The following is a 144179-nucleotide window of genomic DNA, read 5'->3' as shown; positions in this document are numbered from 1 at the left end:
TTCCCCGCTTACAACCTTTCTGTGACTCAATGCAACCAGCCACCGAGGGTCAAAAGCTTCGGCATGGTGTTCACGTGCTTTGAGCTTCAGAACCTCAGGACTACACTCCTTTTCTGTACTTTGAACTCCAACCATACAGAACTTCGAGCAGTCCCCAAAACCCGCCAGGCCGTCCCACACCTGTGTACCCTCCCTCCACGTGGATGTCACCTTCCCAACCTGGCTCCCAAGTAGGGACTCGCAAACGTTTACTTATCCTCTGCACTGAGCACGCCCTCCCCATCTCATGTCTGGCGACCCCCTGCTCACCTTTCCAGACTCAGAGGAAACTCATCTTCCTTTAAGAGACTTCTCATGTGCCTCCTGTCCCCGAGAAGAACCCACACCCCTGCTATTTCCTGGGCAGGAGTCTGGGGTGGCCCCAGTATTATCTGACATGGCGGTAAACATAGCATTCCACCCCAAAAATCATTCCAATCAGTCCTGCAAGCCCATCCCTCTTGATACTGACTGGTCAGAAGTGGCCAAGGGATTATTAAATCCCATTTCTGATGTATTAATGCTCTTTTCTCTGCACCTGAACAGCCTCAGGAACTGGGCCATTGTTCTCACACAAAACCAGCTCTGTGCAAGCCTCGGGACTGACGCTAGATCTCCCCGAACAACTTACCCGTTGGATTGAGGAACTGACGGAGCCTCGTGAGAGTCCAGCCTGAGACCCGCAGAAGTTGACTCTTGCTCTAGAGTGCCTGAATGAGAAGGGCCGGGGCGGGGGTGGGGGGGAGGGGAGCGGGTGGGTGTCCTTTAGGCGCCCCTGTATAGATACACCTTCATTCTGCTCCCGTCTGGACCTCACCACTGCCACTTCCACCCTCAGAATATCTCCGACCAACGGCCCTTTATGCCACAGGCAGTATAACTTGCTCACTGATTAGCACTGAGCAATTATCAAGCCACAGCTGAGCATTATTAGTTCACAGGCTTATGCTGCTATCCCACCCTCTTAAGGCTATTTGCACATCCACAGGAGATTCCTGGAGGCATCAGCCTTTCTCAAGTTTTAGTAATTTGCCAGGCACTGCACTGGATGATTTTACGTATTTTATCTCATTTAAATCTCACAGCAATTCTGTAATAATGATTAATTCCCATTTTGTAGATGGGGCTGCCGAAGCTCCGAGAGCTTAAGAAACTTGCCGAAGGTCACACAGGTAATAATGGGAGCTGGATTCAAGGCCATTCTGACTGAGTCCCAGGACTCCACTGGGGGTAGGGAAAGAGTACTGTCTGTGGCCTGCTTCAATAACGGCAGAGATGTCTACCTGTCTTCTCCACTTTCTGATAAGCAAGTTCTGTTTGTTTAGCTTCTACAAAAGGGCAGCACCAACAACTCCCATTTACAAACATGTCTTTCTTAATATTCTAGCATTTTCTGTCGAGGTGTGGTAAGAGAGCAAGAGCTCACAGTCTTGTGGGGCACTGAAAAAGGTTCTAATCCCCAAGAAGGAAAAGTGAACAGGACTCTGGTTCCTGAGCACTGTGAATGAGAGGGTTTTGAAAAGATCAGAGTCCCAGCCGCTTCATCTCGGGGCCTGCGGTGCAAGGGGACCAAGGCCCACCAGGTGGCAGCAGAGAACAAGTCAGTGACCGGCCAGGTGCTAAACTCTAATCCCCTGTCTGGGGCACAGGAAGTGCAGTGTCACGCCCACACTCAAGGCAGGTCTGAACTGGGCCAAAGGGGTACTGGGTACGGCAACCTTGTAGTAACAGCTCACACTATCGTTAAACTCATTCTGTGCCAAGCAGGTGGTAAGCCTTATCTCCTTTAACTTTTTCAACCAATCTAGGGAGTAGATACTATTAATAACTCTCTTTTTTTAGACGCATGCAATGACGTTCTAAGAGATTTATGATTTATCCAAGGTCACACAGACGGAAGAGAGGAAGTGCAAGCAGTTTGGACTTTAGAGCCCCAACTGTGAGCCTGTTGGTGGTGGTGGGTAGATGTTGCACCAGGGAAGAATGTTATGCCAGGGAAGAAGAGAAATCACTAGGGGGGATGGGGGTAGGGTGAGGGCAAGTGGAGCCTGGGCTGGGATGGACTGGCTCTGGGGCAGAACCTGGGGCCTAGGCCGGTCCCAGGACAGTGACTAGGAGCCTGAGGCAAAGGGAACTGCTGGGGGCACTTTCAGGAAACGGGATGTGTAGGATTTGAGGCTGAGGGTCCCTGGTGACTTATTTAAAGAAGCCACCCCAGCTCTTCCTGGGTGCTTCACCCTAACAGGACTGGGTACCCCAGAGGCTGCAAAACCACTCAAAGACCTAAAGAGATGCCCCTGTAAGATCTGATCAGGGCTCCCTTGCTGAGCTCCAAAAAGCAGAGTAGCTGGAGGCGAAGTGCCAAGACAGGTCACAGTATCCCCAGTGAGCTGGGCCTGGTCCCAGAGCCTCTTCTGGGGGAGCGGACAATGCCAGCTGCCTTGCAGTTTCCACCCTGGAACGGTGCCCGGGCACACTCAGGGCCCCCGGATTAGCTCACATCACTGAGGGACTTGAGCGAGACCCAGGAGCTTCCCTTTGCCCGGAGATCCAGGTTAGTACCTTCTTCCTTTCTGGCCTGGGTGCTCATCATCCAGGGGGCCATGTTAGTTGAGTCCAGCTTAGCATGTATCAATCTCTAGGCTCAGAACTGCACCCTTTAGTTAACATGTCCTGTAGGATTCTAGAACAGAAAAATGGCGCAGGTGAAAAACTAAGGGTATCTCAGTAAGATATGGCTGTAGTTACTGGTTCATTATTGTAACTAATTTAAGATGTTAATAACAGGGGAACTGGGTGTGGGATGTCTATGTATTATCTTCATATTTTTCTATAAATCTAAAGCTGTTCTAAAAAATAAAGTATACATTAAAATTTAAAAAAAAAAGTTAAGTAAATAAAAGAACTGCATTTTTCTTTCTAGACTAGCACACACCACTAGGCCTTCCTGGGAGTTATTGGGCATAAAGATGAGTCTCAGGTTAAAGCTGCTCTCCTCAAATCCCTTGACACCAAAGGCTTGTATCCTTCCTGATTTTCTTATGAAATCTCCTAAATCAGCCTCAGTTCTGGGAGTCCAGACCAAGTCTGATTCTTTCTCTGCTGTGGGGCCTTTGCACTGGTTCTTCTCTATGAAACACTGTCCATCTGTGAATGGCTGACTCCTTCTTGTCGCACAGATCTGTTTGCATTTTTTCTCCTTTTCAGAAAGGAGAGAACACGGATCTCACCTAATAAAGATCAACCTCACTCATGCTGTTTCATTCCTCCCACGTCATTTCCACTGATGATTATCCAGTGCTGATAATGCCCTCACACGAGACAGTCCAATGGGAACTGGAAAGAACCATAAGATCTGCAAGGTGGGGAAGGGAACCTCTTGTTGTAGTCGCGTTAGTCAATCAGTCATGTCCAACTCTTTGCGACCCCATGGACTGCAGCCCACCAGGCTCTTCTGTCCATGGAAATTCTCTAGGCAAGAGTACTGGAGTGGGTTGCCATTCCATTCTCCAGGGGATCTTCCCAACCCAGGGATCGAACCCAGGTCCCCTGCATTGCAGGCAAATTCTTTACCGTCTGAACTACCAAGGAAGCCATAAAGGGGAACCTTAGTGGTCATTTAATCTAAGTGCTTGGCTGATGAGAACTCTCACATTCCTTAATTCTGGTGGGTGTTTTGTTTAGTTTTTGCTTGTTTACAATGGTTACAGAGAGCTGGTGCTACTGCTGCTGCTGCTAAGTCGCTTCAGTTGTTTCCAATTCTGTGTGACCCCATAGATGGCAGCCCACCAGGCTCCCCCGTCCCTGGGATTCTCCAGGCAAGAACACTGGAGTAGCTTGCCATTTCCTTCTCCAATGCATCAAAGTGAAAAGTGAAAGTGAAGAGTGAAAGTGAAGTTGCTCAGTCATGTCCGACTCTGTGTGACCCCATAGATGGCAGCCCACCAGGCTTCTCCATCCATGGGATTTTCCAGGCAAGAGTACTGCAGTGGAGTGCCATTGCCTTCTCTGACAGAGAGCTGGTGAGCAATAATTCTGTCCCACTGAAATGCTTCTGGGCTGTACACATTTGACTCTCAGAGCAGGCTATGTAGGTTGAATTAGCCCTGGTTTCAATTAAATTCTAGGTAGGTTATATCCACCTTCAAACAGGAAATTTTCTCTGCTCTTTGCCAATGCAAGAAACCCATTCTTCCCAAGGGACAGTCGTCTCTGAGGGTGTCACAAAAGACCTGGGAGCTTAGCTCAGGAAGTTTCAGGGATCCTCTAATTCCTCTTCTTGATCAGGAAGTCGTGCTCCTAGATGACCTTCAGGCCTGAGGCCAAAGGCTCACCCACACTTTGAGGTGAAGATGAGGGTGGGTAGAGGGTACCCCATTACAACTGAATTTCAAGTAAACAGCAAATAATTTTTTGCACTAAAGATATTTCATGGGACACCGTTATACTAAAATCTATTCATTGCTTATCTGAAATTCAAATGTAACTGGAAAGCCTATATTTTAACTGGCAATCCTACAGATGAGGGATCAGCATTAAAACTAATGACTCCCCTAAGATGAAACATGGGATTAAGGAAAAAAGAGGCCACAGTGAGCCGTGACTTTTTGAGGAGAGGAATGAAGTTGGTTTCTTTCACGCTAATTAAGCAATCACAAACGACCCCATCAGAAATCTAAACTCGTGATTAACATGGGACTCAAGACCAGGGGGAAAAAAAATGAAAAAGGTTAAGAGCCGGAGAAGCAATCTTCACAGAAACGGCAGCCAGCAGACGGAGTTGGTCCCAGGAAGGCAGGTAAGAGCAATACCTTTTCACCCACTCTTTCAGAACAGAACAGGGTTTGGCAGATTCCAGTGGACTCCTCCAGCCTCCCTGATACCTGGATGTCAGCAGAATTCTCCTCAATATTCACAATTCTCCGACTTTTAAGGGTTCACAAAGTCTCCTCCTAGGTCCTACCTCTAGACTGCCCAGAAGCAAAGCAGAGAACCAGGAAAAGCAGTTATTCAGGCTGTAACTGGCTCATGAACAGCTGTGTCTAGTCCCTTAAGAACCACTTTTCTTGGCTCAGGTAGGATGAAGTACATTTGCTGTCCCGCCACTGTTTGCCAAGGCTCGAAACTGGAGGTATAGATTTACAGAAACCAACTTAATGCAGAATTCGTTTTGTGTCTGTCCTTTTGAACAGAGTTCATCCCCACATTATTCACCTGAGATGATCAGTAAGGTCAAGTGTGAATTCTTTACAACGGGGAAGCGCAAATGACACATGAAATGCCCCAAGGAAAGGGTTCATGGGGTGAACTCTCCACTCCCCTTTTCCACTTCTATTCAGCTGTTTTAAACGGGCTCATTAATATAACTCTATGGGGATCAGACCTATGCAATTCACAAGAACAATAAAAGGAATGAAAAACACACAATAGCAAGGAGAGACGAGAAATCATTGTTGGTTTTTAATAAGCACACTCTAATAATGACCACTAAAGTTCATGAGCTTTTTACTTGTTTGTATCATAGTTTAAAATTTCATATTTTGGGGACAGTTTCCTTTGTTGGAAAATGGGCTTGAAGGATGCTGTGCTGAGGCACATGCCCATTATATCATCATAGCCTTTTATTTGTCCAAGGATTGATATAAAATAATACCTCTGGAGAGAAATAACTCCTCTTATTAATCTGTCTTGAGCCAGAGAAAGTAAGCAATGAATTAAAATACTTTTTGTTTATTTCTCTACAAGTTTGTGGTATAGAGTCAAATTAATTCCCAAATCACAACTCAGTTTGAAAGTTTTTTCCTTTTGTTTGTGGTTTCTTCTTTGAACTTAAATTTCAGTTGGTAGAAAGGGGTTAAAAACCTGAGCAATTCCCACTTGACATCTGTGAAAGAAACAAGTACGAGTCCTTGCAGAGAGAGAAAACAGAGGGTTTGGATGTCATTTTTGGTCACCTAGCGAGAATATCTTTGTGGGTGTTTTTGAGATGGTAAGAACACTCTGGATGCATGAAATGACACCTGTGTGTCCCTGCTGCTAGGTGTCCCGTGGCCTGACCCTACAAGATGCCAAGAGAAGAGGTTCACTTCTTCTATGGTTCCCCCAGGAAAGGGCACAGCCACTCTTATGTCACGGCTGAAGAGTAAGTTCAAAATCAGACCCAGCGGGGTTACAGTTTGCCGTTTGCTGACACAGCCTTTGGCTTCCACCAGCACATGTCGGTCCGTAAATCTCTCCAGTGTTTATTTCTCCAGAAATAAACCTGGCAATGAGGTAAGGAGACCCTGAGGTCCTACAAAAGGTCTCAGGTTTCTCTGAGGCCAAAGAGGCAAAGAGGGAGGGAAGGCAAAAACCTGGATCTTGCCATTTTTGTTGCATTCTTGGCTATGAGGCCTTTACTGTGGGTTCCCAGGCTGAAAATCTTCTGTCTGAGAGCATGATGCCTCTGTCCTCAAGCCTTGCCTTACTACTCCACTTGGGCTCCCAGAGGTGGTTTGCAGATAGAACAGAGGCAAGTTGCCAAAGGACAGTGAGGTTGAAGGGCAGGTGCGTCCCTCCACCTGCTGACTGAGTCCAAGGTGAAGAGGGTGGTCATAACCTTTGCATCAATGCTTTACCCTAAAGAAAGGTGTTTTGTATTATGAATTATTTAAAAATAAGTATTTGCATGATTAAACATTTCTAAGTGCTAAGCAATCTACACCAGCTCAAGATGCTATTCTCTCCTTTGAAAAAAATCTTACAACCTACTGGGAGAGTTAGGCATGGGAGTAATTTCATCAGGTATAAGTGCTGTGATGGGGACATAAGCCACAGGACATACTCTGCAAGGTGAGAGTGGGCAAGGGGTGGTGGCGGTAGGAGGGGCCCCTCTCTGAGTGGAGACTCCATCAGGACAAATGAGGAATCTGGGTTTTATTTGGACCATCTCTTAAGTGATCTGCTCAGAACTTCCTGCAAACCTGCTGTCTTGGGAGAAAACTGTTGAATTGCTTTACTGGAGTGAACTAGCAGGGGCAAGAGAGATGGAGAACCTGTCAAAGGCACCGAAGAGGAATTCAGGCTGGAGTATTTCTTCGGAAGACCCTAGTATGGTCAAATGGGATGTGGTGGTGAGATCTTCTGAAAAAAATGTCCCAACAGCAAAAATATACTCTTGAGGGGTGCAACTGCACATGGTATTAGGTAGTATATTTTTCAGGATTTGCATGATGACTCAACAGACTCTATCTCTGTGAAACCACAGTTGAGAAGTTCTCAGTTGAGGCGGCACAAGCCACCTATGGAGCTCGTGAAAATGCAGCTTCCTAGGCACTGCTGCCCAAGAGGCTGACTCAGTAGGTCTTGGGGTCAGGGGCCCAGGATCTGTACTTTAACATGCATCTCAGGCAACTCCCTTGCAGGAGGTATTTGGGTGACATCTGAGGAGCCCTGCCCTGCTGGGCAATGGGTTCTTATGGTGTGTCTGGCACATCCCAGCATTTTGGGCTCTCACTTCCTGTGTGTGAGCGCAATGTGACTGTGGTGTGAGGAGTTCAAACAGAGCTCTGTGTGTGTCAAGATGCCCAAGGGGGTGACCACAGACCTAGGAGGGAGAATGAGAGCACAGGCATGCTGGGAATGGAATCATCTGCCTTTAGTCATGAGAACCTGCTGAATGCCCTTATAATAGCTCCATTCCAGGAAGGGGTGATGTGGTCAAAGAGGCACTGGCTGGGTACCTCAGGCCAGTCGCTGTGAATGCTGGTTCTGCCACTCTCTGGTTGTGCAACCTTGGGCATTTTACCAGCCCAAAGTCTTGGGGATGTCAGATGTGAAATGAATGTCATACCTACCCCTGAGGATTGTTGTGACAGGGCCAATAGCAGGGTGCTCACCATAGTGCTTGGCAGGGTTGTTGTGAGAATTAAATAATCTAATGAATACAGAATGGTTATCATGGTACCCAGCTTACAGCAGACATTAAGTCAAAGTTAATTTCCGTTTCGTTTTTGTGGACTGACAGTTGGGGAAAATGTTTTAAACTAGCCCTGATGGAAAGATAACTCAGTCCACAGAAGGGTCAGCTGCCACTGCACCTGTCGCACTTGGAGCCTGGGTGCTGGGGCCCATGACAGTCAGCACTGCTGCTCTGGACACACACCTGAGAGGCTCCTAGAGATGGTTCTGTCTCCGTATATGCATGCTGGAGGCCCACGGGTGCCTGGTGTAGGGTGGGGTGGAATAATACTCCTTGGGAACTGGGAGATGCTGCTCTGATCGTGAAGCCCCTGTGAAGAGAGAAGATTGACACATGTTTCATCATAATCTGGAGCAAGGTTTCCATACCAAGGTGGACTTGTCTGTCTCTCGGGCCAGGGCTGCAGGGATTGGCATCCTGACAGTGATTCTGGGAATTCTACTACTTCTCAGTTGCTGGTACTGCAGAAGACGAAGTGGATACCGAAGCTTAAAGGTCAGTGAAGTTATCACTGCTGAGTCTCTCCAGTTCCAGGACTTCCCTTCTCCTTCTTTCCCTGAAGTTCTGGGGAGTGGAATGACAGTCTCATGATCACCTCCAGCACTGATTCATGGTTCTGATGCATCTCTCTCTACGCTGTACATCTTATAACTCTTCCTTTGCCTCTGCCCAGGAATAAATCCCAACCAGGAACTTGGCCCATCTTTCTGATTCCACTCACAGCAAACTCGAGGGCCTGCCTATGTAGCTGATGGTTTTGGGGGCAAGGGGGAAGGCTTCGTGGTCCTCTTGTACAGTTGAACAGAAGCACATGAGACACTCCAGGTCTTACCAATCCTTCTGGGGATTCCCACTGGCTCTGTTACTCCACTTAGTGGCCCATTCTTCTTACCTTACCTCTTTACCCCTTTCTTTCCAGGGTTCCTGGGAATTCTAAGTTCTTCTAACTCTTAGCAAGCAGTCCAGCATAGCCAGGACCCATGTAGCCATCAGTGCAGGAAACTGTCCACCCCTCAGCAGCACAAAGCACTGCCAGGTTTTTAACAGGCTCCTCCCTCCTTTGATGCTTGATGTGGTTTTATTAGGATTTTTGCTCCTTTACCCATACGAGCAGGAAGTTAACAAATGACAATGTCCAGTCTTGGGGTACCAGGATCCTTCACAAACAAGCAACATCAACAGAGTCACTAACCTGTAAAGACCACAGGTTTCAGAAACCTTGCTTCAAAGACAGGTATCAGTTTGGAACTTAAGCATCCAAAGGCATTCTCCACAGTGAGCAACAGGATAGAAGGAGAGTTGCAATTTTTCTTTCTCCTCTCTATTACAGATCTGAAAGCTTCTGAGGTTGATATATAACGGGGAAAAAATTTTATCTTTACAAAAGATGTTGGAAAGTCCCCTTCCTCATTTAGCAACACTTCATTCAGAGAAAGTGGCTTTGTGGTGGAGAGGAGGGCTGGTCTGGGTGGAGGGCTAGAGCCTGACAGTCTGAGAAGGAGAAGTTCAGTTCAGTTCAGTTCAGTCGCTCAGTCATGTCTGACTCTTTGCAACCCCATGAATCGCAGCACGCCAGGCCTCCCTGTCCATCACCAACTCCCGGAGTTCACTCAGACTCACGTCCATCGAGTCAGTGATGCCATCCTGCCATCTCATCCTGGGTCGTCCCCTTCTCCTCCTGCCCCCAATCCCTCCCAGCATCAGAGTCTTTTCCAATGAGTCAACTCTTTGCATGAGGTGGCCAAAGTACTGGAGCTTCAGCTTTAGCATCATTCCCAGGGCTGATCTCCTTCAGAATGGACTGGTTGGATCTCCCTGAAGTCCAAGGGACTGTCAAGAGTTTTCTCCAACACCACAGTTCAAAAGCATCAATTCTTCAGCGCTCAGCCTTCTTCACAGTCCAACTCTCACATCCATACATGACCACAGGAAAAACCATAGCCTTGACTAGATGGACCTTAGTCGGCAAATGTCTCTGCTTTTGAATATGCTGTCTAGGTTGGTCATAACTTTTCTTCCAAGGAGTAAGCGTCTTTTAATTTCATGGCTGCAATCACCATCTGCAGTGATTTTGGAGCCCCCAAAAATAAAGTCTGACTGTTTCCACTGTTTCCCCATCTATTTCCCATGAAGTGATGGGACCGGATGCCATGATTTTAGTTTTCTGAATGTTGAGCTTTAAGCCAACTTTTTCACTCTCCACTTTCACTTTCATCAAGAGGCTTTTTAGTTCCTCTTCACTTTCTGCCATAAGGGTGGTGTCATCTGCATATCTGAGGTTATTGATATTTCTCCCAGCAATCTTGATTCCAGCTTGTGTTTCTTCCAGTCCAGCATTTCTCATGATGTACCCTGCATAGAAGTTAAATAAGCAGAGTGAAGGGGAAGGTGAAAATGGTAGCTTCAAATTCTTCTCCTTGCTGGAAAGCTTGGGAAGTCCCATGTGACCCTTTTCCTAATGCCCATCTTGCCATGGTGTCCCAGATATAAATCATGAAAGGGTGAACGTGGGGAGACACAATCACCAAGCAGCAGCCCTCCAGTGTGGTGGCATTTATGGGAAGGAGAAGTTCTTGAGTCTGAATAAGACTCCAACCATAGCAAAGCCTTGTGTTGAGAGGTTAGGGAATAAGACTCTTTGCTCTCTACTATACACTTCATGTGTACCTCTAGAACAGGGTTATGACATTGCCTTATAATTTGTTACTTTTTGCTTCTTCCACCCCTTCTCTTTATCCCATTTGGAGCTGATGCGGAGAGTATTTTTTATTCCCCTTTTACTTCCAGAGCCTAGCATGATGCCTGGCACACAGCAGTCACCCAATTGTATGGCATAAGGATTTGGTCTCACTCTGCTGTTGACTTACTGGTGGCCTTAGATTTTCATTTCTCTGAGTCTCATTTGCTCTATTATACACCTAGACACAGATGACATAACATGATGCATGTCACTTTTTATGTAATATATGCTTTCTTCTATAATTAAAAAAATTAATTTTATGTTTACATATTAAAAAAAAACTATGATTAGTTGTTCAAGGAATAAAAGCTCTACAAACTCAATATGTTGGTATCCATTCCTTCAGTTCAGTTCAGTTGCTTAGTCATGTCCGACTCTTTGCAACCCCATGAATCTCAGCACGCCAGGCCTCCCTGTCCATCACCAATTCCTGGAGTTCACTCAAACTCCTGTCCATCCAGTCGATGATGCCATCCAGCCATCTCATCCTGGGTCGTCCTCTTCTCCTCCTGCCCCCAATCCCTCCCAGCATCAGGTCTTTTCCAGTGAGTCAACTCTTTGCATGAGGTGGCCAAAGTATTGGAGTTTCAGCCTCAGCCTCAGCCTCAGTCCTTCCAATGAACACCTAGGACTGATGTCCTTTAGGATGGACTGCAGAGTGAAAAAGTTGGCTTAAAGCTCAACATTCAGAAAACTAAGATCATGGCATCTGGTCCCATCACTTCATGGGAAACAGATGGGGAAACCGTGGCTTACTTTATTTTGGGGGGTTCCAAAATCACTGCAGACGGTGATTGCAGCCATGAAATTAAAAGACACTCACTCCTTGGAAGGAAAGTTATGACCAACCTAGATAGCATATTGAAAAGCAGAGACATTACTTTGCCAACAAAGGTCTGTCTAGTCAAGGCTATGGTTTTTCCAGTAGTCATGTATGGATGTGAGAGTTGGACTGTGAAGTAAGCTGAGTGCCGAAGAATTGATGGTTTGAACTGTGGTATTGGAGAAGACTCTTGAGAGTCCCTTGGACTGCAAGGAAGACTATCCATAATTGCTAGCTTGATGCTACCCAGACAAAAAAGCAACCTTTCTCCCCCCATTCTGGTTCAACACTCTTATCTTAAATGTGTTCAATGCAAGAATGACAGTCTGAGCCATGGCCTCCAACACTGAACATTTGCCTGGCTGTTCAACCTGCCATCCTCCACTCCTCCAGCTCTCGACCAGTGACTTGCAGAGTTTCTGGAATTTTTATGAGATTTAAAAACTGTGTTTAAATTCCCTGGTTCCATCTAATGTTTAAAACTGGAGTCATTTATTTTTAAAATTAATATTAAAATCTTGTTTTGAGACTTTCATATCTACTGAAAAGCCAGGTTGGGGACCAGCAGTCTAAGAAATGTAGGTAAAATTATGTAAAGTAGTGCATTAAGTACTGTATTTAATTACATAATTACCTCCCTGTCTCTCTTTGGTGATTCTGTTTTCATTATAAAACAGAAAAACATAAATGACGATTAATGCAAGCTTCAGGTACCACTTTTAACCAACTTTTACTAAGCTTTGAAATATGTTTATTTTTCCACTTTCATTGACCACAGAATGGTAGAAAGGCTGGTTGGAAGTAAGGTCTCCTAAAATTTCTTCCTTGCCCAACAATTCCTCTTAGACCTGAAAAACATCTTTTGAAAGGAAAGACTGCTTTTTGCAGAAATGCGTTTCTGCAGAAAAATGATTTATAAGGCATTGGAAGCTGGCTTTCATATTTATGAATTTTATTCTTTCACTTCTAAGTTGAGGACATAACACTTCTGATTCTTGGGGAAAAATTCAAAAGTTCTCCTGACAGCTCAGTTTACACTCACATATTTCAGTGTCATGTTTCTCAATGTAAGTCAGGGGCCCCTGCACTCAAATAACCTAGGGTTCTTGCTAAAATGTAGAGTCTGGGACCATCTCTGGTGGTGGGGCCTAGGACCCTGTTTGAACACACACACTGAAGTTTGATGCAAATACACAGAATTGGCAATGAACTGGGGAAGTGAATCAAGCTCTTAACCTATGGTAGGTGAGGATTAAAAAAATAAGGAATAAAACCAATAATCAAGGTAAAGGGAGAGAATGCATTAGCACACCTTGTGCTGTGCTATGCTGTGCTTAGCTGCTCAATCGTGTCTGAGTCTTTGCAACCTCAAAGACTATAGCCCGCCAGGCTCCTCTGTCCATGGGGATTCTCCAGATAAGAATACTGGAGTGGGTTGCCATGCCCTCCTCCAGGGGATCTTCCCAACCCAGGAATGGAACCCAGGTGTCCTGCATTGCAGGCAGATTCTTTACTCTGAGCCACCAGGGAAGCCCAAGAATACTGGAGTGGTTAGCCTATCCCTTTCCCATGGGAACTTTTCGACCCAGGGATTGATCCAGGATCTCCTGCCTAGCAGGCAGATTCTTTACCAGCTGAGCTACGCAGGCAGCCCACTAAGCACCTTACTGGAGGTATATCACTGGGAGCTGTGGAGGGGAGCAGAACCTCCTTGGATCCTCTCGTCAAGATTGGGATCCTTGTGCTTATATACTTCCAAAAGGTAGTGTCAATAATGATTTCAGAGGAGAGTTTAGGAAAACTTCTTTACAGCCGGCAGACTCTATGGGTACCAGCCCCAACCATGTCTGGTCTCATCCAGTTGATGATCCAAACATTTCTCCTCCCTGGGAGACCCGTCCGGATGCCATTCTCTTTCAACCCAGTAACGCCAATAATCAACTGCAGTCTACAGGCCAACCTGCGGAGGAGGCACTGAAACCTGGCCCAGCCTCGCTGTTCCAGTTCCAGCCAGAACCCCAGACAGCTGCTCATGCCCTACTGGTGGATTTGGTTCACAGATAATGTTTGGGTCTGTAACTTAAAAAAAAAACGGAATTAGGTGCAAACATTTAAAAGTAACATTTTATGTAAAAATCTTAATTTCTAGTTTTTTTTTTTGAAAAAAAAAATCGAAAGATCTGGCAAAACTTGGCAGCTATGCAGTGGTTTGTCCCTTTAGAAGGGACACATACTCCCTCCTTTTCTATGGCTCCCACCTGACCTCCTCCTTCCTCTAAGGGTCAGATCGTAGCGGGGTCATGCCAGGCACAGGCAATAAGAAGTGCGTTGCCTGGAGAGCCCTGGACCAGCAGTATCAGTATCACTTGGGAACTTGCCAGAAATGCAAATTTATAGGGCTTCACCCTATACCTACTATGTCAGAAATTCTGGGTGTGAGCCCAGCAATCTGTGTTTAACAAGACCCCCAGGAGACACTGCTGCATTCTAAAGTTTGAGAACGACTATTGTGGAGAATTTAATGGTAAGAACAACTAAAAGTCTGCTTTTTATGATCACATTGTGCCAGCAATTTAAAACAACACCAGTAATGAAATACTCCACTTCATTTGGGCAGAGTGCCTCTGCAGTCCCTGTTTTGGTATGTGTCTCTGTCTTGCACAAACTGTTGTCATTCTATTCTAGGGATGGAGAGCATCACCCCCTCAACCTATGCAAATAACCAAACTATAAGCTTTTACCCACCCCTTCCCCCAATAATTCAAAGTGCACAACAGCCTTAGGCTGACTTGTCATTGTTGTGATGCGACTTGGAAGCTCAGCATTACAACCACAGTATTTCTATCACAACACAAGCATTCAGTGTTTCAGATATATTGCTGTCATTATGCTGCTGCTGCTGCTAAGTCGCTTCAGTCGTGTCCGAATCTGTGCGACTCCATGGACGGCAGCCCACCAGGCTCCGCCGTCCCTGGGATTCTCTAGGCAAGAGTACTGGAGTGGGTTGCCATTGCCTTCTCCAATGCATGAAAGTAAAATGTGAAAGTGAAGTCACTCTGTTGTGTCTGACTCCCTGCGCCCCCATGGACTGCAACCTACCAGGCTCCTCCATCCATGGGATTCTCCAGGCAAGAGTACTGGAGTGGGGTGGCATTGCCTTCTCTGTGTCATTATGGGGAAGGCAGAAATAGACAGTGTCCCTGCTATCAAGCTGTTCCTATGTTTCTCCTCACTGTGAAACCACCTGCTGCCTCTCTAGCTCTGATCTACTCCTCTTGTAAACATTCTCTGAGATCCAGTTTTATATTTCACTCTTTTTCTTCCTTTCAAAAATATTCATTGACCAACTAATAGATGTCAGGCACAGTATTAGGTGTTTTCTTGTGCTCAGTCATGTCTAACTCTTTGTGATCCCATAGACTGTAGCCTGCCAGGCTCCTCTGTCCATTGGAGTTTTCCAGGGAAGGATACTGGAGTGGGTTGTCATTTCCTCCTCCAAGGGATCTTCCCGACTCCCCATCTCCTGCACTGGCAGGTGGGGTTCTTTACCACTGAGCCACGGGGGAAGCCTAGTTCTGAGAGGTAGGTAACATTATTTTAATATTACTGATGAAAACACTGGAATTCAGAGAGATTAAGTGACTACCTGAGGATACACTGAGGATAAGTGGCAGGGCCAAGATTAAAACTCATTCTTAAAATGTCAGCTTCCTTCTCCTTTTCTTTAATGCACTCAATTATTTTTTCTCATCCATTGACCTTCATGAATTCACATTTCAGGACAAAAACATTCATGCTGGTACTCCAAGTACCCTAACAGGAGGATGTTCACATGAGTGGCTTGGTCAACAGGACAGCAAATTGCCTTTTCAAGAGAACAATTGTGAACCTGTGGTAGGTTGAGATCCTGCATCCTGGTGTTTCTGTATATGCCTACTTTTAACTCTAATGAATAAAATATTGCCATTTAAAAAGCAAGGGCAATGTGAATATATTTAATGCTACTGACTGAAAAATGGTTTAAATGTTAAATTTTATACGGTATATTTTACCATAATAAAAAGTAAATAGTAAGATTAAAAACAAGGGAATTCATAGAGGTTTTCTTAAATTGTGTCCTCTCATATCCAGAATTTCCTGGGTCAATAAAGAAACATCTACGTGTAAGGCCCAAAGGAAGAACTTGGTTCTGGATACAGTGTCCTCTTGTCTCATGTTGTTTAGTATAATTGCTTTTGTCCTGAACATAGACATAACTAACATAGGAAAAAAGTGCCTATTATTAATTGTATAGAGTTGCACTGTCCAATAGTTGCACTGTAGCTACTAGTCACATGCGGTTATTGAAACCTGAGATGCAGTACTTTGAATTAAGACATCCTGGAATACATACTAGATTTCAACAACTCAGTATGAGGAAAATAACATAAAAATCCACTAATGAGTTTTATACTGACTATAGGTTGAAGTGATAATATCTCACTTCAACATGAAAGTGGGGTTAAATAAAATATATTAGTGAAATTAATTTTGTTTCTCTTAATTTTTAAAAATGCAGCTACTAGGAATTTTAAAACCACTATGTGGTACTCTATTTCTACTGGACAGTCCCGGTATAGATGCAGTAATTATAGCTTTTGAGAGCACTGGCTCCAGAGCCAAATTACTATATTTGACTCTTAGCTCTATGACTGGCCAGTTGTAAGACATTCATCAAGTGATTTAACCTCCTTGTGCCCCAGTTTCCTGACCTGCAACATAAAAACAACAGAAATATTCCTGAGGTTGTTGTGAGCATTAAATGAGGGCCTGATAGAATTGTGCTCTGTTGATAGAAGCAACTGCCTTTAGACACAGCTATCGGGATTTACGCTTGTGGTAAAGATGCTGTGTGATCAGTGTCTGTAACAGGTCTGAAAAATTTGTAAATTAGGACTTGGGGCTTCTACTGATAAAGATAATCCAAGGAAATTTTGGGGAAGCCACTTGGCCTTTTTTCTCTGCTGTTATCCCCCCACCACCGCCCAAATGCTTCAACATACACACTTGTGTAATTTAACATTAATTACCTCACTGGGTGGAAATTAGATATGGGCAGTCAAACGAACAAGTTTCAACCCAGAGCAAAAGTATAAGCATGCTGCTAACTATTTTGACTTAATCCCTCTTCCAGAACCATGTGTGCTGTTGTCAAGCCCATGCTCTCCTTTCTCATCCCCACAGATTCCCAATGCTCCACCTGCTTATGAGAAACTGTCCGCAGAACAGTCACCACCACCTTATTCTCCATGAGAGCCAGCGAGGCCTTGAGAGGTGCTGAAATGATTTCCCGCATGCTTTTGCTTGAATTTGATGTGGACATGCAATGCTCTGCTTCAGAATCCTGTAGAAACAGTGTATATGATCATCTCTACTAATAAGCTGAGTGTCAAATTCTTTGTAGGGCAACTGATTGAGGAAATGATGAGAAATATTAAAATGGGAAAAGCTTTGTCAATAAACATTGTAATGGATTGATACTATCTGTGCCAGTAATAATAAATCTACAATGTTATTTTCTGAGGGAGAGCATTCAAGTGTGTGTTCTGGGACCACTGGATTTAAGTTAAAAATGTGGCTAAAAACTACTATTCTGATTTTTGAAGAAGCAGCCTCTTGACCAACATGAACTCTAACAGAACAGTTGCAGGTTAGTCTGTGTTATGGAGTACTCAAAATGATACCTTTACAGGTTTAAGATCAAGAGCTGAATGACCTAACAAATTACAGTCAGATTCATCTGATCAGGAATCAGTCATGTCTCTTTGTGTTCTACAATTCCATGGTGCAATAATAACACACTGCAGAGATCCTGTAATTTTAGTAATACAGTTCATGCAGTTCTAATTACATTTCACTTCAATGCTTAATGCTATCATAATTAATGACAAGGATTTCCTGTTAAATCAAAAGGTGGTGTAAGGACTTAAGTAAAAGCTACGCTAGTTTGGCTGATACCTTGCCTTCAATGTCCCAAAGGCAATTTAGATTGTTTGGGTTCTCAAATTCCTCTCAAAAGAACATACAGAAGAAATCATAAAGGATCAGAAATTCTGGAATGGTGTCTTTATTTGTATAGCAACATTGCAATTTATGTGACATCTACATATTATCTGTCTAGTGTTTTTCTTCTGATCAAGCTCATTTAAAGTTTTTTGGCTTAACTTATACCACCACTCTAAATGGAAAATCAGTATCACTTTTTGTAAGTAGGGAATAAAGATAAAAAAGAAGATAATGAAAGCAAATTACTTTCATTGGAACCTAGAAAGATACTGATGATCACAGCAGGTCGTCAACTTGAGACCTGCCCTCATTATTAAAGACGAAGATTGGCAAGAATTGACATAATTAGAAGGCTTGTAAGAGAAAGAGACGACTTTCTCACTCTGTGACTATGTGTCTAATGCTGAGTCAGTAAACCACCTACCATCATCTTGTGTCTGTGGAAATGCCAGGGTGGCAAAATTGCATCATTTTCACTGAAGACAAGCTTGCATGGGGCGGGGGGGACACTGAGTCAAGATATTTAGTACACACACTGAAAAAAAAACATCATTCCACAAAGTACTAAAAGACATCCCATCTTTCCTGATTCTGTGCAGTTTTACCACTTAAAATAAACCCTCTCTCCCCTTTTCAAACAAATATATTCTGAGAAGGAAAACTTAATTAGGATTTGGCTAGCTCCTAATCCTCATCTGTCTGAGCATCAGTCCTCCACTTCTACAGAAGAACCTGTATCCCTGTGCCTAACCACAACTGCTTATTTATCATTGTGTGTCACTGATGGTAGGGGTAGTAAACAATCTTCCTGCTATTAATAAAGTCCCAGTTCCACCCCTGCTGTAAACAATCTTCCTGCTATTAATAAAGTCCCAGTAGGAATGTAAAAAAATTGTTTTGACAAAAGAATAACGTTGGAGCCCTATCTCACATCATTATAAAAATTAGCTAAAAAAAAATTCATAGAGCTAAGTATAAGAGTTAAGACTACTTTTTAGTTAAGACTTCTTATTTTTCTTAGGAGAAAAAGAATAAATTTTTTCAAAGTTAGATTTGGTAATGGTCTCTTAGATATGACAGAAAACCACAAGTGATGTTGGTAAATGGAATTCATCAAAATGAAAAGCATCATGCTTCAAATGATGGAAACAATAAAAAAAGAGAAGACACAGCACTGGGAGAAAATATCTGCAAATGACATAACTGATAAGGGATTTGTATGTGGTTTATATAAAGAACTCATAACAACAAAAAAATCAATTAAAAAGGTGAGCACATTTACACTACATATATTATATATATATATATATATATATAAAATCATGGGTTCACACTGATAACTCCAATTCTAAATCAACTACGAAGTTTTAGTTGTAACCTTTTTCATTCTAAACTCTTTTCATATTTTCAAAGCCATTTTCCCCGCTAGTTGGATAATGACTTCTGTTAATCTCAAATTACCAACTTATTGCATTAATCACCTTAGTATGTAAGCATTTTACCATCAATGTGCCATGCCATTCCATGCCCCCTCAAGAGATGCCGTCCAGTCTGCTCAGATCCTGACATCTTGCTGTGGACTACCACCAGCTAGCTCCCTAACTGGAACCCTCCTTATCCTGCTCAGGTGTCCAAACCCTGTGCCCAAGCTTCTAACTGTCTGCCTCCCCCTGACATAGAACTCCTATGGAACCTACTGTTCAAATGTCCTCTTTATCACAGATGGGCTCTGACAACCTTAGTTCAGTGATCACCAACCCCATCCCCCTACCCACTGTGCACATGACCTCCTCAAACTTCTTTGGCTGCTCACTCCCTACTCTGGGCCAAAGTCACCCCTGCCCTCACCTTCCCACAAATGTTCTATCTTCTGCAGAGACTTCATCGCCACTCACTGGCCACTACTATTACCTACACCCTGCACCACAACTTGGCAAAGAATAATAATAATAAAAAAGAACCTATGGCTTGAGCCCTGGACTCCTTCAAGATCCCCAGACCATCATTCATTGAGTTCTCTCTTTTCCTCATGGACAAAGGCTCTGTTCACAGCATTCTTCAAGGTAGTGTTCCAGGCGATGGACAAGCTTCACTGAGTTTGCCAGAGAGAGGCTAGAAGAGTGAGATTCCACTTAAAGGAATAGAAAGTGCCAGTCAAAAGAAGAAACTGCTTCCTTCACAGAGGCAGCTACACTTTTGAAAATGAATCTCTGGACTGGAGATCAGCTGACAACTCTGGGAGCCATGAGTTGAAGATAGCGGAGTCACATGGGAGGAGCCTGGGTCACTGAGTCACTACTGGAGGAAAGCTTCCCCCATCTAGGAATGCTTTGATTAAATGGGGGTAAATTGGCCCCAAAGAAAATCCATGAACTGTTAACACATTGCCAAATTTGATACTGAAACCCAAGGCTGTTACTTAATACCTTTTTGAGGACCTTCAGGGCTCTGCCCCTGCCCACATGAACGGACCAAACACAAACCAGAAGCCTCCAGGGGAGAGAGGTCTCTGTGATCTTTGCAACCAGGATTAGGCTTCCACCCTGTTGAACACAATTATAATTCAAGAGAATGAGCCTCACCCTGGGCTGTGGGCATGATCCTCTACTGCAGTGTGCCCTACCATTATGCCTGTCCAGCTCATGGGCAGAGAATACATAATGGCATGGAGCTGCTTTGATCTCAGAGGCTTCCTGCAGAACTGGGTTAAGATTAGAGTAGTCAGAGCTCATGGGTGATCTCCTCTGGCTGCAATCAGTGTTTTCCACTTATCCAAATGCACTGGACAGATAGTATCACTATTTGTGCAGTGAGCAGAGCAAAGTTAGACAGTTCTGCTCTTCCCTCATCCACTCACCCTGCACCAGCCCTCAGAAGCTGTTTTCTCATTTTTGAGACAAGGTGCAAGTCTCCATGAGTTTCCTGAGGAGATTATGATACTATAAAGATGAAAAAAAAAAAGCTAGCCAAAAGACTTTTAGCTCAAGTTAGTCAGTGAGAAGACCAGACTGATTACATAAACCAATGAAGTTCTCAAGTCACCTCCAGTAGAGACCAGTTCTCTGAAATTACACACACTGAGTTTGGTAGTACTTATAAATATCTGGACAGGTCCCCTCGTCATTTGAGAACATTGTAGATCTTCTCCCGAAAGAACAAAAGTGAGCCCCCTAAACTCTCATTCCATGGCTTGATTTTAAGGACAGTCACTTAAGGGCTTCCCTGGTAGCTCAGACGGTAAAGAATCTGCCTGCAATGCAGGAGACCCAGGTCACTTAAAAGTTGCTTCAAAATCCCTTAATCTCAAGTGACTCCCAGAGCATATTAAAAGCATTTCAGGACACAGAACAACTTCAAAGGGAAATCATGGATGGTTTGAAAATACATATTTTAAAGAAAGCCTAAAACTGCTATCCCAAGAAGCTATGGGTGAGATGGAGGAAGAGTGGAAAATAAAAGAACAGGAAAAAATGCTTGGCAACTTGAAAACACAAAGGAAAGAGGCTTTCCACGGTAAAGAGGGCCCATTAAAATCTCTGAAACTGCACTAAAGACAGTAAGTTTGCCTGATTTCTCTAGAGATTACATCGTTGATGGCAACTTGAAATTAGATAAAGAGAAAGGCAGACACTTGAGAACTCTCTGGACTGTCAATCAGAAGTCAGTTTGAAGGAATCCACTGACTCTGACAAATGTTTCCTTAAAAAGGTTTGAAGGAGAAAAACCGATGACTATTTTAAAAGTGAAGAAAATTAAGTAAACAAATCACTTACAGTTCAAATGAATGCTTTCCAAAGTAGACAAAGTCTTTGCAGTCTGAAAACAGTTTGAAAGTGAGGTCCAAAAACTTCAGCTAAAACTTCAAATAGTGTCTGAACTATGTTAAGAATTAAGAATGTGTGACACAAATTTGCAGAAAATAATCAAGGAGAGAATTTACTGCATATAAATTGAGAAATGTCCCAAAGTCCACAAAAATATTAGTCATATACATCAGAAGGATAATCCCCAGAAAGTATGGCCTTGAGAAAGAGCTGGAAAGAAGCACTTCCTTTTATCAAAGCTGGATTATCTCCCATGAGAAAAAAAGCTCAAAAACTTGTTTAGCAGCTGAAGGTACAAGTCCATCCCAAACTCCTTAACTCTCCTTCCCTCTCCAACCCTCCCACCAGCAACCATAAGTTCGTTCTCTAAATCTGTGAGTCTCTTCCTATTTTGTAAGTTCATTTGTATCATTTTAGATTCCACATATAATGGAACTCTGTTCAATGTTATGTGGGACCTGGATGGGAGCGGGGTCTTGGGGGAGAATGGATACATATGACTTTGTATGGCTTTGCTGTTCACCTGAAACTATTACCACATTGTTAATCGGTTATAACTCAATACAAAATAAAAAGTTAAAAAAAAAAAGTTGTCTAGCAGTTACTGAGCTAAGAAGATAAAATAATCAAAACAGACAAAACTGGCTGGAGCAGTTTAAATCCAGCTTTTCCTAAGTTGCCCACATTGTTCCACATGTATCCCTGGACAGAGATAGAAGAGTATCAGGAGATTCTGAATCATCAGACCCCCAAGGAAGACGGAAGGTTAAGCTCTCACCCTGAACAGGTTAAAGCGTCCGCCCACAATGCGGGAGACCTGGGTTCGATCCCTGGGTCAGGAAGATTCCCGAGAGAAGGAAATGGCAACCCACTCCAGTATTCTTGCCTGGAGAATCCCATGGACGGAGGAGCCTGGTGGGCTACAGTCCACGGGGTCGCAAAGAGTCAGACACGACTGAGCGACTTCACGTTCACATTCACTCTTTTGCTACCATTACTGGGAGGTATCAAGTCCTCACATCACCTGCTCAACTCACCTAGTAGTCAATCGGTCTTTCTCTCTCTCAGCTGTTGCTCAGCCGTGTCTGACTCTTTGCAACCCCATGGACTGCAGCATGCCAGGCTTCCCTGTCCATCACCAACTCCTTGAGCTTGCTCAAACTTATGTCCGTAGAGTCCATGATACCACCCAACCATCTCCTCCTCTGCCATCCCCTTCTCCTCCTGCCTTCAATCTTTCCAAGCAGCAGGGTCTTTTCCAATGAGTCAGTTCTTCGCATCAGGTGGCCAAAGTTTGGAGTTTCAGCTTCAGCATCAGTCCTTTCAATGAATATTTAGGACTCATTTCCTTTAGGACTGACTGGTTTGATCTTCTTGCAGTCCAAAGGACTCTCAAGTCTTCTCCAACACCACACTTCAAAAGCATGAATTCTTCAGCACTCAGCTTTCTAACTCTCACATCCACACATGACTACTAGAAAAACCATAGCTTTGACCATATGGATCTTTGTCGGCAAAGTAACATCTCTGCCTTTTAATATGCTGACTAGGTTGGTCATAGCTTTTCTTCCAAGGAGCAACTGTCTTTTAATTTCATGGCTGCAGTTACCATCTGCAGTGATTTTGGAGCCCAAGAAAATAAAGCCTGTCATTGTTTCCCTATCTATTTGCCATGAAGTGATGGGACCAGATGCCATGATCTTAGTTTTTTTGAATGTTGAGTTTAAAGCCAAGTTTTTCATTCTCCTCTTTCACTTTCAAGAGGCTCTTTAGTTCTTTGCTTTCTGCCAAAAGGGTGGTGTTATCTGTGTATCTGAGGTTATTGATATTTCTCCCTGCAATCTTGATTCCAGCTTGTGCTTCATCCAGTCCAACATTTCACAGTGATGTACTCTGCCTGTAAGTTAAATAAGCAGGGTGACAATATACAGCCTTGACGTACTCCTTTCCCAATTTGGAACCAGTCTGTTGTTCCATGTCTAATTCTAACTTGCTTCTTGACCCACATAGATTTCTCAGGAGGCAGGTAAGGTAGTCTGGTATTCCCCTGGGAATACCTGGTAATTCCAGGTAAGGTAGTCTGGAATTCCCAATTTCCATCTTGAATTCCCCAATTCTCTTTAAGAATTTTCCACAGTTTGTTTTTGATCCACAAAGTCTTTGGCATAGTCAATAAAGCGGAAGTACATGTTTTTCTGGAACTCTTGCTTTTTTGATGATCCAATGATGTTGGCAATTTAATATCTGGTTCCTCTGCCTTTTCTCAAACAGCTTGAACATCTGGAAGTTCATGTTCACGTACTATTGGAACGTGGCTTGGAGAATTTTTAGCATTAACTTGCTGGCATGTGAAGATGAGTGCAATTGTGTGGTAGTTTGAACATTCTTTGACATTGCTTTTCTTGGGGATTGGAATGAAAACTGAACTTTTCCAGTCCTGTGACCACTGCTGGGTTTTCCAAATTTATTAACATTTACTATGTGGCAGGCATTATCTCACCTAAATCTCACAGGAATCATGAATGGTAATTTAATTATCTTCACTCACATTACTTTTGCTTTCAAAGCTTCCTTAGCTTCCTAATTACTTTCAGCATATTTTTCAGCCCTCTTTCACCCAACACGTTGATTTTTAATCCTTCTTCATTAATCCTCTTAACCCGTATTATTCTATTCAAACCCAAAGGTTCTGTTCCATGTTCCTTGCACTTTTCCTTTTTAAAAATTGAAGTACAATTGACATATAACCACATCAAGTTAACATTCAGTACACAGTTATGATTTTTTCTTCTTGTGGTGAGAACTTTTCAGATCTACTCTCTTAGGCACTTTCAAATATACAGTAGTGTTGTTAACTTCCTTGTGATTTTCTGTGTCTTGAATTCTAAACATACTCTTTTATCTCAATACAACCACCTTGTGTATAAAACCTCCGGCAGCTCCCTACTAAACTCTTAGCTCTTTATTATTCTGACATTTACTTTTGTTATCTTCTTTTGCTTTTTGTAGGACAGGGATGGAAACTTATCTATGTTGTTACTACAGCCTCTTTCCTATTATATGGTTCTCAATAAATGTGTAAATGAGTTTATACAACTCTCCAGATTTGATTTTACATTGAAAATTATGCCTTCAATTTATGTTGATAACTATATATATTAAGATTGATATTAAAAGGACTTCCCTAATGGTCCAGTAGTTAAGACTCCATGTCCCAATGCAGGGGGCCTGGTTCAATCCCTGGTCAGGGAACGAGATCCTGCATGCTGCCACTAAGAGCCTGCATGCCTCAATGAAGACTTAACACCGCCCCTGTCAAAACAATATTATACATAAGAACACATATAGTTTCGGCTCTCTAGCACTTCATATATTATTTTTAAGTATAGATTTAATTATAGATTTTCAGAGTCTGTCTCCAAGTTAAATTATAAGAACTTGAACCATACCATCCTCTTCAGCTTTCTTGTTAGTAAACAACCAAGCATCAAGCACCATGATATATATAAATGCTTTTTGACAAAATGAGGAAAAATACCTGGGGCAGATGACAGCCTAATAGCAACAATGAGGCTTCAGGTTCAAGTGATGGCAAAACAACTTCTGGAAAAAAGGTAAGTTGTACATCATTTCTGTATTACAGAACAGTGTAATTTTTAATAACTAAACTCCCCATCATATTTTTTAGATCACTTTCAGATCCTGCCACCTTCTCAAGCTTTTAATATTAACTATATCTTAATTCACTCTATGTCAATGACAAACTAGATCGTAAACATTTTCATTTATCTTAGTGTATGTTATAGCCATCACTGCTTTGATCATAAAACTATTGATGTCAATTATGTATTAAACACACCTATAAAATTAGAGCCCTGGAATGAAAACAGAGATCTAAACAGCCACTTAGTATTTTATATATATACTAAATCACAAAGGAAAATTTTTTGGTAGGAAAAGTCATAAGGAATGAGAGAAAAGAGCTAATACATGAGAAAGAGGAATGTTATTTCTTCATGTTTTAACTTAGCATTTAAAATGATACTGAACACTGACATCCAAATGGCTTAATTCTATACTAAATGTGGAAACATACTCTTTTAGGATCATGAAGTCCTGCAGGTAGCATTGTGGCGATTTTTCTTCCTTTACATGGACACTTTAATGGATGACCTTTAAAGAATACTAAATGATAACACTGAACACAAAGAACTGGGGAATTTGACTTTGTACTCTTTGGCCAAGATTCCAGAAATCCACAACTTACCAAACTGGAGGCAGAGGAAAAAGAATTGGACTTTTTGATTATATAAATCCATTAATTTCACCACATTTTTAGTAAAAATGGGGTATTACTTTTTAAAAAGTAAACTAGACCTTAAATAACATAAGCTAACTAGATTCCTCATTTGTTCAACAAATGCATATTGAATACCTACCGTGTGACAACTGCTGGGGTGACAATGATGAAGACGACTAACAAGGTCTCTCTCTTTTTAAGGAAGACAGGCCTTAAATAATTGCATACAAATAATCTTATTACAGCTTTGAAGGAGTTCCAAGTACTTCTCACTCTATAACCTCATTCTGAGTGACTGCAATAACATGATGCTGGCTGGCATAAGGAGATAAATGAGAGCATATATAATGAAACATTAAGTCAAAGAGAACATCTGGGAAGACCGTGAAGTCTTGAACTTTCTAGGAACTAAAAGAAAACTACACTACAGAAAGCAAGGAGGAGGGTCAATTAAAATGAAGCTGGAGAGTGAAGCAGGCACAGACTGAAGATCCCTAAGTAGGGAGGAGGGACTTTAAGGTTCACCATACCACACAGAGCTTTGATAGTCATATTAAGATTTTGATTTAGGAGTCAGAAAAGTATTAGTGGTTAATAAGTGAGAGCCTTCACTGGGAATAAAGTGAGTCACAAGTAATTTAAGTAGCTTCTGGAAGTGATCTACAGAATTCTTCTCAGACAAAAGATGAACTGTTTTAGATTTAAAAAGTTGAGTAGGTAAATCAATGCAATGTATTCAAGTATCACCCACTTCTCCCTGAAATCCAACCAGTTTCTAAACTGACAAGGAAATGGGGAAGGTGACTAGAGTACAACATAGACATGATTAGCAAAGTTACTGCCTTTAAGTATGAATACAGGCTTTTGAGAGACTTTAACAACTTTCCAGGAATATTCTCACTGCCCTCTTCATTTTGGTAACTAATAAATTTCAATGTAGTTTCAAAAGAAGTCTTCAGGCCTACTCTTCTGTACTATTTTCAACCTTGGACTATCAACTCCAGGTGATGAGGTTTAATAATATCACCACAAATGGAATGTGGACGAGTATACAATCATTATCCCAAATAAGATAATGGATACAAACATTGAGTAAGTATAAAATCTACCTTTTATTTAAGATGAGGCAAATCTGAAATACCATAACGTTAAACCCCAAGAGTAAGCTGACCCATAAACACTGCTTTACCATTAAATTTAAGTAACTGCTCTGTACTGAAAAATATGCAAAAAAGGAGAGTATTCATAAATAATTTAAAAAGGTGCTCACATTCGTCATTTTAAACTAAATAAAATTAATGCTTTTAAATATCATTTTGGAAAATCACTATGAACCAACCCCTCAATAAATGTATTGGGGGAAATTAGATGAAGGGTACCTGAAACTTCTCATATTATCATTGCAACTTCTTCTGAATCTAAAATTATTTAAAAAGTTGAAAAAACATATTTGGCTTAAGATTACTTACTTTGATCAATGTAGAATTTGGTGATGGATTAAGAAAAAAAAAAGTTAAAACAATGAAATCCAGAGTGAAATTTTAAAGCGGAAGTCATGTAAAGTTATACAAAAAGGATTTAAAGCATTAGGTTCAAATACTGAATATACCATCCACTTGAAGAAGGAAATGGCAACCCACTCAGTGTTTTTGCCTGGAGAATTCCATGGACAGAGGAGCCTGGAGGTCTTAAGTCCATGGGGTCGCAAAGAGTCAGACATGACTGAAGCAACTTAGCACAGCACATACCATCCACTAGCTGAGTGACCTAGGACACACCATTTAAACTTTCAAGATTACTGTGGAAGTCAAATGAGATATGTGGAAACAAAGTTTGTAAATTGTAAAGCCTTGTAAAAATGCTGTTAGTGATTCGAATTTCCTAGCTTAAAATTCCTTTTCGTAAAGATCTGTCCTCATTTTATATCACGTTATCTTTCAACAGAACAAGAACGCACTTCAAAAATGGTATTCAAACAAGGAAATACAGCAACTCAGTTTATTACATGCAGATTCTTCTGCATTGATGCTAACAGTTCACTGGTCCAAAATTACTAAAATACTTAAAAAACTATACATTATGTAAACAAAACATAAATAAGACAGCATAGTTCTTTGTACATATAGTTTAGTACAGGTTGTTAAGGATTTAGGGATATGTACAATTTTACACAATGGACTGCATTTTCACAATGCATATATATATATATCTATTTTTTTACAAAAACAAAAATATTATTCCACTAAAGACACAGAATATTGTATCAGAGATACACGCTGCAACAGTCCAAATTCAAGAAGAAACATGTCGATGCAAGTGTGCAAAACCCTAGCTTATTCCAAACTAGTCAAACTTGACTGTTCAATGTCATACAGACAGGTAAATCCTGTCTATTTTAAACAAATAACCTTTGAAAACATACTCATACCAACGAGCGAAATGGAACAGATTTTTTCCTCCCCAAGAAAATCAAAGCCTTGTTGCAAGCTAATGAAAAGATACATTAACACACACACAAACTATGTATAGTATGTTTTCAACAGTATAATAAACAGTTAAAATTTTTATGGGAGTCAAAACAATGCCCCATTATTTAAAAACTGGCTCGTTTAGTCTAAATTCAAGATGCAGCTGTGTCAGGCTTCTCTAAGCCAGATGACTGAAAAGCAGGGAAGACAGAGGCAGGATTTCGACTGGCAGATACAATCTGAGAGAGTGATGGAGAGACTGAAGGAACCTTAGATGCTGGAGTACTTATGGTATTCAAAATGGCTCCTTCTGGGCTGACCAATAGTTTTTTGACTGATGTGTCCAAATGAAATACTGAAGTGTTACTTGGCAGTGGAGGATTACTAGAACAAATGGCAGAAACCAAAGATGTCTTAGCCAGAAGAGTTGCTGGAGAAGACTTAATTACTGAAGTCAGTGACACTGTTGGTACAGGAGGTGGAACAGAAACTTTAGCAGTTGGGTTTATGATTTGTGGTGCTGCAGGTACTGTGGATAGAGAACTTGCATTCCCAAGAGAGTTTACAATTTTTGTAGAGCTTTTTAGACAATGTTTTACAGGTTGCCCACTTAAAGAATTATTTGATGCTAGTGTGATCTTCTGGGCCAGGTTATCTACTGGTGTAGGCTGAGCGCCTTGGCCACTATTAAGAACTAAGGGAGGTCCATATTTTGGATTAGTAGATATAAGAAGAACATGGCTGCCAGCTGCAAGACCTTGTGGTGGAACAATAAACCGGGCTCCATTAATCATGATCTGAGTACCAGGTGCCAAAGGTGTACTGGTATTGATGACTATTTTTTGCTGGATACAAGGTTCACTGAGCTGACTCCCTATTACACTAGTTACATTTGATGGTGCTGTAGCAGTGTGAATGGCAGTGACACCTGGAGTAGGACTGTAACTAGGGGTTGGTTTTAAGAAAGCAGGGGACATTTGCTGGTTTGGGAGAGAAGCAAGATTGGAAATGTTAATTATTTTACCTGGATTTGGTGAAAGGGATGGCAATTCAGTTTGAGGTTTATTTGTGTTTATATTTGTTGGCACTGTAGTTGAAACCCCTGGTGACTGAATCTGGACCGAAGTCCGAGATTGTCTTTTAGAAAGAGATACAGAACGTGTGGCTCCTGGTACTGTTGCTGCTTGTGCAACTGTGTTGATTATTTTAGGGGACACAGTCACAGGTGTAGGCAAGGCAACAGTAACAGGGATTTGCAAAGCTGATGTTAGACATTTCGGAGACACTGTTGGTTGTGTAGTTGAAATCAGAACAGATGATGCAAGATGTCCTGTTTTCACAGTTGATATAGCCACAGTGTTTCCGAGATTTGACGTGCAAAGTCTGTTTGACAAACTAGGCATAATTCTTGAAGAGGTATCATTTCCACTGACTAAAACAGGAGGTCGTGTCCCAACTGAGGCAGAGGTTGAGGTCACTGAAACAGAACCCAAAGATACATTTGCTCCTGTTCCTGAAAACATGTTTACTGTTCTTGAAGCAGAAACCACTGATTCATTAACAGGAGTAATATTTTGACTCATAAAATTTGAGCTTACTGGAATTGAACTGCCACTTGTTGACAATGGTAAAACATAGCCCTTGCTACTTTTTTCTTCTCCTTTTGAGGTTACATTTTGCAGTATGTTAATTGACGGTAGAGCTGGCACACTGCCTGAAGTATTAACAATTGCTTGGCCTATGTTTAGCCCAATTTTCACATCTTTTATCTGAGACACAGTTGGCGATGAATTTATTTTTATTGGTGTTCCCACTGTAGATGGAATTAGTACTATGTGGGGCTGTTCTGGAGACTTAACATATGTTTTACTCAATGGAGAAGGAAGAGCTTGTTTTAATGGTTCTGCTACAATAGCTGGGGTTGAAGTGCCACTGGGAATTGCAGCATTTATAAAAACTAATTTCTGGGCAGAAACACCTGGAGATGTTGGTGCTGGTGCCACATTAATCGCAGTTCCACTGCCAGAAGAAAGAACAGATGGAGCTGACACCAGCATAAGTTTCTGCACTGGAGTCCCACTGATAGTATCTCCATTTGCTGCTGCTGTTGCTTCTGATCTTGTAACAGGGTAACTTTTTGTGACATAATCTACTTGTTGATGTTTAGCTGGTGTACGAACAACATTTGAACTGGTTTGTCCAAAATTTCCTGTTGATACGTTAATTACACTTACCGAACTATTTGCTGTTGATGATAATAGAGGGCTAGAAGAAACAGAGGACTTTAAGGGAGAGGAGGGCATGGGTGAAGTTTTATCTATCATATGGCCCAAATTACCACTGCAGGAAGGTTGGCTTAATGTAAATTTAAGATTTTTCCCTGTGGATGGATTAAAGCCAGCTGGAATGGAAACAGAAGTAGGTGCTTGGCCAAAAGATGGGAGACTAGATGTAGCAGTTGTTCCAGCTACCGACGAAAAAGCAGATGATGATGAAGCTGTTGATTTTGGTACCAGAAATGCCTGAAGCTGAGGAGCAATAGTAAAAACTGAACTTGAAGATAAACTGTTGGGTGAATTCTGATCTGGATTGGTCTGTACTTTTACAACTCCAGTGTTTCCACCTCGTGTCCTAACAAGAATTGACTGTGAATCTCTTATACACACAGTTTTCAGTTCTTGCTTTGCTTCAGAAGAATCAGCAGTTTGTTGTGCAAAAGAGTTGAGGGAACTACCGGAATTTGTAGATCCATTTAGTGTTGTTGCTGATAACTGAGGCTGAACTGTTGAGGAAATGGTGGGTGAAGCAATCGGCTGCGGGAATGCGGCAGCTGAAACTGTGTTCTTGACTTTTCCTGCCTCACTCTGGCTAGTCTTAACTGGTGGTGCTAACAAATTACTTATGGAGGTTACAGGTGTCAAAGACTGTGGTCTAGCACTACTCACATTTGACGAAGGGGTAACTGTCTTGTTGAAAGTTGTATTAGGTAGTTGTGTAGAAACAGTTCCTGTTGGGTTGACAAGAACTGACGGTAAAGAAGAGTTTACATTTGCTGTCTGTGGGAAAGGTGAACCATGTTGTTCTGTACCTTTTTGTTGAAGTGGTGGTATTTCTTTTGCAACTGCTTTCCCTTCCTTGTGCTGAATCACAAAATTCTTAGGCAGAATGAGAACCTGTTGCATAATTTTTTCTCCTGATTTAGGATCTAGCATAGGTTGCATCTGAATCTTTACAGAGCTGTTATGAAGATCTATGGGCAACCACTGACCACAGGGCATTTTGTATACCATCTGTAAAGGACCTTTTGTACTGGTGTGGCAGGTCAATGCTGGCTTTATGGGGCTTGCTTCTGGAGGAGATATCACTGGCTTTTCCACAGCAGGGGCACTTCTACCTGTGGAAGGGGGCAGTTGATTTGTTAAGGTCACTTTGTTTCCAATATTCTTTGCAAGCAAGGCCTGAATAGGTTTGGTCCCTTTCTGGAGAGTAGACACTGGTGTTGAATCCAATGAGGCAAACGACTCTGGACACAGTGGCTCTGTATGCTTTGATTCATTCAAACAGTCCATCTGCACATCACCTTCTGCATTCTCAACCACTGTCTCATTTGTGCTTAACTTTGCTTTCTTCCTTGGGGAAAGCTCTTTTGTGCTATCATCCAGGTAACTAATTTGCTTGGACTGTCGTTTAAGTGTTTTAGGCAGTGTCTTCAGTACATCTTTAGAAGGCAATTCCTTTTTCAACAACTTACTTCTGGCCATAGGAAAATCTATTTCTGACAATTTCATATCATCTGAAAATGATAAAAACAAGCATTTTGTTTATAGAAAACAACAACTGAATAGCAATGATAAGATCAGTTATAAAAACAGAAAGTCAATCTTTGATCCAGCAATTTATTAGAAAAACTGTAGTGTGATTCAAAAGTCTCAGTACCACTGATGGAAATTAAGGTAAGGAGACCACTGACATGGTTATCCTGATATTGTAACCATTCCCAAGAACAACATATTATTACTGAGAAAATTATTTTTGGTCAGATTCTGCTGCCAATACAAGTGTAAAAGGAAACTTTACAACTTGAGATACTCAAGCCAGCAATTAGGGCTCAGAATTTAGAGTAGACTAGTACTCTACTAGACTACTTTTCTTCTTCTAGACAGAGAAATCTTCATATCAAAGAGAGATGTTTCTCCCTATTTTTTTTTCTTTTTAGAGAGAGACTGTAAAGAATAAAAAATATTCAGTTTTTTTCTGCTGTTCAATTATTCCTACAGTAAAAAATTTATGTTCATATCTGGTTAAACTGGGCTGATGAGAAGTTACACCTTTTCAATTCACCAAAGACATGAAATGTAATAGGTTAATACATTTCTAAGCACAAATTTTCATACCTATCAGATAACTAAGGAAAGTTATTTAACTGGATTTATAGAATAATATAATCTGACAAACTGAAAGGAATTAAAGATAATCTTATCCAGCCTCCTTATAAGAATGAGGTGTCCATTCTAGTCACATTAGGTCATCAACATAAAAAACAAAAACAAAAAACTCTTCACAATTATTAGGGACTTGCCAAGTTCCATTTAAGCAAACATCAGATATATTGTTTCAAAAATAATAACAATAAAAGGAAGAGGATACACCTATTTCGAAGGGATTGTATATTAACGATGTGTGGTCTGTACTGAGCAATGACATGCCTAGTTTGGAGTCAGGTACTGGTTCCAGAAACTCCCAGAACAGTAATAATGACTCCAAAGAACCTTTAATAAGACATTAACACACCTTCAAACATAATAGATTTCCCCAATCAATAAACCTCATTAACCAGACTATTTTCTATCTCCACAAAAGATACTAAAATTTCTCTTTGTGCTTGTAGTGTTGATTTAAAGAAAGTTTGAATGCCCACCTGAATCAAAATGATCCTTCTCCAGGATGTCCAGAGGTTCTGTGGTGTCTATAGACTTGCTACTGATTTCTACTTTAGAGGTTTCTCTTCCAGGATCTCCTTCACCTTCTTCACTAGTCCACAGTTCTCTAGCAAATTTATCATGATCAGGCTGTCTTCTAAAATCATCATAGTCTTTCTTTAGGCGACTCCTGAAATAAAATATTCAGCATAAAAATACATATGTGTTAATCTCTTGGAAGCTAAAGTAACTCAACATTTCAAACTATTTATTTCAGTATTTTCAATTAAGTCACTAAACCTATATTTTAATCAAGTGTGTGTAAGATGCCAATGATGATTGTTCAAGAAGACACAACACAGGGTGTAGGCATAGGAAGCTTAAAGATTGCATCTGTAAAGTATTTGCACATACCACCCACTATCATTTTAAAGGCTACTGGGAGACCTATTAAGTGTGAAAATGTGAAAAAGATTTAACTTTTTTTTTTCTAGCTGCACTGACAGAAATAAACTTGAGATAGTCTTAAAATTGATTATAATACTATTTAAAAGGTCACTTAAAAGCATTAATCAAAAAATTCTAAGAAACAAAATTTATTATTTTTGACTCCTACAAAGAGTAATAAACAAAAATAATCCTTCATTTAATACTGAAAGCAATCCTATCTAAACCTTGGGTCTCACTAGAATTTTATAGGGAAACAAAGCTGGAAAGTGATTTTTCACAAAGCTGGAAAGTGATCCTTTTCACATAAAAACATAGTACTTATGTTTCTATGAGACTGCAAGAGATAGAAACATTTCCAAGTGATTGCATGGTATTTTAGAAATCCTTTATTATTCATTTGCTTTCAATTGAGTTTTTCTGTTCTACTTTAATCTTTATTTTGTTTGTTTAAAAAAATCTGAACATACATTCTCTAATTTACTTTTGCTACAAATCCCTATCTGTGCATACCGGAGTTTAAATCTCACCTCTGTCACTTAACAGCTGTAAGACTTCAGACAAGTTCCTTAAACTTTCTAAGCATCAGTTTACTTATGTGTACAAAGATACAAAGATACTTAACTCATAGTTATGTGTGGCATATAAATACTTAACAAATGCTAGTTAATAATTACTTTCAATTTATTTACGTTTCAATGATTGCTTAAGGGTTTTACAGAGCAGATGAGAGCTATAAGATAACTGACTGGATTATCAAAGGATAACTAAATTTATTTTCCTTTTAGAACTATCTAAAGTGGGGTAGTATAAAGTTTCTCTCTTTTCAGTCGTCTTTTCACCTTGGCTAAAAACTTTGCTCTTTATTTCACAGAAAATGGAAGAAGCAATCAGACAAGAACTTTCATATGCTCACACCTTGTCTGCAACTTAAGACTTTCATCTGTACTCATATTCTCCATCTAACCTCCTCATATTCTCTAAGCTAACCCCTCCAACTTATGCATCCTCCCTCAACTAGTCAAGAATCTCCAAAGTACCTTCCATTGTCTGATCCATTTCTGCCTCTCTATTTGATCATTTCCACCAGTATACAAACATGTTATTTCTCCCAGGAAGAAAAACAAACAAGGACAAAAACAAAATTTAAGCACTCTCTTGACTCCAACTTGTCCTTCCAGGTACTGCCCTATTTCTCTGCTCTACTTTTATAGAAAAACTCCAATTCCTCACCCCTCATTCTCTTCAAAAGACTTAAGACTTTTACCCTCATTTTCCTCAGTTCATCATGAGCAGTTTCCTTTTTGAAACCTCTTTTTTTTTTTAACCTGTTTCTAAGACATCACTATTTCTCTTGGTTATGCTCCTATCTTGCTGAATCCTCCTCCTCAGTCTCTTCTGCTGAGTCCTACCATCTCCACCACATCTAAATGCTGGAATGTCCCAGGGTTCAGTCTCTCTTAACTGTGCTCATACACTAGGTGATTTATATTATCTCATAGCATAAGTATAATCTATATCCTGACAACCCCCGAATTTATACCTTTAGTCCGGTTTACTCCCTTGAATTGCAACTCATATACTAAACTGCTTATTCAGTATCTCCAATTAGATGGCTGAAAGGGATATCAAACATAACATGTTGAAATCCTAACTCCTCAATCCATCCCCTCCCCAAAATTCTGTTTCCTCCATCTCAACTAATGGCAATTTCATTATTTTAGCTGTTTAGATAGAAATATTGGCACAACCTTTTTCTCCTCATTTTTTTCTGACACTCCATATGCAAGTCTTAAGGAAATTCTACCAATCCTACTTTCAAGATATATCCAGAATTCAACCACTCTTTGCTGTCTGCATTGCTACTATTGTCGTCCAAGCCACTATCATTTTTCACCTAGAGTATTGCTAAGTGTAACTGATTTCCTGCCTGTATCTTTGTCCCACTCTAATCTCAACCAAGCAGGCAGAAGGGAGTACTTTAAAAAGAGTCAGGCCATGTAATTCCTCTGTTTAAAACCCTTCAAAGGCTTCTTGTCTCAGAGTAAAAGCCAAACTCCTTAAATTCCTATATGGTCTGGCTGTGTTGTTGTTCAGTCATTTAGTTATTTCCAACTCTTTGCTACTTATGGACTGTAGCATGCCAGGCTCCTCTGTCCTCCTCTATCTCCCAGAGTTTGCTCAAATTCATGTTCACGAGTTGGTGATGCTATTTAACCATCTCATCCTCTGAGGCCCTGCTTCTGCTAAAAAGACATTATTTTCTGTTTTTTTTAATAGCCATCCTAATGAGTATAATGTGGTATATCACTATAGTTTGGATTTCCACTTCCCTAATAATGAATGAAATTGAGTACATTTTTTAAGTGCTTATTGGCAATTTATGTATCTTTGGAGAAACATCTAGAGATTTTGTTGTTGTCGTTGATTGAATCTCCTTACTAGTTACGTCTATTCAGAAGCAGACATGATCTGGCTACCTTTCTCTGTATTTCTCTGGAAAAGACATGATCTGGCTACCTTTCTATTTCTCTGACTCTCAACTCTTACCACTTTCCTCTTCATTCACTCAGCTCTCCTTATTCTCACCCCTTTGCATTTCCTATAAACGTCAAACATGCTTTCAACCTTAGAGCTTCTGCATCTTAGATATCCACATGGTTCTCTTCCCTATATCCTTCAGGTCTCTTTTCAAACACCAACTCATCAAGGAAACTTTATCCAACATCCTGTAAAAAAGCAATCATTATCCCATCTAAGCCAAGCATTTCTTTCTTTTTTAAAAAAGTATTTATTTATTTTTGGCTGTGTTGGGACTTTGTTGGCACGCTTGGGCTTTCTCTAGTTGTGAGTGGGGGCTTCTCATTGCAGTGGCTTCTCTTGTTGAGAAGCATGGGCTCTAGGGTGTGCAGGCTTCAGTACTCGCAACACATGGGGCCTAGAGCATGGTGGCTTCAATAGTTGTGGCCCACGGGCTTCACTGTTCCAAAGCAAGTGAAATCTTCCTGGACCAGGGGTCAAACCTGTGTCCCCCGCAGTGGCAGATGGATTTTTGACCACTGGACCACCAGGGAAGTCCAAAACAAGTATTTCCTTTTTGTTTTTCTGTATAGCACAGTGAACTATATTCAATATCCTGTGATAAACCATGATGAAAAAGAATACAGTATATAGATGAGTCACTTTGCTGTATAGCAGAAATCAACACAACATTGTAAATCAACTATACTTGAATAAAATACATGTAAAACATTTTAAGTATAGGATAATTGCTTTACAATATTGTGTTGGCTTCTGCCTTACATTAACATGAATCAGCCATAGGTATATGTAAGTTCCTTCCCTTGTGAACCTCCCTCCCACCTCATCCCACCCCTCTAGTTGTCACAGAGCACCTGACTTGAGTTCCCCGCATCACGCAGCAACTTTCCACTGCCTATCTATTTTACATATTGTAATTTATATGCAAAATAAATATATCTTATTCCCTTTAACCAGCTTCATTTTTCTTCACAGCACTTATCATATCTGACATTTGAGTTTGTCTGAATAGACGTAACTAGTAAGGAGATTCAATCAACAACAACAAAATCTCTAGACGTTTCTCCAAAGATACATAAATTGCCAATAAGCACTTTAAAAAATGTACTCAATTTCATTCATTATTAGGGAAGTGGAAATCCAAACTACAGTGATATATCACATTATACTCATTAGGATGGCTATTAAAAAAACAAAATAACAAATGCTGGTGAGGATGTGGAGAAACTGGAGCTCTTGTACACTTATGATGGGAATGTAGACTTGTACAGACACTATAGAAAACAATATGATAGTTCCTTAAAAAATCAGGTTTATGATGTCTACCTTCTTTGTGAAATGTACCTTCTATCATTAAAAACATTCATCTTTGTTTCATTTAGAAAAAAATTAGAAGTAGAATTACCATAGTCCACTTCTAGGTATACATCCCCAACATTTGAAACCATGGTCTTAGATATTTGTACACCTATGTTCACAGCAGCATTATTCATAATAACTAAAACATGAAAAGCCTCCCAAATGCCCATTACAGATGAATGAATAAATAAAAGGTGGTATATGCATAAAATGCAATATACAGTTCAGTTGTTCACTTGTGTCTTACTCTTTGCTAGCCCATGGACTGCAGATTGCCAGGCATCCCTGTCCATTACCAACTCCTGGACTTTACTAAAACTCATGTCCATTGAGTTGGTGATGCCATCCAACAATCTCATCCTCTTTTGTCCCCTTCTCCTCCCACCTTTAATCTTTCCCAGCATCAAGGTGTTTTCAAATGAGTTTTTTTTCTTTACATTCAGTCTTTAAAAGGAAGCAAACTCTACAAAATAGATGAACTTTGAAAATATTATGCTAATTGAAATAAAGACAGTCACGAAAAGACAAATATTTTATATTATATGATGTACTTAGAGTGATGCTTTCAAAGGCCCACTTGACTTCACATTCCAGGATGTCTGGCTCTAGATGAGTGATCACACCACCGTGATTATCTTGGTCATGAAGATCTTTTTTATACAGTTCTTCTGTGTATTCTTGCCACCTCTTCTTAATATCTTCTGCTTCTGTTAGGTCCATGCCATTTCCGTCCTTTATCGAGCCCATCTTTGCATGAAACAGTCCCTTCGTATCTCTAATTTTCTTGCAGAGTCTTTCTCATTCTGTTGTTTTCCTCTATTTCTTAGCATTAATCGCTGAGGAAGGCTTTCTTATCTCTTCTTGCTATTCTTTGGAACTCTGCATTCAGATGCTTTTATCTTTCCTTTTCTCCTTTGCTTTTCACTTCTCTTCTTTTCACAGCTATTTGTAAGGCCTCCCCAGACAGCCATTTTGCTTTTTTGTATTTCTTTTCCATGGGGATGGATCCCTGTCTTGATCCCTGTCTCCTGTACAATGTCACAAACCTCCGTCCATAGTTCATCAGGCACTCTGTCTATCAGATCTAGTCCCTTAAATCTATTTCTCACTTCCACTGTATAATCATAAGGGATTTGATTTAGGTCATACCTGCAGGTGACACCACCCTTACGGCAGAAAGTGAAGAGGAGCTAAAAAGACTCTTGATGAAAGTGAAAGAGGAGAGTGAAAAAGTTGGCTTAAAGCTCAACATTCAGAAAACGAAGATCATGGCGTCTGGTCCCATCACTTTATGGCAAATAGATGGGGAAACAGTAGAAACAGTGGATGACTTTACTTTTTGGGGGCTCCAAAATCACTGCAGATGGTGGCTGCAGCCATGAAATTAAAAGACGCTTACTCCTTGGAAGGAAAGTTATGACCAACCTGGATAGCATATTCAAAAGCAGAGACATTACTTTGCCAACAAAGGCCCATCAAGTCAAGGCCATGGTTTTTCCAGTAGTCATGTATGGATGCGAGAGTTGGACTGTGAAGAAAGCTGAGCGCCGAAGAATTGATGCTTTTGATCTGTGGTGTTGGAGAAGACTCTTGAGAGTCCCTTGGACTGCAAAGAGATCCAATCAGTCTATTCTAAAGGAGATCAGTCCTGGGTGTTCTTTGGAAGGACTGATGCTAAAGCTGAAACTCCAGTACTCTGGCCACCTCTTGCGAATAGCTGACTCATTGGAAAAGACTCTGATGCTGGGAGGGGTTGGGGGCAGGAGGAGAAAGGGATGACAGAGGATGAGATGGCTGGATGGCATCGCTGACTTGATGGACGTGAGTTTGAGTGTGCTCTTGGAGTGGGTGATGGACAGGAAGGCCTGGCATGCTGCAATTCATGGGGTCGCAAAGAGTGGGACACGACTGAATGACTGAACTGAACTGAACAGAGTAGTCAAAATCATAGACACAGAAAGTACAATGGTGGTTGCTAGGGGGTGGGGGAAGGAAGGTACAGAGCTTCAGTTTCACAAGATGAAGAGTTCTGTAGATGAATGATGGGCTGAGAGAAACACATTATGAATGTTAAAAAAAAAGTGGTATTAAATATATCACTGAACCATACACTTAAAACTAGTTAAGATGGTGAATTTTATTTGTGCATTTTACCACAAATGAATAAACTAGGGGAAAAAAAATATAAACCACACAGTAGGGATTTTGTTTAATTAACATTATCTTGTCAGGACTTAGGAAGTGCCTTGCACACAGGATCAAAAATATCTGAACTACAAATCAATGGGACACTAGTAATTCCAGGACATCTTCCATAATCATAAAGTAAGAGTGTTAAACTAAGTGAAACAGATAATAAAGCTTGATTTACCTGTTTCTTTGAAAAGCTTTCATTAACTTTGGTTCCCATGGCAGCAATTCGTTTAAAAGACGTATCAATGTACTATGCAATTCTTTTACAGCTTGCCTCCGATGATACCATTTGCCCTAAAAACACAATTTGAAAAGTAAATCCTTTAGATTTAATCTAAAAGTCAACACCAAGACTTATTTTCTGAGTAAAAAAAAACAAAAACAAAATGCTGATACCCATTAAATAAGTACATATCTCTTCTTCAGAAGGTTGCAGAAAGGAGAAAAATATCCTATAACAAATCTTCGATATACTTTAAAGATTTTCAACTATACAGGAGAAATCTAAAACGCATTGAATCAAACTAGGACATAAAAAGTTTTTTAAAGCTTTTAATTGAGTCAATTATAAATATTCAATAAATCACAAAAATGTATGTAAAGATACAAACATTCATATAATTATGTAAATTATATGGCTCATTTCTGTAATGCTTTTGTGATTTTTTCAAAAGGCTGGGGAAAAAAAAGAAAGAGAAAAACCCAAATTGTTATCATGTCCAAAAGCAGTCCTCTTAACAAACTTCCTTAGGAAATTTTACAATTATTTTATTTAAAAATATTTTCAGCACAGAAAAGCAAACAAGTGGTCACCATTTCCATTATTTTTATGCTATATTAAGGGATAATAATTTGACACCCCCCTCCCCATTTGCTAAGTATTATCCTAAGTATTTCATTCATACATGGAGAGAAAGAGACAGGGAGAGAGAGATTGAGTGAGCATGAGTGTATACATGAAACAGCAGTTTCAAAAACCTTCTAAGGTGTGTGCATTTTTACCCTTACTTAACAAACGATGAAACTAAGGGTCAGGGAGATTAAATGACTTGTTTAAAGGTTCTCTGACTTAAACCCAGATCTGCCTGTTGGTGTAGTCCAAGTTCTAAAACTAACTGTATCACTACCTCTTAAAAACTGTATCACATAAATTCAGTCTGACACAGGTTATAAAAACCTCTAGTAAAGATATATTTCACTGTACCCATAAAATCATTTGCATACCATAGAAACAATAAGATTAGAGAAGTTATATCTTTAGGTAAGCAACTTCTCCACATCTATCAACATCACCACCACTATCACTATTATCATTTACTGTTATATAACCATGTTGTAATTTTTATTTGGTAAACAGCTTTGAGATATAATTTACATACCACACAGTCCACTCATTTTACTTCTTTTATAACAAAAACATACAAGTAAATGTTACAGATCGCATTTAATCTGCATAAAACTAGATTTCATCCCACAGGAACTCTGAGTTACATTTGCATACAGGCAGAATATTAAGGCAGAAAAATAACCACTCCCTATAGTAAAGCATAGGAGAAGGCAATAGCATCCCACTCCAGTACTCCTGCCTGCAGGACAGAGGAGCCTGGTAGGTTGCAGTCCATGGGGTCACTAAGATTTGGACACGACAGGGCGACTTCACTTTCACTTTTTACTTTCATGCATTGGAGAAGGAAATGGCAACCCACTCCAGGGTTCTTGCTTGGAGAATCCCAGGTTCGGGGGAGCCTGGTGGGTTGCCGTCTATGGGGTCACACAGAGTCGGACACGACTGAAGTGACTTAGCAGCAGCAGCAGAGTAAAGCATCTACTAATCTGTGCATAAAATTCCCAACTTTATTTGTGTCTTCTTAGCAGCACAGCAAATTATAATAAGTGAAAAATTTCAAGAAAAGTTAATTTTTATTTCATATAATATACTAACCTGAACAGACATCTTGTCAAAAAGCTTTCTAAAAGGACCCAACTAACAACAAGTTATACCTCAAGTTATTTTTCTCAAAGGAATGTTATGAGGTAGTATAAAGCACTTATTCTAACCCATGAAAGTAAAACTACTAGACTATGAACAAGAAAACTTAGCAAAAAAAAACTTTTAACCTATGGAAAGCTATCTGAGGAAGATGAAAAGGCAGATGATAGTCACCCTAAATTCTTTTTGGAATGAGGTTAAGATTTTGTTTCAATAAAAAATAGAAACTAGGTAGATGGAGACTATTCCCTTTAAGGCGTATTAACAACATTCCTTTTTCTACATCTCAACTTCTATTTGGTTCAAAAGTGAAATGGTGACTGTGGAAATATACTTTTCCTAAGCTAAAGAGGGAAAGTCGCTTAGTCATGTTCAACTCTTTGTGACCCTATGGATTATACAGTCCATGGAATTATACAGGCCAGGATACTGCAGAGGGTAGCTGTTCCCTTCTCCAGGGGATCTTCCCAACCCAGGGATTGAACCCAGGTCTTCTGCATTGCAGGCAGATTCTTAACCAGCTGAGCCACCAGGAAGATGATGCTGTTAAAGCGCTGCACTCAATATGCCAACACATTTGGAAAACTCAGCAGTGGCAACAGGACTGGAAAAGGTCCGTTTTCATTCCAATCCCAAAGAAAGGCAATGCCAAAGAATGCTCAAACTACTGCACAATTGCACTCATCTCACACGCTAGCAAAGTAATGCTCAAAATTCTCCAAGCCAGGCTTCAACACTACATGAACTGTGAACTTCCAGATGTTCAAGAGAGATTTTGAAAAGGCAGAGGAACCAGAGATCAAATTGCCAACAACCGTTGAATCATTGATAAAGCAAGAGAGCTCCAGAAAAACATCTACTTCTGCTTTATTAACTACGCCAAAGCCTTTGACTGTGTAGATCACAACAAACGGTGGAAAATTCTTCAAGAGATGGGAATACCAGACAACCTAACCTGACTCCTGAGAAATCTGTATACAGGTCAAGAAGCAACAGTTAGAATCGGACATGGAACAACAGACTGGTTCCAAATTGGGAAAGGAGTACCTCAAAGCTATGTATTTCACCCTGCTTATTTAACTTACATGCAGAGTACATCATACAAAATGCCAGGCTGGATGAAGCACAAGCTGGAATCATGATTGCCGGGATAAATATAAATTAACCTCAGATACACAGAAAACACTCACCCTTATGGCAGAAAGCAAAGAGGAACTAAAGAGCCTCTTGATGAAAATCAAAGAGGAGAATGAAAAAGTTGGCTTAAAACTCAACATTCAGAAAACTAAGATCATGGCATTTGGTCCCATCACTTCATGGCAAATAGATGGGGAAACAGTGAGAGACTATTTTTTGGGGCTCCAAAATCACTGCAGACGGTGACTGCAGCTGTGAAATTAAAAGATGCTTGCTCCTTGGAAGAAAAGCTACGACCAACCTAGACAGCATATTAAAAAGCAGAGACATTCCTTTGCCAACAAAGGTCTGTCTAGTCAAAGCTGTGGTTTTTCCAGTAGTCATGTATGGATGTGAGAGTTGGTGTAAGAGTTGGACCATAAAGAAAGCTAAAAAGTGCTGAAGAATTTATGCTTTTGAACTGTGGTGTTGGAGAGGACTCTTGAGAGTCCCTTGGACTGCAAGGAGAGCAAATCAGTCAGTTCTAAAGGAAATCAGTCCTGAATATTCATTGGAAGGACTGATGCTGAAGCTGAAACTCCAATACTTTGGCCACCTGATTCGAAGAACTGACTAATTAGAAAAGACCCTGATGCTGGGAAAGATTGAAGGCAGGAGGAGAAGGGGATGGCAGAGAAGGAGATGGTTGGATGGCATCACCAACTTGATGGAAATGAGTTTGAGAAAGCTCTCCGAGTTGGTGATGGACATGGAGGCCTGTTGTCCTTAAGTCCATGGGGTCACAAAGAGTCGGACATGACTGAGCAACTGAACTAAACTGAACTGAAGTTAAGGAAAGCAGAAAGAGGAAAGATATAAGGAATGAAGCGGGGGAGAATATGCTCTTCCTGGTATAATTAAATGGAAAAGTGTTAAAAGACTACGGGGTGCCAGTGTGCTGAATTCCTTATCGTGTGTGCAAGCTAAGTCACATCAGTTGTGTCAGATTCTTTGCGACCCTATGAACTGTATAGCCCACCAGGCTCCTCTTGTCCATGAGATTCTCTAGGCAAGAATACTGGAGTGGACAGCCATGCCTTCCCCCAGTTATTAACTGGAAGTTAATACGAAGAAGAATGACAGATTTGAGTCAACCTAGGCAGTATGGCTGCTGTATAAGTTAGCATAGTGGTGGTAGAGTAGGGAATACAGAATTAACAGAACTGCAGGATGTTTAGGACTAGGTAGTTGAGGCACATGAAGTGGAGACTGTGTAACTGGATACTATTTCAAAACATTTATTAGCTCTGTCTGTGTCTTGACTAAATTACAATATTAATTTTTACAGGAAAGAATTTGAAACATATTAGGAAGACTTTACCTTTTTATTTTATTTTGGTTACTAAATTTTAATTAATCTAATGCCCAGAAAATATATGACTGAACTAACAGCATACAGGGACGGGGTCATATATATTCATCAGAGAATAGAGATCTAACTTTTGTATAACTCTGTTTCACCTACTGACCTGCTTGTAAATGTCTAAGGCCTTTTAACTTTATATATATGTTTTTTTGGCCTTCTCCCCTTTCTTCAGTCTACATATTTGCAACTTGGGGTAGTGATGGTATGGCTCCTAATTTATATTTGAAAATGCCTATTTAATCACTGTATTTCAAAAAAAGTTTATTATTTTCATAACACAAATTACAGAAAGTAAAGGCTGATAAAATGTTTGACTAGAAGAAGATACACATAAAGGCTATAATGACCTCAACAAAAGGGCATCCCTATATCTGCCAGGGGGTATGTGTGTTATCGATCAAGAGGTGGGACATGTTTAAAAAAAAATTCAGACTCACTGCTCTGGGACTGGTGTTTGATGCAGCTGTATACTTTAATCACTTGACAGTAAAAGAGAAACTCACACTGCTTGTTTCATTTATTATCTTCTTTGGTCAATATAACCTAAATGGATTTAAAACAGTATGTTCTTTTCTACCCAGTGCTGATCTCAAGAGTATCACAGTATACAATGAAACTAATGTAGAGAACTTATGAATTTTTAAATAAAGTTAGCCAAATGGTAATAATCTGACTTAACTTAGATCTAATATAAAATAAAAATCCATTTAAAATTAAATAAGTATTTCCTGAACTTCTGACTGACCAACTTCATATACACAGAGAAAGGAAAAACTATCATGCTTCTAGGATGAAATTTTTAAAGCTAAAGGGAATTTAGCAGACATAATTTTACAGATGGAAAATGTCTAAGGTAAACAGAGAAGTACATGTAGGTGGGAGAAGACTTTAGAACTTTAGATCTCCTGAATGCTAAAATCCACTTTCCTTCCACTGCACAAAGCCACTTCTCCTGGCTTACATATAGACAGTCCCTAAAGAACAGACTGTATTGTGTAATTCCTATATTTACATATCTCTGTGATGCAAATATTAAAATCTCTAAAATTTACTTTAATTAAAATAGTACTTAAAACTATGGTGATCTAAAGTTTAAAAGTGAATTAAAAAACAAGGAAAACAGCAATCTCCCCATCTCCAGATACATGAGAGGATATGGCTACAATGAAAATCAGAAAGGCTCTTACAATCTTCATCTGCACTGATCAATGCAGAATAAAAGATAAAGATGGTAGGTAGACAAAAATTTAGAGATGAGCTAACACCTATCCTACTCAAACTCTTTCAGAAAATTGCAGAGGAAGGTAAACTTCCAAACTCATTCTATGAGGCCACCATCACCCTAATACCAAAATCAGACAAAGATGCCACGAAAAAAGAAAACTACAGGTCAGTATCACTGATGAACATGGATGCAAACATCCTTAACAAAATTCTAGCAAACAGAATCCAACAACACATTAAAAAGATCAACATCATGACCAAGTGGGCTTTATCCCAGGGATGCAGGTTTCGTCAATATTCACAAATCAATCAATGTGACACATCACATTAACAAATTGAAAGATAAAAACCTATGATTATCTCAGAGAAAAAGCCTCTGACAAAATTCAACATCCATTTACGATAAAAACTCTCCAGAAAGCAGGCATAGAAGGAACATACCTCAACATAATAAAAGCCATATATGATAAACCCACCACAAACATTATACTCAATGGTGAAAAACTGAAAGCATTTCCCCTAAAGTCAGGAACAAGATAAGGATGCCCAGTCTCACCGCTACTATTCATCATAGTTTTGGAAGTTTTAGCCACAGCAATCAGAGAAAAAAAAGAAATGAATCCAAATTGGAAAAGAAGAAGTAAAACTCTCACTGTTTGCAGATGACATGATCCTCTACATAGAAAATCCTAAAGATGCCACCAGAAAATTACTAGAGCTAATCAATGAATATAGTAAAGTTGCAGGATATAAAATTAACACACAGAAATCTCTTGCATTCCTATACACTAACAATGAGAAAACAGAAACAGAAATTAAAGAAACAATTCCATTCACCATTGCAACGAAAAGAATAAAATACTTAGGAATAAATCTACTACCTAAAGAAACAAAAGACTTATATATAGAAAACTATAAAACACTGATGAAAGAAATCAAAGATGACACAAATAGATGGAGAAATAAACCATGTTCACGGATCAGAAGAATCAACATAGTGAAAATGAGTATACTACCCAAAGAAATCTACAGATTCAATGCAATACCTATCAAGCTACCAAGAGTATTTTTCAGAGAACTAGAACAAATAATTTCACAATTGGCATGGAAATACAAAAAACCTCGAATAGCCAAAGCAATCTTGAGAAAGAAGAATGGAACTGGAGGAATCAACCTGCCTGACTTCAGGCCATAGTACAAAGGTACAGTCATCAAGACAGTATGGTACTGGCACAAAAACAGAAACATAGATCAATGGAACAAAATAGAAAGCCCAGATATAAATCCACACACCTGTGGACACTTTATCTTTGACAAATGAAGCAAGAATATACAATGGAGAAAAGATACTCTCTTTAACAAGTGGTGATGGGAAAACTAGTCAACCACATGTAAAAGAATGAAACTAGAACACTTTTTAGAACTAACACCCAAAAAAGATGTCCTTTTCATTATAGGGGATTGGAATGCAAAACCAGGGAGTCAAGAAATACCTGGAGTAAGGCAAATTTGGCCTTGGAGTACAGAATAAAGCAGGCAAAGGCTAATAAGAGTTCTGCCAAGAGAATGCACTGGTCATAGCAAACACCCTCTTCCAACAACACAAGAGAAGACTCTACACATGGACATCACCAGATGGTCAGTACTGAAATCAGACTGATTATATTCTTTGCAGCCATAGATGGAAAAGCTCTATGCAGTCAGCAAAAACAAGACCGGGAGCTGACTGTGGCTCAGATCATTAACTCCTTATTGCCAAACTCAGACTTAAATTGAAGGAAGTGGAGAAAACCACTAGATCACTTGGTTATGACCTAAATCAAATCCCTTATGACTATACGGTGGAAGTGAGAAATAGACTTAAGGGACTAGATCTGATAGACAGAGTGCCTGATGAACTATGGACAGAGGTTCGTGACATTGTACAGGAGACAGGAATCAAGACCATCCCCAAGAAAAAGAAATGCAAAAAAGCAAAATGGCTGTCTGGGGAGGCCTTACAAATAGCTGTGAAAAGAAGAGAAACAAAAAGCAAAGGAGACAAGGAAAGATATAAGCATCTGAATGCAGAGTTCCAAAGAATAGCAAGGAGAGATAAGAAAGCCTTCCTCAGTGACCAATGCAAAGAAATAGAGGAAAACAATAGAAAGGGAAAGACTAGAGATCTCTTCAAGAAAATTAGAGATACCAAGGGAACATTTCATGCAAAGATGGGCTCGATAAAGGACAGAAATGGTATGGACCTAACAGAAGCCGAAGATATTAAGAAGAGGTGGCAAGAACTGTACAAAAAAGATCTTCATGACCCAGATAACCACGATGGTGTGATCACTCACCTAGAGCCACATATTCTGGAATGTGAAGTCAAGTGGGCCTTAGAAAGCATCACTACGAACAAAGCTAGTGGAGGTGATGGAATTCCAGTTGAGCTACTTCAAATCCTGAAAGATGATGCTGTGAAAGTTCTGCACCAAATATGACAGCAAATTTGGAAAAGTCAGCAGTGGCCACAGGACTGGAAAATGTCAGTTTTCAATCCAATCCCAAAGAAAGGCAATGCCAAAGAATGCTCAAACTACTACACAACTGCACTCATCTCACACGCTAGTAAAGTAATGCTTAAAATTCTCCAAGCCAGGCTTCAGCAATACATGAACTGTGAACTTCCAGATATTCAAGCTGGTTTTAGAAAAGGCAGAGGAACTAGAGATCAAATTGCCAACATCTGCTGGATCATCAAAAAAGCAAGAGAGTTCCAGAAAAATATCTATTTCTGCTTTATTGACTATGCCAAAGCCTTTGACTGTGTGGATCACAATAAACTGTGGAAAATTCTGAAAGAGATGGGAATACCAGACCACCTGACCTGCCTCTTGAGAAACCTTTATGCAGGTCAAGAAGCAATAGTTAGAACTGGACATGGAACAACAGACTGGTTCCAAATAGGAAAAGGAACATGTCAAGGCTATATATTGTCACCCTGCTTATTTAACTTATATGCAGAGTACATCATGAGAAACACTGGGCTGGATGAAGCACAAGCGGGAATCAAGATTGCTAGGAGAAATATCAATAACCTCAGATATGCAGATGACACCACCCTTATGGCAGAAAGTGAAGAAGAACTAAAGCGCCTCTTGATGAAAGTGAAAGAGGAGTGAAAAAGTTGGCTTAAAGCTCAACATTCAGAAAATGAAGATCATGGCATCCGGTTCCATCACTTCATGGGAAATAGATGGGGAAAGAGTGGAAACAGTGGCTGACTTTATTTTTGGAGGCTCCAAAATCACTGCAGATGGTGATTGCAGCCATGAAATTAAAAGACACTTACTCCTTGGAAGGAAAGTTATGACCAACCTGCTAAGTCACTTTGGTCGTGTCCGACTGTGCGACCCCATATACAGCCGCCCACCAGCCTCCCCCGTCCCTGGGATTCTCCAGGCAAGAACACTGGAGTGGGTTGCCATTTCCTTCTCCAATGCATGAAAGTGAAAAGTGAAAGTGAAGTTGCTCAGTCGTGTCCAACTCCTAGCGACCCCATGGACTGCAGCCTACCAGGCTCCTCCATCCATGGGATTCTCCAGGCAAGAGTACTGGAGTGGGGTGCCATCGCCTTCTCCGTATGACCAACCTAGACAGCACAGTAAAAAGCAGAGACATTACTTTGTCACAAAGGTCAGTCTAGTCAAGGCTATGGTTTTTCAGCGGTCGTGTATGGATGTGAGAGTTGGACTATAAAGAAAGCTGAGTGCCAAAGATTTGATACTTTTGAACTGTGGTGTTGGAGAAGACTCTTGAGAGTCCCTTGGACTGCAAAGAGATCCAACCAGTCCATCCTGAGGGAAATCAGTCCTGGGTGTTCACTGGTAGGACTGATGTTGAAGCTGAACCTCCAGTACTTCTGAGCATTTGACCTGAACTGAACTGAGAACACTTTCTAACAGCATACAGAAAAATAAACTCAAAATGGATTAAAGATCTAAATGTAAGACCAGAAACTATAAAACTCCTAGAGAAAAACAGGCAAAACACTTTCTGACGTAAATCATAGCAGGATCCTCTATGACCCACCTCTCAGAGTAATGGAAATAAAAGCAAAAATAAACAAATGGGTTCTAATTAAACTTAAAAGCTTTTGCACAACGAAGGAAACTATAAGCAAAGTGTAAAGACAGCCTCAGAATGGGAAAAAATAATAGCACATGAAGTACTGACAAAGAGTTAATCTCAAAAATATAGAAGCAACTCTTGCAGCTCAATTCCAGAAAATTAAGCAACCCAATCAAAAAATGAGCCAAAGAACTAAACAGACATTTCTCCAAAGAAGACATATAGATGTCTAACAAACACATGAAAAGATGCTCAACATCACTCATTATCAGAGAAATGCAAATCAAAACCACAATGAGATACTATCTCACGCAGGTCAGAATGGCTGCTATCAAAAAGTCTACAAACAATAAATGCTGGAGAGGGTACAGAGAAAAAGGAACCCTCTTACACCACTGGTGGGAATGCAAATTAGTACAGCCACTATGGAGAACAGTGTGGAGATTCCTTAAAAAAACTGGAAACAGAACTGCCATACGACCCAGCAATCCCACTGCTGGGCATACACGCTGAGGAAACCAGAACTGAAAGAGACACAGGTACCCCAATGTTCATCATAACACTGTTTACAATAGCCAGGACACGAAGCAGCCTAGATGTCCATCAGCAGACGAATGGATAAGAAAGCTGTGGTACATATACACAATGGAATATTACTCAGCCATTAGAAAGAATGCATTTGAATCAGTTCTAATGAGGTGGATGAAACTGGAGCCTATTATACAGAGCAAATTAAGTCAGAAAGAAAAACACCAATATGGTATATTAATGCATATATATGGAATTTAGAAAGATGGTAACAGTGACCCTATATGCGAGACAGCGAAAGAGACACAGATGTAAAGAACAGATTTTTGGATTCTGTGGGAGAAGGCGAGGGTGGGATGATTTGAGAGAATAGCATTGAAACATGTATATTATCATATGTGAAACAGACTGCCAGTCCAGGTTCGATACATGAGACAGGGTGCTCAGGTCTGGTGCACTGGGATGACCCAGAGGGATGGGATGGGGAGGGAGGTGGGATGGAGGTTCAGGATGGGGAACACATGTACACCCATGGCTGATTCATGTGAATGTATGGCAAAAACCACCACAATATTGTAAAGTAATTAGCCTCCAACTTAAAAAAAAAAAAGAACAGAAAAAAAAAGATGGTAGGTAGGAAGATTAAGGAGTAAATGGTTATTTGTGGAACAGTGTTATAACTGTTTCTATAATAAAAAATACATTTTATAAGCTTTACGTATATAAGTTTAGTCCTGACTTTTCTTTATAAACAGGTATGTCAATATGGGGATAAATGAACTATTTTTAATAATTAGAATTCTATTTTCAGGAATAAAAAATGTTTCCAAAATAATCCCAATATGTTACATGAACTTAATAATCCAAATATTTACTGATGGTCTCTTTAAAAAGAAGAGAGTGATATATCTTTCTTTATAAATTTACTATAAAGTTTAACATGAAGCATGAATTCAAGCACACACCATGGAACCAAAAGTATACAGTATGATCTAAATTTGAGGCTTACCTTTCAATATTTTCTCATCCAATGTCCACAGCAGCTGTAGATTGCCAGCTCCCTTTCCATGAGATGGCTCAACTGTCAAATACTAAAGCTTTTATAACCTGATAGGGATTACTACAACAAGGAGTTCGTCTATGGTCACAAGATAAGTGCTTTATTATATTATGCAGTTTTATAAGCTTTATAATGTGATATGTTAATAACCTAAGGAACCACAAGAGAAAAGATACTCTGAAAAAACTTACAAAACTACACAATATTGTAAAATGGAAAGCTAAGTCTGTTTGTGTGAAATGAGTGGGGAGGGAAACTTACCTTACAACTAAAGAAAAACTCCATTCTGCTGCAGTAATCTGGGATGGGTATGACAGACCAGCATTAATACTGGCTGGGGTGTTGCGAGGAGAGGGAATTGGCAATCTACTGATGCTGGGGACACTGAACATCTAGAAGGAAGAAAAGAGGAAAACAAATAAATTCTAGATTTATTAAATGTCTTATCACTATGGATCTTTTGCACATTTAATAAGTTTAGATACTCTGAATATTAGGTGAAAGTAATTGATTTATACAATTCATTCTGTTACTTTTAGATTTTCTTACACCGATTTCTAAACAAAATCGATATCAACTGTTGTATGCAGAAAAAGATTATCATATATAAATACGTAAAGAATATTTTTAAAATTGAAATGGTATTATTGTGATGATAAAAATATAATTTTTATTAAAAAGAAGAGTACAAAAACTTAATGTATATGAAAAAGGCAAAAATGCTCTCTTTCTACATGCTTCTACTTACACGTGTTGCTGGAGCACAGAAACAGGGATCATAAAACAGAGCATTTTTTGTTATAGGCTTGGTTCTTGTCACCAACATAAATCATATGGTGGAAAGGGATTATATAATAATACATCATGCTTTTCTAATAAAATTCAAATAGCTTTTAGAAAAGTCAAATGGATTTATATATAAAGATGCCTTATTTAAAAACATTAGGAATATCCAAAGTTAGGTTGCAAATAATTTAATGGAAATGGATAAAAACATAGCATAAATTAACTGGAATTAAGCATTTTAATAATTTAATTATTTCACATTCTCCTTAATCTAAGTAATAGTAAATGAAAAGGTAACAAGTATCTACTTTTTTTGCTTATTGCTCACCTAAAGTAACTACCACTGTATTAATATATTTTTGCATATTCACAGTTTTGGGGGTAAAATACCACATTCATCATGGTGGTATACAGTCTCTTGAAAAAGTACTACTTAGACAATATAGTGAAGTGTTTGAATATTAGTATGGAAGAAGTTTAAAAAAAAAGTATTTTAACACTACCAGAGGTCTTAATATGAACTATTCTATCATATACTAGTATTTTCTCTTTAGGTACTCTAACCTATTTTCTCTTAATACTAATTCAATAGGAAACAAAAGCATTTAAAGATACCAACACTGCACAGCACATACCATGTTTCCATTGTATTTCTAAATGAGCATTTAACTAGAAAGCATGATGATAAACAACAGTGATACATCAGTGATAATACTGGAAATTTCAGTGTCATTTGACTTTGTAGAGACAGTGGACAGATCACATTCCCAGTGAAATAGTCATTATTACTGGGGAAGAAAATCTAACAATATGGATATAACTGATGGTATGTAACCACTTCCATTCATAAAGAAGAAAAAATCCTGGACTAGAAATTAACTACTGAGTAGTATCTGAATCTGACCTTTTTTAGTAAACTGGTGGTAGCAAAGAGGTTAATAACATTTAATCAAATCTACACCTGTTATCAGAAAGGTGGATTCTCATGCAATTCACAGCACAATCTGAATCACTAAGTAATGCTACACTGTAACATCAGAGCATAAAAAGTTCCATGTAAATGAAATTATGACTGGGGATAAGACTAAAAGTAGGGTCAGTATTCTACTTATTTTCACTTTCTCAGGCTCCATTACAATACTCAGTACACAGTAGGTCCACAATAAGTATTCGAACCACAGAAGTAAATTTCTTAGCTGAGATTTTCTACTTAGCTGAAAAGATTTCTAAAAATTGATAATCATTCCTAAAATACATGTCTTCCAGATTTTCTGAGCACACAATGAATATAATTTAACTCTTACTGACTTGTTCATTATGAACAAGCCATTGTTTCATATTTTAAAGCAGTGATGCTAGGGTTTACAGGGCTATAACCTATATTCCTATATTAAATGGTTATTGATTACTGTTAGTTTTGGACCCTAAAATCTTGTTTTTTAAATTGTCTATCAGTATTTCATGCAACTAAATCTGCCTTAAAATACTTTTGTCCTAATTAAAAGCACTTGCTACAACTAGTTAGCATCATGTCTTCATTAAAAGAAACTGGTTCCATACAAGGATATATATATATTTGTTTGTTTGTTTTCTATTTTAAAGTGCTAGAGATCCATATGTGGACTCTGTCTTCTATTTAGACTCTTTTTTATTCTTTGGTAGATCTGGATTAATTTTCCTTTAATATATAATGTATCACTTTTTACCTTCGTATCTACAGAGTATAAGATAGCAGGGAAGTTTTATTAGTGTTTAATCTTCTCTATTGTTTGGATGATATTCTTCCCTAATTCACAAAAGATATTAAACTATTCTACCTTTAAATTTTGGGGGCTTTCCAAAGATTTTGATTTCTTCTGTAATATAAATAAATAGAATGATGCAAAGTTTATTTTTGGTCTCAAGCACCTCATGGATTTAAATTCAATTTGTCAGAACTCTTGTCAGTGAAAGGCAGTAGAGTTAAATAGAACTAATAGATAAATTAAATAGAAAATAATACAAATTTACTTGCAGCTTTGAAAAATATTTGGCATTTAAACTTACTTATATTTGAGTAAGTGTGTATGATTTGTAATTCAAAAGAGTTTAAGGCAAATTATAAAAGCTGCACCATGAATCTCTAACTATAGAAGGATCTGTCACCTAGTTCAATTCTTCCTTGAAGTTCACTCCTTGCTGAGAAGACACAGTATTAATATTCTGGCTGATGTAAAAAATATAAAAAATTTTCCCTTTTTAATTGGAACTTTCATTGGGAGAAAATAGGTTCAAATATTACTTTTAAGAAAGTTTCCCTGATGGGATACAGACTACGCCAAATTCCAGTAATGGAAAAGGTGAGCACTATTAATAGGAGTTAATATCCCGTTCTCAGTTGAACAGAGTAGTTATTAAATGTCAAAAAAAAAAAAAAAAAAAAAGGCCCAAAGTGAGACCTACCATGGACAAATGAAGATAATGCATTCTCAGATAATTTGGTGACTACAGTCAATTGAAGCTTTGTCTTACTAGCCAGCTACTGTTCTGGTTCATGTTTCCAGTCATCTAGTTCTCTTTCCTTACTATTATTTTGAGTATGTCAGTTAATATTTGATTCTTCAGAAAGTCCATATGTTATCTACCCTTCCACCCTTACTCCCAAATAATACATAAACATGTCTTTAAGTGAGTGAAGCAAGCGTCTAGAAGTAGTGGCTCCTGAATTTAAATGGCTTGAAAAATCAAAGATCAAGTCTTTTATAAAAGGATAGGAATCAGCCCAACCAATACCGATTAAAGATTTATCCTCAGGACTGGGGAGAAAAAGCTTAAGCTCTAAAGTGAATTCCTTGAGGATAAAGACTTTCAGTCTCTGAATATCTACCAAGTTCCTTGGTGTTATGTACAGTACACAGACCACAATGAGGAAGTATGCGCCTATTGAATAAGACTAGAATATGACAGGTAAAGGAACTTATTTATTATACAGGGTTTCCAAAAGGATATTTTAACTTTTTGAAAGCTTTAAATATGACTATTTAACGGCAAAGCATCTTTTTCCCCACAGCTGAGAGTTTTTTCAGTTTTGTTAACCTTTATCAAAAGATCTAGAATAAGAAAATAAGATATACAATGATGTAATAGTCAAAAACTTATTTAAGGATAATTTAGTTATTACAGCAATCTCTGCATGACTGGTAATTGAGGCCAGATAATTCCTTGTTGTGGGGGGCTATCATCTGCATTATAAGATTATACAATGTAGAATATTTTTAGTAGCACTACTGGCCTCTATCCATTAAGTGCCAGTACCACCTCTTCAACTATGTCAATCAAATATATCTTCAGACATTGCCAAAGTCTCATAGTGGGGGTGCAAAGTCATTCCTCATTGATAACCATTGGCTTTTACAAAACTCTGACAAAAACTAGGGTGTAATCATCTTTGATCTAAGCTTCTGATTTCTCTAATGTTTGATCTAGTTAATGCACAGCCTTCGGTTAAGCAAGAGAAGTCTTATTATTATGAATTTAAATTATTTCAAGAACATAGTAAAGATTAATTTTGTTCATGACTTGTAATTTCTAATTCTCTTAAAACATGTCTTACAAAAAAACTATGCCTTTTGACATACTGTAATTATTGTGTATATATTTTTGAATGTTTTTAAAAGTTAACAATTTTACAAATACTTCCATATAGTAACAATGATCTACAAATATTTTATTTTACCAGCCTTATGACATACCACTGTTAATATTATTGCTCTCTCTACTATGAGAGAGATATTGAACATAATATTGTGTAAATTACTTTTGGGGGGATAGGGGAATAGTGTGCAAAATGGGGAGGATAAAAGTTAAATACTAACTACGACTACAGGACCAAAGAGTACAGACAGTTTTATAGCTTTTATTACATACTGAATATGACATCCGGAAATATCTGAAGTCTTAAAACCTGCTCAGTGCTGAAGTGCTTAACTCCTAAAAGGTATATTAGAAAGATATGGTATTATATTTTAAAGTTTAGTTTGTTTATATTGATGACTATTATTTATCATGTCGTAGTCCAGACAAGGTTTATCTTTTTGTTTTCTGCCAAATGTTCACTTTTCCATACACCCCATCTCTACACTGACTTTTCATTATCAAAAAGACTGAAAACTCTTTAAGATCTAAACAATAATATAAAACATAAGGAAATTATGCAAATATGAGAGATTAGGGTCACATGAAAAATTAAGAAACATAATAACCATTTCTGTATTAGTCTTACAAAAATCTATCGTTTGATTATTTATATAGCAAAAATGTTTAACAAATTTCAAATATAGGATCAGGAAAATTTATCAATATCTTAGGTGTAAAGCTGTCTTTCTGGAAAACTAATAAATTTCCAAAGTACAACTTTTATCTCTTGATTAAACCCACAAAGATAAAAACAATAAAATATCACGATGTCTTCTTTAGAGCACTAAAAAAAAAAAAAAAAACCCCTATCATCTAAATAATAATGAGACAGACAAAAATTAAAGGATTTTGTCAAATTATATAATTCTATTTAGCTCTGTCAGATGTCTCACTTTAAACAAAACTCAGGTAGGTAATTTGTATGGCACTGGAAGATGTAAAGGACATTGATTCCTCTTTGAATAAACCTTTAAATGAAGTAACGGGATAAAGTGAACTAAAGTAAACTCAAGAAAATTAAATCACTTATTTCTCTCTTCACACTATAAATCGTAAGTAGAACTAATTGTCCTGCAATAATGAGTAAACAATCCAGATTTTAGAAGACTAACTCTTCCAGTACAATGAGCAGTTCAATGGCAAAACCTCCAAGAGATTAAGAAAGCTTTTTTAATGGAACGTTGACCTGGATGAGGAAATGGGGTAATTCTTCCTTGTTGCTTTGGTAAGAAAAACATCTTGAAATGCCCTGTAGAGAAGCTTCCCAAAACAACCAGGTGTTTAAATGAATCCGTGTTAAAACCCTCTATCACATATATAATTTCTATCTTTAGTAATGACATGCTAATATGCTAATCCCTTTATGACAACCAAAAGTTTATATGGAATATATATCTTCTTTGTTATTGAAGTCATTATTATGGATATGAAAGTTGATGATGAACAACAGAGTTGTTTTGACATTATTTTTCAGTGATATCCTCTTACGAAGAACGATATTAATAACTTCATTTGTCTGGCAATGGTGAAGGAAGCTCACTATGCAAGGAATAAACAAAATGGTTATCACTACCACCAAGTTCATACATTTCATTATTAATAAAATCTCTCAGTTCCTTACCATGAGCCCAATTTTGACAACATGGCTACTTGCTCTGCAACCATCAGTTAGGGCAAGTAAATGGACACACACAAGAAATGACAGACTGACAATGAAGAGACAGAACAAAAGCAAGCAAACAAACAAAAACCTTCAAAACATATAACCTAAAGGCCTATCTGTGAATGTTTAATAGAGTTACTGACATCAATAGATTTTTAGGGTATCAGTACAATTATGGATAATCATAATGATCCCTGAGTTTTCAAGAAAAGGGTTCAATTATGTTCAGTATAGTACCGGGAGGCAGGGAAATCTTTTTCATTAAATGATTCAAGTAAGGATTTTAGTACTGAATGTTTAGGTTTTCTAGAAAATTCAGTTAAGTGGAACCCCTACTCCCAAATGATGACAAACTAGTATTCAATACCAACATAAAAGTTCAATAAAATTTATCATACTCAGTATCAGCTTTTGTAAAAAATAAGGAATGACACTGAGATGCAAACTTTTACTATTCCTTTATTCCTGGACATTTTATTAAGATAAGTTATTCATGAAAACTTATTTCATGAATTTATTTTAGTCAGTTTATTTTAGGGCAAGTAGCCTGTATACTGGTAATCTCAATTATTCCCAATAAATAAAGTTCAAAGAATTTCTATTTCTTGAAGAGCAGAAAACATATTTTAAAACTAATATGCAAATACCAAGGGTTATGGACAAGTCAAAAATTTAGAGACACAAAATCTAAACAATTAAAACCTATACATAACCTAAAATTTTCTGATAAACATACCCCCAAGTACTATAGAGTCAAATATTTGTAATTTATATTTTCTTTTACTCTTATAATTACTTTCATGAAGGAAGGCAATATGCTAATCCCTTATACTACCAATGGAAATGAGGTGGATGGCTTATAGAAAAACTCTAGGATGCTTGCAAAAGTCTTTTTGTCTTATACTACATACCGTAAGTAACCACATAAGCCTATCATGCTTTGAACTATCCATTAAAAACAAAATCCTAATTTATAATATGAGAACAAATTAAGATGAATGCTATTGTTTAACTGTAGCTAATAAAAAACAAATAACAAATTTACTTAACAGAATTCTGTTTAGAGTCATGAATTATGGACAAGTCACTAAAAATAAATGGCTTCTGCAGAAAAAAAAAAAAACTTTAAATATCCTGATCAAAATATTTTTCCTATTAAATAATAGAATCAATCCTTTAAAAACATACACATAAAATACATTTAAAAAAACACTGGTTGGGGAAAAAATATTTTAATATAGTTTGAGAAATATATCACAGAGGTTGTTTTAAAACAACATGTAGGGTTCATTCCACACCAAGAGATTGCTGACATATTCAAAACAAAACAAAGCAAAACAAAACAGATAACCTCTCATAGTCTTATAATGATCTAAACCATTTTTAATGGAAAAATCCTAAAATAAAGTTTTGTGCATTCTCAGATTATATATTGTACACAAAAGTGTACTGAACATGATGCTTTCTTAATGCTTTTGATAGCTGTCCTCATATTATCTCATCTCTTAGATTATAGCCAATAGTCTCAGGGGTATCATGTGAGATACTTCTGAAATACTTAAGGCTGTTTTACCTCTGTATTAAATGATCTCCCAGTACTTTAATTTCCTTCCTTCAGAGTGCTACCAATACGTCCTTTCTGAACAACATATAAAATGAGTATTACAAATCTGCTGATATGAATGAAGCTTGCTATACCTCTAACCTTATTATCATACACAATTCTAGATTAACAGGTTCTGAACAAGTTCCTAAATGTGGTTTCATGACATTCCTGAGGCATAAAATAAAGAGATTTTTTAAAATAGTGACTGATTTTTTTTTTCAATGCTTAAAGCCTTCTCCATTTATTTATTGGTGTTTGTGTTTCAAATCTATGATATAATAGAACTATAAGTGTCAGTTAAATGGGTATTACTAATTTAATAAATAACATAATTGAGTGTTTTACCAAGTGCTGGGTGAATAAAAATAAAGCCCTTTATACTCTATTCTCTCAAGAACAGTTAAAAGCGAAGGTAAAGATTAATTGTGAATTTAGTATAGTGAAAGTTAAAAGAAGACCTTTAGATGCTAAAGGTTCTTAAGATTTACTGTTAAGCATGTATCAAAAACATCTGGGGCAAGATTAAATAATTTACATGTTATTTATGTCAGAGCTAATCCATTAAAAGCATATATTATTAATTAAGAATATCTGTAAGGTAAGTACTACCCCAAAACTACCAGTCAGAAAACAACTAACCAGTATATTGGGAAATACATAAAACTAAACCTGATAGAAACCAGGCAAACAAAATTAATGTACTTGCCCCAGCACCATGTTTGTCTATTAAAAGTGAAAACTAGACCACATAGGAAAAATAAAAGAAACATCTTTCTATTTTTCAAGCAAATTTATATGTAATTCAGGACAACAAGATTTAAAAAGGCTTTAGAAAAAGCAGGAATAAATTTTAATGCTGACAATAATAGATAGAACTTTTGGATCAACACCTACCGATTTTTTTCTATTGTTTTCCAGATCTTTGAGTTCATTCTCGATTTTTGTGATTAATTCCCTGAGTTCATCAAGATTAGTGCAAATAAGCTAAAATAAAACACAAAAACACAGCTTGATAACACATAATATAAAACACCCAAAATGTGGTAACAGAAGTTGTTTTAACACACATTGAATTCACAATTATTTGTCTTTGTAACAGTAAAATGCAAAGAAAGCTCCACAGTTGATATTTTAAAAGATATTTACTTGTTATGATGTATGAACTTCAGGCTTAGTATAAAATTAGCTGAAATTTCAACATTGGTGGTTTCATCCCACGTCCCCATCTTTCAGTTTGTTTTATAATCCAGGTTGTTTTTTATTTTTTTATTTTTTTTAAAAACATTCTTAACTTTCAGCCCAGAATGACAAAGATCTGGAAACTCACCCTAGATTTCACAGTTACTGGATCACCTTTATGAAGTGTTTCATCAAGCAGTCTCCGAGCAGGTGAGTAAGTGCACCCCTGGAGAACAATTGCTTTACTTTTGCTTTGGTTGCTAACTATATAACTTAACAAATTGTATCACTGCTGCTGGGACTGCTAATAAAGAGGGACTCCAACTATATGAATATACTGAAAGAAGTTAATGAAATTAAGTATACATTCTTTATATGATCTTAGTAGTCTTTAATAAAACCAGATCCAAAGATAGCATCTATTGCCTTTCATAACTGTGTGGTTTACCTTATTTCACTTTGGTAATATTGGCAAATGGTCAAAACAATTGGTCTTTAGTTACTAATTGATAATCAAACAAGTCTGGCTTAACTGCTAAATATTTATAAACAGTGAAGCATCAGCAACATAACAAAAATATTAGTAACTACATATTAGATCTTGTAAAATTATACTGAATGTTTCAATCAGTTTGATAATATTCAACTTTTTTTCTAAAATAATTTAAACTTACATTTTTAAAAATCTGTTGTGTAAAAGAAATAGAAGATTTCTAAAACAGAACTGCAACACATACAGGGGAAAAGTTTTAGATTTATAAATGAAAAAATACTATACTTATAAAGCTATTAATTCATTATTAATTTTTTATTAGTTTCATATTTTTTACATTCATTAATTTTTGGTAAGGGCACTGTTTTCCTAAAAGGCATATTTTCTTTTAAAAGAAAATGGACAAAAACACAAAGCAAAAGAGAATTACAACAAGATCATTCCTAGTGACTACTATGTGACAAAAATGGGAGACTAGGAGCCTCCACACTTTAAGTTGAACCATATGAAACGTTGATATGTCTTTGGTTACAAAAAAGACAATATGGTTCAACCGAATAGACTAAGAAAGAATTATCACAGATAATATAAATTATACTCAGTATTAACAATGATTAGAAACATCTACATAATTTCAAACTCACAGAACTGACAAAGCAGGGGAAACATGTATTTAGGTAACCCAAATTAACAATTTCAGAGTACAAAACACCAGTATAACAACTAAATAGTAGGATATTGCTGCTGACACATTATACACATTTCCATTTGCCAAATCTAGAATTATGGAAGAAATGCTGATGGTTAAGTAGTAAAGTGGCTAATTACGTAAGTGCCTTTAGAACTAGATAATGTCTTCAACTTCCATCATATAAATAAAGCCTCAGAACCGTGTTGGCCCTACACCAGGTTTCTAGTAAGTACTCAATGGGAACTAAACTTGTATAAAATGCTATTATGACTACCATGTCAAATTTGCCATGGAACTTGCAAATGGTTACACCCCATTCATTCAACTTGGTGTACTAGTTAATGACATAGCATGGATTTCTCATTTGTACATAAGGCAAAGCTCAGAGCAATTTTCACTTTCATTTTCACTTAGCTGTCTCATTATACATGGAGTAAAGGTACATTTTCTTTGTACTTTGTAGAAACTCACAGTAACAATGAAAATATATACCCCTATACCTGAACACATCCTAAAATATTTAAGATCTTTTAATTAGCAATTAGTCATGAGATCAGAAAATATTTCTATTTCATTTAAGGAAACAGATAACGTAGTTTTGAAGTCAAACTAGGAATTATTTCTATACTGTAAGAGCTATATATTAAAAAAATACTTTACTAGTTATCAAGCTGTATTAAATCAGTGCTTTTCAAACTTCAATGTGTGTAGGAGTCACTTGGGAATCTTGTTAAAATGAGGTCTTTGATTTAGTAGGTCTGAGGCGGGACCTAGGATTCTATATTTGTAACAAGTTCCCAGGTATGGGCTGCAAATCTCACATTTTTGGGCAATTATGTACTAAATGATTATGAATTACAAATCTGCATGGTCACAGAAACATTTGGTAGTATGGAGCTAAATGAGTACAAAATTTAAAAAGATTATCTTCAAATAGGGGATGGAATACTGAATTAAAAGCACAAATGTTCAATGTTAATGCACAAATGTTCCTTAAATGCCATGATTCAAACATAAATTTTATTGAATTTGAGAGTTAAAATATTATTAGCAATATTTACTTTGAACCTATCTTAAAGCAACTTAATACCTACCTAACAATTTATACTCTTTAAGTACTAATATATACCTCCCTCTACATATGTATGCAATATGTAATACATATACTCCAAATATAGAGTCAAGTTATTAGAAAATTCTTATATGAGAACATATTCTAAATTTGTTACTTATCATTTTGAGGTTATATTTTGAGGGAAAAGTAATTATTTTTGTCATAATTATCATTTTGAGGTTATATTTTAAGGGAAAATATTTATGTCAATTCTGTCATTTACACACTCTTCTCTTTACAAAGTAAGGTGTGTTTGTGTGGCCTTTTTGTGTGTGTGTGGGCTTTACACTCAGCTTAATTTCAAACGATGCTTTTAAAAATAGAATCAATCCAATAAGAAAAGTTGACTTTAATAAGAACATGAATTTTTTTGAACAAAGCAAAAAACCTTATTAAGACCTCCTTCTCATTACCTTAAATTTGGGGAAAAAAAAATCTAGGGCTTAGTGCCTCCAAGGGTGAAAGAAAGCTCCACAGCAGCTTGGATTACAGTCAGGACACACTGCCAACACTCAAAGAGAAGGTTTTCAGTCATACTGCAGAGGTTAACAAGAAGAGTTTTATCTCCCAGGAAGAACCTCTTCAAGGCTGTTAAACTCTCCCTCAAATCAATCTTTCACTTGGTGCAACTCGTGACAGTCACAAAATCATAAATTTTAGAGCTGAAAGGGACCAAAAGAAAAAAAAAGTAATTTGGTCCAAACCTTGGCCAAGGCTAAAGAGGGGTATCTCCAATTCACACACAAGCTAGTTTAACAGAGATTAAGTGACCAAAGATGACACACTCATAGAGGAATACCATGGAACCTAGGACTCCTCTTCCTCTTACATCATATTCTTTAAGGGTTCTCTCTAAGCAAAATAAAACAAATTAAAAAAAAAACTAACAATAATTTGAACTTCGTGTAGTTTTGCGCTTTACAGGTGGCGCCAGTGGTAAAGAATTCGCCTGCCAGTGCAGGAGCCATAAGAGATGCAGGTACTATTCCTCAGTGGGGAAGATGCCCTGGAGAAGGGAATGGCAACCCACTTCAGCACTGTCTGTAAAATCCCATGGACAGAGGAGCCTGGTGGGCTACAGTCTCGCAAAGAGTCAGACAGAACTGAACGACTGAGCACCCCATTATAGTTTAAGGAATTAATTTATATCTAAGCTTTCATATCTATTAAATTTAAGTATTAAAAGGCCCTCTCTCCAACTCAAGAAGCAAAAATGTGTGTATACAGTCTATAGAAATAAGTATATATGGGGGAGAAGGGGAGGTCCTGTAGAGATCAAAAGAACTCCATAATCACATCTCAGAAAAATTACAAAGTAAATCACTATTTTAAGCTACATACTATGTCCTTCAGGTATAAATTCCATAAGTTTGAGAGATATTTATTTGCTCCAAAAAGACTGTAAGTAAGATAGCATACAAAAGTAAAACAATATGGTAAATTACATTAAAAAGCAAAGGGAAATGCAGAGAAGTCAAAATGAATAGGTCCAAATAAAATGGACCATGCTCACTACCATTCTAATAAAACATTCCAATAATTTATTACATTATAAAGTTATAAGCAAAAAACTAAATGCATGGTATAAATTTAAAACCTATATTATACTTAAACTAAAATTATATTGACATCTGTTAAAATTATTAGGACAGAACACTCCTTCTCACTTCTTAGGATCATCATATCAGCAATAATGATTACTTCAAAACCTGTAAATAAAGATATCATGAGCAACATGACAAGTCTGATTAATAAATCAAAACATTTTTATACCACTATATGAAGAAAAACCTTTCTCTCAAGGCACAATATATAAAAACAGAAAAAAATTTCAGCGGGAAGTAAAATTCCATGATGTTAAAAGTGAAATAAAAAGCTGAAGCTGAAAATACTCATTTTAAGAGGCAGCAATTCAAAACAACAATACAATCAAAAGGTCCTTAACTCTGTGAGGCAGTTAAATTCTAATTTTAATCCCAAATTGTCACATTGAGGATAGTACTTTATTTCATATCCCTTAGTTTCTCCATTGGTTAAATGGAGCAACAGTGTGTTTTTCAGAGGTATGTTAAAGATCACTGAGTTTATGCTTATGCTAAAAAACAATACTTCTATATAAATCTTAGTCAACACCTGGGTTCTGGATTTTCTCTGCAAAGAAGCCTTTAGAATAAATCACACACATGGAATAGGAGCAAGCACACATGACATAAGGTTCTTAAATTATTTTAAAACTGTATCTTGAGACTTGACAAACCACGTTTTAGGAATACTTTCTATGACTGTTATAACTGTGCACAAAAAGAAAATTCACATAATATTAGGCTTCTCTTTCAAATATTAAACATTAATATTCTTGGTAAAAGTTAACTTTATTAAGAAAATCAATATTCACTTTTCAATCTAACAGTCTTCCTTGTACTACAAAACTGGATATAGAAAAACAAAAAAATAGTCTAGTCAATTTAACAAAGTAATCAGTAAAATTGTTAAATCTGACACAAAAGCTTAAATCACCCACATGCTGAAGACTAAAAATATTTCCTGACTTTTTGAAACTATTGCTAAGTAAAAACATGGCAACTTCCCCTATATGCCAAATGTATAACTCCCAACAGCACTACAGTAAGAAGGGCTAAACACAGGTTTTCCCTCTAATATAATGATGCAAATACTACCACTTGGTTTTCCACTTTTCAAATACTTGTAGGCTTAATGATGAAATCTGACCAAATCTGAGACTTATTCCAAGCTCTTAAGGTGCTGGGGAAAGTGGTAAAGGTCAGTAATAGATGCTCTTTAACCAATAATTAATTATTTTCCTACTCACAAGTACAATACTGTCTGAAGCATCTGACATGCTTATTTAAAATATAAGATAATAAAACATTAAGTTCTATCACTTAATCCTGATAACAACCTTGTGAGGTGGGAACTATTATTATTACCCCATTGTACATATGAGAAATTAGAAGCTTTGAGCAGTTAAATAAGTTACAGAGTTAGTGCTAAAATGGCATTCTAACCCAAGTAGCCTGGTTCCAGAATCTACATGCTTAAGCACTGTCCAGATTATTAGTATCTATCTAGACTCTCTGAATCAAGGATGGACCATTAGAGGATGAAACCCAGAATTTTTCATTTTTAATAAAAGTATAAGTTTCTTTTTATGCCATTGAACATTTGAGAACCACTGATATAACTCCTAGGAAAAACTGGTACAGATATGGTCAATCTCATTATAATATACACACAAATATAAATACAACAGGCCTTTGACTGTTTACAGTGTATACTTTAAACAGGAGTGGGAGATTACTGTCTTGTCCTGAAGTATAGGTATCACTTGTTTATATGAATAAATATGGATTCTTCCTGAAACAAACAGGCTTACCCATTTCAACTAGCTAAAAAAAAATCAACAACTATCAAATTAAAAACTAGTTGAAGTCAAAGACAGGATTTACTTTTTCAATTCACCAGAACCTTAAAAAAAAAAAAGAAAAAAACTTCATGCAATTTAATCCCTGGACATGTTTCTGAAGTACTAAATGTCATATTGTTAGAGCTTTTTGAGAAGGAAATAAATTCACTTCTTTGTTTTATAATAACCAGTCTTCTTACATGTGGAAGACTTTCAAATACTTAAAGAAACTATCACAGAATTATTCTGAAAGGCAAAACTGTAAGTTCTGCATGTAACAACAAAGTTTACTAGTGACCAATATTATCTCCTATTCTTTGCTTATTTGAAGCAAATGACCTATTTCTTGGGAGATGGCTGTCAATTTTCTTTCTCAATACTATCATGGTATTTAAATTATAAATCAGGAATAAGAACACCTGTTCTCATAAGTCTATTCCCCATACCTAGCCCCACCCACCCCCAACACACAGCCCTGCCCTCTTTCCAGAAAACCTTAAGAACCAGGAAGAGGACGTTGTTTATTTTAAACAGTTCAATTCAGCAAAACATGTACTTTTGACCTTCAGTTTCTGAGTGGTAAGCAACTGGTCGGTAACTAACTAAAAGCATCACTTAAGACAGTATTTTTCATACTTTTTTTGCCCAGAACTCATGGTCAAAAATACATTTTACACTGCATGTCAGTAAACACACACAATGGAAACCAAGGTTTTATGAAATAACATTACCTTTACTATATTTGACACACTCTTAAAATTTCTATTTTAACTGTGTTAGCTTAAAAAGAAATGCTGGCCATGTAATATACTAAATTAATTTTCATGCCTCACTAATGAGTATCACCTTCAATTAAAAAAAACAATTACTTTAGGCAGTGTTACTTACTACATATAAAAATCATCCATTTAATATAGGGATGAAGGCAAATATCAACAATGGACCAGATTTGTCTTGAGATTCATATTCCCAGGATGAATACTTTGAGGTATTAAGGAAAAAAAATAAGTGGGAGAAGCACGAAATCAGTGGAAGAATGAATAACCATATACTCTTGTAGCATTAAATAAGGAGCACAAGCAACGGTAGAAAGGTCTCTAAATAAACAGTAAATATTTTTTTTCCTTTTTACAGAATATGCTGAAACCAGGGTTACTTTATATAAAAGGATTCTGTAGAAATTATTCATCCTAAGGATGTCATTAAAAATATTCTAAAATACTAAGAGAAAAACATATCTTTTCTTTATTGTTCATTTAAAAGTATTAAATTTGACCAGTTATTAACTTCCATTTAAAATAAACACTTCTAAAACAGAAATTTTACTTACAAAAAAAGGATGTGTCTACATTTTTGGATATATGTAATTGTTAAACTCATATTACATATTATCAATATTTTCGTAGTTATTACTCCTTTATTTTCTTTTTTGTTACATTTTAACATCACTTATATTTTTTGGAATTGTTAGTTTTATAACCTAAACCAGAAATAGATAGGACACACTACTACAAGAAAATTTTTAGAAAGTCATTTGTTGTAGAAAACTCATCTTTTATAAAGTAGAAAATAAAAATATTATTTAAGGTAAACTTCTTTGCTTATTCCAGTATCAGCTTCAAACAGAAAACTCTTCACATAATCACACAGCAGAACATAAAAGTACTTTTTTTCTTTTTGCAGAAATGTTTAAAAACCATTCAGTTAATAGTCTCTCTGAAGTTCATATATAGCTGTGTTAAAAAAAAAACTGTTAAGTTAATAAATCTATCATTTCTACAGTGCCCAAATAAATTAAAATAGATTACCTAGGCAATATTAGCATGTACAAACTAGAGTTTGTTCTTGGAAGACTTTCATTTAACACATTTACATATATGTGTGTATGTGTATATATGTATATACACACACATACACTATATGCTACACTGTAGTTAACAGTTTAACGTATTTCTATTAAACCACTTCTATAAGATAGCATAGCATAAACAAACCACAGATTTTTTTAATATCAAGACAAAAAGAGAGGTAAAAATTTCTGAAATACTAGCAGATTAAATCATTGCTATGTCTGCACTTGCAGGGAAAAAGTCATAGTTGGAAATATTTCATTGAAGTATTGTGTGTTATGGTGGAACTTGGCCTGTCTCTTGAGGAACAATGTAAACACAGATATAAAAAATTAAACTGAAAAACTTTGAGACAAAATTGAAACATTTACCTGAAATTCTGGTACAGCAGGTGACTTTGTGACAGTTTTCCTCTTCTTTGTGATTGCTTTTTTAGATATGGATTTTTTTCCTTTCAAGATTAAAAGAGAAAAGCTTCATAATGCTGTTTATAGCATTTCATTAACAAAAAGCAAATTACATAGAACCTTGAAAGTTAAATTATAACTAACAGATGGCTTCTAGTGAGTCAAATAAAAATGATGAATCAAAACAAGCCCCAGCAAAAGCAAACATCAAACTGTAACTACCCATAACAGACATATTAACAAATGGTGTTTTCTTAACAGCCAAACTATTATAATCTCTAATGTGTTGCACGGTACCAGAATTAATTACAATAAGATTTGGAAAATAAAAAGTCATATTACTACTGCTTAGTTAAAATGTAACTCACAACTTAAAATGAGGTTACATAAGGGAAAAAAAACCTTACCTTTAACAACGACTTCTGTAGTCAGGAACCCGTACAGAACTATATTCTGAAGACTATGGTCTTTATTCAACCTAACGTGAAAATCCTCTCAGTAGCTTAGGAAACAAGATTTTCCTTCTATCTCTTTAGCTCTGCACTCCCCTAATGGGCTGCTGTTGGCAGTATTCAATAACCAGTTTTAAAACAAGGTAAACATTTCCCTTTAAAGTGCACCTCATCATTTGTGCAATCAGAAACCACAGGGAAGAATAAATCCATATTCTTAAAGAATTTCAGTTTATAGCATAAAGTATATATAATCTACAATATGTATTTAAGCAGACTAAAGAAATACTTGCATACATACAGCCTCTATCTTATTTTAAGGAACATATTAAAGTAAATGTTTTTTCCCATTTATAATTGGCAAAATCAATTAATAAATTATTTAAACAGGAGATACAGTACAATTTATGGGGACAACAAAGAATTATAAAATGGAAACCCTGCCCTCCAAAAGTTTACAATGTAAGGGAATAAAAAATTAATTTTAGCTCACAATCATTTGTATGCTAAAATCAGTTTAAAAACTATTTTTTCAAAAGAGAAAATTGCTATACTAAATAATTCCTACTGTTCTTTTCTAAATATTTTAATAGATATGATGATTTTGCATGAAAACAATCAATCTGATAGCACATTTTATTCAAGTCATAAGCATATTCTAGTTTACAATATAGTTCTATTTTCTTTTGTATTTGTAAAATCAGATCACAGAACTGTAATTTGAATCATTTCTAACTTTGACTCAATAGAATCCAAGTATACCACACTTGAACTACTGCAAATTTTCAACTGCTGAGATTCACAAGGGTTTTAGTGTTTTGTTTTAATAGGTTAACAACCTGCTACTGACTTTTGCTTTTAATTAAATTTAAGAACCTAACATATATTTTCTTTTCTCATTACTCTTATTTGCTTATGTGCTCACACAGTACAAATATTAGAACTAAATTTATACAAAAATAGGTGGGTGAGCTGCTTTAGCAATATCCGAGAAGTGATTCCCAGGTGGTGCTACTGCTAAAGAATCCACCTGTCAATGCAGGAGATGCAAGGGATGTGGGCTCAATCCCTGGGTCCAGAAGATCCCCTGGAGTAGGAAGTGGTAATCCACTCCAGTATTCTTGCCTTGAAAATCCCATGGACAGAGGAGCCTGGCAGGCTACAGTCCATGGGGACCACAAAGAGCTGGACATGACTGAGCACTATCTTACTATATAATACAGCTAATAACTGATTTCTAAACTGGGTGCAATAGGAAACTCTCAAGTGGACTGATGGATCTGAACACCAAAATGTCTCTCCTCTGAGACATGCTATCTTTACTATTATCGAAAGTTTACAGGAAAAGATTTAATTGCTTGCTGACTTAAGACAGTTTGAAGGAAATGAAATCCTTCCTCATTCCTATTCCCCACCCCTCAGAACGCCTCTAACTAGCTTTTTAAAAGTAATTTGATTTTGTATTTACTTATTTACAAGCACAACAGAGGACATTTTTTATATTTCTAATCAATTTGATATTATTGCCACAGAAACACCAAACTTACATAATAAATTCTCAATTAACTCTAACAACCACTCTATTTGAATAAATTAAGCAGCTGAGGTGATTACTGGGAACCTCCTTTCATCATGTCATTTAGATAACTTAAATGTTATTAAGAAACTGGAATTAGTATTGGGAGTTTTGGAACTAAACTACCTAGATTGGAATTTCAGCTCTAACCACTTACAAGCTGCAAGACCTTGAGCGAATTATTTTATTCCCTTGTGCAGCTTCACTAAAACAGGAATAATATTTCCAACTTTGTGAGAATTATACAAATTAAAGCATGCTAAGAGCTTAGACTACTATTAGGCACAGGGTAAATCATCAACACATGTTAGTGGTTCTCATCTGCCTTAGATACGTTGTGATAAGAGTTTAAACAAAATGTTAATTATTTTTCAACCTTCTTCAATTTATTAACTTACTCCTTCATTTTAATTATTCTTGTTCTGATGTTCTCTATGTTACCACTCAACTTTGTACATATATCAATTAATGTAACACTTACCATACAGTGTTACAATTATCTTTACATGTTTCTCTTCCTTACTAGATTGGGAATTACTGACAACAAAAATCCCATTATTCATTCTGTATACAAGTTAAGAAGCTTAAATGTAAGAATCCTACTCTTCATCAGAAATGTTCAGTCTGGGGATAGGGAAAGGGAGGCAGGTAACTGTTTACAATTCTGAGTCTACTTTATAATCGAATGTAAATAATTTACACAATTTGCCAAAGTGTTTCACAACATGACCTAGGAAGGAAACTAACATTTATTGAGCACTTACTATGTGTCAGACACTTAGTAAGGTGATATATAAGTTATCTCAGTTAATTCTCAAAGAAACCTTCCAAGGTAGGCAAAACCTCCATTTTAATGTGGGATAAATGAAGATCAAAAGGTTTTTAACTTACTTAAGTGTTACACTATAATAAGTAATCCCCACAGCCAGGGCCTCTTAACTCCAAAGTTCATGCTTTTTCCATTACGTAATTCTAACCTCTTAAAAATCATAGTTAACATTTACTGATTCCTACCATGTGCCAGATACCATGCTAGGTACCATGCATTCAGTATTCCATTAATTTTTGTGAAATTACAGCAAGATAAGTATTAGCTCATTTTTCACAGAGAAATAAACAGGCTATAATCAGGTAAATGAATTAACAGAGAACTTATAACTAACATGCACTGAAGCACATATTTGTACTAGATATGTCTCACTTCAAAGCTGTGCTCTTTTTATGGTAAAACACTGCATTTTTTCAGGCTTTCTGCAGGAATGTAATTTGTATTTGTATTTGACTGGTTATTTAGGGTTATAAGATTTGCATATTCACTATTACTTAATATCTTTGTCCTCAACAGAACAATATGAATACAAAGTTTTCTATATTCATCAATAAAAATTAACTGTTACTGTTCATTAATTATTGCTTTTAAAATGGAGAATGGAATACTATAAAACCACACAGTCTTTATTTGGTAATCTGTTTTTGCTCCAGGGCAACCCACTCCAGTATTCTCGCCTGGGAAACCAATGGACAGAGAAGCCTGGCAGGCTACACAGTCCATAGGGTCACAGAGCTGGAAACGACTAAAAAACAACAAGTTATATAGAGGGCAAGTTACATATTCCTATTAACTTCAACAGTTAATAGTTGAAAAACTATTCAACACACATACTTCTATCTCAGTACTTTCATTTTAGGGATTCTGATGTGAATGAATACTAAGACACTGATCACTGTTAAAATTAGAAACCCAAGGGCATTTGTATTATCAGCAATTCTGGCAAGTGCCTGTTAGACTGTAAAGTCACAGAAAGTCTAAATATGATTTTTATTTACTAAATGTCCATATCTTGGCTAATATATATATATTTTTTTAAGTTGGCATTTTACTTTTATTTATTTATTCTAAGATTTAGATGAGACTTAAAAGGCTTAGAATAGCGCCTGGTACACAGTAGGCATTATAAGAGTACTGGGTTTTGGGGGGTGGGGTAAGTAGAAGGCATTAAAATAAAAGGCCATGGAATATAATCAATTCTTTCACTCTAGTATCTTGGCATTTTGAATTGGTTCTCTAAGAATTTTCTCCATAAAGACACATATCTATAGTAATATTAACACAGAATTATACAACTGTTTCACAAATACAGGCCTGGGTTTATCTGATTATTCAATATAATCAAATATTGTAGATTACATTACTTTCTCAGTCATTCCCTATAAGCAGCTCATTACTTTTTTATACATTTGATATATTTTATTTCAACCTCATTTCCCAGACTGTATTCCTGATTCAATTATCTAAAACAGCACCACAAACCCAGAAAGAGATCATCCCCAAATGGCATATTTCCATCATTCAAATGCCTTCTAAACCTCCAACTTTTCAACTTTTTCCTTAAGTTCTTCTCTAATTACTCTACTTTTTCTCAGTGAAACTTTGCTTATTTATACCTCCGTGGTTTTGCTCACTTATTAACCACTTTCATCTACCCAACCCCCTTATTCTTCAAAGTCCTTCATCCTCTATAAAATCATACTATAGAATACATTGATTTATCCTCTCTGACCTTTGATTGTATGGTCTTTACTGTATACTTAACAATTATTAAATGAGGCTATTTACTAATTTTGAATCTTAATTTCTTCAATAATAAGAAAATAACAATACTTGTCCTGTTTATCTTAGTTGGTTTAGATGAACTACACAAAATGATTTGATTGAAAATAATGACCATGTAAATAGGGAAAAAACCTTCCAAACCAAACTAGTTGAAATAAATAACTTAAAAATACCACAAGCTTTTTCATAACAGTCAGTGTATTGTGAATCATTTCTGTTCATTTTTTCAGGTTTTATAAAAAAATCTTCTCATTTTTAAAATTTATAACTCATTTCAGTCAACTCTATTTGCTCTATACAATCTACAGTAGTATGTTACTGAAATCAACTGAAATGTCCATTAAGGAAGCTAGTTAAATGAACTACACAATACATATAACAGAATCCTAGGCACTCATTTAAAATGATGGTACAGAGATCTACTTATTGCACAAAGATGTTCATGGTAAACTGCCATGTAGGGAGAAAAGCAGACTGCAAAATAGTATGTATAGTATAATCCTACTCAAAAATAAAAATGCTTTGAAAGAATATGAAAATACATGTTAAATGGTAAATCTTAGTTATTAATATATCTTGGAGAATCATACTATGTGTGTTCATTTATTCATTCAATAGATTCTTATGCAATGTGTCAGTTATTATGCTAAGTATTAGGGAGCAAAACATAAAATAATCCTTCTATTCTCAAGGATGTTATAGAAATGAGGGGAGACAAGCATCAAAATAACCTAGAAATAAATGCAACTATTAAGAATAAATTTAATAAATAAGTATTATGAAGGAGAAGTATCTGGTGCTCTAAGTATGCACAATTGGGAAAATGACAATGTTTTTATATTCTGTAATGTTTCTAAGAATAAGGAACAGGTTTAAATAACTGAAAATAAATTCAAAATTTACAAGGCAGAAAGAGGGCTCCCCTGATGGCTCAGTGGTAAACAATCCACCTGTCAGTGGAGGAGACACAGGTTCAATCCCTGGTCTGGGAAGATTCCACATATTGCGGAGCAACTAAGCCTGTGCACCACAACTATTGAGCCCATGTGCCCTAAAGCCTGTACTCTGTAACTAGAGAAGCCAGTGCAATGAGAAGTCAGTGCACTGCCACTAGAGAGTAGCCTCCGCTTGCTGCAACTAGAGGAAAGCCTGCACAACAATCAAGACCCAGCACAGCCACACATAAACAAATTAAAAACAAAATTATATTTTAAAAAAGCAGAAAGAAAAGTCTAACTCTGAAAATAGACTAAAATGTTTATGGGTCACAAAACTGCCTCAGTGCACTTAAATTAGCAAATCATTTTCACCCAATTTGTCTTTGTGCCTTCTACTAAAAATCATCTGCCATTACAATAAGAAGGTTTTACTGACCTGAGGAGTCCACCAAAATTTCAGGTACGTGTAATCAACAGAAAATGGACCAGGATGACTACATAAATCCAGACCAACCACATTTAGTCCACCCTAAGTAGAGGTTCATAAATCAGCCATGGATGACACAGCTTATCCCAAAGCATATTCTACAGCAAGGGTCCCCAACCCCCGGGCCTTAGATTGGAACTGATGCAGGGAATGGTACTGGGTCTTGGCTTGGTAGGAACTGGGCTGTACAGCGAGTGGCAAGTGAGCAATGTTTCCTCTGCCACTGCCCCGCCCCCATTACCACGTGACCCATCACCCTCCCCAGCTACTCCCACCCCCGTCCATGGAAAAAGTGTCTTCCCTGGTGCCAAAAAAAGCTTGGGGACTGCTGTTCTACAGATTATTATTACTTGAAAAAAAAGTTCTGTGCCGGTAGCCAGCACGGGAGATTCCACCCATGACAAGGTCATGCGGAGAGACCTGACGGGGCAAGGTGAGTCAGGTCTCAAGGGGTCCTCTGCTTGAGCATCTACCCTGAAACCAAAATCTGTCTGTTTATTGTCTGCTATACTATACTCTTCTGACATTACAGGGGGCTATCCTCGACCACCTTTCTCTGGAAAAAGTTAACTTAGAGCTCCAACTGGTCTCCTGCATATGAAAGGAATGTCTCAGCTCAAATCCCTCTGATGGTTCTCTAACTTGCCTGACAGTTAGAGACTTTTACAACTTGTGATTGTTTACAGCCCCCCAACCGTGAGAGGCATGAAGCGTAAAACATCTTAAAGATATAGAGCCTTTTCTGAAGAGCTAAAAATTATATTGGAGATGGGTTTCACTGTTGAGTCAATGACTGCTGCCAGGCCTCCATATTCTTTATCTTTTAGGCACCTGGAGGATATTAATCAATGTAATTGGGATATAGAAAAAGGAATATAGTAGTTTTGATGTTAGCAACACTAGACTTTTGAGTTAGTGAACTTTCTCTTTGTTATAAATCACTGTACTCCTCTTTCCTTGTTATAAATTGTTGTGTCCTTGATATATAAGAATGTAACTTTATTTACTGCTTTCTGAGAGTGGCACCAGACTTTGGAAAGAACAACACTTTTAAGGCAAATAAGTTTTCTGGTTGACAGACCCTTATCAGAAAAGGGCAATAAAATGGTAATAGGCTTCCTGGCCAGATGATGATGCAAATCACCTAAGACTTGTGTATACAGCTAGGTATGCAGAGAGAAAGCCTGGTCTCGGTAAGAGTCAGGGCTGCTGACACTACATAATTTTGTATTATCCATTGATCTCTATGTACAACCAAAAGTATAAAAAGCTTTTCTGGACAATAAAGGATGGACCAGTCACTGGAAAGACTGGTTCCCCCGTATCTTCTTTTCTTTCTTACTCTATTTTCTGGCTGATTCCCATCTGGGGCTTAGAGGCTAGCCGTGTCTACTTATTTGCCCGGGCTTCTAAGACCCACGTGAGAGAGCGCCCGAGGCGGGGCACCCTCTGCTATTCAAGCGGGCGCCTGTGGCCCTACGTAGATGGTTCAAGTCCCTTGTCTCAGGGCTTTACTGGCTTTCTATGTAAACAAAGGAATACAGCCTCTTTCCTCCTCTAAATTTTCTACTACACTATTCTTTCCTAATCTCTCTTTATATTTCTAAACAAATAAGTTTTTCCTCACCAACTCCGTCCCCGCTTTGAATTCCCTGGATCCAATGGGGCTGGATCCCAGCAGTTCTGTATTCAAGTAAACTTGAAAAGTACTAGGTTAAACAAAACTAAAGTTTTCTTGAAGATTTTCTGGAGTCCTTAATACACCAGCTTAGAATCATATATGTGTAATTCTGAAGTCCAAAAGTTTCTGAAAACTAAAATTTTAAAAACAACTTCTATCAAAACATGATTTAGTGTTATGAGGTTCTTTATCGTCTTCATCTCATTTAGACTATCCATACATTTTCCTTTTGAAATTATACATTTGATTACAGGGTTGCCCTAAGGTCCACTGGGGATGTTATTTAATAAACATTACATGCATACCCTTCTAAAATCTGAAAATTTCTGAAATATCTGGTACAAAGTTTTGTAAGCTGCATTGTGGACCTGTATTAATGCAAAATGTGACTCTATAAGAGGAATAGTTCCCAAACATATGACCATGAGGCTCACTTTTAAAGAGTAAGAAAGAAAACACTGGATTAGGATATGCCCAAAACCAACTATAAAAGGCTCTGAAGTTGAATATCTAATTAAAAAAAAAAAGCTCAGGGCAAAGTATCAGAAAGACAAGTATACAGAACGATGTAAAACAAATGTTTTGTTGTTATATCATTTTATATAATACTGTTATGATAGTAAGAAGTTTAGTGTCCAATGAAGCAAAATAATTGGTCTATGCTTACTCAGTACTAACAAGGGAGAGCAAAAGTGTATTAGCCAGATCCTAGTATTTTTGTCATGGAAAACTGACTTTCTAAAATTTGCTCTGAAGGAAAAAAGAAAAAGTATATAGGCAAGTGCATTATTTTCTTCTACTTCATGCTGAAAGCCTTTTCTTCCCAACAACAGGCTCTGAGAGCATGCACAAGTACTCACTGAATTTGCTTTCGAGTTTTTTTCATATACATGCCTAGAACTGGACATGCAACTCCCACAAATTTTATATCTGACCTACACACACTCCGAACTTTCATTTAAAAACTGTAGCAACGCTTTGTGTGTTTACAATATAAACTTCTTTTAATTCAGTCCTCAGGAGCTAATGTTTTTCTTCTGCAACCGGTAGTCTGTATAGGAGCTACCATCAATATGTATTCTATAAACCATCATAAATAAGTCATAATTACATTTGAACACATGAATAGTAGGTCATAAATGAACACTTAAAAGGTTTTAGGTGACAATGGTATTAATAAAACTACATACTTTAGAATTGAAAAAAGTTTTTAAATTTAAAAATATTACTTACTATTTTAGAGGCTAACATTTCAAAGAGAACTTGGCAAATCAGTCAAAATAAATTTATATAGCCTAATGGATTGCTTGTAAAATTTAATGGATTTATTGCTGAGAGTTACCTTAAAAAAAAAACTGCACCTTTTTATCATATAGATCATTGTGGATCACTCTGCAATTTTTAGTTCAACAAATTAAGCCTGTTCTTGATGGTAAATTTTATACTATTTCTTTATCAATTATATATTACATACACATTTTAATATATTTAATTGTATTTAGTGATTTAAACAACTAAGGTATAACAGCAACTATATCAACTAAACAAAGTTCACTTCCCTCATTTGCCAACTCATTAAGTTATTGTCAAATCTTAATTATCTTTGTTACTGAGGGAAAGAGTAAAAACTGAAACCCACAAATGATGATAAACCACAACTTGTTTCAGTAAAACATTCAAGCTTTTCCCAATCAGGCAACATTTTCTTAGGGTTAATTAAAAGCTTTTATCTCATTCATCCTATTGGTAACTGAGACAGAAATTGATTAAATGGCAAACAACAGGAAAAGCAAAGGCACCTGACTAACTTAAAATGCAGCGCAATCACTCACGGAAAACTTTATTCGTAAGATTTTCTTGTTGTTAACGTTCAAACAGGCTTGTGACAAATACAGTGAGTACTTAAATTTGGTGTAAGACAAACTTACAAGTCCTTAAAACAAATAAGCTTCATAAGTCATTAAAGTAAAGTAGTCGCTCAGTCGTGTCCGACTCTTTGTAACCCAATGGACTATAGCCTACCAGGCTCCTCTGTCCATGGAATTTCCCAGGCAAGAGTACTGGAGTCGGTTGTCATTTCCTTCTCCAGGGGCTCTTCTTGACCCAGAGATTGAACCTGGGTCTCCAGCATTGAAGGCAGATGCTTTACTATCTGAGCCACCAGGGAAGCCCATAAGTTATTAAGTTGATGTAATTTTTTCCTTATAGACAACATTTTTTTCTGGATATGAAAATATATACTAAGAGAACTTTCCAGAGTGCTAAAAATATATAATGTGGGAAAAAACTAGGACCCAGAAAGATAATCTAACTTGCCTTGGTTTAAGAAGCTAGTTGCTATGAACTTTAGTCTTAGGAATGCTAGCTCCTGACATCAGTGCTTTGTCCACTGCATGGAACTGCCCTTAAGCTGGGGGAAAAAACACTTCTTAAAAAGGATGGCAAGGATCACTTATGGAAAAACTGGTCCAGAGAATGTTCAAAGATTTTAAAACTGAGAATTAAATTCAAATGTATTACATTGGTATTTTGTTGTTGCTAGTATGTAAAACCTCTTCTGCTCTGGGTTTTAATTATGGGGACTAATATAAAACTTGACATTCACACACACACACACAAAATATATTTCATTTTGTCAATCAGAGCCTTCTATGATGCCTAATTGAAAGAACTACTTGAAGTATGCTAAAATGTAATCATTGCCCATTTGTGTCAGCTTACCAGATTTGTGCTTCTTGTGTTTTGCTTTCTTTTTGATGATCAGTAACTTATTTTGGATCTCAGGTTTGTAAGACTTGAACGCAAGGGAATGAAGACTTTCGCGCTTTCTCTGTAAGTTTTCATTCAAAATATCTTTCAATTTCTTTTTTTTCTTTTTCTTCTTTTTTGCCCTCATTTTAGTTAGTTTAAGTTTCTTGTGGCTCTGCAGTGACTGTTCTAATAGAATATCCCTTACAACTTTGTGGCAGTTAATGTCTGGATGATCACTGTGGCTTCCATTTACATGTATCTGGCAAGATTTCAGAGCATTTTCTTTTAACGGACTGGGTTCAAGCTTTACTCTGGAAGCTTCACCATATTTTTCCTGATTTTCTATAAATCTTATTTCACCTGGACTGAGAGGCTCTCCAAAGCTAGTAACCTCCCCTGGACTTCCTGGTTTCTCTAAATTTTCTTTACAACAATCAGTTATATTCATTTCACAGGGCCTGCGAATTCTAATTTCACAGTTAGACTTCACTTCCGTTTCAACAGAGATATCATGATTATCTAAGTTCGTTTTAGCAGGGCAGCAGGTTGGATCAAAATTAATTTCCTGCTCTTTTCTGAAGGCAGAGGGCAGGCCTTCTCTGCTACACCTATGCTCTCCATTACTTGCACTCACATAGTCACACTTCAATTTCTCCAGTTTAATCCGAGGTACTCTTTGTATTTTAATGGGTGGAATTGGAAATTCTGGGGCCTGAAAAGGTCTTTGTTTGTAAATCCGTACATCCGCACCACAGAACTGTGGAAAATGTACATAAGCATTCTCCAAATAATCATAACCAAGAATGACTTCCCTGCATTCATGAATAGGTTGCCCAAGTACAGCATCTTGAACTTCCTTTTGTGTTTCATACACAAAGTCACAAAGACCCTTAAGTATCCACACTTTTTGGTAGAAAGGTAGCTCATGAAAAGGTTTTTCTTCCAATGGATTAACTTCTCCAAGAACTTTAAAAAACTGAGGACACAACCCAAGTTTTTCAGCACAGTTGTCAGGATTTTCTGTCTGCCCTACAGCTGTGTACCACTGCTGCACTTTCTGTCTCAGTGCTGCTTCCCAGGTCCTATAAGGCAAAGTAGGTCTTCGATGTAAGGTAGGTCTGCGATGGGGAGGACTTAATAGAGAAGTCATTATTTTAGATAGAAAAGCATTACATTGAGGCATCAGAAGACAACGTTCCAATTCGTAAAAGACTATTTCTGGCAAATTTAAAATTTGCTGGGCTAAACAAAGGAAATGCCCAATAGCTGGAATTTCCCACATGGTCTCCATACAAGTTGGAGCTGCTTGAGCTAGAAGTTTTCTTTCCCATTCTTCTATTTCCTTTTGACTAGCTTCTTCTGCTTCTTTTCTTTCCTGCTCCCGAAGCCTAAAAAAATTTAACAAATTATATTATTACTATTTAAAATAGAAGATACCATGAAATACTCAATTTTAAGTATGTCATATTTATCTTCAGACAACAAGGCTTTCCAGTTTAGATGTACTTTTTTTTTCTTTTTTTTTTTCTGATGAAGAAATACACATACAACTTGATACTGAGTTTTACGGATGGAGGATTATCACTGACATTGCCACTCAAAAGTAAAATTCAAATCACAAGTCCATCAACTTCAAAATAAACGGACAAAATTTTAACTGTTTACTAAACAAAAGCACAATGGCACCCCACTCCAGTACTCTTGCCTGGAAAATCCATGGATGGAGGAGCATGGTAGGCTGTAGTCCATGGGGTCGCTAAGAGTCAGACATGACTGAGGGACTTCACTTTCACTTTTCACTTTCATGCACTGAAGAAGGAAATGGCAACCCACTCCAGTGTTCTTGCCTGGAGAATCCCAGGGGTGGCAGAGCCTGGTGGGCTGCCGTCTATGGGGTCACACAGAGTCGGACACGACTGAAGTGACTTAGCAGCAGACAAAAGCACAGTTTAATGTTTTCTAGAAGCAATATGATGTCATATAAGAACTATAAAGATGTTTACATCCTTTAATCCCATAATTCCATGCCTAAAGAGTTATACGAGGAAGATAATTCAATAGAAGCAAAAGTTACATGTCTGTCAGTGTTAACTGGAGTTCTATATAAAAAAAAAGAACTATAAAGAAGTTGTATTACACAGCTGGAAAATAAGCTGGCTATATTATATAGCCTTTAAATTAAAATTATGAATATCATCTATAAACATCATCAGAACACAGCACTTAACAAACAGTATCAATAATAAGTATATGCACATACTAAATAAGGAAATGACAATATTCCAAACATAAATGGCTCCTAGGTCAGTGAGATTATGAGTGTTTTTTTCCCCTTAAAAATTTCCTCATGTTGAAACTGTAAAAACAAACAAAAATTTTTCTTTATGGGCACTGCTTTAAATTTTCTTAAATAAAAAATTAAATTAGATAAAAAGAAGTCTTGTGATTTTGCATTAGGCAATGTGTTTTTAGATATGGCACCAAAAGCACAGTGACAAAAGGAAAAATGATGAAGTGGACATCATCAAAACTAAAGCTTTTTGTGCTTTTAAAGGACATCATCAAGTGAAAAGACAGCGACAGAATGGGAGAAAATTTTTTCAAAATCATGTATCTAGTTGAGAGATCTGTAATTAGAAAATGAAAGAACACATAGAATAATAAAAAAGGATAAAACAGCCCAACTAAAAATGGACAAAGAATAATTTCTCCAACGAAGACATACAAATGAATAATAAGCGAATATAAAGCTCAACATCATTATGCATTCAAGAAATGTAAATCAAAAACCAAAATAGGATACCAATTCATGCCTACTAAGATGATTATTGTAAGAGAGATAATAACAATTATTGGTGAGAAATGTGGAGAAACTGGAAACCTCACACACTGTAAAAGGTACAGATGCTTTGGAAGGCAGTCTAACAGTTCCTCAAAAAGTTAAACATGTGACCCAGGAATCCTACTTCTTGGTACATGTCCAAGAGAAATGAAAATATCAAAAACCTGTACATGAATGATCATAGTAGAATTACTCAAAATGGCCAAAGAGTAGAAACATGAAATGTCTATCAACTGTCCAATGGATTAATAAGAAGTGGCATATCCATACAATGCAATATTATTTGGCAATAAAAAATATACAGTGCTGATACATGTTACAATATGGATGAACTCTGAAACATAATACTACATGAAAGAAGTCACCCACAAAATATCACATATTGTATAATTCTACTTATATGAAATGTCCAGAAATGTACAGACAGAAAGTAGATCAGAGGTTTTCTAGGATTGAAAAGGTGTGGAAAATGGGAAGTATCTTAATAGTCTTTCTGTCTTAGATGATGAAATGTTCTAAAATTGACTGTAGTATGTGTGTACAACTCTGTGAATATACAAAAAACAAAAGAATTTTATATTTAAATATGTAAATTCTATGGTGTGTGATACAATAAATCTGTATTTAAAAAAACTGGAGCATATAAGGTTTTAGGAGAGACATTACAATATGACAACAAAGAGGGGAAAATATAATAACTTCTCTTATTTCTGAATTTTCAAGAGTGAACTCTTCCTCTAGAATAGATATATAAAGATGTGACTAATTCATGAACTCTAAATGAACACTGAGGTATAATGTCTGACATTGGCTATTTTTCTGTTAAAAAATAGCCTAAAATCATATTATAATCTGTTAAAACACAGTAAGAACACTATTTTAGCAGTATTGGGACTTCTCATTTTATCAAAAAATTCTACTTTTACATTTCTGGCTGAGAGGTCACACTATAACTACCTTGCTATTACTGATAAAACAAATTATCTGATCAAGTAGCCTGGTTCATTAAAGAAGTTAATAGAGAAACATATAAAATGTGTGATTTGGCATTTAAGTATATTAATTACATCTAAATATCCAAACAATGTTAGACATTTTAGCAAAAAAAATTTTTTTTTTCAAAAGTGCTTATGGTTTTGAGGAGTTTCAGTTTTTCATTGAATGGGGGTGGTGGTGGGATGGTAGAATTTGGCTTCCCTAGTACAAAGCTGAGATTCCAAAAGCCCACAGAATTAGCAGAAAGGTGTACTAGCAATAGTAGTCCCTTCTTCTGGCCCCAACTAAAGGCCTGAAAGGAAAACTGTCTTCACAACAGGAGTGGCGGATGGAAAAAAATAAAATCTCTTCTAAGAATTTATAACTGTAAGCTGACTAATGTGGATTTATTGCCCACATTCACATTTCCTGGGTGCTCAGAAAAGTTTAACGTAGTTTCATGTCAAAATGTAGTTTCATGATTTGAACAGAAAAAAATTAAATCTCTAAGGCAATGCACTTTGTAACTGGATCTTAAGGAACTCCCACACAGATACAATGACAAGGAACGAGTTAAAAAAAAAACAAACTCAAAATATAAAAGGAAAGAAGTTATTGCAAGGCTCAGGAAAAAAAAGTATGACTTCTAAAAAACTACAGATATGGAAAATTTAGGAGGTGGAAAATAGGTCTGCTGAAAAGAAACTGAAAACATCGGTAAAGAGGAGATTATTTTAAAATGGCAAGGTAGTATGAAAAAGAACTGAAGAAAATGAGTAAATATGGAAACTAAGAACTTAAAAGATTTACACTTAACTCAACAGAAATCATGGAAGCCAGAAGACAATGGAATATCTTTAATGTACTTAAAAAATAACTATCAATGTAAATTTCCATTCAGAGCAAAAGTATCTTTCAAAAATGACAAAAATAAAGATATTTTCAAACAAAAATGTCATATTTGTGATGAACAGAACCTCAGCCAAAGGAAATGCTAAAAGATTTACCTCAAGTGGAAGAAAGGTCATTGATACTGGACTGATTATTAGAGATGGGAAAAGAGTGAGAAATTGGAAATATATAGGTTAATCTATACAGATAGGGCATAAAATAATGATAAAAGTGCTTTGTGGAGTTTAAAAAGAAGACAAGATAAAATTAAAATATATTATAACAATAGCAAATAAGCTGTGTGAGAGATGATTAAATTTAATAGTGTTTCAAGGTCCTTGTATTAATCAGGAAGATGGTAAAAATACTGATTAGGCTTTAATAAGTTAATGATGCATGTGAAAGTTCAAGGTAGGGACTAAAGTAACAGACTTGAAACATACAAATTAGTAGAACCAGAAATATGGAAGGAAAAACATATAGCAATGAAAACTGGTGGGATACACGTTAACTAAAGCAGTACTTGGAGGGGCATTTAAAAGAATGTATATTTAGAAAAGAAGGAAAGTTGAAAATAAAATATTCATATTCATTAAAAGAAAAGAAAAAACTAGAAAAAAACAGCAAATCAAAAGTCCCAAAGTTGAAAGGAAATAGCAAAAATTAATGATATAAAACAAACAGAAAAATAATTAAATTCAAATGTTTGTTCTTCAAAAATGTTATTCAAATTAACAAACGCCTGACAAGACTGATGAGGAAAACAAAACATCCACACAAAAAACCAATACCAGAAATGAAAATGAATTTATAGATTCTATAATTTAATCCTATAGATTCTACAGATACAGCTACTACAATGTTTACTGTAAGAAATTTTATGCCAAGAGACAATTTTAATGAATAAGCAAGTTTTTTGAAGAACACAAATCAACAAAACTGACACAAGAACGAAAATCTGAATAAACCTGTATTTACTGAAGAAACGACACACTTCAAAATCTTCTCTACATAGAAAAACTGGGGTCCTAAAGCCTTCACAAGAATTCATCTCAAAAATTTCAGTTAATGAAACAAAATATAAAACGGGCATGTTAAAGAAGTAAAAGAGGGAATTTAAAATAATGAGTAATAAGAATTTATCAGAATGATTCAGAAAGATTTGTTTTAAAAAGGAACTTCTAAAAATAAGAAAATACAAACCAAAAATAAAACACAAAAAATAAAAGTCTAACAATCAACTGGAGTGCTAGAAAATAAGAATACAGAAGTGGGGTAGGAGTGTGGTAATGAGAGCAAAATTTGAAGAGATAATGGCTAAGAACTTCCTAGAAATAATGAAGGACACAAATCCCCAATTCAAAAGGCCCTAGAAAATAAATTAAGAGAACCACCTTTGGGCATATCATAATAAAACATCAAAGGAAAAAAAAATCTTGCAAGCAGTCAGAAGAGAAGAAAAAACAGATTCCATATACAAAAATGACAAAAAGATTGAGAGATTTCTCAATAGCAACAAAATAAATGCAAAACAATAACTATCATTCATGGATAAGGATAAATTAAAGTTATTTTCATTTAGATAAAAATCACAACTCATTCTAAAGTAAAAACTTCTAAAACATCTGTTTCCACCTGACAAGTAACAAGGAGTCAAATTTACTTTCCTACCTGAACCAATCATAAAAATCCTGACAAAATACATAAAACAATGGTTTGTAAGAATTTAAGTATCAAGCAAAGGACAGTGATCTCAGAGAGATGGGAAACAGAAGATGAGACCAAAAACTACCGCAATTTGTCGCTTTCAAAGAATTTTCAGGCCATGATGCAGGAAGGGAAACCCAGATAAGAGTCTAGCAGACTCCACGAGATGAGAAGCCAAGAGTCCAGAGATACCAAGGCAGCAGAGTCTACAAGAGATAAAACTCAAGAAGAAAAAGCTGCACATAAAATGAGAACAGCAAATTTTTACAGAGTCCTCCTCAACTTCAGAGCAATGACTAGTGTATGCATGCAAGGTAATAACCCAAAACTAGGTGAGGGAAAAATACCCCAAAGATTAGAAAATAAAGTGTTTATTCCCACAAGCCACGCTGGAAAAATTCAAAGGATGTTAGACAGCACCCTTTGCACAGTCTTGCACAGGCAGTAGAAAACAATTAGCCCTAGATGGAGTATTGCTCTGAACTCAACTAACAAATCATAAAAGATCCAAAATGACCAAACTGTTTCAAAATAATTACTGGCGTTTCAGAAAAAAAGCTCTAGAAGACCTATAGAAATATAAACATATCTGGCACCCTCCAAGATAAAACTCACAATGTTTGGCATCCGAACCAAAAGTACTAGGCATACAACAAAGTACAAACACATGATCCATAATGAGATAAATAATCAATCAAAATAGACCCATAAATGAAACAAATGGTAGGATTAGCAAATAAGGTCATTAAAGTAGTAACTGAAACTGTAATCCATATAGTCAAAAAGTTAAGTAGAGACATGAAAAATTAAGTAGTGACATGGAAGATATAAAACAGATTCAAGTCAAACTTTTAGAGATGAAAACTACAATGTCTGAGATGAAAATATACTGAATGGGACTAATGGCAAATTAGACAGAGCAGAAGAAAAGATTAGTGAACTTGAGGACAGTAACAGAAACTATCTAAATTTAAAGATACAGAGAAAATACTTCTATAGTATATACTTCAGGAAAAAGATGATCATAGAAGTTCTAAGATGAAAGAAGGATTGAAGAACAAATCAACTGTGAACCACGTAGGTAAATAAACATTATTACAAAAAACAGTAACAATAATGTCTAGTTTGGGGTAAAAAATGAGATAGAGCTGAATTATTAGTCAATAATACATAAAAAAGATGAGGCAGAAAATACCCATATTAACAGAAAAAGAGCATGTAACTTGCAAATAAGCAGAAATACTTATAAGTGAAATAAATCTTCACTTCCACAGATGGATGTCAACAGATAATGCCAAGCTAAAAAATCAAGAACTCTTAATAGCAACATAGGCATATATTAAGAAATATGGAAATAATTACTAGAAAAATTACCTAAAAAGTTAAAGGTAGATGTCTCTGAGTCATGAATTTGAAGATGAGCTGAAGTAAGGGTTGCTGTCTTTCATTAAAAGCCTCAGTAGTACTATGTGACTTTTAAACTATACAGCCAATGAAATTTAAAAAAATTTCATCAATCAACTTTTTAAAAGCTAAAGAATATTAGCCAGGAGCTATAATAGAGCCAAAATGAAAAAGACTTATACTGTATATCTTACCATGTTAGATTTATGTATATTTTGTGTCTTAACATGAAACTGAGTTTCTCTACAGTTAATATATACTGAGAAGAGTAATCATTTATTCAATGTTCTGTTAACTAAAGAAAAGGTTTTCAATTTATTTCTCATGAAATGTAATTCAAGAATTTAAAGGTTTGGTATAGGAAATTGTATCTGTTCGAATATCAACCATCAAAAAGTGCATTTAGTATACTTGGCACTGAAACTGATTTTGGTCAACCATGTCACAATCAATTATGCTCTGTTTTTGTATAGGTGAAAGAGTAATAACTAGTACTCAGGGAAGAAAATGAAACGAGGAGTTGGAGCAGACAAAACACTTTTATGGACTTGTTTTTGCCTAAAACAGTGTTAGCAACATTTGGCCAATAAAGGCTAGAGATATGGCAATTTCAGATACTATTCAACTTACAGATGGGGACATTAAGGACATAGAAGGACAATGAGATAATTTCTTTAGGCTTACATAGTGTATTAGTGTAAGATCAGCAATATAAATAGTCTGCCATTGGTAGGTTAAAGTTAGCACCAACTGGCTTACTCTGGGAAGAAGAAAATTTAGGCAATAATTCATGCATTCTGCAGGATCAGGTACCTGGACAGGCCGTGACATAGTAGTGTTATGATACAGCCAAATATGGACATTGCCTGAAGTTATTCAAGGGCCGCTACTCATGCTTATGTTTCCTACGAACTAAACCTTTTAGGAGACAACGATGGATTCTAAATTCAAACCATGAGTACTGAAGAGGTAGGAGGAAGAGAAAGTCTGGTCTGGTACAGGCCAGCATAATGTGGAATAATCCTTTAGAATTGGAACTGTGAGTCTCCATCCTGTCCTCAGCAGTGTGGTACATATGGAATGGGAGCTTGCCAAAGACCTCTAGAGTCAATATCTATAATATGCCAATAAAAAAACAAACACTTAAAATAAAAGCAAAACATTTAAAAAACACTATATTAAAAAATGCTGAAGCAAACCAATGTGCTCACAAGGACAGATTTTAAAAAAACAGCTTTCAAAGTTATTCTCAATTTAAAAAATTGTTCTGAGGTGTTATACTAAAATCAGATACAGTGCTACATGTTTCTAAAATGTTAGCTCAAAAAGTAAGCCTTTAGGATTTGGGGGATGCTATACGACTGCCTGAGGATACTTACAAAAACCACATTCACTAATGGAAAAAGGAAAGTTAAACAGAGTAGATCCTAATAGTTCTCATCACAAGGAGAATTTCATCTTTTCATTACATCCATATGAGATGATCGATATAATTAAACCTACTTTAGTAATCATTTATGTAAATCAAACCATCATGCTGTATATCTTAAACTTACACAGTGATATATATCAATCATTTCTCAATAAAACTGTAAATAAAGGTTAACACTACAAAATGAACAAATTTTTTTTTTCCTGGACAAGTTCTTGATTGTTCCTTACTGGCTTAGAGAACATTAATCTGTTACTATGTAAAATACTAACAGAAGCTGTGCCTAAGGTTATTTTGATCATATATAACTTGGCAGGAACATCACTCATGAGGAAATAGCTTTACAAAAAAGTTATTATATGTTTTAAAGTATCCTAACTTTAGTAGTTTTATAAATTTTATCTAATGCCTATCATGTATAAGAATACAAAGAGGTGAAAGTATGGGCCACACACTTTACAATCTAGTAAGAAACATATACAGGAGCTGTAATGCCAAATAATCCATTAACTGAAAAACCATTATAACATAATGTTTAAGCTGGTTGAATGAAAAAGGAAAGCAAGACATTCATTTACATTTTCAATATAAAATATTATATTTTAGGAAAAGCAATTATTGATATTGTTTAGTCAAGCTTTTTACTTAGCTACAAACAAAAGAATCTCTTCCAGCTAAGTAGAAAAGGAATTAAGCTCTGTTAAGGGTTTGTTGTTACAAACCAAACTTAACGGATATGAACTGCAACTACACTTTGACAACTTCTCCGGGAAAAATTAGACTGCCACTATTATTTGGTACTTCTGATACTAGCAACCTAGAACAACTAGAAGCTCTCACCACCACCTCTATCAAAAGATAAACTTCCTTACCTAAGACTGCCACCTCATGTTGGTCCCAAGCAATTTCAAGTGAGAAGAGTATGACTGGTCATGGACCTTCTTACCTTAGTTGTGAGTGGGTATGAGAATACAGATTTCCTGGCAACTGCTTTGTGAAGTCAGGAAGGAAGGAGGAGAAGGGGATGACAGAGGATGAGATGGCTGCATGACATCACCAACTCGATGGACATGAGTTTGAGCAAGCTCTGGGAGTTGGTGATGGACAGGGAAGCCTGGTGTGCTACAGTCCATAGGGTCGCAGAGTTGGACACAACCAAGCGACTGAACTGTGCTGAACTGCTTTGTTAAGTTAGGGCTTATAACATGGGAAATTGCCAAAATGTAGGGCAACTGTTCAAAACTGTGGGGCTGTCACAAATGACAAATGTCTACTTCATTAAGTCATTGTTACTTTAGGTTATTAAGAATTTGAAAATAAATCAAATGTAAGTCATAATTTCTAAATCACAAAATGCAGAAAACATTTTTACTTTTAACTTCAGCAATTTCCAGATCAATAAAATACCAATAAGTTTATACAACTTACATGCACACTACTTCTGGTAATCCAAATCATTTTGCAAAGAAAAGAATGGTGCAGTGGTACAATACTTTTAACACGGCTATTTGATTAAAACTGCTACCTAATACTATCATATTTCGGATTAACTGAAATTTGCTTGAGGAAAGCTAGCTTTCAATTTTAACGATTTTTTAAAAAAGTTATCTAAAATGTATTACATACATTCTGGCTTAATAAACAAGGAACACAAAATACAGTTTAATCTTTCCTTAATGATTCAACGTCATCATTATTAACAAAATGCAGTGGTCACGAGTAGCTTAAAGACTATTCCAGCAACTACACATTAACCAGCCCTTTCGTTCCTCCTTGACTTATAGTGCTCCTGTCTTCTAAATCAATAGTGCCTCTCTACACTAATCAGCTCCAAGACTGGCTGCTACCCTATTAGCATTTACCTGGAGAAGGCCAGACTACCAACCCCTCAGTTCAGTTCAGTTGCTCAGTCATGTCCGACTTTGCGACCCCATGGACTGCAGCACGCCAGCCCTTCCTGTCCATATCCAACCCTTACTCAATGTTTATTTCTCTCTGTTTAAATACATATCATCTGCCATCTCCTTTGTATTGGTTTCCAATGTATCTAGGTAAATAAAGATAACAGTATAGGAATGTCAGGATTTTTGTCATCTGATCTAAAAAACCATGGTTTTTATGGCCTATAATGTACAAGGGAAACTACCTACTGTATAAAAATAAAATACAGAGTAAAGACTCCCTTCCTTTAACTGAAATAGATCACAAATCAGAGACCTAATTGTTGGACTTAAAGATTTTTAAAAATAGTTTACTTTTAGGTCTGTGTCTGCCCAGATGATCACCTAAAAATTATTAGATACCTGTCAGTTAACTGAAGTATTGCCATATTACCATAATATGGACTAGAATTATTCAGTTTGCTGCCAACTTGAATTTCCAATATATTGAATAAAAAGTTTAAAGCTAATGAACAGAAGGAGAACATTATTTTCCCACTTCTTATACCAGAAGTTTTAATCAAAAAACAACGAAAAAGAGAAAGCTACGCCCAAGTTTTTAAGCACAACTACAAATAACCTCTGCAACCTTCCCTGTCTTCCAATCTGACCTTTCTTTATGATGTTTTCAAAGTCCCTTTCAGACCAAATTTTTCAGTAGCCATATTCTCAGCTAGTCTCTGACTAACTCTCAACAGGATAATTAGATTGACAGATTGATAATATCATGATAGCCGGCAGAATAATCGTACATAGGGAGGGAGGCTTTGTTTAGCACTCCTGTGAATCACATTACATGTTGCTGATGAAATGTCATATTTTCCTTCTGAAGACATATCATAATTTCCTTCCTTTTTTTCCCACCAAAAAATCTTGGGAAAGGCCCAAAAGACATAAAAAAAATAACAAAAACAAAAAACTCTGCTTATCCCACTAGTTAGGTGGCACTTTATAAATTTTAATACTTACTGCATTTTCAACTATAAAAGAAAATCATGCTTATGTTGGAAAATTTAGAAAACAAAGGTTAAGATAAAAGGTCTAACTAGTCTTGATACATTTCATATGTTTTTAATGTAAACTCTAAATTTGGATGCACATAAAGTTAACAATCTCTTGGCACAGAAGAGAGAAAAGGGAGGCTAGTGTGGCAAGGATAGCAAGAATGTGGGATAAAGGGTGTAAAATGGGGTTAGAGAGATAGGATGAGGCCAAAAGCTGAAAGCAGGGTCTTATAAACTATATTAAGCCATTAAAGTTCTTGTGTGTACCTGCTTTGTTTTGAGGAGGTAGAAAGCAATGGGAACAGGGAAGAGGCATGATCAAATCTGCATTGGGAAAAGTTCATTCTACTTTTTAGACATGAATCTGAGCAAATTCTGGAGACAGTGAAGGACAGGGAAGCCAGGCATGCTGCAGTCTACGGGGTCGCAAAGAGTTGGATACGACTTACCTACTGAACAACAACAAAATTCTACCTTTAATGTGAAAAACAGAATAGAATGAGGGTAAGCATGGACACAGTTTCACTAATTAAGAGAAGATTATAGTTGTCTAAGTGAGAGATTAAGGAACCGGATGGAAACAGAGAAGACAGAGGGAAGCAGATTAAAGAGAGATTTAGGAAATAAAACATCAATATTTGGGACTGAATTTTGATTTGTGTATAAGGGAAAGGAAGATGTCCTGTATGAATCTCAGATTTCTAACTAAGTAATCTAACAGATGGTGGTGTCATTCACAAAGATAGGGAGCACGACAGTGAGATCAAGATCTAGGTGTAAGCATTAGGCTTTCATAATTAATTTTTGATGTAATCATTTTGAAGAAGAGATCTATGGCAAATATCTTTTGTTTGCCTCCAGAACTATTCTCTACTGTATAGTTTTATCTGTATCAGTAGGCAACCGCATCCACTAGCTTTCCTTAGGTTAAGTCAAGACTGTCCTGGCAAGATAGGAAAGTAGGGTAAAGTATTTATTCCCTTGGCCTCCTCTTTGTGAAGTTTTTGGTATTTGCCTAACACACATGTGCTATACAAATAATAACAGGGAAATAACTTGAGATGATGACTAGCTCTGTTTAATGTCCTATTAAAATTTCATGAACAATATAAGCATAACTGTTAAGAACGTGTGTATTAAGTTCATGTAAGTGGAATAAAACTTTTATAAATGGACTTAAAAGTTTTGTGGGGGGAGTTGTGTCCTTTAACAGAAGGTATCATCTCAATAGTCTCTTCTTTGTACTCCTAATGGCAACCCACTCCAGTACTCTTGCCTGGAGAATCCCACGGAGGGAGGAGCCTGGTAGGCTACAGTCCATGGGGTCACAAAGAGTCGGACACGACTAAGCGACTTCACTTTCACGGTACCAGTACATAATTCCCCTTGTTTACTAACAGCCTTATATCTTTTTTTTTTTAAGACACATTTATTCAGAGTCATGATCAGACTATTACATTTAGCAATCAACAGCATGGGTGCAAAAAAAAAACACCCAACAACAAACTACATTAGAACACTTTGTTGAAATGCTTTACACTTTCCACAGAACAGAAATTAAAATTAGCTGTTACACAATTAATCACAAGTACAGTCCTCAACTTGCATTGTCTAAAACATGTCTTCTTTGTAGCAGATAGGCCCTGCTACCACTCTGCTTGGCTGAGTTCACAAATCTGTTGTAAGCTGTAGTTTCCCTGTCACTTCTCTGGCTCTCCACTCCTGCTAAGTTTTGTTTCCTGCCAGTAATTAAAACATTCCATCACTGCCATAGCTACTGCTACTACTGGAACGACCAAAGTGACCTTGGTTTCATGGTTTGGTGAAGTACTGGCCTCTACTGCCATAGGGGATAGAACTTCTGCCTCCAAAGTTTCCACCTTTTGTAGGTCCAAAATTTGAAGACTGATTGCTGCAACTGCCAAAATTATTGTAGCTTCCATCATCTCCAAAATTGCTTCCAACATTACCAAATCCATTATAGCCATTCTCACAGCCACAATATCCACCACCAAAGCCACCTCAACCACTAAAGCTTCCTCCATGACCAAAGTTGTCGTTCCTACCAAAACCACCTCCACATTCACCACTGAAGTTTCCAGAACCACTTCGACCTCTTTGGTGGATGAAGCACTAGCTATCTCTTACTTAGTTAGAGCTTTTCTTAATTCACAGTTGTGGCCGTTCACAGTGTGGTATTTCTGAATGACAATCTTGTCTATGGAGTTATGGTCATCAAAGGTTACAAAAGGAAAGCCTCTCTTCTTGCCACTGCCTCAATCAGTCATGATTTCAATCACTTCAAATTTCCCGTACTGTTCAAAATAATCTCTCAGGTGATGTTCTTCAGTGTCGTTAAGGTCATCAATAAAAACTTTTTTTACAGTTAAGAGGGCACCGGATATTTGAGAATCTTCTCTTGAGACGGTCCTCTTTGCTTCCACAATTCTTCCAACCGCCTTGTGTGACCTCACACAAGGTGTGAGGCTGCATCCACCTCCTGCATAGGCATATGTGACAAACCTGAAGCCTCTGCAGTGCTTGGTGTTTGGATCCCTCATTACCACACAGTCTGTGAGCGCTTTCCATTGCTCAAAATGGCTTCTCAGACTCTCATTGGTTGTTTCAAAGCTCAGTCCTCCGATGAAGAGCTGCCACAGCTGTTTGGGCTCTTTGGGAGACTCTGACTTAGACATGACAGCAGTGGAGTGGGGAGACTTCTATGATGTTTACTGACAGCATCCATGGGCAGAAAGGAGTAACCTAACGAATGTATCTCAGCTTCATGTCTTAATGTTCAGCTATATTCCAACTTCTTTGGAAATAAACCCTCTTTGAATTACCCCATTTTGAATGTGCCACCTATTTCCTGACAGATGAGATACACTGGTATCATCACTGATAGATATTACATCCAGAGAATATATTAAGCATGCAGTTAGGCTTCAAATTTAGAGAAGTTTGAGCAAGAGACATCTATCTATAAGTCTTCTATATATAGGTGGTATGAGAATGAATGAAATCACTTATGAAGAAAGTATGAGAAAGGAGAGAATCTTAGATTAAAAACTAGAGCTGTGGCAACAGTTGGGCAGTTAAGAACCAGAAAGAACTAAAATATTGAACAATGATGGCACTTAAGACTGAGGGGGAGTATCTAGAGTTTAAAAGTTTAAACATTCATGTGTTCTTGGGAAGGAAAATAAGTATATTAAATTTACTCTTTAAATATATATAATAAGACACTTTACTGTCATAATTAATTAACTGCTTTATACAAAACTAATATGATGGTAACTACTTTATCAATATAACTTCCTTACAACAACTTTAAGAACATATTAGTGTAGTTATTAGTGTAGCAACACTCTTTAAAGCACTAAAGAACTTGCCATGACCATAAGATTAAAGGCAGAATGAATACAGAATTGAATGGAAAAGAATGAATTACCTAGAAGGTGAAAGACCAAACAAAGCTGGATGCATCATGCTCCCTGACTTCAAGTGATGTTACAAAGCTATAGTAATCAAGACACTTGGTTACTGGCATAAAGACAGACTCACAGATCAATGGAAAAGAACAGACAGCCAAGAAATAAACCCATGTATATATATCAACTATTTTATGACAAAGGAGACAAGAATATACAGTGTGGAAATCACAATCCCTTCAATAAATGGTATTGGGGAAACTGGACAGCTACATGTAAAAGAATGAAATTTGACCACTATATTACAACATACACAAAAATGAACTCAAATGGATTAAAGACTTGAATATAAGATCTTATACTATAGAACTCCTGGAAGAAAAAGACAGTCAGTAAGCTCCTTGACATAGGTCTTGGTAAAGAGTTTTGGATCTGACAACAAAAGCAAAAGCAAGAAAAGAAAAAAACAACTAAGTGTGACTACATCATACTAAAAAGCTCTCTACAGCAAAGGAAGTCATCAACAAAATGAAAAGGCAAGCTATTAATGGGAGAAAATATCTGCAAATCATGTATCTGGTAAGAGGCTAAAATCCGAAATATATTTAAAAATTTATACAATCCAATAGTAGAAAACAATCTGATTAAAAAATGGACAGATCTGAATGTACATTTTTCCAAAGACACAGAGGGTCTACAGGTACATGAGAAAATGCTCAACATCACTAATTATCAGGGAAATGCAAATGAAAACCACAATGAGATATCACCTCATACCTGTCAGAATGACCATTATCAAAAACACACACAAAAAAACAAATCATTGGTTAGGATGTGGATACAAGGGAACCTTTGAGCACTGTTGATGGTAATATAAACTGGTGCAACCACTATGAAAAACAGTATGGAAGCTCCCCCAAAAATTAAAAATAAAACTACAATATAACCCAGTAATTCCACCTCTGAGGATTTATCTGAAGAAAATGAAAACACTAACTTGAAAATATGTATCCCCATATTTACTGCAGTATTATACACAACAGCCAAGATATAAAAACAACCTAAGTATCCATCAATGGGTGAATGGATAAAGAAATTGTGGTATTCACACACAATGGAGTACTATATAGCTACAAAACAGAAGGAAATATTGCCACTTCTGACAGCATGGATGGATTTTGAGGACATTACACTAAGTGAAAAAAAAAGTCAGACAGCGAATGATAAAACTGTATGATCTTTCTTGTATGTAGAGTCTGAAAAAAAAAAAAGAGAGAGAGAGAGAACAGATTGGTGGTTGCCAGAGGAGAAAGTGGAGAGTTGGGAAAATAGGTTAAGTGAGTCAAAACATAAAGAAAAAAATAAAATTAAAAACAAAGTAGAATGGATACACACCCACAGATCTATTTATCCATATCCTCATCCTTAAATAAGACAAGTACATGAATGTTTACTGCAGCATTCCATATAATGCAACTCTAGAACTAATCCAAAATGTGTATCTTATCAGGTAAATAGATAAACCGTAATACAGTCAAATAATGGAATATTATACACTAGCACTGGAAATAAAATACAATGAAATAATTCAACACAGCTAAATCTCAAGACACATAATGTTGACTGAAAACAGAAGACTGCCATTTATATAAAGGTTAAAGGCATACAAAACAATGCTATATATTATCTATTAAAATATACATAAAATTTGCCCAGAAATGACCTCCTTTTCCTGGTCATGATGCAGTAACTGAACCAATCTTACCCTCACTCTGTAAACAATTACAAATTGAATAAGATGCATGAAACAAATGTTTTCAGACACTGAATATCAAACAGTACAAGACTGTGATCCCCAAGAAATGAAATAAATGAGGTGATCCCTACAATTGACTGACCTCCTAACTAAAAGCAATTAATTTCCAGACCATGAGCAGAGACAGCAGAAACCCAAATGGTCCAGTGGAGTTGAGTTGAGATGAGATGAAAATCAGCATTAGGGGAGTAAGGCACCTAGAAGTTGTGAGATAATTCTAAAAACAAGGAAGCTATGCAGAAAAGAGCTTCAGAAATCTATACAAGGGTACAAAGTAGGACAAGAATGACTAGAAAATTGTAAGATCAAGGAGTTCACAGACACAATAGGGAGACCAGAGGAAGTCCACAGTTCTCAGTCATCACTTGGGGGCATTTGGTGGAGACTCCAGAGAGGTCAGATCTTAGCCTGTGCTTAGTCACTCAGTCGTGTCCAAATCTTTGCGACCCTATGGATTGTAGCCTGCCAGGCTCCTCTGTTCATGGGATTTTTCCAGAAATAATACTGGAATGGATTGCCATTTCCTTCTCCATGGGATCTTTCAGACCCAGGAACCAAACCTTTGTCTCCAGTGTCTCCTTAATAGAAGGAGGATTCTTTACTGCTGAGCCACCAGGAAAGCTCATTAGATTTTAGTAGCAGGGCTGAACTGGAGTGAAGGTTATTCTAGACCCATCCTATAAGAGCTTAAAGTTGGAGTTGAAAGGATCATCAAACTGATCCACAAGGAACTTAACTTCCTGGAAGAACAAAGCTCAGTCCTCTTTTAAGAAGGTAAATACAAATCTAAATACTCAACAAGGTAACATTCACAACATACAATTTCTAATAAAAAAATTACTGGACACGTCAAGAAGCAGAAAAATATTACTTACAACAAGGAGAAAAACTGGTCAATTGGCTTAGCAAAGACAAAGATGATGGAGCTAGCAGAAAAGGACATTAAAAGGAACACAATAAGACATGAAGATATTAAAAAAACAAATGTAACTTCTGGAGCTGAAAAAATACAAACTCTGAAATAAAAAAGTTCCCTGGATTAGACACTACATTAAAAAAAGATTAGCAAAACTTCCATGCAATCTCAATCAAAATTCCCTCAGGTGTTTTTATTTTTGGAAGGATTTCCAGTATGATTCTAAAATTATACAGATATGCAAAGATCCCAGGGTAGCCTAAAAATTTTAGGGGGAAAAGAAACAAAATACAAAGTTGGAATATTCACACTACCAAATTTCAAAGCTTATTATAAAGCCATAGTCATCAAGTCAACATAACTTAAGGATGGACCTATAGATGGTTAAGAACAGAAAGTCCAGAAAAACTCACAAATATATGTTCAACTGATTTTTAGCAAAGATGCAAAAGTAACTTATGAATGCTGCTGCTGCTTCTAAGTCGCTTCAGTCGTGTCCGACTCTGTGCGACCCCAGAGACCGCAGCCCACCAGGCTCCCCCGTCCCTGGGATTCTCCAGGCAAGAACACTGGAGTGGGTTGCCATTTCCTTCTCCAATCATGAAAATGAAAAGTGAAAGCGAAGTCGCTTAGTTGTGTCCGACTCTTAGCGACCTCATGGGCTGCAGCCTACCAGGCTCCTCCATCCATGGGATTTTCCGGGCAAGAGAACTGGAGTGGGTTGCCATTGCCTTCTCCAACTTAAGAATAATAAATAACAAAACTTAAAACTATTAAAAAAAAAAACTGCTGAGTAGTGGGTACCAAGGCCTTTGATTTTATTCTTTGTTCCATGCTTAAAATATCCCTAGTTTAAAAAGAAAAGCTTAATGCTTTACCCAAAGAGCAAGCTTAATTCATATTAAATTATCATAGTTACTAGACATTTAAAGGAGGGTTTTCCCCCATGTCTTAATCCACCCATGTTTATTTGATGTTACGCACAGGACACACACACATACATATATAAAACTGGAGAAAAGAAAAGGATTCTCATATTTCCAGATTCTTACTAGCCATTCCTACTTACTTGCTTAAATGTTTCCCTCATCACTTCAAACAACTATTAAAGACTGCAGTTCACGGGATCTGTCTCCACACCACTGACTCAAGCTCTTTTATTTTCTTTGATGGTTCTGTCATTTTTAGGTCATAGGGACAGCATACTTCTCAGGAGTACAAACTATAACCACAATGCTCTGGTTCAAATCTTAAATTTACCATTCAAAAACTGCCTGACTTTGGGAAAGTTACTCTATCTGATTCAGGACAAATACTGAATACATATGAGGTACTTAGAGGTGCTGCTGCTGCTAAGTTGCTTCAGTCTGAACCTGGCAACTAGCCCTGCACAGTAAACATTAACTATTCTTTTTTATTTTCTTCTTATTGCTACTATTACAACTATCTCCAGTCTCCTCTTTGTCTCTTCCTATGTTCCCCCAATATCAAGGAAGGTACTAAGTCCTGCTGATTGTTTCCAGAACAATCTGACCTTCTTCCTATTTCTGGTCATCAGTAGTGGAGCACTAGACTCCTTACAGCCTTCTTCCTATAAGCCTTCCTTTTCTTCAATTTCTCTCTACACTAACCTATTACATACTACTGTCAGATTAATCTCTAGCCCCTTCCATACAACCCCCTTTTCTATAGCAGGAGTAGTTTTATGAGGCTCTATACAAGGAAAAGAAGTGGGTTTTGTTTAGTTTCTTTTTTTTTTTGAGAACACTGTGGGTTCTCAACTACCGACTATTATTAAAAAGTATGGTGGTACTAAAAGCCTCAGGGTGAATTTTAATCCTACAAAGCAAGCTAAATTCATTATTACAATATATTATAAATTGACTTTGACTAGCATTAGTAGTTCTCTATTACATCAGCAATTGCTAATATAGTTTGGGATAAGATTTAATATAAAAATTATCAGTCTTTTCTGAGTAATCACTTACCTCTCTGGGCCCTACTCTTGCTATTTAAAAAAACCTTATAGATAGGTCATCAATCTCTGTACTCCCTGACCCTAAAAGTTAATACTAATTGAGCACAACATTCTTTCCTGATGAGTCCAGAGTAAGCATAATTATTCAGGAAATTAATACCAGTGAAGGAACTGGCATAAGTGAACTTATATGTCATTTTGAACTACATTATCTCCAGAGGTTCTCCTAATTTTAAATGTTAAAGGTCTGTGCTTCTATTCTAAAGTTCTACAAATCTATTCAAAATTTTTCTCATTTAAAATTTATAATTCAATTGAGACTACTTCCAGAAGTATAGAAAGCAACCTGAAATCTTTCATAAAAATTATTTTTGTATAGTTTTTAAATAATTTGGTTTAACATTTAAAACTGTACTTTGAAACAAATTCGAGTTTGCTATTTCAGTATTAACTCATATTTAGGTGAGAATGCATTTTGGAAACACTACTAAAATGGGCCCAGAAATTTGATATGGGCACACAAAAGTTAACACAGCTACTCTCTGAAATGTAGTTCTTAAAAATTTAAACAACATGAAACTTAACTGTTTTTGTGTTTTTTTTTTAACATTTACCTTTTTTCTTCTTTTGCTCTCAGCTGTTCTTCCTGTCTCAAAACTTGAACCATTACAGATTCAAAAACTCCACTTGTCAAGCCTGCCAAACTTCGTGGTGTTGACCGACGCCTTGTTGAAGTACATGCAGTTCCCTTCTCATCCTCCAATCCATAATAGCCTCTAGATGTAACTGCTATCGTTGTCTTTTCTCTCAAGTGCCTTGGAGAAGAATAAGTCATTCACAGGTCAAATCTTCTGGGTAAGCAATAAACCCCCTCAACCAGCATCTTAAGAAGAATCCTTTTTGCTAACTACATAAAACTTAGTTAAACCGTGCTTAGCTATGTTTCAGATTTTTATCCTTGCTACATAATTTCTAATTTTCCTTACTCATGTCATAAAATCAGTCTAAGGGATAGTGTCTTCCCTACATTAAAAAGTATAAAACTGAAGCACTAAATTAAGAATTAAAGATCTCTTTAATGAAAAAAATTTGTAAAATTAAATGTAGCACATCTTTACATCTCTTTATAGATTTCATAGTACTTATCATTGGTATGGGAAAGTATATAATAATAATAAAACATTTTGGGAGAGAAAATTTATGATACATAAACATGTTGAAGTAATTATAAACAAATGAAGCATTATAATATATAAATATTAAGTGGTAAGCATTATGATATATAATTGTAAATTTAGAAACTTTCTGACTAAACTATATAAAGAACTTAATCTAGAGTTCTTCAACATCACCATAAATATCTTCCTTACCCTATATTTAGTAATACAATATTAACCTAACACTTAAAGATAATGATGAAAAAGTTTCTCAGCAGTTTGATTAATTACCCATAATTGAATAAAAACTATTTACACTAAAGAAACGCTAAATTAATCTTATAAATTTTTAAGCCTAGACCAAAAACTGACTTCTGAATTTATGAGTTAATTGTGAAAAGCGTTAGGGAAAATAACTGCTGTTGTATCTTTGCAAAACATGCCAGAGCTTCTGAAAGCTTTGTACAGGTTGTTTCTACAATGGTAAAATCAAACCAATCTTAAAAGCAAGCATTCATTATGCTGGAAAGGAATGTACGTCAATTAGAATAGAAGTCGACCCTGTAGTTATATTTCCCTACTGTCCTACAGGCACAGCTTTCTTTAATACAAAATAAGCTAAAGGATCACCAAAACAAGATTTTATGGCATGAAATAAACTCCTGTATGTCTTGGAGTATATTTACAGTGGTTTATTACTCTAAGTTAGAATAACTATAACAGTCTTACTCTCAGGCCATCTAGGTCCCCTGAATAGTATGACTGTAAGGGTCTACTGAACTGTGGCACTGTTACGTGTTTTGTTTACTATGAGGAGATAACATTTTAATTAATACAGCTTTCGACAGGGCATAAACTTTTAAACTGGTTTTTCAGTGTTGCTAAAGAACTTGAGCTAATCTATCCATACTATTTCAGGCTGTGATCTTTTAATCACAACAGCATACATCTGTATAATAGTTAATTGGGCTGGGAGTAAGGAATGTGGGCCCAAGGAAAATAAACTGGCAATAACAGATACTGAATGGATATATCTGGGTTCATTTTAGTAGAGTGTTCACATTGGCAGAATGACTAGTTCTATAATTTTATTTATCTCCTTGTCAATACTAATGGAAAAGGACATTCATGGACAGTATTACACTAAAAGATGAAGACATGTCAGAAGTCACAGGGCATGGAGCACGGGGGAGAAGAAGAGTTAAGGGAAACATTAAGTCATATGCTTAAACTGTCATGTAAACAAGTCAGAAACTAAATTTTACCCTTTAACTTCAGTCATTTAAGTACAGAAGATGAAGTTTCAAACTACTTTTTTTAAACATTATTTTCTCAAAGAGAAATTAATATCCTTTATACTCATCAGAAATAAGAATTTATAAGCTTTGATATTTATCATTCATAGTTCAAATACAAAGAAAACTGTTTGTCTTGTATCAATACGTAAAGATAAAAGGGTCTAAGGAAAAAATTCTTATCCAACGTGAGTGGGTATGTAAAACTGTCACAACCTTCTCGGAAGTCACTTCAGTAATAATCATTAAGATTTAATGTGCACATATCTTTTGACCAATCATGCTTCTAGTAATTTAGCCTACAGACATATATCCATGACTGTGAGCAATAATACACACACACAATATTGTCGGTTATTCAAAAGAACAACATGGAAACAAACTTCTTTCAGTATGAGATCAAATAAAGTTACATACATCACACTGGAAAAGGAAATGGCAACCCACTCCAGTATTCTTGCCTGGAAAATTTCATGGAGAGAGAAGCCTGGTAGACATAGTCCATGGGGTCAGAAAAAGTCAGACATGAGTGAGCACACACATCACACCACAGAATATCATCTATTAAAAGCGATAGGTAAATCTGTATGTACTCACTATAAAAGATGTCCTTATTACATTGCTGAATGTAAAAAAGAAATTTCTGGACAAAACATATTTTTTTAACCCAAAGGAATTATATACAAGTATATGCATATGTACACCAGGACTTCCCTAGTGGCTCAGGCGGTTAAGCGTCTGTCTACAATGTGTGAGACCTGGGTTGGATCCCAGGGTCGGGAAGATCCCCTGGAGAAGGAAATGGCAATCCACTCCAGTAATTAGAGATACCAAGGGAACATTTCATACAAAGATGGGCTCAATAAAGGACAGAAATGGTAGGGACCTAACAGAAGCAGAAGATATTAAGAAGAGGTGGCAAGAATACACGGAAGAACTGTACAAAAAAGATCTTCACGACCCAGATAATCATGATGATGTGATCACTTATCTAGAGCCAGACATCTTGGAATGTGAAGTCAAGTGGGCCTTAGAAAGATTCACTACGAACAAAGCTAGTGGAGGTGATGGAATTCCAGTTGAGCTGTTTCAAATCCTGAAAGAGGACGCTGTGCAAGTGCTGCACTCAATATGCCAGCAAGTTTGGAAAACTCAGCAGTGGCCACAGGACTGGAAACGGTCAGTTTTCATTCCAATTCCAAAGAAAGGCAATGCCAAAGAATGCTCAAACTACCGCACAATTGCACTCATCTCACATGCTAGTAAAGTAATGCTCAAAATTCTCCAAGCCAGACTTCAGCAGTACGTGAACCGTGAACTCCCTGACGTTCATGCTGGTTTTAGAAAAGGCAGAGGAACCAGAGATCAAATTGCCAACATCTGCTGGATCATGGAAAAAGCAAGAGAGTTCCAGAAAAACATCTATTTCTGCTTTATTGACTATGCCAAAGCCTTTGACTGTGTGGATCACAACAAACTGTGGAAAATTCTGAAAGAGATGGGAATACCAGACCACCTAACCTGCCTCTTGAGAAACCTATATGCAGGTCAGGAAGCAACAGTTAGAACTGGACATGGAACAGACTGGTTCCAAATAGGAAAAGGAGTACGGCAAGGCTGTATATTGTCACCCTGCTTATTGCAGGGTACACTTATATGCAGAGTACATCAAGAGAAACGCTGGACTGGAAGAAAAAGCTGGAATCAAGATTGCCAGGAGAAATATCAATAACCTCAGATATGCAGATGACACCACCCTTATGGCAGAAAGTGAAGAGGAGCTAAAAAGCCAGATAAAACTGACCTTTTCTTGATGAAAGTGAAAGAGGAGAGTGAAAAGGTTGGCTTAAAGCTCAACATTCAGAAAACGAAGATCATGGCATCTGATCCCATCACTTCATGGGAAATAGATGGGGAAACAGTAGAAACAGTGTCAGACTTTATTTTTTTGGGCTCCAAAAATCACTGCAGATGGTGACTGCAGCCATGAAATTAAAAGACGCTTACTCCTTGGAAGAAAAGTTATGACCAACATAGACAGTATATTCAAAAGCAGAGACATTACTTTGCCAACTAAGGTCCGTCTAGTCAAGGCTATGGTTTTTCCTGTGGTCATGTATGGATGTGAGAGTTGGACTGTGAAGAAGGCTGAGCACCGAAGAATTGATGCTTTTGAACTGTGGTGTTGGAGAAGACTCTTGAGAGTCCCTTGGACTGCAAGGAAATCCAACCAGTCCATTCTGAAGGAGATCAGCCCTGGGATTTCTTTGGAAGGAATGATGCTAAAGCTGAAGCTCCAGTACTTTGGCCACCTCATGCAAAAAGTTGATTCATTGGAAAAGACTCTGATGCTGGGAGGGATTGGGGGCAGGAGGAGAAGGGGACGACCCAGGATGAGATGGCTGGATGACATCACTGACTCGATGGACGCGAGTCTGAATGAACTCCGGGAGATGGTTATGGACAGGGAGGCCTGGCGTGCTGCGATTCATGGGGTCACAAAGAGTCGGACACAACTGAGCCTTCTATGGTAGATATGCATATGTAAACATACATATGGCATCCAGTAGTGTGTAGTGTGTGTTTGTGTACATGTTCAAACTCTTACCTAGATTACTGCAGTCTCTTTGTGACAGTCCCCTGGCTTCTACTCAGACTTCTTTACAGTCTATCCTTTAGGCAACAAACCAAGTAATCCTTTTAAAAAGGTAATTAGAGTAAGTCAATGCCCTGCTGTCTCCTCTAAAGCCTTCCAGTTATACTTAAAATACAACATTAAGTTTCAATGACCTACAAGAGCTAGTATGATATGGTTCTCATTTACCTCTGCAGACCCTATCTTCTATGACTCTGCCTTTAGCTTTTTGTGTTCTGGTCACGAATGTCTCCGTATGATTCTCAGTCACAGCAACATTCGCTTTGCACTGGATCTCTCTCCTGTAAGGCACTTTCCCCCTAGATATTTGTATGGCTAGGCATTATCACTTCCCTCAAATCTCTATTAAAATGTCACCATATCTGAGAGGGCTTTCTTGACCACCACAACCAGCAACAGATTCCCTGTCATTCTCTATTCCCTTACTCCACTTTCTTTTTCTTCATGCTACTCATCATATACTACATGATATAATTATCTATTTACTTGGTAATTATTCATCTCCTTACCAGAATGAAAGCTCCAGAAGGATAAGGACTTTGTTTTGTTAATGGCCATTACCTTCAGAGCCTCAAATACTATATACACATGGCATTTGAAAGGATACAAGCCAAAATATATTTTATTTTAAATTTACACACATAAAGTTGAAAAATTCCAGTCATTTATTCTGTTGTTCACAGTAAAAGAATCTTTATCAAACATCTCTTACTAACTAGTAGTTTTCATTTTCATTCATCAGAGAATAAAAGGCAATATTATAAGATGAAAATAAGTCTCACTTCCAAATAAGAACTGTTAGATAATTAATCAACCTTCAAGTTATACAAAAAATAACTCCCCTTTTCTAAAACTGAAGCTTTTTCCTTCCTACTAGGAAAATTATTCTATGAAATCAGTCTGGTAGTAGTTTGAAAATAACAGATTGCTAACTGTAAGTAAAAGCTAAGCAACAATTATAGTTGATTCATTGACTTTTTTTAAATTAAATTTTTATTTTTACTTTATTTTACTTTACAATACTGTATTGGTTTTGCCATACATTGACATGAATCCACCACGGGTGTACATGCATTCCCAAATATGAACCCCCCCTTCCACCTCCCTCACCATAACATCTCTCTGGGTCATCCCCGTGCACCAGCCACTCACAAAGTGTGAAAGGTCTTTTCTGTGGTGTTGATATATTCCAAATTTCAGAATTCAGAGGTTCAATTTTGTTTAAAATGACTAAAATATATATTAAGATGGAAATGAGCTGACATTAAGTTTTATTTAATGTTAACATATGGACTAACACTGACCCTCTACTAAATACAGATATTTGGAAAGGTTTCCACTATTATATGACTTTATGTTACTAAAACAATGTAAAAGTGACACCTATAAAATTTTTTATCTGTATACTTTCAAGCTGAAAACAGAATCATCTAATCTGCTTAAAAATATTCTAAATGGAGAGTTTCAACCTCTTTTAAACCCATCTACTTAAAAAATTTTAAACGCAATATAGCCCTCAGGGTCCTGACAAGGAAGAGAGAATACTCAAAAGGAGGTGATATTTAATGAAGAATCTATTTACAAATGTGCAACTAAGCTTCAGGGAAACTAGGAAGGGATGGAGAAGCACTCGTGGACTAGCCATAGAGCATTTTATCACTCTAGATTCAACAGGGGAGGGGAGGGAGTAGTTACTGGAACCAAGAAGCTGCCATTGTAGGAGAGAGCTACACATGATGATGTACAGTCACTGACAACCTGCAACACAGCAAAAAAGAAGCTGTTAGGTAAATATTTCTCTCTCTCTGTCAGTGCCTCCAATTCACTGAATCCAATCAGAAGCCAGAGAACAAGGCAGACTAACTGAAGGAGTCCTTAGAGATCAGCCTCCCAGGACACACAGCATAGTGCAAAGGGTAGAGAATAGATTTGAAGGGGGCTAATGTATGCAGGTCAGGAAGCAACAGTTAGAACTGGACATGGAACAACAGACTGGTTCCAAATAGGAAAAGGAGTACATCAAGGCTGTATATTGTCATCCTGCTTATTTACCTTATATGCAGAGTACATGAGAAATGCTGGGCTGGAAGAAGCACAAGCTGGAATCAAGATTGCCAGGAGAAATATCAATAACCTCAGATATGCAGATGACACCACCCTTATGGCAGAAAGTGAAGAAGAACTAAAGAGCCACTTGATGAAAGTGAAAGAGGAGAGTGAAAAAGTTGGCTTAAAGCTCAACATTCAGAAAATTAAGATCATGACATCCGGTCCCATCACTTCATGGGAAATAGATGGGGAAACAGTAGAAACAGTGTCAGACTTTATTTTTGGGGGCTCCAAAATCACTGCAGATGGTGACTGCAGCCATGAAATTAAAAGACGCTTACTCCTTGGAAGGAAAGTTAAGACCAACCTAGACAGCATATTAAAAAGCAGAGACATTACTTTGCCAACAAAGGTCTGTCTAGTCAAGGCTATGGTTTTTCCAGTAGTCATGTATGGATGTGAGAGTTGGACTATAAAGAAAGCTGAGCGCCGAAGAATTGATGCTTTTGAACTGTGGTGTTGGAGAAGACTCTTGAGAGTCCCTTAGACTGCAAGGAGATCCAACCAGTCCATCCTAAAGGACTGATGTTGAAGCTGAAACTCCAATACTCTGGCCAGCTGATGCGAAGAGCTGACTCACTTGAAAAGACCCTGATGCTGGGAAAGATTGAGGGCAGGAGGAGAAGGGGACAACAGAGGATGAGATGGTTGGATGGCATCATCAACTCAGTGGACATGGATTTGGGTAAACTCCGCGAGTTGGTGATGGACAGGGAAGCCTGGCGTGCTGTGGTTCATGGGGTCTCAAAGAGTCGGACACAACTGAGCGACTGAACTGAACTGACTGAATGAAGACTATCCAGCACAACAGTTCAGTACTGGTTTTCAATAGCAACTGACTGATCTTAGGGAAGGCAGAACTTTTTTTGGTGGATTTGAACAAAACCTTTTGCATGTCTGATAGATAAGAATCATTATGCAGTTAGCCCAGCCTGTCATGCACTTTTTCCATCTGTATTTGTGTATCTTTATGAACTCTGAAATGAGCTTCCTTGATAGCTCAGTTGGTAAAGAATCTGCCTGCAATGCGGGAGACCCTGGTTTAATTCCTGGGTCTAGAAGATCCCCTGGAGAAGGGACAGGCTACCCACTCCAAACTACAACAGTCTTTGAAATCTAGTACCGAAAGAACCCCAACTTAAAACAAACCTTTCAAATAGCTCTAGAGTCAAGGGTTAAAACAAGATTTTGAAAAACTAATGAAATATCAAAACATCCTACCCCAAATAACTTCATATTGGTTTTTAAATAAAATATGCTTAATCTATTATTTCAATTATCTTGTTTAATGTGTTATATATAATGTTTTACAATATATACAGCACAACTGTACAGAAGAATCCATATATAATTTGTAAATAAATACGCATACAATTGGGGCACATATTGGAAACCTGGAAACTTTTTCTGCTTGAGGAGCCAGACCATAAAAATTTGGAGACCACTTCTCTCATTGCAGGTATATATCTGACACCCCAGTTTTCAGAACAAAGAATCTTCATCCACACACACACACATTTATCACAGACTGTTAAATCTGTTTCCTAATTGATCTTCTTTACTTTCTATTCTCCCAATTGTTACTCTTATTCCCTGTGCATTTTTAACTCCTCTTTATCTAACCCTCCAGTTCCTTGAGTTCTTTATTTGCTCTATTTACTCTAACATAGTTCAGCCTCATGTAGATAACTAGTTGGGATCCACTGATCCATCATATATGACTAAACCTCTCTTTTTCATGTTTTTGTTTTGGCCGCACACTGCAGCATAGCTGGAGATCGTAGCTCCCCAGTGACAGAACCCGTACCCCTTGCAGTGGAAGTGCAGAGTCTTAACTACTGGACCGCCAGAGAAGTCCCATGACTCACCTCTTCTTTTATCTCACCTCCCTTGACCAATATATCTTTCTGTCTCAGGCACCCTATCCCTCTCTTGCATCTCAGCTGAAAGGCCCTTCACTCCTTTATCTTCACTACTAAGGACGGTAGGGAAAAAAAAAAAAAAAAAAATCACCACTTTGTAGTCTACTGTCTAACTGTAACCTAAACTGGACTCACCTAAGATGACTGCTCTGAAGGAAGTCAACTCCCTCTTTGGTTCTCCATAACAGCAACTTCAAATGTCACCATTATTCAAAAGCTTCACCTCACTATTCATTATCACATAGTAGCTGACTTTGCTTACTACTAATTTCACAGAGAAAATGGTAGTTTTAAAGAAAGAGTTCCATTAACTTTCTGTTTCTCAAAAAATAAAATTATCTGAATCCAAACAAAATTTATCTGAATTTTAAGTTGCAGTGAAAAAAGTGCTTACCAAAAACTAATCCAGGAGTAGGTTTTCAGAATTTGTATTTCATTAATTATTTCCTGCATTTTCAGCCTGTCCCTGCTAGTTGCCTTTAGCATATAAACATGTCCAAGTTTTTATTAAATACAAACCATTCCCCTCAAGAAGTACCACATCTAAACTCTTGGTCCATTTCACTTTTCACACTTCAAACTATCATTTGCCTATACCTACTCCACTGAAATTCCTCTTCCCAAATGACCTCCTACTTATATAATTCAAATGATAATTTTTCATTTCTTATTCACTCAACTTCTCTATACCATCCAATTACTCTTCTGTCAAGACTTTAACATGGACTTTGCAGAAAGAATAGTTTTAGATAGACAGGCAAGAGTGGAGTAGCAATACAAATTAACAAGAAAAATATTCATTCATAGTATTCAAATTCATTCATTCAAAATATTTACTGAGCAACAGGGATTCCTCAAGGACATGCTGACAGTTTGCATATCAGGTTGAAACAATGGTGACACCACTGGAAAAAAAAAAAAGTGAGAGTTGAAAAGAAAAACAGGAAATCTGGGAAGACCTGGGTTAGAAACACATTTAGTTTTTAACATTTTCACATAACAGTTACACAACCAGCTGTGAAAGTTCTATGGACAGAAATAGGAAACTAAAACAAAAGGAAAGGCTGAAGATACAGATGTGGAAGTCTCAGCAATAAAGTCATAAAAAACAATCTCTCCACAGAGGAACAAATATAGGGAAACATGATCTAGAACATAACATTAGGGATCATCCATAATTATAAAGAAAAACATAGCAAAAGAGGAGGAAGATTCAAAAGATAAGTTATTCTTAAGACAAGAAATAGCACAATAACCAACAAAGAGAAAAGTTTTAATATCAAGTGATCTAAACTACTTAATCCTCCAGGTAGATGGAGAAAGTACTAAGTAAAAGCCAAGGATTAAACAAGAAGACATTCATTAGTAAAATTCAAGAGGGCAACTTCAATTAGGGAATAATTAGAAATAACTTTGTAAGTTAAAAAATATCTCAGAAATTTTGCTCATACCTGAAGTGGACATCAAAAAAATTGACAATAACACCCCTCCCCCAAAGAAGCATCAAAGACCACCACTGAAAACCAATCATTTCACTCAGAATAAATTTCCGTTTCTTGATTTTGCCTTTCTAATTTAAGGAAGGCACAAAGGTAAATGTCAAGTTTTTATTTACATAGGAAGGATGCTGAGAAGTGCCTTACCAACCTTGATAGCTCTGATATGCATTTTCCATAAGTTAGGACTGCCCTGTTGAACATTTTACTAACTTTACAGCTATTCCTTATCACACAGAAGCAATCAAGAGTTCTCAGCACAGAGGGCTAAGAACAGAGGGCTGTAGAACAGAGGGCTCCCTAGGTCACTATCTTTCAAAGACTGGTTCATTTTCCCTAGAAAACACTAAATCTGTGACAAGTCTGCAAAGTGGGCAGACAGATACTTTGGCTTCCTTTTCTTGGCTAACTCCTCTAAATATCTGCCTTGATGAGGATTTAAAGTGGGATACTGTAAATTCAGAATACTTTCAGATGTGACAAAGACACAAAGAAAAAAGCTGGGAAAGCTAGGGTGAGTCTTGCCTCTACCTACCTGAAATAACAGATCATAAAAAAGAGATGTAGGGACCTGACAAGAGCTGAAGACTTAAATGAAATTAGAAAGATGTAGAAAGTGGATATCATGGTGTTTATATAAAATAAGTAATGCTACCAACGTCTCTATTGTTCATTTCAAGAATGGGAAGAATGTCATTCTTACTCCCCACAAACTAGTAGTTCCTATTGTTCTCTCATATACTTTTAATTCAAAAAGGAGCATTTTATTTCCCCTCCTTTATGGAGATATAACTGACACAAACCACTATGTAAGTTTAAGGTGTAGGATATGTTGATTTGATACACACATATTTTGCAAAATGATTACCAGAGGGTTAGCTAACACCCCCACCAGGTCACGTAACTAAAAACAAGTATTTAAAATTTTCATTTCTGAATATTATTTTTCTTCTGATTTAAAAAATCTTCAGTTGTTTTACCCTGCCCTCTGGGTTTTGCAAGGTTTAGCGTGTGTTACAGAACTATCTGGCTGTATTGTCTCTCCTTTATTCCATAAACATTTATTGAGCACTACTGGGCCCCAGGCTCTGCTTTGGGAGCTGGGGATTCAGAAGACAATGGTCTTTGTCTTCCAGGTACTTCACTGCTCTCTTGCATTTTTCCATTCAGATATGCTGCTTGGTACTGCACCTCTGTACCAGTTTCTCTGTTCTTTCTTCCGCTCACCATCTGGTAACCTTGTTTCTTCAAAACCCAAGCCAAATCTCTCCCTCCTTGGATACTTCTCTGTCTTTGACAATAATCATTCAACTCCATCTCACTGTGGTTCTGGTCTTTTTCACTGATGGCTATTCTTCAAATAGTTATGATTTTGTTGTGCTTGTGAGATGAGGTGAGCTTGGGGTCTTTCTACTCTGTCATCTTAGCTAATCTCTCCATCTCTCACTTATTTCTTCTGCCAACTGACCAAAAAATGAGTGGTTCAAATGTTGATTCCACAATACTATAAAAAAATATAAAAAGTACCTTATGTAAAAATAAGAACATAAAAATTTCATTTATGGAAAACTAAGAAAAAATCATTTGACAGAGGACTCATCTGATTAGATATTAAAATGGATTTTAAAAGTCACAGTAATAAAGAATTTTAATGCCAGAAGATGAAGAGTTAAAACATACCAACAGTATAGTGAAAAGAGTCCAAAAGTAGATCCAAATATTTAAATATATTAATATTACAAAATGGTATATCAAAGCAATGGAAAAAAATAATGCTGTGACAAATAGCTGGATGTGAGATAAAAAATAAAGCTCAACTTCAACCTCAATGCTTGATCAGACTCATTTATTTATTTCTTTTTTCAATACTAAGTTCTCATAGATATTGAGTTAGGTGCTGGCATCAACACTTACAGGCAAAATTCCTCCTTGCTGAGTTTACAAGCTAGTAAGAAGATACACAAAGAGTGAGTAAACAAATACATACACATAAGTCCTAACTATAAGATACTGTAAGTTCTGTGAAAGACAGTCAAGAATGATTTCTCCAAGGAAGTGACAGGAGTCGCCAGCCACGATGAAAACAAGCAAACAAAAAAAGCAAACCAAAACACCGAAGAAAACTTTGGGGATAAGAGTGTTCTAGGTAAAAGAAAGAGCAAGTTTTATAAAGATGAGGTGAGGTGAGAAATGGCTTGGCAGGTATATAAAGAACAGTAAGCCAAACTCCTCACTATAGCCTCAGTGCAAATGAAGTGCCTGATGCAAGGTACTGACTTCTCAATGCACTTTTTTTTTTTTTTGAAGTTTACCCTGGCTGCTGAGTAGAAAATGGACTCTAAGAGAAAAAAGCAGAAGCAGGAAAAACAAATCAGCAAACTACAGCAGTATTCCAGTCAAGAAATAATAGTCTGTACTTAAGGGGAGACAGTGAAGAGAAATGGGCAAGATTTAAAATATACTTCAGTTCTATTTGCAATTTTTAAGGAATCCCACTGCTGGGCATACACACCGAGGAAACCAGAATTGAAAGAGACACATGTACCCCAATGTTCATCGCAGCACTGTTTATAATAGCCAGGACATGGAAGCAACCTAGATGTCCATCAGCAGATGAATGGATAAGAAAGCTGTGGTACATATACACAATGGAGTATTACTCAGCTGTTAAAAAGAATTCATTTGAATCAGTTCTGATGAGATGGATGAAACTGGAGCCGATTATACAGAGTGAAGTAAGCCAGAAAGAAAAACACCAATACAGTATACTAACACATATATATGGAATTTAGAAAGATGGCAATGATGACCCTGTATGCAAGACAGCAAAAAAGACACAGATGTGTATAGCGGACTTTTGGACTCAGAGGGAGAGGGAGAGGGTGGGATGATTTGGGAGAATGGCATTGAAACATGTATACTATCATGTAAGAATCGAATCGCCAGTCTATGTCTGATGCAGGATACAGCATGCTTGGGGCTGGTGCACGGGGATGACCCAGAGAGATGTTATGGGGAGGGAGGTGGGAGGGGGGTTCATGTTTGGGAACGCATGTACACCCGTGGTGGATTCATGTCAATGTATGGCAAAACCAATACAGTATTGTAAAGTAAAATAAAGTAAAATAAATAAAAAAATAAATATCATATAACTAAAAATATATATATATACTTCAGAGGAAGAAAACTCAAAAATTGTTGATATACTTAAAATGAGAAATAAGTAAAAAGGAAGAATCAATGAAAAGAGCTAGTTTTTTGGTCAGAGCAACTTCACAGACAGTGGAATCATTTGTTCAGAACACAAGAATAGGCAGAATAGGCTTAGAAAAGAAAAAACAAACCCGAAGCTAAGTGTTTTTTTTTTTTAATTTCAATACTTTATTTATTTGGCTGTGCCCTGTCTCAGTTGTGGCACTCAGGATCTTTGATCTTCACTATGGCATTCAGGATCCTTTTTACTTTCTGCATGCAGGAACTGCATGCAGTTCCCTGACCAGGGATTGAACCCAGACCCCCTGCACTGGGAGCACAGATTCTTAGCTACTGGATCACCAGAGAAGTTCCTAAAGTTCAATTCTGAACATGCTAAAATTTGGAATAGCTAACTTTTGTTCAACATTGTACTGGAAATCCTTATCACAGCAACCAGAAAATGAAAAGAAATCAAAATTGGAAAGGAAGAAGTAAAACTGTCACTGTTGGCATATGACATGATACTATACATATAAAATTGTAAAGACACCACCAAAAAACTACTAAAGCTTATCAATGAATTCAGTAAAGCTACAGAATACAAAATTAATATATAGTAATCTGTTGAGTTTCCATACACGAACAATTAACTATAAGAAAGAGAAATTTAAAAAAAATCCCATTTACCATCAAAGCAAAAAGAATAAAACATCTAGGAAAAATATCTGGGAATAAATCTAAGGAAATAAAAGATCTGTACTTGGTACAGTGTACATTTTAAGACTAATGAAAGAAACTAAAAATGATAAACAGATGGAAAGATACTCCATGTTCAGTGAATGGAAGAATTAATATTGTTAAAATAACTATTCTACCCGAGAAAACCTACAGAGTCAATGCAATCCCTATCAAAATACCAGTAGTATTTTTCACAGAACTAGAATAAAGAATTTGAAAACGTGTATGGAAACACAAAAGACACTGAAGAGACAAAGCAATCTTGAGAAAAGAAGACAGATGAAGGTATCAGGTTTCCCGACTTTACTACAAAGCTACAATAATGAAAACAATACAATACTAGTACAAAAGCAGACACACAGACCAATGCAATAGAATTGAACACCCCCCTCCCCATGGTTAATTAATCTGTTACAAAGCAGGCAAGAATATGCAATGGAGAAAGGGAGTCTCTTCAACAAATGGAGTGAAATAATGAAATTAGATTATTTTCTTATAGACAAAAGTAAACTCAAAATGGACTAAAAAACTAAACGTAAGATGGAAAACCATAAAACTACCAGAAGAAAACATAAGAAGAGCACTCTCTGACATAATTCATAGTAATGTTTTTTAAATATTTCCTTTCCTATAGCAGTATTTCCTTTACTAAAGCAAAGGAAACAAAAGCAAAAATTTTAAAGTGACATCTTACTAAACCGAAAGCTTTTGCACAACAAAGAAAACCACCAATAAAGTGAAAAGACAACCTACACTGGGAAAAAATACTTGCAAACAATGCGAATAACAAGAGTTACTCTTCAAAATATACAAACAGCTCATACAGCTCAGTATCAAAATACCAATACTAATTTAAAAATGGGTGGAAGCCCTGATAAGACATTTTTCCAAATAACACATACAGATGACCAACAGGCACATGAAAAGATGTTCAACATTGCTAATCATCAGAGAAATGGAAATCAAAATCACAATGCGATATCATCTTATATCTGTCAGAATGGCTATTATCAATAAGACCATAAATAACAAATACTGGCAAGGATACTGAGAAAAGGGAACCCTTACCTACTGTTGGTGGGAATGTCAACTGGCACAAGTACAGAGACTCCTCAAAAGACTAAAACAGACCAACCATATGATCCAGCGATTCCACTCCTGGGTATATATTCAAAGAAAACGAAAACACTAATTTAAAAAGATACATGCATCCCAATGTTCACAGTAGCACTATTTACAATTGCCAAAATATGACAGCAACCTAAGAAAACATCAACAGATAGAGTGGATTAAAAAAGATGTGGTTTGTGTGTATGTGTATAAAATATACACAACAGAATAGTACTGGGCCATAAAAAAGAATAAATTTTACCATCTGCAATAACACAGATGGACCTGAAGGATATTATGCTTAGTGAAATAAGTCACACAGAGAAAGACAAATACTGTATGATATCACTTATATGTGGAATCTAAAAAATAAATGAAGAAACAAACAAAAGCAGACTCATAGATATAGAAAACAAACTAATATTTACCAGTGGAGACAGGGAAGTAGGGAGAGGCAATCATAGGGGTAGGGGATTAAATAGATGCCAACTACTAGGCATAAAATAAATAAGCTGCAAGGATATACTATACAACATAGGAAGTATAGCTTATATTTTATAATAGCTTTAAATGGAGTATAATGTATAAAAATTTTCAATCAGTATGTTGTACACCTGAAACTAATATTGTAAATGAAGTTATACCTCAATAAGAAAAAAATGGTAAAACTTCACACAAACAGGAAAAAAAAAAAAAAAACCCGAAACATCCAAATGAATACAAGAAACTAGTGACAGTATTAACCTATTTTAGTAGGGGACCAGGCAAATGAAAAGGAGATATTTTTACTGTAATACTTCTACCATTTAATTTTTTGCCACCAAGATGTATATATTTTTTTAAATTAATAAACTACTGACAAAACAAACACTACTGAATTGTTAAGCAAAGTCAGTGTACATCAGTTACACTATTTCCTTTAGAGTATCACAGTAGTTACACTTTATATGCTTAGTTTTTAATAATTTATACTGTAAACACATATTATTGATCTCACCACCACAAGTATCTAAATGCTCCCTCCACCCTGAAATCTGTAATGATCCTATTCTCTCCAGTTTCTCTTTCAGGTAGAAAGGCTTCTTTCTCTCAATCTCTACAGCTCTAGATCATAAGCAGCAAGCACTGTGATTAAGCACCTGGGCTCTGGAGCTAAACAGATTCAAATCCAGGTTCTGTCATTAATTAGCTTGGGTAAACTAATTTTCCTGTGTCTCATTTCTTCATTTGTAAAATACGTTATGTAAATCATTAATTACTTCAAGAGTTGTGGGGATTAATAATCTAATATAGATAAAGCCTTTCAAACAGAGTGGCATTACTGGCATAATGCAGCCCAGGCAGGTTGCTGCTACTCCTTGTTGTAAACTGGCAAATTAATCACACGTATTGTTTAAAAGTATAGCTATACAGTAATGAAAACATTAGGAACTAACTTGTGTGACTGAAAACATTCAAAAATAGTTTTAATGTATGTTCTTATTATTTCACAAATTCATCATACCATCATTGATGGCTTCAACCTATTTCTTAATAAGTTATGCTAATTTTTAGTGAAAAGCAGTGTGCGTTTTTTTGTTGGTAGCCAAACAAAGCACATGGAGAAGGCGATGGCACCCCACTCCAGTACTCTTGCCTGGAAAATTCTGTGGATGGAGGAGCCTAGTGGACTGCAGTCCATGGGGTCCCAAAGAGTAGGACACGACTGAGTGACTTCACTTTCACTTTTCTCTTTCATGCATTGGAGAAGGAAATGGCAACCCACTCCAGTGTTCTTGCCTGGAGAACCCCAGGGACGGGGAAGCCTAGTGGGCTGCCGTCTATGGGGTCGCACAGAGTCGGACACGACTGAAGCGACTTAGCAGCAGCAAACAAAGCACAAGATGGCTAATCCACATGAGGAAAAATAACCTTAGAAGAAAAAACTACAGAGTCAAACAAAACAAAGCAAAACAAAACCATCGCTAAAGAAAAAGGTCCTACTGTTGCTATCCGATAATCTGACATGCAACAATATACACACATAACAATCAAACAACCAGTAAAATCAAATCTAGTTAAGTGATAAGCACAATATATGGCAAAATACATAAACTACATATGGTAAATTAAAATTTTGTACTGAACTTTTTGTGTTGAGTAAATGATACATATATAGATGAGATAAAGAAGACTAACAAGTGATATCTGATGGGATAGGTGATTTTTTATTTTTATTTTTTTAACAATTTTCCATGTGTTTCCAGTCTTCTTCAAAGAGCATACAGAGTGCTTAGCAAAGTATTATAGTCAGCATATAGAAAGAATGGATAAATGTTAACTATTCGTAAAAAAGGATTCACATGCCAATTCGGTGGTGGTCTGCTGCAGAGTTGGAGGCACTGAGTGCAGCAGTGGGTGCATGGGACCTTTTGAAGGAGGTCACCATTATCTTCATTACCTTCACCATAGTTTGAAGTAAAGTGAAGTTGCTCAGTCAAGTCCAACTCTTTGCAACCCCATGGACTGTAGCCCACCAGGCTTCTCCATCCATGGAATTTTCCACCCAAGAGTACTGGAGTGGGTTGCCATTTCCTTCTCCAGGGGATCTTCCTGACCCAGGTATCAAACCCGGGTCTTCTGCCTTGCAGGCAGATGCTTTACCTTCTGAGCCACTTTGGAAGGGGCTGAGCCACCAGAGAAGCCCCCACCATAGTTTAGCCCCAGGTAAATAACAGCCCCACCCATCCACATAAAATTGAATTAAAGATTTACTGAGCCTGGCCCCGCCCATCAGAACAAGACCAGTTTCCCCCTCAGTCAGTCTTTCCCATCAGAAAGCTTCCATAACCTCTTATCCTTCTTCATCAGAGGGCAGGCAGACTGAAAAACCACAATCACAGAAAACTAACCAATCTGATCACATGGACCACAGCTTTGTCTAACTCAATGAAACTATGAGCCATATTGTATAGGGCCACCCAACGGGCAGGTCATGGTGGTGAGTTCTGACAAAACATGGTCCACTGGAGAAGGGCAAACCATTTCAGTATTCTTGCCTTGAGAACTCCATGAACAGTATGAAAAGGCAAAAAGAGAGTTCACTGAAAGATGAACTCCCCAGGTCAGCAGGTGCCCAATATGCTACTGGAGATCCGTGGAGAAATAACTCCAGAAAGAATGAAGAGACAGAGCCAAAGCAAAACCACCACCCAGTTGTGGATGTGACTAGTGATGCAAGTAAGGTCTGATGCTGTAAAGAGCAATATTGCATAGGAACCTGGAATGTTAGCTCCATGAATCAAGGCAAACTGGAAGTGGTCAAACAGGAGATGGCAAGAGTGAACATCAACATTTTAGGAATCAGCGAACTAAAATGAACTGAAATGGGTGAATTTAACTCAGATGACCATTATATCTACTACTGTGGGAAAGAATCCCTTATAAGAAATGGAGTAATCCTCACAGTCAACAAGAGAGTCCAAAATGCAGGACTTGCATGCAATCTCAAAAATGAGAGAACGATCTCTGTTTGTCTCCAAGGCAAACCATTCAATATCACAGTAATCCAAGTCTATGCCCCTACCAGTAATGTTGAAGAAGCTGAAGTTGAACAGTTCTATGAAGACCTACAAGACCTTCTAGAACTAACACCCAAAAAAGATGTCCTTTTCATTACAGGAATGCAAAAGTAGGAAGTCAAGAAATACCTGGAGTAACAGGCAAATTTGAAATTTGGCCTTGGAGTACAAAATGAAGCAGGTCGAAGGCTAAGAGAGTTTTGCCAAGAGAACGCACTAGTCTTAGCAAACACCCTCTTCCAACAACACAAGAGAAGACTCTACACATGGACATCACCAGATGGTCAGTATCAAAATCAGATTGATTATATTCTTTGCAGCAAAAGATGGAGAAGCTCTATACAGTCAGCAAAAACAAGACCGGGAGCTGACTGTAGATCAGATCATGAACTCCTTATTACCAAATTCAGACTTAAATTGAAGAAAGTAAGGAAAACCACTACACCATTCAAGTATGACCTAAATCAAGTCCCTTACAATTATACAGTGGAAGTGACAAATAGATTCAAGGGCTTAGAGCTGATAGACAGAGTGCCTGAAGAACTATGGACGGAGGTTCGTGACATTGTACAGGAGGCAAGGATCAAGACCATCCCCAAGAAAAAGAAATGCAAAAAGGCAAAAATGGTTGTCTGAAGAGGCCTTACTGATAGCTGTGGAAAGAAGAGAAGCAAAGGCAAAGGAGAAAAGAAAGATATATCCATCTGAATGCAGATTTCCAAAGAATAGCAAGAAGAGATAAGAAAGCCTTCCTCGGTGATCAATGCAAAGAAATAGAGGAAAACAACAGAATGGGAAAGACTAGAGATCTCTTCAAGAAAACTAGAGATACCAAAGGAACAAATCATGCAAAGATGGGCTCAATAACGGACAGAAATGACATGGACCTACCAGAAGCAGAAGATATTAAGAAGAGGTGGCAAGAAAACACAGAAGAACTATACAAAAAAGATCTTCATGACTCAGATAATCAAGACAGTGTGATCACTCACCTAGAGCCAGATATCCTGGAATGCGAAGTCAAGTGGGTCTTAGGAAGCATCACTACGAACAAAGTTAGTGGAGATGATGGAATTCCAGTTGAGCTATTTCAAATTCTAAAAGGTGATTCTGTGAAAGTGCTGCACTCAGTATGCCGGCAAATTTGGAAAACGCAGCAGTAGCCACAGGACTGGAAAAGGTCAGTTTTCATTCCAATCACAAAGAAAGGCAATACCAAACAATGTTCGAACTGTTGCGCAATTACACTCATCTCACAAGCTAACAAAGTAATGCTCAAAATTCTCCAAGCCAGGCTTCAATAGTACGTGAACCGTGGACTTCCAGATGTTCAAGCTGGATTTTGAAAAGGCAGAGGAACCAGAGATCAAACTGCCAACATCCGCTGCATCATCGAAAAGCAAGAGAGTTCCAGAAGAACATCTACTTCTGCTTTATTGACTACACCAAAGCCTTTGATTGTGTGGATCACAACAAACTGGAAAATTCTCAAAGAGATGGGAATACTAGACCACCTGACCTGCCTGCTGAGAAATCTGTATGTACGTCAGGAAGCAACAATTAGAACTGGACGTGGAACAACAGACTGGTTCCAAATCAGGGAAGGAGTACATCAAGGCTGTATATTGTCACTCTGCTTACTTAACTTATATGCAGAATACATCATGTGAAATGCCAGGCTGGATGAAGCTGGAATCAAGATTTCCAAGAGAAACACCAATAACCTCAGATATGCAGATGACACCACCCTTATGGCAGAAAGCAAAGAACTACTAAGATCCTGTTGATAAAAGTGAAAGAAGAGAGTGAAAAAGTTGGCTTAAAACTCAACAGAAAACTAAGGTCACGCATCTGGTCCCATCACTTCATGGCAAACAGATGGGGGAAAGAATGGAAACAGTGACAAACTTTATTTTGGGGGCTTCCAAAATCACTGTAGATGATGACTGCAGCCATTAAATCAAAAGACACTTGCTCCTTGAAAAAAAAAGTTATTACCAACTTAGATAGCATATTAAAAAGCAGAGACACTACTTTGCCAACAAAGATCCATCTAGTCAAAGCTAAGGTTTTTCCAGTAGTCACATATGGATGTGAGAGTTGGACTATAAAGAAAGAAGCATGTCGAAGAATTCATGCTTTTGAATTGTGGTGGAGGAGTCACTTGCGAGTACCTTGGACTGCAAGGAGATCCAACCAGTCCATCCTAAAGGAAATCAGTCCTGAATATACATTCATTGGAAGGACTGATGGTAAGCTGAAACTCCAATATTTTGGCTACCTAATGCAAAGAACTGATTCATTGGAAAAGACCCTGATGTTGGGAAAGACTGAAAGCGGAAGAAGGGGACGACAGAGGATGAGACAGTTGGATAGCATCACCGACTCAATGGACATGAGTTTGAGTGAACTCCAGGACTTCATGATACACAGGAAGGCCTGGCATGCTGCAGTCCATGGGGTCGCAAAGAGTCGGATATGACTGACTGAACTGAAAAAATTAAAAATAGTTATCCTATCATTTACACACTTGCCAAAAAATCTTTAGAAATAACAGTTGATTTCAATTTCATTACCAACCAAATTCCCTACCATGGAATTAGTAAGTAGAGGAACTTATTAATGTACAGGCAGTTGTATCATTATCAGGGATTCAGATAAACTGGAGGATATTAATGGTTCTCATACTTGTTCAGTGCTCTCTGGGTCACCATGAAATAATGTCGTATTTAACATAATTTTTTTAAGAAACCTTTTATTTAGCTTGTTATGATGTTTAAGATTATGTTCTTATAAGTACCTATCAGATACAAATATAGGTTTGGGTCTATAAAAATCAAGCTGACAAATTAAGCATAACTAGCTGATACTGTCAATATGTACTTGCAATATAATAATTATATTTGTCCTGTTCATTTTTTTTTTTTTGGTGACTGGTAAACAAAGTTGTAGAAAATAACTTGGAAGATATAGTAATTTAAATAGGCAAAATTCTGTATTTAACATAGTTTTTCCCCCGAGAACTGGAAGACTGAAATTATCCACTTATAGAAACAAAATTAAGTCCAACTTAAATTATTTAGATATTTAAACATGGCACATTATCCAAGTTATTTAGCAAAAGAAAATATTGTCTCTTCTTTATAGCATTATTCTTTTTGCTTTAATAAAAAATCCTTTTATATAATGTAAACAGATACATTTCTATTTAATCCTTCACCAAATCTGCTAAAAGAAGCAAAGTCAAATGTAAAATTAAAATCTATTAACTAAGCTTAAAATTAAGGGATGGGAAAACATCAAACTGATGTTAGTTTTCTCTTCTAATTCATCCCATCTATATGTCTCTTGTAATTCTCTAGCTTAAAAGCTTTTAACTTAATAACTCACTAACAAGGAATATCAAACTTTCTATTAGCACAGCATATTAGACCCTTTAAGATCTGGCTCCATAATCTGGCCCTTCCAGTCACAGCTGTCATTACTTTTCTATATATAACTAGCACTCTAGCCAAACTAAACTACTGACCATTCCCTAACTACATATAGTGACTCTGCTACCTCTGAACTTTTGAGTATGCTATTCTTGTTGACTGGAATGACCTTCACATCAATTTAGTTTATCAGCTTCTGTCTTCTCATTTTCATCTTGAACCCCTCTACACTGTTGATCAAATAATAAGCATTGTAAATATATTTTGACCATAAGGAACATTGCCCATCTTTCTACATTAACCATACACTACCTTCTATTATGCTTTTATTTATTGTAACCATCCTTTAAGAGAGGATATGGTATCTGAACTCAATTAATATATGCTAAGTTTCTCTGCCCTTGAAAAGCTGGTTTCTAGAAGTACAAAAGCATCAGAAAATCCTAAACTTGGGGGGGGCAAAGAGATAGCTTCAATATCATGATATTCAAAATCTTCAATACAAATCATATGAATACAAAAAGTGGGTTAAGAACAGAGGAATATACCTAACCCAAGCTGAAACAAAGGCAGAAGAAATTGTGTAATTCTCCTTAGGAGATAACAACTTTGCTGAATATTTTATAAAAAGCAGCTATTCTGACTTGATATAACTGAGTATTTATTTGATTTTGATAAGCTCATTTATTTCATTAACTGAAGAATTACCAAACAATTAATATCACAATACAGACAGACACATAACTACCACAGAATTTTTAAGTGCTATAACCAAATGCAAAGCGAAGAATCATGGAATGCAGTGAAACAACAATTCTGTATCAGACTTCGTAGAAGAGGTAAAATCGGAGCTGAGCCTCAGATATAATTAGGATTTCACTAGACATAGAAAAAAGAAGAGAAGTAGAAAAGAAGACACTCCTGATGTTTTGAAATTGCTCTGAATTTGATGAAGTTAATGGCAACAACTGGAAATTGAATTCCAGAGAAAGCCAATGTCTAGTTCAACACAAGTGTCGGTGTCAAAACCAGAATTAAACTCACTTTACTTCCACAGTTAAGATATCTTCAGTACAGTAAGTCATATATTAACTTTCAGAGTCCAGAATACCAAGGGGGCTATTTCTAAAACATTTTTCCTCTTAATTTAATGCAGAGCAAAACTACTACTTAGTAAACAAGTCTCTCTGAACACCAAAGAGTATAAACACAGGCATAATGTAAGACTATCTTCAGGTACTATTCAAATTCTGTTATTTCTGTTAAAAGCCTAATTCTTCCTTCATTTAATTGGAATTTTCTCTACTTTAACCAAACATCATCATAACTTATTGAATGTTTGTTAATTGTCTGTCTTAAAATTACGGTTCTTAACCTATTTTGGGTCCGTGCTCCTCTGCTGACCTAATAAAAAGTTTTGTACCCTCTCCCTAGATAAAATGTAGGCACCAGTCCACACTACCACACACACTTTTGCATACATTACGGGGTAGGGATGGTTTAGAACTCTAATTTTTAAATATTATAAAGGCTTGGAACTCAAACTTAACTATAAAAGAAAAACATAAAATTTTAAAAACAAAAGACTATGAGGTCAACTAGTACATCACTTTGCCTGATATAGTGCAGAGCAAAGCTATGAGAGCTAACCTAGATCTCTTTTCATTGCTCCCCCAAATCAAATAAGGAACATAAAGAATACCATTATTATCCACAGCTGATTTATGATGTAAGATCATACAAACAGGCTTAAATGCATAAAAGTGACAGGAACAGAATCTTGGATCTTTAATTTCAGGCTTTTAAAAATTCTGGTATTATTTAACACATTAGCCCTATGTAACAGGAATTACTCAGAGTATTTTAATTCTAAATTAGAGACTGATCTGTGTAATATTCTATGGTAAACATGTGACTTTCAAGGTCTCTCCATTCTTTTTTCAAAGGAACAGAAATGCAAACACCAATATCATGTGTCCCCACCCCTCCCCCAACACTATCCCTCACTTGTTACCACTTCTTCAAGCTGTATGTATTTCACAGGAACACGACTATATGAAATCTGCTTCTTAATTCTCTCCTACCGTCCCTTCATTCTGCCTAAAGGTTGACAAGCGTAAAAGAATAATTAAAAAAAAATACTTCAATGAAAGAAATTTTAAATTCTGAGGTGAAATCAATCATGAAACATTGTTACTATATCCTGAAGTATCAGTCCTGAAACTCTATTTTGCATAAAAATCATTTAGGAGTTTATTAAAAATGTAGCTTCCTTATCCCCACCCTGAGATAGTGGGTTAACAGATTTAAGTATGCTATTCTGGGGCCAAGGTCTCTGCCTTTAACACAATTCAAATGCTGGTTATTTAGGAAACACTGAGAAGCATAGCCCCAAAACCTTTTAAAATGACCAGTACAACTTATAGCTACCTACTACTTAATTTTTAATCAAAATTTACAGAAGTCAATAGCAACAAGCCAAGCAGAAAAAGTCCCTGCCTGCATAGATTTTATATTCTAGTGAGACAGGAGAAAAAGATATGTAATTAAATCATATTATATATTACGTTTCAATAAATGCTCTGAAGGAAGACAAAGAAGGTTAAGAAAGGATAGAGACTGACCAGACAGAGGGAAAATTTGCATATAAGGTAGCAACAAAGTAGAAAGTGAGGAAGACAGAAAATGAGCTTATCTGTGGGAAGAGTCAAATTTAAACCTACTTTTCCTCAAGCACAAGTATTTGAAGATAGATATAAAATATGTTTTATATGTTCTACTTTGTTTACTGATTATATTTTAATATTTTTATCTTCCAATTTTAGTAACTCATATGTTAAAAATTGGGCTCGTGGGTGAACATGGAAACAGTTCACATTTATGTCTATGGGGAAATGATTCTATGTAATGTAAGTTTTTGAGATGATCTGCTTCTTTCCTTAGCGCCAAATGAAATGGATTTGTCCTTATTTTATGAAGACACAAGAACAGACCCTGAATTCGCTAGGAATTATATTTTTAGCAGAATCTTGGTGTACCTTACTGCATTTGTTAAGTAAGCTACCACTGAAATTGAAAACAAGTTTAAGAACATAAAACATGAAATGCTGCAGGGAAAGTAATTCCAATATTCTACTTGCATGCACATTTTGTAAGAGAGATTTTCTTTCTAATCTCAACCATAAAAAACTGAAAATATACATACATCATTACCATAAAGGTCAATGTACTAGGCTAGTATAAATTGTAGAGCTGAAACAAAACTATTTACCTTTAAAGCTTTCGCAAATTTAAACTGTAGTAATTATAAACCGGCATGTTACCATTTGAAAGAAACCTTATGTCTAGCAGATGAGACATACCTGAAGGATAAGTCCTTCAAACATATCTGAAGGAAAAAGAGGGATATCTTTTGGAAAGAGAAGCTCTCCAAAACACTTCATGTGCTAAATAGTCAGTTCAAATACTTTACGCAATTTTATCTTGGCATAGATTTTTTCACTGATTCTAACTTAAGGGCAAAGTTTTTTTCGCTGATTCTAACTTAGAAGGCTTAAACTTCCACAAAAGAGCAATATCAGTAAAGTAGTACTTACAAGGTAGAACAAGAGGTAAATAGTTTTACCTTAAACTAGTTTATCTCAATCTGTATTCTCATCTTTTTTCTCTTTTAGAGGGATGCCTAGAGAGAAATGAACAAGCCTGAATTTCCAGATACACTACCACTGAAGAGATATAAAACAAGCTATCAGAAGAGTTATTTTTGTCTGAAGGTACATTCATCATTTGCAGCCATGAAATTAAAAGATGCTTACTCCTTGGAAGGAAACTTATGACCAACCTAGATAGCATATTCAAAAGCAGAGACATTACTTTGCCAACAAACATCCGTCTAGTCAAGGCTATGGTTTTTCCAGTAGTCATGTATGGATGTTAGAATTGAACTATAAAGAAAACTGAGCGCCGAAGAATTGATGCTTTTGAACTGTGGTGTTGGAGAAGACTCTTGAGAGTCCCTTGGACTGCAAGTAGATCCAACCAGTCCATCCTAAAGGAGATCAGTCCTGGGTGTTCATTGGAAGGACTGACGTTGAAACTGAAACTCCAATACTTTGGCCACCTGATGCAAAGAGCTGACTCATTTGAAAAGACCCTGATGCTGGGAAAGATTGAGGGCAGGAGGAGAAGGGGACGACAGAGGATGAGATGGTTGGATGGCATCACCGACTCGATGGACATGGGTTTGGATGAACTCCAGGAGTTGGTGATGGACAGGGAGGCCTGGCGTGCTGTGGTTCATGGGGTCGCAAAGAGCTGGACATGACTGAGTGACTGGACTGAACTGAACTGAACATTCAGATGGCTCTACTCAAAACCTTTAAATATGAAAGCTTGAAATGAGTTCTTAATACTAGCTATTTCAAGCATTTCAAACCGTACCTACAAAATCTGAAGATTTTATATTTTGAATGATATTATAAAAAGTAACAACAATAACACATGATCAGGGTTTCCCAGGTGGTGCTAGTGGTAAAATAACCTGCCTGCCAGTGCAGGAGACGTGAGAGACACAGGTTTGATCCCTGGGTCCGGAAGATCTCCTGGCTGAGGGCATGGCAACCCACTCCAATATTCTTGCCTGGAGAATTCCATGGACAGAGGAGCCTGGCAGGCAGCAGTCCGGGGGATTGCAGAACTAGACATGACTGAAGCAACTAAGCATGCATGCATATATTGTAAAAAAAAATAAAAAATACAAAGTGGATGGGAAAATTAATCACCCACAGTTACACCACCCACTTACAGCATCTAACATGACTGTACTGTCTTACAACTTTGATAATACATATTTTTAACCCAATTCTTTTTCAAAGTTGTAGATTCTAATTTCCTTTAAATATAATCTTTTATTAACTATAAAACAGAAAATCTGACATATAGAAAAATTTAAAAGTAAAATGAATAACCACTATTAACACTTTATTGGTTTTCATAAGTCTTTTTTTTCCAAAGTGTATATATTTAATATCTTGATTTTAAGCACAATTATTTGTGGAACATTCACTGGTCCCCAGTGGAAGATGATGTAACAAAGGGCTTGGTTATAAGATAATATCACCACTGGGGTTTATTAGTGCTTCCCATTAAAAAAGAAGAACAACCTCTTCAAGTAATTTAAAATACATTTTAAAGATTCATATTATTGTGGAAGCTCCCTGGAAATGAAAACAGCTATTATTTGTTCTCTACTCTTGTGGAGAGAACCTAGAGATGATTTGAGGACTAAAACACAAATACAAAAAGAACATAATCTCTCTAAAAACGTGATTTCTTTTCCTTGCTCTAATTTTTTTCTTAGAAATAAAAATAATTACAAGGGCACAAATACAATGAGAAACAAACTTTGAGGCAAAACACCTTACAGTCTATTAGGGCTTTTTTTTTTTACTGTATTAGATTTAAATCATTTTCAAATGAAACAAAATCTCCTAAAATACTAAAGCCTGTAACTTTACTATATTCCAACTGATACTTTTTATTTATTCCACAATTTTTTTTTTTTTTTTGGTGCACAGGCTTATTAGCTGCTTCATGGCATGTGGGATCTTCCTGGACCAGGGACTAAAATTGTGTTATCTTGCGTTGGCAGGCATATTCTTTACCACTGAGACACCAGGGAAGCCCTTATTTACTCCAGAATAAACTTTTCAGCTTTATTAACTGCCTTTTCTCAATTAAGCATTTCAACTTTTAATATACATTATACACACTTTAATCATATTTTTCTAATCTTTCCAAATTGAAGACAAATCCTTACACAAGGTTCTGTCTTGGATCCCCTTGTATTTTTACTAGACTCTATCCTGGGCCTTCCCTCCTATTTCTTCAACCATTCTCCTTTTGCAGGTTAATTCCTAATTAAACACCTCTAATCTAGCACCAGCCACTCTGCTGAGCTCCATATTCAGCCTTCTAATAATTCTCAGCTGCCTATCTTCAAATGCATGCCTCCTTTCACATTCCCTCAGCATCACCATCACTTGGGCTCAAATTTATTCTATTTTGGACATCATCCTCTCCATCACACCCACATCCAGCAGCTTGCTACTGTACTACTTTTACTTGCAGAATTTACTCTTATAGCTTTATCCGCCTATTTATTTCTACTGCTTATTATTTTTTGATGGTATTAACTCAAGAGCCTTTTAATAGGTTTCCTTCATTCTCTCTTCTTCCATTTTAGTCCTCAAACCTCAAAATAGTAGTACAATCATGTCACTCCCTTAGCTAAAAATTGTGATGAATCCACACTGCCTACATTATAAATTCCTTAGCAAGCAATCAAGGCCCTCCATAATTACTGTTGCTGTTGTTCAGTCGCTAAGTCGTGTCTGACTCTTTGTGACCCCATGGACTGCAACACACCAGGCTTCCCTGTCCTTCACTATCTCCCTGAGTTTGCTCAAATTCTTGCCCATTGAGTCCGTGATACTATCTAACTATCTCACCCTCTGTCACCCCCCTCTCCTTTTGCCATCAATCTTTCCCAGCATCAGGGTCTTTTTGAACCAATCCTCCATAATTAGTCCCAGCTTATCTTTCTAGACTTATCTGCCACTACAGGATCTCATCATTCTAACCAACCACTGGATATAAACCACTCCTCTGCAATATGCCCTCTCCTGCCTCCATACATGTAATTGTTTGTTTACTTACCACCTTGAAGTTAGGGATAAAGTCATGTTTATTATTGTAACCACAAAGCTTCACAAACTACCCATCATAGGATAGGTCAAATAATTGTCTCATGAACTCTTAAACTTCACCTATCAATAGTCTACTCACCTTTCAAAATTATGACCTCTAAAACAAAATCTAATGAAGTATTTTTTTCAATCCCAGCTTTCCCACCTCCTTCGAGTAGTTGATCCCTCCCCTGTACTTTCATAAAACTCTATAATAAAGCTCATCACAGTAGTCCTCAAAGAATGCACCCTTAGAATATATAGTTAATCCTTGAACAAAAGATGTTTTAACTGCTTGAGTCCACTTAACACAGGTCTTTTTCAACAGTAAATACTACAGCACTACACAGTCCTCAGTTGGATTCAGCTGGTTGAATCTGCAGATTCAGAACCCCAGATAGGAAAGAACCAAGTACATGCATTTGAATTGTGATGTTGGAGAAGACTCTTGAGAATCCCTTGGACTGCAAGGAGATCAAATCAATCAATCCTAAAGGAAATCAACCCTGAATACTCATTGGAAGGACTGATGCTGAAGCTGAAGCTCCAATACTATAGCCACCTGATGAGAAGAGCTAACTCATTGGAAAAAGACCCTGATGCTGAGAAAGATTGAGGGCAGGAGGAAAAGGGGACGACAGAGGAAGAGATGGTTGCATGGCATCACTGACTCAATGAACATCAGTTTGAGCAAACTTCGGAAGATGGTGAAGGACAGGGAAGCCTGCTGTGCTGCAATCCATAGGGTCCCAAAGAGTCAGATACGACTGAGCAACAGAACAACAATAAAATATATGGAGGGTCTATGCAGCGTAACGGAGAAGGCAATGGCACCCCACTCCAGTCCTCGTGCCTGGAAAATCCCATGGATGGAGAAGCCTGGTAGGCTGCAGTCCATGGGGTCGCTGACGGTCAGACACGACTGAGAGACTTCACTTTGACTTTTCACTTTCGTGCGCTGGAGAAGAAAATGGCAACCCACTCCAGTGTTCTTGCCTGGAGAATCCCAGGGATGGGGAAGCCTGGTGGGCTGCTGTCTATGGGGTTGCACACAGTTGGACATGACTGAAGTGACTTAGCAGCAGCATGCAGGGTAAAGTTAGATGCAGATTTTAAACTGCATCAAAACCAACATATACCACCAAAAATCCAAAAATGATTATGTTTGCCCAGTTTGTAGGGAGAAAAATCTGAGGAGCTAGGCAGAATCTCATCATTAAGGGTTTCCTTCCATAATTTCTTTTAAACCTTTTTTATCCCTTAGCAAAAAATCATACAACTAAATATATCGATATCTCAGGATGCACTGTAAACAGTCCCATGACTTCCAGGTGTTTTGACAATGGATCAAGTCTGAAAATCAGTTTCAACATATTTTAATCCTTTACCATAACTGTATGTAAACCTCTTGGGCCAAGAACTGTCCCTTAAGTCACAGAACAAAGCAGGAGCTCAAAAAACGTTTTGTTAGTTGAAATCCTTCCTCCATCCTTTCATCACTGCACTTAAAACATGCACTGAATCTTCTTAAATAGCACTTTTTTTAAAGAATGGAAACTATAATAAATAGAATTACATGGCGTATCAAGCACTAACATTCTATAATTCTGAACAAGAAGTAAATCCAGATTCTATTAGCAAAGGTACTCAATTTTTAAAGATTTACATAAAAAAGATAGAATTACACATTCCACTGGGAGTTGAACTACTAGGGAATAAGAAACACCTTGTTAAAATCCCCAGTTAATTTCTGGGTTTTGATCTGAGTTGAGAATAAGCAAGCCAACAAATTTCAAATTTAACTAAGGAGATTAAAATCAGTGTACAAAATCCATATGTAGTTCAATTACTACTTGTACTTGGAAACCGGTTTTTAAATTTCTGAAGCTTCATAATGATGCTTTTGTATTTTCACGTCCAACTAAAAAGCAATTACAAAACTAAGTAATCTTTACCTATATTTAAGAAATCCTTTTTTTTAAATAACCCCTTATATGTGCCTCTCTTTAACAGCAACTTAACTCAGAAATCAACAAAGATATATCATGTTCAAGCTTATTTTCACCAAAATATTATTTTAAATGGCCAAAACTAAAACTTCAAGTTCAGCTCTGTTGGGGTCACGGGTGATGCCTATTCTGTAATTACAACTTATTAAAACTACATAGCAATATTCTTAAAGCTTTCAAAAATATGTTTAAATTTTAAAGCATTCAAAAATATAATTTAAAATTCAGAAGAGGCAAAAATTCTTATTAGGCATAATTTCTATTAAGTATTTTCTATTCCTTTCCACTTATTCGATGATTTTCTCCCTGTTCCTTAATGCTAATTGCTATTTCCCTCCTGGGTGTGTGGGCGTGTTCAGTTAAATCCGATTCTCTGTGACCCCATGGACTGTAGCCCACCAGGCTCCTCTATCCATTGGATTTTCCAGGCAAGAACACTGGAGTGGGTTGCCATTTCCTACTCCAGAGGATCTTCCCAGCCCAGGCACTGAACCATATCTCTGGCATCTCCTGCACTGGCAGGTGGATTCTTTACCACTAGCACCACCTGGGAAGCCCTCAGTTGCCTCAAATACATGAATGAGATCCTTTCTAAAATATGTAACTGTGAGACTAGATACGCTACTCTTAGTCGTAGTTCTATCACAAATATTATATATATAAAACATTGTTATATATTACTAATTACATATGATTAAATGTCATTTGTAGATCATATACATGTAGTGTTATCATAAACACAAGACGCAAACCAAAAAACTTAGAAATGTTAACAGGATAAAATAAAAATAAAATATACTAAAGTTGTAATATTTTCTTCCTCCTCCCCAGTTGATCATCCTGCGTACCTGCTGAAAAGCAGACACTACCCTGGAGACCATACTGTAGCCATAGGAAGTATCTGTAGTTCCCAGAAACACCTTGCTATCCCATGCCTTGCATTCATTGTAGTTCAATATTCTGGAATGTCTCTCTCAAACCCTCTAAGAAAATCCAGAAGCAATCTTCAACTTGTTTAAGAAATAGTTCAAGTATAAACTTCTCTATACCTTTTAACTCCATTATATTGTAGAATCATCTATCTTTTTAAGTGTCTTTTCCCCTACTCAACTATATACCACTTAAAAGAGTAGAAAACCTCTTTTGATATCTGAATGTCTAGTTCAGACAGATACACATTTGTGCAATCAATACTTTCAAAGAACAGATGAAAACACTGAGATTCAAGTTATACAATCTGCCCAAGGTACATGCCACTGGACTGCTCTGCAATAATGTGACACCCTCTCTATCTGATGTACCTCATTTCTTGCTCAGTAATATATGAAGCAGCTGTAAAATTCTCCTTAAATTTGAAAATAAGGGTTAATTCAGTATCTTACAAATACATATGAAAAGACAAAAGAGAACAAATTTAATATGTAAGTGTTTTTTATTACTAAAATATGATATACCACTTATTTAGAAATAAGGTATCTGAATTATCTATTTGCTAAAAATCATACTCATGTGGACAGTCTATAGAGTATTGTTCTGGAACATCTATATATCCTAACTGCATACCAAACAGTTATAATCTATGCTTTTCTTGAAGTGGTGCCCATTCAAAGCATTTATTTAGTAATGACTTGGATTTTAGACTAGTACAGAAAAAGAAATGATTTCCTAGATCTACAACTGTGGTTTGTTGAACCTATTATTTACAAAATGTTTGTACATATCAAATACAAAAAAAGTGAGGGACTCAAAAAGCCTTAATTATCTCTTTGAGATCATCATATTACTATTTACTACTAAACTGCAAGAATTTTATCTCTCCTGGACTAAGAACGTCAGAAATACATTATTATGTTTATAAACAAAAGAATGTTTTAAGTATGGGTGCTATTAGATCATATGGTAATACAGTATTTTGAATTTTAGTCATTAGGAATGATTCAAAACATTCAGAAATTAACCTTTATGTAAAAGAGAAATGGTCTCCCTGCTATTTTGCAGGACTTATATACGCAAAGGTTCTGAAAACACCTGTATTCAAACCTATTTGCAACTTCTTAGCACTTTTCATGCAATCATTATCCAGCCTCATTCTAAATCCCTGTTTCTAATCTGCAAAACTAGATGCTTGAACTAGATAAACTCTATGGCTTCTTCCACATCTAAAATCTTGCAACATCAACTTGGAATATATTTTACTACTCAAAAATAATGTGAATGGACTGTTTCTCATGTGAGTCATAACTATAAAACACCGTGAAGACAAGGGTAACAAACACACCACACAAATAAAATGCCACTAAATAAAGTATTAAAAGTAATATACAAATTTGTGAATTATTCTATTACCAAATAATTCAGTATTAAGAAAAGATTCAAGAAGAGGTTTCTTAGTTTAAACAGAGCCGCCCTAATGAGTCAAGCACTAAGTAACCGTTGTTTTCAGTAAAAGAAGTCACTGGTAGCCTTGAAAACAGCATAACTGGAAGCCAGCAACAGTTAAGATTATTTTAAAATTACAATTATAAATCAAGGACAGAAAAGTTAACACAACTTTTCAGGAGCTTTTGGATAAAAGCACTGGCACACATCCCAGTTTCAGATATGAGAATATTCATTTTATTCAACTACCACTACTAGTATCACAATGGTTAAAACTTGAGCTAACTATATGGGACTGGCACATTCGACTTTACATTTATTAATGCATTTAAGAAACAGCAACCCCATTAATTAGGTACTGTCATTATCCTCATTTTATAGATGAGGAAACTGAGGCCAAAAAGGTAGAGTGACTTGCAAGTTCACTTCCACTAGTAAAGAAAGGGTCAAACAACTGGATCACTTCAACCACAATTTCCAACAACATTCAATTACTTTTTTATTCCTGACGAATTTCCACTAGAGAAATTCAACTGGCTCCTATCAATCACAGAATTATAAATTAATGTTTATTTTGGTAGCCTCCTGTGTTACATTATCACTTATTATAAAGGAAAAATAATTGAGTAGATATACGGGCGGAGTATACCTTAGTGTGAGGAGGGCATGGGCACCCCACTCCAGTATTCTTGCCTGGAGAATCCCCATGGACAGAGGACCGGGCGGTGTACAGTCAATGGGGTCTTAAAGAGTCGGACACGACTGAGCACACCCACCCACCTAGAGTGTACCAAGAGCATACACACACCTACTCACCCTCCCACCCACGTCGAGCCACCTGACCTCCCTATGACTTCTGGGAGAATAAACACCAACATCCTAAGCGTATTAAAATTTTTGTGTTGATACAAAAATTCAGTCCTCTCAGAGGAAGGTGAGAGAAAAAACCAAGAATATGCCATAGTAACTGTTAACCATGTAATAACACTATACACTCCGATGACCGAGCTGAGTAGTAAAACGATATAACCTTAAGTTTGAAACCACCTTTTACACGAGCCAACATAAATTTCTAATGATATTTCATTTCAAAAACGTTTAAAATTTTCTTGCCAAAATTGTCTAATAAAAGTTGCAAGGCCATCTTCCATCCCACTAAAACTTTTCCTCTCCCTACTCCTATAATTCTTCCTACGGGCACCTTTTCACTTTACTTCCACAAACTTTACCTGCTCTTCAGCGCTCGGTTCCCGGCTTTCTCCTCGGGTTCTTTTCCGTCTGGGCGCGGGGTTCTTTCGGCCCACACCCACCACACCCCTGCGGGCCCCCGCCCAGCACTGCTCCTCCTCCCGGGTTCTGACTCAGCACCTATCAGCGACGCCCCCCGGCCCCTGGCCCAACCCATCCTCGGACACGTGCGAGGGTGTGTTTGTGTCAGTCCGTCAGTCCCGCCGGGAACTGGGCTCACTCACCGAGAAAGAAGCGCCAACTTCTGCTCCAGCATCATCTCCAGCTTCTGGCCCTGTTTGGAGATCCAGTGGTCTACTCCATGCTGGCGGTAGCACGTCTCCAGCATCAACCTGAAGTCCGCCACGAACTCGGTGATGCCCCCGTACTGGCCGCTGGCGAACTTCTCCTCCATCTTCAGCAGACACATGCCCTGACCCGGCTGCTGCGGGAGGGCGCGACAGCCCCGGCCTCCGCCGCGCGGCCCCTCGGCCGCCTCTTCTTCCCTCGTGGCAACGCCCCCCAAGGGCTGGAGGAATGGGGCGGTGAGGCCTCGGTGCTTCTCCTGCAGAAACTCGCCCAGGATGCGGTAGCCCTGCTGCAGCTCGTAGGTCAGCTCCTGCTCCTTGCAGCCACCGCCCCCGACCACCATCTCCTCCTCCTCTTCGTCGTCGTCCGCGTCCTCCCTAGAGGAGGCACTCCTTCGGGCCGGCCGTGAGGCCGGGGCCGCTGCCACCAACTCGTCGTCGTCCTCTTCCTCGGCCGCCGCTGGCGGCCGCTCCTCTTCTCCGACCGGCTTCATCTCCTCCGGCTTCCCGGGCACGCTCATGCCTCCGGCAGGCCCAGCTTGGGCGGTGTGCAGGGGCCGCTCGAGGCGCCGGGGCACGCGTGAGCGCGGACCGCTTCCTCAGGGCTCAGGGGCGCCGCGCAGCCTCAGCCGCATCGGGCCTTGCTCTTCTCAGCCGCCGGCTCGGCTCGGTGCGCGCGGGGGTCTCGAGCTTGCCGCCGGCGGGGCGGGGTTACATGGGGCGCGGGGGAGGGGGGAGAGAAGAGGAGAGCCTAGGTGCCCTCCTCTCCCCTCCCCCCGGCGGCGGCGCGCGCGCACGGCCCTAGCCTGCCTCACCCCTCCGCGCCCCGCCCGGCCGCTCTTAACCCGCCAGGCCTGGCTTGGCCTCCGCGCCCCACCCCCTCCCGGGCCGGCTTGAAGGCAGGGAGGGGGCGAGGAGAAAAGTGGGCTTCTTCTCTAGCCTCCCCGGAGGGCGCCGAAACGCTGGGCCACCGCGGCTCGGGCTCCTCCTCCTCTCCCTCACACTCCCTCCCGCCCCTCTCTACCTGCGGGGGACCCAGGCAGGAGGAGGTGGCGCGGACGGGGCCTGGCGACAACTGTCAGTTAGAAGCCCTACTGGGCGGGGGGAAGAGGAGGGGCCGGGAGAGAAGGGGGAGGGCACTCAGCGCCCCCCCCCCCAACCCCCCGCCCCGGCTCTCCAGGTTGGGGCGAGCTGTGGAAAGAAGCAAAGAAAGAGGCACCGTCGCCGTCGACGGTGAGCATGCGTAGTAGAACACTACCACCCCCACTTCACGTACCGCTACGTGAAAGCCAGGACTTCGTCTCAGCTTCAGGCCCTGAGGCCTGGTAGGTTGCGCGGAGCAATGATGTCATTAGCTTGTAGCCAACTGGAAGGGGCGGAGTGAAGAGAGAAGCAAAGCGGCCGCTGGGCTTTGCTCGCCACCTCCTGAGTGGGAGGCTGAAAGGGTTTTAGAAGTGGGCTGTGCTAAAAGGGTATTTGTTCCGCGAGACCCCTGTTAGCGATAAAAGCTAATATTAATCCTGCAGGCGCTTGCTAGACAACTTTCGTTGATGGAAAGTGAATTGTAAGTAGACATAGAATGTAAATCCTATCCCTATTGTAAAAAGTTTCCCTTTGCACACTCCCATCGTCCACCCCCGTGACTGCTAGTTTTTCAACGTAGAATTGGAATTTTGTAAAGTTTAGAAAGGTTCAAGGACTCGATCATTTGGAACAAATGTTCACATGCAAAAGAAAAAAGATGATGTGTAGAACTCGAATTTCTAAAACTCCCGTCCCCGTCTTAACATCAGTTCCTATTTTGGAAGTTAATCCCATGTTTTCCGTTAAAGTGAAAAGACATCCCCACCTTCTCAATTTTTGACATCTGGCATCTGGTCCCATCACTTCATGGGAAATAGATGGGGAAACAGTGGAAACAGTGGCAGACTTTAGCTCCAAAATCACTGCAGATGGTGACTGCAGCCATGAAATTAAAAGACGCTTACTCCTTGGAAGAAAAGTTATGACCAGCCTAGATTGTATATTCAAAAGCAGAGACATTACTTTGCCGACTAAGGTCCGTCTAGTCAAGGCTATGGTTTTTCCTGTGGTCATGTATGGATGTGAGAGTTGGACTGTGAAGAAGGCTGAGCGCCGAAGAATTGATGCTTTTGAACTGTGGTGTTGGAGAAGACTCTTGAGGGTCCCTTGGACTTCAAGGAGATCAACCAGTCCATTCTGAAGGAGATCAACCCTGGGATTTCTTTGGAAGGAATGATGTTAAAGCTGAAACTCCAGTACTTTGGCCACCTCATGCGAAGAGGTGACTCATTGGAAAAGACCCTGATGCTGGGAGAGATTGGGGGCAGGAGGAGAAGGGGACGACAGAGGATGAGATGGCTGGATGGCATCACTGACTCGATGGACGTGAGTCTGAGTGAACTCTGGGAGTTGGTGATGGACAGGGAGGCCTGACTGCTGCGATTCATGGGGTCGCAAAGAGTCGGACACGACTGAGCGACTGAACTGAACTGAAGAAGAGTCATGGAAGGGAATGGAACCTCATTTAAAGTCCTTGGGACTTAGTCTTCAAATATTTCAAATTAAAAATGAGTAGAAAGTAACTAACGGTTCCTTAATGCAGATAATACTATTTTCTCAGGTTCTTTTTCAAAGATGCACATATTCCTTTTTCTGCTCTTGCTTGAAACATCAAATTACTTTCAAAATTTTAGAAAGTAAACATTTTAAAAGTAAAGATGTGTAACAAAGTGATTGCGATATATTGACTCTTAAGTCTGTTTTACTTCCCATCAATGTGGACCTTTAAAGCACTGATAAAATTCGAAACTAAAAAGCTTCTTCTTTCTTTTTTTTTGCGGGTTGGGGGGTGTCTAGTATGTTAGATAGTCTTAGGTAAGAGTTAAATGGGGACACTTTTAAGGTTTTAGGGTATTGACAACCCCCCACACACAAACACACACCCATCATCTAGTTTATCTAGATCTCCTCTTACCTCATCAGACATTTGTAATTTATTAGGCATTTACAGCATTCTCTCTCCTTAGCCCATGAGTGAAAGTCGCTTAGCTGTGTGGACTCTTTGGGACCCTATGGACTATACAGTACATGGAATTCTCCAGGCCACAATATTGGAGTGGGTAGCCTTTCCCTTCTTCCCAACCAAGGAATCGAACTCAGGTCTACAGATGTACCTTAAATCAGGAACAAAGGCAGACCAGTCTTACTTCAGGGACTGGCAACCAAAAATGTGTCTGACTGGACATCTTTCCTTTGAGAAAGCCTAAGAATCTGGAGCCATCCCATCAGATATCACCTTCTCTTTAGCCACCAACCATATTTCATGACTCTCAGATAATATTAGCTTACATTTATTGAACCCTGTGCCACTGATCACTTTATATTCATTACCTTCTTTAATTCTCACATTTAGCTAGGCCTTATGCTTATTTCACTGATGGAAAACTGTTTAGGTTAAAAAAGCAGCTTGCCAAAATTCAAATCTAGGTTTGTCTTCAAAATTCTCCAGGTGCCTAATTCCAAGTCATATGATAGGTTTTCCAATTTTTCATGCACAAGAATATATGGAATTGGTAGAAATGTTTACCAAAAGCTTCTTAAATAAAGAATATTAATAGACACCTGGATGAGTAGCAGGAAAGTTAGCTACATGTCACTGAGAGGCCAATTAACTTCGATCTTAACTATTACGAAAGTAGAATCAGGTCCTTGAACTTTTAAAAAATATAGATCAATGAGAAGAAAAACTGCCTTTCAATCCCACCATCCATAGAAAACCTCTATTAATACTTTGTGGTGGGGTTTTTCTATTTATTCGCCTATACTTTTAAATTTAATCTTATTAAAATAATGACTATACCCCAACCAATGTCCTTTTCTTTCTTTCCCCTCATTAACAATAAATAACTACAGGGAATGTATAGGAATTGCATATTTAAAATCTCAATTTCGTATCTCTGTCCACAGTGGCCTAGATGGCCTGGTCATGAACTGGTAGGAGGGGAAACAGGGAGATTTTAATATAAAAGGAATTCCAGACCATAAAAAAGAACACAGAAGAGGTACAAACACCAACAGCAGTAACAGCTACCATTTATTAAGCACTTACTAGATCTTAAATACTCACTAAATACATACACAGTACTCATAACAGCCCAAGGAAATCCATTACAGATGTATTTGTTCTTAAATTTTGGATCAATAATTTGCTGAGTAGAAAGCTTTTTTTTCTACCCTACAAAAAGCCTGAGATTAAAGACCAACATTGTAATTAATATGTTACCCCAAATTTATAGAACTGCTTTCTTAGAATTCACACTTACTGCTAAATGACTGGTCATCTCAAAGCTGTTTTCTTTTTCATGTTTAAAGATTAATTTTGCTTCCCTTTCATGATCACAATTGAATTCTCTTTAATGCTACTAAACAACTGAGTTTCTTCAAAATAGAAATCTATTTAAGCCCCATTTTGAATCAGGGCTTCTCTTGTTGAACTGCTTTGCAGGGAAAAATGGCTTACAAACACAATGCAATATTCTGCTCAAACACGTAACAGTGATTGACTCCCACAAATAATCATTTACTCTTTGTCAAATACTGTATTACAGTATGTTATATGCTACCAGTGTTAGATGTACCAGGATACCCTTTACAGTAACTGTGGTCCTTAAGAGTCCTGGTTAAGTTAAAATAGACAGACTGATCTGGCTAAGATTTTAAAGTTCTCTTAACTATCAGCTGGACACCTTGGGAAGCAGAATATGGATATGTCTCAGCCTCAGGAGGACATTATTAAAAAGTTCTTATGTATTATGGAGAAAACTCCCCACATCCACTGCAGTATCTCAAAACTTTTCCAATACCAGCATCCTCCCATTACTATGAAATCTAGGAGTATCATAAAGGAGGAATAAGCCTGCCACTATATTCTTCACTCACAATTCCAAAGAGTTTGTCCTGGAAGTTCTTCTATCCCATCTTTGTGCACTCTTAACATCTTCTGTTAGGCAGCAGGACACCCTGACACCAAGCACACTGCTTGCCCAGCATCAGGAATTTAGACAAATAGCAACAATGTACATACTTCACATCAAATAGAGGAAAGGTGACAAACATTTTAAGACAACAGAAGCACAGGTTATCACCAAGGTCTGTATTTGATAAAACATGCAAGGTAAACAGAGGCTATAACACTGACTAATCATGGAGAAACACTGGGAAGGAATATAAACTGCTTAGCAGGAAGAGAACAGCTCTCTCAATCATAATGGAATCCACTCACAACACTTACTTGGAGTTACTTTTATGGGGGATGATATTCAAGTAATATTAAAGTGCTTCAAGCAAAATTTAGCAGTTCCTGTAAGGCTTCCTGCTGCCCATCATCAAGATGGGAAATGCATTCCAACCATAATTCTTCAGAAGTCTGTACCTGACGTACAACATTAGCTAGGCGTTTGGCACAAGGATCTTCATAGTTAATAGTCTCGTTAATTTTTCCTTCTGCAATTATACTAATTATTTTTGGAAGATTGGAATTATTTGGACCAAGTACAACTGGGTGGTTACTTTCAATTAAGTCACAGAGAAAACTCAAAGTCTGAATAGCTTCCTCTTTATCCTCATGCAGCGGAAGCCATGACAACCAGTGTGGAAGAACTTCATCTACATTTACACAGTTAGGCTTAAACCTCAAAATCTTCCCTACTGCTGAGATACAGTTCTCTGTAGCAATGACATTTTTTTTGGTTTTGGAATTTGCACACTTAATAACTTTTACCAGCAGCGGAACAGCTTCTGAACATAAAGAACGATAATCATCTCCACCAAACTGTGCCATAACACCCAGGCCATAAGCAGCAGCTTGCCTGACTTCAGGGTTGTTGTCACGCATATTTAGTAGCATTGGCCACCGAAAATATTCAACATATTTAAATGAAGTTGGACTGCAGTGCTCTATGATATCATCAAATATGCACAATCCCCACTGTCTGTCTGGCCATGGCCTATTAGAACAAATTAGATTTACAATTAATGGAAGTAGCTGTTCAAACCACGGTAAAATCTTTTCCTTGTAAGTACTAAATAAGGAGTGCAAAATATCTGATACTTTGGTCAGAATATAAACATCACATTCATCCTCATCTTGCAGAGACATTTCAACCTGTTGATCATAGTTTTCTTCCTGTCTTTTGACCTGTCTTAGTTCTTGGTTTTTAAAGTGCCCTTCAAGTTTTGCTTTCAGTATTTCTCCCAGTTCTTCCAAGTGTTCATCATTAAGGCACCCATCTCCCATTACTTCAATGGATTTTGCAAAAGAATTCATTATTTCTGAGAGTACATCTGTATCAGGTTCGGTCCCAATAGCCTTGATTAAGGGATCACATATGAATTGCCACATCTGTGCAAGATACTCTGGCCCCCGAATTCTTGCACATTCCAGGAGAAAAGGCAAGGACTCTGCAGCTGCCACTCGAACATTGTCATGGAAATAAAATTTCAGTAAAGGAACCATCAGTTTTACAACTTGTTCTGTATAGTCCATAAATCCTTCTCTTAACTCCTTAGCATAATAAACCAACATCTGGCAAGCAGTTGCTTTTGCTTCAAGTCCTGAAGTTTTAATTCCAAAACTTTGCTGGTCTCCAAGATTTACAAATTGCCATCCATCATCATCACTCATATTCTCCACATCTTGTGTGTCTAAGAGAGCAACGTCAGGTTTAGCTGAAGCAGTCTTAATAAGAGGCTCAATAACCAGTGGAAGGTACTGTTGAAAATCACTTCCAAGAATTTTACACATTCTAGCCCATGCTGAAACCATGTAAGAGGTCTGAGGGTCATCATCTTCCATATTATTTAAGTCTGATTGTGTCTTCAACAATAACTGCATCACATTTGATGCATCTTGCATAAATTTTTCCTTACCAACAGCAAGACCAACATGGCTAATGCATTCAATAGTCTTTCCTTTCAGAAGTTTGAGTTCCTTTTGAACAGCAAGCTCAACAGTATGCTTTAGTGAGGGCATAAATATATCATAGTATGGTACAAATTTTTCTTCTATTGTATCTGCAACTGAGGCAATGGTTGTCACAAGCTGTTCTAAGGCCAACTTAGTTCCATTGCGAATCAACTCTTGAAGTTTAATCACCAAGATGGAATGTAGATTTCTTACCATACTATCCAAATATAGAACCAGCAATGATTTGGGACAGTCTTCAATAAAAATAATAAGCGCAGAAGCTGCATGTGACTGTACACGCTGATTACCTTGATTTTCCATAGTACGCAACAGAGCTGCAATCACAGTTTCATGGAATTTCTTTTGGAAGTTAGGTGCAAAATCTGTAGCCATCTGTCCAAGTGTAGTACAGGCTGCAGCCCTCACCCTTGGATGAGGATCCTGAAGAAAAAGCAAAACAGAATTAACTGTTTCATCTAAAATTGATTCCATTTGCTGATGGCATCCTTCTCCAATAGCAGATAAGGCCATTAATCCAGCATGTCGGTATTTCCAGTCAGGGCTCTGCAGCATCTGCATGATATGCTCCTTAGTCATTGGTAAAACAAGTTTTCCACCGAGCCCACAAGCCAGTCTGTCTAATGCACTCTCAGCAGCAACTGCATTGCTGTCAAAATCATCTTCTTCCATTTCATCAGCATTTACCCAGTCCTCGTCATCTTGTAGATCAACCATCATTGCTAATATATGAGGAACTGCCTGTGCAATAATATTTGTATGTTTTTTCAACATTGGGGTGGCAGTTTCAGACAAAGTCACTATTACTTCAAGTGCCAGCTGGCGTTGCAGATTACTAAGTCTAGAGTCTCCACATAACTTTAGACTCAGTTGCAGAGTATCTTCTAAATAAGGACCCAAATATTTAGGTACAGTATCTGCAATCTCGACAAGGGATTCTAGCACTGAATCATCATCCTGGTAGCATGAATCATTCACAGCCTGTAAGATTCCAGGAAGCAAGTCTGCAAAGTCTTTGAAAAGACCAATATTATTCTCATTAGCAAGTACAAATGCAGCTGCAGCTCTAGCAGATAATGTCCTGATTGCTGGATGTTCTTGATCTTGAATACACTGGTCCAACAACCTTTTGATGATATCCAAATCGTGCCGCTCCTGGTTCCCAAAAATCCCCGGAAAGTGCCAGAAAACGTGAAGTGCAACTTCCCATAGAACCACATTTTTAGAGTAGATTGAATCAACAAGGAACTTCAGACCTTCAGGCCAGTGGTTAGTGCCATCCTCATCTATCAAATTCCTGGCCAGGACTGCAAAAATGTCACAAAGTTTTTTCCTCATACTAGCATGTGTTTCTAACTTAACAGCCAGTATCAGTTCAATCTTGACGTCCCTCTGAACATCAGAAGGCAAATTTGGATAGACTTCCTCAAACCCAGAGGACAAAAGCCGTCGTAGCAGGGCGGCAGCCATTTGTCTCACCTCATAACCTGCTCTTCTATTTCTGACGGCATCTAAGAGGAATGTAGTCTTACACAGACCTGGGATATTTTCATAGATTTCCTCTGCCTGCCGCCGCACCATACAGCTTGGATTGATCAGGTTCTTCAGAAGCTGGTAAAACTCTTGCTTTCCCGACACGGTCGCCGGTACTCCAGCAGACCCGGACGCCGCCATCGCGTTCTGTCAAAGCAACCGCGACGGGGAAGGAGGGCGGGGGTCTGCGTCCCGGAGCAGTGACATCAGCGAGGCGCCGGCGCGGAGGGGCGGGGCGGGGCCACTTCCTCCCCTGCCGTGGCTCGTCTTGGTCCGGGCTTTGGGAGGACGGGAGTCCGGTGGCGCGGGACTCGTGGGGTCGTGGTGGGAGCGAGGGTCGCTCTCCATCTGATTTCCAATAAAATGAAAATGCACCTATAGAGAGGAAAAAATAAAAGTATGATAATGACTATTAGAATGGGATTATGGGTTTTTTCGTCTTTTATTTCTTAACTAGATCTACGGTTGTTACACTGATAATTTTAAAACAGAGCGTACGCCTTGAAAATCTAAGTGAAAGAAGACAATCACGAAAGGCTACATGTTTTATGATTCCCTTTATATGAAAGGTCTAAAATGGAAAATCCATACAGAAAGTAGATTAGTGTTTGGCAATGGCTGAGGGGAAGAGAGAATAGAGAATAACTGCTGTCAGGAAAGTTCTTTCTGGGTGATGAAAATGTGAAATTGATAGTGGAGATAGCTGCACGACTCTGATTATACTCAAACCATTGAATTGTACAATTTAGTTTGGTGAATTGGATTGCATGTGGATAATACCTCAATAAAGCTTTTTATCAAATAAGTACAATAAAAGATAAAGACAACGATTAGCACCCCACTATTACATCTAATGCAGTAGAGCAGAGGTGCTCAGATTCAGGTGTGTGTTGGAATCACTTGCTCTGTGGATTATAATAAAGAATGAGAAAGGTATTTGAGTAATGTATGATGAAAAGTAACGTGGGTTAGTAAGATTAGAATCCTGGTCTTGTCTCAAAATTGATTTGAATCCCTGGTCTTGTCACTCAAGTTTTTTTTTTGCAAACTTAAAATGTTTTTACAGTTTTCCTTTTCGTAGAGCAGCTGAGGTTATTCTAAGAAATAAATGCCCCTGAGGCTAAATATTATTTCTTTAATTCAGGAAGGGTTGCTTCCCTGAAATTACCAGGCTCATTAATTACACGGGCTCAGCGGTAAATAATCCACCTGCCAATGCAGGGGGCACAATTTTGATCTCTGGTCCTAGAAGATGCCACATGCTGTGGAGCAACTAAGCCCTTGTGCTACAACTATTGAGCTGTGCTCTGCTGCTGCTGCTAGGTCGCTTCAATCATGTCCGACTCTGTGCGACCCCATAGACGGCAGCCCACCAGGATCCGCCATCCCTGGGATTCTCCAGGCAAGAACACTGGAGTGGGTTGCCATTTCCTTCTCCAATGCATGAAAGTGAAAACTGAAAGT

The 144179-nt window shown here is 37.5% G+C and overlaps 3 protein-coding genes across 8 annotated transcripts; 1 reads left to right on the top strand and 2 right to left on the bottom strand.

Annotated features, from left to right (window-relative positions):
• Positions 4788–17115, top strand: MLANA (melan-A). Its single transcript, XM_005683687.2, has 5 exons — positions 4788–4837; positions 6080–6181; positions 8398–8494; positions 15343–15456; positions 16786–17115. The coding sequence occupies exons 2-5, from the start codon at positions 6105–6107 to the stop codon at positions 16852–16854; spliced, it is 357 nt and encodes a 118-aa protein (XP_005683744.1). The 5' UTR covers positions 4788–4837; positions 6080–6104; the 3' UTR covers positions 16855–17115.
• Positions 27697–136117, bottom strand: KIAA2026 (KIAA2026 ortholog). Of its 4 annotated transcripts, none has more exons than XM_013965945.2 (8): positions 134114–134697; positions 99450–99650; positions 78470–79887; positions 67965–68044; positions 59737–59826; positions 39837–39952; positions 33118–33308; positions 27697–31992 (listed from the first exon to the last, which is right to left on the bottom strand). In XM_013965945.2, exons 1-8 carry the CDS (start codon positions 134695–134697, stop codon positions 28352–28354), a joined length of 6321 nt encoding a protein of 2106 aa, XP_013821399.1. In that variant the 3' UTR covers positions 27697–28351. The 4 variants fall into 4 exon arrangements, with proteins under 4 accessions (XP_013821399.1, XP_017907505.1, XP_005683742.2 ...); XM_018052016.1 differs by lacking the exon at positions 134114–134697 and adding an exon at positions 133871–133966; XM_005683685.3 differs by lacking the exon at positions 59737–59826 and having other exon boundaries at positions 134114–136117.
• Positions 138263–142885, bottom strand: RANBP6 (RAN binding protein 6). 3 transcript variants are annotated; one of them, XM_018052014.1, is made up of 2 exons: positions 142721–142885; positions 138263–141605 (listed from the first exon to the last, which is right to left on the bottom strand). In XM_018052014.1, the coding sequence occupies exons 1-2, from the start codon at positions 142854–142856 to the stop codon at positions 141535–141537; spliced, it is 207 nt and encodes a 68-aa protein (XP_017907503.1). In that variant the 5' UTR covers positions 142857–142885; the 3' UTR covers positions 138263–141534. The 3 variants fall into 3 exon arrangements, with proteins under 3 accessions (XP_017907503.1, XP_017907501.1, XP_017907502.1); XM_018052013.1 differs by having other exon boundaries at positions 138273–141605; positions 142662–142885; XM_018052012.1 differs by having other exon boundaries at positions 138263–142885.

The sequence above is a fragment of the Capra hircus genome, chromosome 8 (assembly GCF_001704415.2).
Source record: "Capra hircus breed San Clemente chromosome 8, ASM170441v1, whole genome shotgun sequence".
NCBI classification, from domain to species: domain Eukaryota; kingdom Metazoa; phylum Chordata; class Mammalia; order Artiodactyla; family Bovidae; genus Capra; species Capra hircus.
Note: the sequence above shows the minus strand (reverse complement) of the source record. Positions and strands in the feature narration are given on the sequence as shown.

What these genes read in the sequence shown, in the direction of transcription:
- MLANA (XM_005683687.2), top strand. Translation starts at nt 6,105, where the DNA reads ATGCCAAGAGAAGAGGTTCACTTCTTCTATGGTTCCCCCAGGAAAGGG. An exon ending in TCTTATGTCACGGCTGAAGA is followed by an intron (nt 6,182 to 8,397) that starts GTAAGTTCAAAA and finishes CTCTCGGGCCAG; the next exon opens with GGCTGCAGGGATTGGCATCC. An exon ending in AGAACAATTGTGAACCTGTG is followed by an intron (nt 15,457 to 16,785) that starts GTAGGTTGAGAT and finishes TCATCCCCACAG; the next exon opens with ATTCCCAATGCTCCACCTGC.
- KIAA2026 (XM_013965945.2), bottom strand. Translation starts at nt 134,697, where the DNA reads ATGAGCGTGCCCGGGAAGCCGGAGGAGATGAAGCCGGTCGGAGAAGAG. An exon ending in AAGTTGGCGCTTCTTTCTCG is followed by an intron (nt 99,651 to 134,113) that starts GTGAGTGAGCCC and finishes TTCTTCTCCAAG; the next exon opens with GCACTTGAGAGAAAAGACAA. An exon ending in ACACAAGAAGCACAAATCTG is followed by an intron (nt 68,045 to 78,469) that starts GTAAGCTGACAC and finishes TAATCTTGAAAG; the next exon opens with GAAAAAAATCCATATCTAAA.
- RANBP6 (XM_018052012.1), bottom strand. Translation starts at nt 142,856, where the DNA reads ATGGCGGCGTCCGGGTCTGCTGGAGTACCGGCGACCGTGTCGGGAAAG.